The following is a 136,005-nucleotide window of genomic DNA, read 5'->3' as shown; positions in this document are numbered from 1 at the left end:
CATTTATATATATATATATATAACAAAAACATGCTATGAGAAAAAGAAAAAATATCTAGTCCTAGCATGTGAAGTAAAATCAAACCTATCCTGAGGGATAGAGGTTTAGAAATGCCAAGACAGAAAAGCAGCCGCTCGACGTGCTTTATCTGTCATCCCTAAAAAAATATCTGCAGAAGTTTCTCAAGACAACAAGAAAAAATATGGGGATAGAATAAATGGTTCCTCAAACAGAATGCAAGGCATGAAAAAGATATGACATGATAAATAATGCATTGCAAACGTACCTGATATGCACTAGGATTTAGGAACCAAAATCCTAGGCATGGTGAGACTGCACCTGTAATGACCCAAGGAAAAGCGTTAGCCACATCTGCGCTATCACTCCAAAATGACTAGTCAATTCGAAGCTTCCCTAGAATCTACTATAAAGCTCAGTTTCTCCTAGTAACTAGGCAATGTAGGACTTAGCACCCATAAGTATCTTTATAACCCACTCACTCTATATGAGCTATTCATCTTTTCCCAATATAGGATCGGAGTGTTATAAACTTCCCCCCCCTTAAACCCCTAACGTCCTCGTCAGGGCCACGTCATGCGGTGCTCCAATACCACATGACCTACCATTACTAGGTGGCTCTAATACCATTTGTAATGACCCAAGGAAAAGTGATAGCCACATCTGCGCTACCACCCTAAAAGGACTACTCAATTTGAAATTTCCCTAGAATCCATTATAAAGTCCAGTTTCACCTAGTAACTAGGCAATGTGGGACTTAGCGCCCATGAATATCTTTATAAACCACTCACTCTATGTGAGATTGTGAGCTATTCATCTTTTCCCAATATAGGACTGGGGTGTTACAACACATCTACTAGATGAGTCCACTCCCTCTCAAGGGATGAATGGTCTCATCCTTCCTTACCCATACCTTCTTTACCTGAGAGATAGGGTTGTAAGCCATGTCTAATTTGTCCAAACTGACTAGGACATTCTTCATCATGTAAACAAGCCCTTCATAGATCTGAATTTCCTTAGGCTTGTGAGGCTTCTTTCTGAAGTATTTGGCCCTAGTGTGGCCATTCTTGCCACTGTAACGGCATGAGGGAGAACCTCTTTGAGGGTATTGCCGCTTTTGCCGAGAAGCATAATGAGGCTTGGAAGGTTTAGAGCTAGACTTACCTGTCTTTGGCTCTTGCTTCTTGATCCGAGGCTTCTGTACCGGATCTGATGACAGTGTTCCTGATGTGTCCTGTGACACCACAGTGATAGCAGGTAAGCTATCTTTGTTTGCTGAAATGCTTCTTGATAGGCTCTACAATTTTAAGGTTAGCATTCTTACACAAAACAAAGTTCTTACCTTCTTAAGATAAATGTCTTCTATGGGGCGGGACATATTTATTAAAAGAAGGTTTCGCAATATTTCCCTTTTTAGGAGCAACCTGCTTATTCCAAGGCCTGTTGGATTTCAATAAATAACAATTTAGTGTAATATAACTAATCTTCCCACAATCATCCTTCCTTACCCATACCTTCTTTACCTGAGAGGTAGGGTTGTAAGCAATGTCTAATTTGTCCAAACTGACTAGGACATTCTTCATCATGTAGACAAGCCCTTCATAGATCTGAATTTCCTTGGGCTTGTGAGGCTTCTTTCTGAAGTATTTGGCCCTAGTGTGGCCATTCTTGCCACTGTGACGGCATGAGGGAGAACCCCTTTGAGGGTATTGCCGCTTTTGCCGAGAAGCATAATGAGGCTTGAAAGGTTTAGAACTAGACTTACCTGTCTTTGGCTCTTGCTTCTTGATCCGAGGCTTCTGTGCCGGATCTGATGACAGTGTGGCCTGATGTGTCCTGTGACACCACAGTGATGGCAGGTAGGCTATCTTTGTTTGCTGAAATGCTTCTTGATAGGCTCTGCAATTTTAAGGTTAGCATTCTTACACAAAACAAAGTTCTTACCTTCTTGAGATAAATGTCTCCTATGGCGCGGAACATATTTATCAAAAGAAGGTTTCGCAATATTTCCTTTTTTAGGAGCAACCTGCTTATTCCAAGGCCTGTTGGATTTCAATAAATAACAATTTAGTGTAATATAACTAATCTTCCCACAATTATGACAAGTAGGAACAAACTTACCTTATGTTCCTGATTCCTTGGGCTTAGGCTTTTCACCGCCAATTAAGCAAGAATTTTCAGAATTGTCTAAACAAGCTGTATCTACTATCACAGACTTAGTAACAATAGAATCTAATTCAAAATCAGAAGCATGTGAAGTAGAAGCACTCAAATCACCAATAATCAAGTCAGGCTTGATAGAAATATTTGTATGAATACTAAGCATGCTTTTTAAATTTTCACTAGATAATTTTTCCAAGAGATCTTCATATTCTTTTAATTTATTCTTAAGTGTATCAATAGTGTTAAATAGCATGGTATTCTCATATTTCAAAGAATCAATCAAAGCATGTGATTCAGACAATTTAATGATTAAAGACTCTTTTTCTTGCTTAACCTTTTTGAGCTCTTTATCGCAATTTTTAGAAATTTTACTCAATTTAAGAAAATCCTCAAGAAGCTCATTATCAGAATTCTCTTCAAATAACATAGAAGAATTCATGATAAAAGAAGTCAACAAAAATATGGATCACACTCAAGGAATTAATCCAAACATTAGTGAACCTTGCTCTGATACCAATTGAAAAATAAATAGACTTCTATTTTACGGTGTGTGTGTGTGTGTGTGTGTGTGTGTGTGTGTGAACAACGTGTAACAAAATATCACAAGTGCGGAATTTAAATGAGACAGATATTTTTTTAACAAAGTGGAAACTCAGTTAAGAGAAAAACCACGTCGAGGCAACCAAACCCAAGAATTTCACTATTCAGAAGACAAAGCTAGTAATAAGACAGTAACATTCACATACCCATATGCAGTAATAGTATCTTGCACTCTGACACGTAACCCAATGTGAACGCTTCCCAACCAAGTCACCTACTTGAAGGGGTCTTCAATGGATTCCTTTACCTTAGGGCTCCTCCCTAATATAGACTTCAACATAAGCAAGTCACACACTGGACAACCCTTAGAGAGCTAACAGATCTTTATAATTTCTACCTAAACACCCTATCTAAGTACAAAAGAATTCAATACTAAATTCTATAAATATTACATGCTTAGAGGCCTCTATTTATAGGCTTAGAAGACCTAAAACGAGTTTGTCTCTGATTTCTCTAGGTCGTGTCCAGACGGAAGCATAGAGCATCCGGACGGTCAACTATGCAACCACCTTTCCATAACACACTTCACGCGTTTCCATATTAAGGTCGTGTTCGGAATGTGTTGCCATGTCGTCCGGACGGATGCAGGCTGTCTTCCCAACTCGCGTCTGCAATGGAAAACTGGAATCTTCTCCAAACTCTGAAGAGCGTCCAGACGTTTTGTCATGATGTCCGGACGAATGCACACTAGAGATGTTCAGAAGCTTCTCAACACTGATGGGCGTCCGAACGCATAACTGGGCCGTCCGGATGGAAACATAGGATCCGACTTTTTCTCAGTTGGAATCTGCATAGAATCTTCATGGAACATTGAAATAGCCTTCTTGAAGCTTGTGACACTGAAACTTGTCATAATAAGGCTATTTCCATATTAGAGACATGAACTCTAAACACTGTGAAGATTCTGAAATATACGACATCTCTGTTAAAACAGCAACATTACATAATAGTAATTTTGTCAACAGAATGCAGCCGATAAAACTAACAATAAGAGTTAGCAATGAAACCCTAGCAACCGTGCTTAGGGAATTTGGGTCGTCCTTGCACCGTGGGGAAAATTGCAGTAAAAATGGAACCTTTTTACACATTGGATGAGACATTTCTCATTTCCTATAAATAGAATTGGACGTCACATTTGTAATTAGTGAAGCCTGGACTAAGCTTGAGCCCTAGAACCTTTTTTTGAAGATTTCATAGCTTCACCATTGTTGAGCCAATAAAGATTTGTGTAAAAGCCATTATAGCTTTCCCTCTCTTGGAGTTTTTTAATTTTAAAACCACATCCATTAAACTACCTTCAACCGTTTGGAGTCTACCGAAGGGTCGGTAAGGAGTTCATATAAAGAATACTGATCAGTGAGGACCTGGAGCCTATCGAGTAGGGGTGGACACAGGGCGTGGCGAGTTTTTGGGATTTTTGAAACCCGCCCCGAGGGTCATCGAGTTTCAAAACCCATGCTCGAGACCCGCCTAGCTAATCATTTTTTCGTTGTATGGCGAGGCAGGGCAGTGGTGCGAAGGAGTGGGAAGGGTCGGGGACCCGAATGCACAATGAAATTAAAATTCAGTTGGGCCTAAAACATTATATCATTGAATTTTTTGTGTAAATCAAATTCAAATTGGGCTTTAATGGTATTATTCAAACTAGGCTTTAATCAGATTCAAATTGAAATTAAATTCACTGCACTTTAATGCTTCAAATTGGGCTTTAATGTGAAAATTCAAAATCCAACCATCCACATGTAAAAAGCTTCCAATCCAACAAAACAAAACTTACTACTTACAAGTTATCAAATGCACTTAAAACTTCATCACACTATACACATAACACTTAAAGATCGAGCACATAAAAGTTTCGAATCCAGCAAAACATAACTTACCACTTACAAGTTCTCAAATACACTTAAAACTTCAGCACACTACACACATAACACTTAATGATCCAGCTCATATAAAACATAAGCGCTTAGCAATTCAGCATACTCTACACATAAAACTTAAAAGTCTCACACATATAAAGCTTAAAAGTTAAATAAAAGATAAATCAGCAACCAATAAAAATAAACCAGAAGGCATCAACCATAAAAGCTGTTTAACAAAAAACCAGTTGCCATCAGCCATCAAGCAGAATGTCCACTATAGCAGCACCTTCAACTAATCATCCTAAAAAAAAATGTTGTTGTTCTTCAAAGTTATTTTTGAAAAATAGAATAAAACAAAATGGAATTGCAATCATAATTCAAATTAATAAATAGAAATTGTAAATAAGTAAATAAATTAAGAAATGAATGATATAAATATTACCAGATTCGAGCCTATAACTTTTAGCATCATCAGCTAACTCTGAATCATAACCATTGTCACTACTTACGGGTTTTGACTTTAACCAATTTTGATAACATATCAATGCTTCAACTGTTCTTAGAGCCAATAAACTTCGAAAATGGTCCAACACACGCCCTCTGGTGCTAAAAGCCAACTCTAAGGCAATCGGTGTGATGGGAAGGCCAAAACATCTTGTGATACTTGGGCAAGTCTTGGGAATTTTGTTGAGTTCACCTTCCACCAATTTGAAATATTAAAATTAGCACTTGGTTTTTGAACATCCTTAAACAAAGACCGATCTATCTCCGATTTGCTTTCTGCATCACTTTTAGAAGCTCAGTACTTCTGAAACTTGTTCATGAAGTGAAATGAAAGGTCACTACTCTCACTTTTATCTATTATGATTGAGGTACATTGAGTCGATTCACTATTAGTTGAACCCAAGATGAACTCCCACCAATGTTGCCATAGAGATCTTATAATTTGTCAATGTGGTTCCTCAATTTAATAATCATATGAGTTGCTTGCTCAACATTAAGAACTTATTTGAACCAAAAATCTAATGCATCCAATTTGGTGCGTGGATCAAGTACAATCACAACAAACAACATTAAGTTAACTTTATCAAGATTTCTACAATAGTTGTCATACTTCAACTTCATTTTTTTTGTCATGCCACTCAATACATAATCACCATTCTCACTAAACGCTTGTAAATGTGATTGAATGCCACAAATTTCTTGAAAGTATGCATTAGATGTTACATACAAAGAACCCCAAATTCGCATTGTTACATAATAAAAAATCTTGAGAAACTTGAGAAAAATCCTAATGTTGTCCCAATCATCAAAAGTATGAGGTCTTAGACCCTCATTTTATATATATATATATATATATATATATATATATATATATATATATATATATATATATATATATATATATATATATAAGTTAGAGGTCTCGAACCCTTCTCCCTTGCCTTTCCTCAAACAACGTAAAAACAAAGTGTCCATTCCATAAGTTGGAAAATACTTTGACATTTTTCAGCGGCTACCAACATCTTATATATGGAGTTCCATCTAGTTGGAACATCAAGACACAACAAACCATTTAACAGTAGCTTTTCTCTTTCCACACAACCCTTAAACTTCTCAAATCTTGAAGGTGAAGACTTCACATATTCTACCGCATTTCGAATCTTCATAATGGAGTCACTAACTTCTTTCAAACCCTCACTCACAATAAGATTTAGTATATGTGTACAACACCTCATGTGCATAAACTCATTCTCCAATATGGTGCCAATCTTATCTCTTGTTCTCCTTTTCAAGTACTCAATAGCAGTATAATTGGAACTAGCATTGTCAACAACGATGGTGACAATGTTATTAATACCCCACTCAAGCATACATGACTCCACCTTCTTCCCAATAGTCTCTCCTTTGTGATTAGGAACTAGAGAAAAGTTTAGAATTCTTTTCTGTTAGTTTCAATCACTATCAATAAAATGGGAGGTGATACACATATAATTAAGATTTTGCACCAAAGTCCACATATCAGAGGTAAGACAAACCCAAGCATCAGCTTTCAAGAACATTGCCCTCAATTGTTCCTTCTTAGATAGGAAGAGCTTAAAACAATCCTTCATCACAGTGTAACAAGAATGAATGGAAAAACCTATGCTTAACTGTCTTCATGAAATCTTGAAACCCTTCACCCTCCACAAACCTAAATGGTAACTCATCCACAATTATCATCTTAGCAATTGCTACCCTTATTATTTTAGTAGTGTATTTCGTAGTCACAAGATTATCGACATATCCCTCTCCCACTTGTCCTTCCCTCTTATTATCAAAACTCAACTTTGATTGTGACTTATCCAATTTACCAAAACTATCAAGATATTTCTTGCACCTAATCCTCAAGTATGATAGCATGGATGAAATACCTTGCCTTCTGGAGTGACAACTAATCAATACCCCACAATAGTTGCATTTTGATTTATGATCCTCAGGATCACCTCCTCTCTACCTTCATAAAATGATCCCATGCCATTGATTTGTTATCATATTTTTTTAGTGTTTGGTGAGAGACTTGGACTAGGAATTTGAGTACCAATAGTTGTTGTCGGTCCACTATCTACACATTCAACATTCTCATTATTAATAGGAGGCATATTATGATCTATAAGACTAGGGCTAGATGAAGCTGAAGCAATAGAACCAATAGTTCTACTTCTTGCACCACAATTTGAATTGCCATCCATGAATCTACAATAAGTTTTAAAATATATATATATATATAAATAATCAACAATTTATACAACATATTATACATGAAGCATATAATCCAACGTATTATATATATGAAACCATAACATAATCATCACATATTCATCAAATCATTATTAAAACCATAACATAATCATCACATATTCACCACATTATTATGGCACAACAATAACAACACAAGATATAACAAAAATAAAAGATAAACAAATCACTTTTTGCTCTGTTTAGTAGGGGTGAAAACTTGGAGCCGGTTACTGAGTAGCTAGTTAACCGAGTTTGTAATAACTAGCAGTTATCGGTTGGTACCCGGTTATCTGGACCGGGTAATGAAATTTTAAAAAATTTGGGACTATTTTGGGTATTCACCTCTCTCTCAACGACAAAATGGACCATATTCAAGCGGCTATGAAGTTGCAGAACAAGTACAGGAGTTTTCACCGACAGCGCATGTTAGCGGACACCATTATAATGGAGCCCTAGTACTGTATTTCTTGAAATCTCTTTATACATGTAATTTCTCTTTCATTTTGTTTATTTGCTTTTGTTAATGAAAAAAGAAATGGTGATTTTGAAGGGGGCATGCAATAGACTTTGCCCGACTAAATATCAATACAACTTTCTTCTTCCAGTGCGTGAATGAGAAATGTTCAAATACTTGATGGACTCGTATTGGCTTTAATGGTTCTCGAGTTTGACAACTCTTGGAACCTCAAATGGCGTTGATGGCACGGTTGAGGCACAGATGCGGAATGACGAATGCGTGAGTGAGGCGGATTCAGCTGAATGGAAAAGAATGAGAATCAGATGTAAAACCTAAGGGCCAAGGCTAATTTAGTAATTTTAATATTTTAAATTTAATATATATATTTTTATTATATTATTATTATTATTATATACCCGGTTGCCGGTTATAACCAGGTATAAATAAATGCTAAAACCAGTAACCACTCTGGTAGAGCAGGTTACTGGTTATTTCCAACCGGGTACAAAACTGGTTTCCCGGTTACCGATTACCGATTGGTACCCGGTTACCGGCCGGTTATAACCAGCCGGATTTACACCCCCTACCGTTTGGCTATCAAAAACTTATGAGAGAGACAAAACAACCAAAACCCTTCAATACCTATTAAAGTATTAAAGTATTTTCCCTCGTTTCCTCCCCAACCAATCCAGGGGTCACACAACACAAAACGCAAAGGCACGACAGCTACACCCTATTTGGTTGTTGAGAAAAATGCAAGAGCCCGAAATCACACATCATGGGATCTAAAACATGTCAACGTTTTACGATTTGGAGTACTTGAGAGTCTAAGATTTTGATATTGAGAGACAAAGTTGATTCGGTGGACCGTGGCCGTGGGGACTGTTGAGCTGAACTAAAAATATCAAATAGGTGAAAGAAACTTGTTAGAGAGAGAGAGAGAGAGAGAGAGAGAGAGCTGATAATCGCTCACTGATCAACAGCAACGACAAGACGTCAGGGACTCAGGTGAACTGGCTGAGAGAGAAGATCGTGATTCGTGAAGGAGAAACTCTAAACTCTCAAGGAGAGGACGGCCTTGTGAAGAGTGAAGATGAATGAAGAGTAAGTATGAGTAGGGTTTCTAATTTTTAGGTTTTTAGGTTAACACATTTTTGGGCACGTGTACATTGTATCTTCTTAAGTGATTGATCTCTTGGGTATGGCTGTCCTATAATGATTTTACCTTTGAAGTTTTCAAAGAATTTTCATTTCATAACTAATATCCTTGTGTTGATTTAGTTGATTATTTGTTGTGGTTTATTTTTAACAATAATTTACTTTATATTATTTACTGTTTTATTGTACTTTTGTTCTGGTCCTCTCACGTATACCAAACGTATCCTAAGGGATTTCCAAGGCAATCTCCTATAGTATTATTATACATGGCCTACCACGAATGTAACAGCTTCTCTACCATATCAAACCTAACTTTTGGTTGAGGGATTTGTACTTATTCGTATGACGCCAATTCTTTTACCAAAAGCTGATGAAACTAATATGCATCTTCTATTCTTCTCTCCTGCTCGGTTTCTCACAATGAGGAGAAAGAGAGAAGGAAATTGAAGAGTTGATCTCATTTGAACCATTTTGGTGGGTGCCGTAGCTTACATGTATCTTACTACCAATCACAAAACACAGGTTTCAAGAAGGCCAATCTCCCCAACCAGAAACAGCACTTCCATGTATCTAATTTACAGTTCTGCGAAATCTCAACCACGCTAAAATGGAAAATAAAAAATACAAGAAATTAGAAGCTTCAACTATAAATATAAGTTTCTTTCGCAGCCAGAACGAAACCACGTTTAATCATCCGCTACTATTGTGTGGCACTTCACAGAGACCAAGTAGCAAGGCACACTATGTAATGTATCTACTACCTGCAAGATTTTCGTTGGCAAGCATGGTAAAGCACATTTACTTCTTTTCTTTCTCATCTTTCTTATCTTCCCCATCATCATAATACTCTTCATCATCATAATAATGTTCATAACTATCATCATCGTAATACTCTTCTTCATCATCGTCATCGACATCCTTGTCACCATTTTGTAGATATTTAGATTCTCCAGACTGCTGACCCCTAAGCCGCTCTTGAATTCGATCCCTGATGGCAGTGCCCTGATAAACACCCAAATTGTGGGAAACGATGCCAAATATAATAAGTAGATAACAAGCATATTCTCAATACAGCCTAATTTTGGGAATGAAAGCTGTCCTTTTTTAAACGCATAAAAATAAATGTCTAGACATAGTTATGCATAAATTGCCGTACCATTTTATGGCAACCTTCTTCGAACATCTCAAGAAATCCAGCAACCCAGCGATCAGCATTTTCTACCCACTCATTACGATGCATTGCAACAGTTTGAATCTAAAATATTCAGGCAGGAAATCACATTCATCATTGTTCTATATAATCCTTGGAGGAAAAAGGACCAAAAGTGTGAAAAATGAATAAAAATAGGATTCCAATACTGGAGAGAGAGAGAGAGAGAGAGAGAGAGAGAGAGAGAGAGAGAGAGAGAGAGAGAGACCACAACCAATAAAGCAATATCATAATTATGAGTATTCAATCAAGCACAGCTTAAAAAATAAATACATCAATGTGAAAAGACTGTTCCTTCACCTTGACCACACTTGCAAGCAAGAAGAACCAGGCACGTTAATTCAGAGAGAAACGGGGAGAAAAAACAAAGAAGAACAAAATTGGTATAAACAGCAGTGTATCTGAAAGGCAGATCATTGTACAGGAAAGCTGGGTTTGAGACACTATCATTTCCAAAGTCTTGTGGATAATAAGTGTCAAAATCATTTTAAATTTTTTTCCCTTATCTATCTTTTCTATTTAACACAAAAATTCTCTTAAACCCTTAGAGGGAGTAAAAATGCACCACCTAAAATCCCTAACAAAGTAAGATTATCTTATACAACTTTGCACATAATAAGACTTGAATCTCTGTTGCTAATATGACAAGACTTAAGTATGGAACAAGCATAAAAAGCAACCTACGGTTATTATAAATGCATTAAGGAGAATTGCCTGAGTGCTAGGGAGTGGGCTTAGGTTGGGTAGGCCAGGGTTTAAAATCATACCAAGCATAAAACTAAGACTACTACTGCCCAAGGCAGTGCTAACTATAGCAGTATCAGCATCATCAGGATGCATAACATCTTCATACAAACATAAACAACCAACCCGAAGACAATATTGACTTACATAAATTTGGTGTTAGCTCAATGCAGAAATGAATGAATGAAGATGAGATTGAAAACGGTTTGTTCTGGTGGGGATGCGAAACAGCATTTTATGGCTGTGGTAACTTATTATGGTGAGGAGGTTAAGGGAAGTGGGCCGTTGACTGTCCATCCATTTGCTGTAGTTGCAGAACAGTGAGTTGGCAGCTGAGAGGGTGAAAATTTTCTGTCATATAGTTGGGCTGTCATGTGAGGGTTTTGAGGATCAATTGATGGCTGTTCGACTAGTCTTCCAGTTTATTGTTCCAAGTCAGCTAACAGAGGCAACTGTGAATTAAAGAGATTGGTTGCTAATTATGACATAAAGGTGAGGTCGCTCTAATAGAGGGAAAGGATAGGGGAGGGATTCTGATTGTTCCTTATGAAACCTGAGATGTATCATGGAATGTGAGAGGGAGAAAAGGTTAAGGATAAGTGGTCTTTTTAGAGATTGGAAGGCGGATATTATTTTGTTTACAAGAGACAAAATTGGAGTATATTTCTAGGAAGGTGATTCGTAGTTTATGAGGGATTTTGTTGATGTGGGATATGCGGGTGGCGGAGAAGATGGAGGATTGTGTGGAGAATTTTTCGGTAGTGTGTTCTTCCAAAAGTGTTATAAATAATTTTGAATGGGCGTTTGCGAGTATGTAATTCAAATGTTGATGTTGACAGGAAATGTCTCTGGGACGCGTTGGTTGGCCTTATGAGTTGGTGTGAGGTGAGGTGGTGTAATGGGGGTGATTTTAATGCTCTTCGGTATCTGGGTGAAAGATCAAAGTGATCCTAGACAGTCATCAAACTATGTTGGACTTTTCAGAATTCATTTTTTATCAGGGCCTCATGGGCATCTCTATTGTAGGTGGGAATTTTACTTGGTCGAAAAATCTTGATTCTCAGTCATGGTCTAGAATTAATAGGTTTCTTTTATCTCCGGAATAGGAAAAACGATTTCCTAATGTCTCCCAGAGGAAAATCCTTAGAATCCTCTCGGATCATTTTCCATTGACGTAGGATTGTGATGTGTCGGATAGGGGTAGTAGGTATTTTAAGTTTGAAAATATGTGGCTGAATTCTAAGGGCTTTGTGGAGTGAAAACATGGTGAATTCGATTACTTATTAAAAAAAAAAAAAAAAAAGTTAATAATAATAATAATAAAAATAAAAAAATAAAAAGAAGGTAGGGTTTAATCATGTTCTTTCTAATCTTTTCCTTTTTCAAATAAGTAGTTGAATTCACAAATCTAGTCTTCTATGAGAGATCGGTGAAAGAGCTAATTGGAAGTCTGTCTTGTATACTTTCTATGCATTTGAGTTGTGCCTCTTTGAGCTTTCTAATGAGATTGATTTACTTATCAAAAACAAAAACAAATCTAAGTGAAAGAGCTCCATACTTTTGAGAACAAAATAATAAATAATAAAGTTCCATAATTATACTTGAAACAATGGAACTCCAAAAACTCCGAGAATTGAAACTCTAATTAAAATATAAACATCGCAGATAAAATTGAACTTCGCAGGGAATACATTAATGATTTTTTTTCAATGAATAATAATTTATTTAGAGAAAATCTCACGTACACGAAAAGTATACAAGAGAAGCAACCACCCTATTGTGGTCGAAAATCTAAATAGTTCACAAGATCTACAAGATTAGAGGAAGAGAAATTAGGAACAAAAGATGCAACCCAATCTAAGAGGGCACTCAAGAAAAAGGATTTTAGCTGAAGCACATTAGACTCGCGGTCCTCGAAAAGACATCGATTTCTTTCTCTCCAAATGCTCTGCATTAGTAAAGTAGGGATGACTTTCCATATGGCCTCGTTGGATTGTCCTTGCCCTTGGGTCTTCCAACATTGAAGAAGCTCAACAACATTGCTAGACATGACCCATAAGACTCCGAAGAAGGTGAGAACCAAATGCCATATCTCACTAGTAAACTCGCAATGGATGAGGAAGTAACGGTCTCCTCGCTTTTCTTGCAAAGACAACACCAATTAACCAAGGTAAGACCCCGCCTCCTAAGGTTATCGATTGTAAGTATTTTACCCAAAGCTACCGTCCAAGTGAAAAAAGCAATACGAGGTGGAGCCTTCAACTTCCCAATGCTCTTCCATGGAAAAAGGGAAGACTAACCAAACTAATATATTTTAACAGCTCTTCACTTCAAATCTATGATTAGAAGCTGGGGACCACAACATTTTATCTCTCTCTCAGGAAGATTTTCGATGAGTACAAAATATCAAGAAATGCAATGAGGGATTAATGATGTTATGGGACTAATTATGTTATTGGAAGTAAAGATATATTTTAAGGGAATCTATAAAATCAAGTACAAGCCAAGTTAATTTCCCACACATGCTCCTGGTATTTGTACAACTAAAGTTGAAAATCTTATGTAAATGGCAACGCCAAAAGTACCTAGAAGAAACAATCCATCACGTGAGACAAAAAACAAGGGGGACAGAGAGTTATAACATAATCACCATTCTATGTAACCAAAACAAGTCCTTATAGAATCTTCCATAACATCGTATATAAATAAACAGCAGTATCACTTTTTTATTTTTTTTTTATAAGTAATAAACAGCAGTATCATGTTATAGGCACAAGCATCAACATACCTTCTCCCCCACTTTTTCTTGATGTTCCTTCACTTTCTCTTGTAGTTTCTTCAATCTCATGTTCACCCTCAGTCGCTTTTCCTGTGTACATGAACCAAATCAGAATAAGTTCACCAAGAAAAGATATCAGCAAAGAAGTAAACTCTAAAATAGAATTCACTAAACAAAATTATGTAGTCAGAAACTCAAATCAACTAATAAAGCAAATTTAACTAAAAATCCTGCCTTCACAAAGCTAACACCAAGCTCTTTTCTGGAATACCCACGATCCAAGTTACGCATCACGTACTGGTTATAATCTTTTACAATCCTCATTATAATGTCCGACGTAGAAATCCCATCGGTGCGTTTTGTTTCCTTGAACCTCCCAGCAGATTTAACCTACAATAGAGGCTTGCTTCAGATAATTCAATGTTAGAGGAAAAAGTAGCAATTGCAATGGAAGAGAAACTGTCTCTCAGACTTACAAACTCATAGACATCCTTCCCAGCTCCACTAGCATCTGCATAACTGCAATAGATTTACAGCAAAGTACAAAAGATTACATGATATAACTGAATCCTAGAACCACTAAAATTAGCATTACAAAATGGATAAAATGGGAAACATGAAATAAAAATAAAAAAATAATAATAAATAAATAATAAATAAATAAATAAATAAAAGAGAAATACTGTTAAATCAGATCAGCAATACTGTTCTCTCATACAAGATATCGGATATACCATATTTTTCAAATAGATTATTGAGCAAGAGAAACTGAAAGAAGTTCAGCATTGTTCTAAAACTCCTTAGTCCACAAAATTATATCATAACTCTTAAGCTTGAAATTTTTGGTTGATTATCCTTACGGAAGAGCATCATGGGCCACATAGTCAATGTTGTGCTTGTCAAGATATTCTTGTGTGATCACCCAAGGAGCATCGGGAATGACTTCATCCACCCACCTGCACAGAATGAACAAGAAAACCCCAGATTTAATCCTCTTGATAACACAAGAATACACAATACCCTCATCTAAAAAGTGAAATCATTTATTCACACACAGCAATCGCCATAGATCAAACCAAAATGTAGTATCTCCATACCATAATTTTTCAAAATAAAATTCCAAGTAAACGTTCATCTTTGGTACAAACTTCCAAGGTACAGTCAAACTTTATCAAAAACTAAAGTGATTGGTAAAACTTATACTTGCAATGGCGAAGAGATTCATAGCGGTCATCCTCCGTCATAACAGTTTTGCCTTTATACTTGTGGGTGATTTCATCACTGCAACATCCAACAAGCAGATAGGTGTTTGGGAACCTGAATTTACAAATTCAATCATTTAAGAAAATTGTACATGAGCATGGCACACAAAACTGAAAGGGAAATGATACATAGAAGCCAAACCCAGCGTAAGAGAAGATCAAACATAGCCAAGAGCCAAAGGCAAATACTGAAAATACAAAAAGAATTTTTTATTTGAGTACTGATATAAGTTTGGAAACAAAAAAATAATAATAATAATAATAAATTATATATTACGAATTTAACATGGAAATTTCGTGTATAGAATATTATCTATAAAAAAAAATAAAAAAAAATAAAAAAAAATAAAAAATAGAATATTACATCGAAGACTGGCGAAACCCACCCAAAAAAAAAAAAGATCTACTACAAACTACGCCAAGATTTTGAAATTAGCATAATTTGATACCAGTCTATATCACCAAAATTAATTTCAGCAAGCATAGCAGAAAAACAAATCAATCTCATACGAAATAATAACTACTAAATCCATTACACTGATACGGACCAAGAAGAGATGCAATTTATAATGACAAGTATGCAATGAATTTTACAACATAACAGAAATAAAACACGAATAAAACCCAGAAATAAGATCAGAAAAAACTTCAAAAATTCCTCAAATAACATAATTCAATCAAACATTTGACAAATTTCACGAACATAACAGAAGAAAAACGAGAAAACAAGAGCAACCCACAAAAAATCATGGATCAAAACCGAACGTAACAGTCATTCCGCAAAGAAAATGAAAAGCAAAAGAGACAGAGAGAGACAGTTTCTTGGCTTGCTCAAGGGAGCGAGCGTGGCCGTAGTGGAAGAGATCGTAGATCCCATCAGCATAGACCCGAACAGGGCGGTCCGACGACCTCTCGTCGGAGTTCCCATTCGAATAGGAAACGGTGGCATCCTTAACATCCCTAGACTTAGGCTCCTCCATTGGAATGGCTGGAATTACCAATTACCAGCACCAACGCTCGCTGCACGAGAGTTTTTGTGAGTATTTCTCGTTGTCTCCTTGTCCTCCCAAGAACAATTCTAAAAGTCTATCTCTATATTAGTGTCTTTTAAAAAATAAGATGAATTTTAAAATTATTATTTCATCAAAATTTCATAGTAATTAATCATAAGTTCAAGGTGTTTTTATTTTTTTTTAACAAATAAAAATGGGTTACAAAAAACTCAAAATTACAACTTTTGTTTTTCATTTTAAAAGCAAAAATATTATTAAATAAAGAAATACTATACATAGTTCAGTCCAAAACGTGACAGTAAAAATCATCATTAAATGTTAGAAGTACTCTTATTTGTTATTTCATCTAATGGTAATTTTTATTACCGCGTCAGTAAGTGAACGATTGAGAATATTTGTAACACTCTTCTAATAAATAACCTCAAATACAAAATACTCACAATGTAACATAGTTTCTATTAGAATCGATAACTTTTGATACGACCCACAAACCTGATACAAGTACGACACGAAGTTATAAAGTTTGGATTTATATTAATTGGGTTTGGGTCATAAACAGGTTAACCCATTTATGACTCATTTAAAATCGTGTCAAACAACCCGTTAACACGTTTAGGAAAAAAAAATGAATCCACGAAACTAAAAGACTTGTAATCGCCTATTCCTATTCCTATTCCTATTCCTATTTCCTAATCCTAAAACATCACATTTTGTTCGGTTCCTAACCCTCCCTAGTCCCTCCAGTCTCCAAGGCGCCACACCACCCTCCCTCAAACTCGTCTACAACCGTCCAGCACTCATGAGACCATGATTGTCCAGCGTAGCCACCAAGGCCGTCGTCTCGTCTACTCTCCTTTTCTCTCTGTCTCTCTGTATTCCTCCAACGACGCCACCCTCTCTCAAACTCATCTCTAGCCATCCAATGCCGCTCCTGAGGTCGTGACTCTCCAACATTGCCACCAAGGCCATCGTTTCGTCTACTCTCCCTCTGTCTCAGTCTCTCCACTGCTGCTATTGACTATCCAGCACTGCCAAGCCGCTTGTGACTCTCCTCTCCAGTGCTACCAAGCTACTCGTGACTCTCCTCTCCATACTCCAGTGCAGCTTGCCCGAAAGGTAAACATTTGGTGACCAACTGCTTCTTCTTCTTCTTCTTCTGTTATGTAACGAATTTATAATAAACTCTGTAATTTTGAAATTTTTTAATGTAATTTGTTTTAGATGATTGAATGAAAAATGAAGGGATTTGGTAGTATGTGTGCTGGCATTCTAGGCAAATCATAGAGTTTGGGTTGATGAAAAATTTTAAGTAAATTTTCAATTAAAAAACAAATCGGGTTAGTCGGTTTGTGTCAACCCAGCACAACCCATTAGCTAACAGGACTGTCGTGTCGGGTTACCCGCTCATACACGTGTCGTGTTCGGGTTTAGGGTGTCAACCTGTTTAACTAATCGTGTCAGTTCAGGTTGGCGAGTCAACCCAAACCCCGACACGTAACCCGTTTTGCCAACCCTACTTTCTATACATCGTATTACTACTGGACATACTTTTCCGTTTTAACTTGGTACAGTTGTTTTGATGAACCCTTTTCTATTTTTTTTTTTTTTTTTTTTAACGAAATAGTGCCTTCTTCATTATTGTGAAATAATCCCCAAAGGAGTTACATAACCAAAGAAACAAAACAAGAACAAGAGCACTATATGTTTATCTATATGATCTACAAACTGATAATTTGCAGATGCTATAACCCATACCAATATGATCTACAAACTGATAATTTGCAGATGCTATAACTCATACCATATATAAATGGATTTCCAGATTACTTATGTTCCATTGGTCTAGGGTGGGGCCATGCAAAAGCTACGATTGATATTGTGTTATATTCTTTTTGAATTCATGAGAAAATAGTCACCTTTTGTATATATTTTGTTTGGAAGGAAAAAGAAAAGAAATACAAGTTAACAATACTGTGGCTTTTATTTTTTATTTTTGGCTAAGCTACAAGATCATTGAGTTGCCTCCATGAAAATAAGTACAAGATGGCAAATTAATTTATTTTCCTCGAGGTTAGGTCTTAATGTCGAATCTCGCAATGGAAAGCGCTTGAGGTTATTGGCTTGTTCATTGGCTTGGGTGCTGCTATATTTTTTGGTGGGCCTGATGTTAAGCTATGGTTCGATCGGTGTTGAGAAAACGTGGTTCCAACCATTTAGATCCCTCTTGAGCAATGGCCAGCGAGCAAAGGTTATCAGGTCACGCCCAAATAGAGTTGACACCCTAATCGCCCCCTCTTGCCCTTTTGAATAAAAGAAAAAAAAAATTTACTTTTATATTTTTATGATGTAGCCAAAAAAAAAAATGGATAGAAGATGGAGAAGTCTTCGAAGGACATTTAATAGTTTGGTTAGAACACTAGCAACGGTTTTCCTTATATTTTTCTTAAATGTAGGGAACCAAACTACTTTTTGATTATCTATTCAAATAAACTACACAATAGCTTATATTATATTTTCCATATACCATTTCAATATTCTTTAAATTAAATGCTATGAGAAAAAAAAAAAAAAAAAAAAAAAAAAAAAAAAAAAAACCATTTGAATATTATTTCAAATAAATACTAGAGCAAAGAGAGAGAAAAGATAAAAAAAAAAAAAAAATAAATAAATAAATAAATAAATAATATTAAAATAATGTTAAGGAAACCACTTTTATTTCCCTAGATTTAGGGTACAACTTTTAATTCCCTTAATATTCTCTTAGTTTATGAAACAATAATAAAATTTGTTTCAATATTTTTATGAAATTTTATCTGCATTTAAGAAAAGTGATACTAGTGCCCTCAGAAGATTCTTCCCTTCATCTCACTATTTTTGTTTGTTGTATTATCGTGGGGATTGGTTATAGATAAATTGAGCTGAAATTTAAAGATAAATATGAAACCCTATCAAGAGTGGTACCCTTTCTTTTATAATTTCCATGAAAGTTATTACCAAAGAGGTGGGCCACGAGCCGCCACGTGCTTCTTTTCTTTTCTTTTCTTCTTCTTCCTCCTTCTTTTTTTTTTTCTTTTTTTTTTTTTTTTTTTTTTTTCTGATACATATTTGAAGAAAAACCTTATGGAGATCTCAAATTTAGAAGGGGCCAAAGATATTAAATTTATGGGATAATTATAAATAAACCTCCCAAACTACAAGTCATTTTTAAAGTAGTCCCTTAAATTACCAAATATATTAATATGACCCCCTAAACTATCAAAGAGAGCTAAAGATGTCAATTTTGTCGAAATATTCTTATAATACCTTTGCCACATGTCATATATTTAATTAAAAAATAAAAAATAAATAAAGCTTTTAAAAAATTGAAAACAAATTGAAAAAAAAAAAACAAAAAAATGAAGCTTAAAGCTGGTGTGGGGGTGGTTGAGAGCAAAATGGGGGTGGCTGAAACCACCCCTAAGAGCTTTAGAGGTGACTTAACCATCCCAGTTTGGCATGTGATAACAAGGTCGAAACCACCTCCATTTTGCTCTTTGTGGGTGGCCAAACCACCCCCAAGGGCCATGGGGGTGGTTCAGCCACTCCAGATCGGCCATGGCCCACCCCTATTTTTTTTTTTTCTATTTTTTAAAGCTTTTATTATTTTTTTTATTTTGTTAATTGAATATTTGACACGTGACAAGAGTATTACAGAAATATTTTGACAAAATAATTCTTTTTAGCACTCTTTGGTAATTTGGAGGGTCATATTAGTACACTTGGTAACTCAAGAAGCTATTTTAAAAACAGCTTGTAGCTTGAAAGGCTTTTTTATAATTATTCCTAAATTTATCAAGTTGAAATTTAGACTAACGAAAAGTACGAGTTTTAAGAAAAAAGCTTGATTGCATTCTCTTGTACATCTATCCGTATAAAAGATTTGTAAGTTTACCATTGAACTTGTGGGATTAACAAAATCTACACATATGCATTTTACATATTTAATGATGAATTTATCAAAAATAAATAAATAAATAAAAAAAGTAAAAGAGAATTATGTGTAACATATCTCTAAATTTAAAGATCTCACGGAGAAAGTTTTATATGTGTACTTTTATAAGCTTCAAAGTCTAGTCTATATAGGTGTCCAGCTAGCTTTATGATAATTCATAATTGATAAGTAAACAATACTCTCTATAAATTAAAGCTACAAATAAGAGCCGATGCCACGGAATATTGACATTTTGTATGAGTAAAATTACCATTTTAACCTTCATGTAGTTAGAGTATAGATTTGTTTGGATATTTTGTCTTTTAAGTACTTTAAATACCATTTTGCCCTTCCAGAATTGTAAAGAGTAAAAAATATATATATATATTTTTTTTGTTTGTTTTTGTCTTTTCCTTCGTTTGGTTTACAGTGTTTTTTCTTGTAACTGGCTAATTCACGATTTTAACCTTCCTAAGAGCATCCTCATCAAACTCTCTATTTTAAACTTTTCACCAAATATTAGAGAAACTTCTCAAAAACCTTCATGCATTGAGCTCTCTAATATTTCCCCAAACTAACTCTTGTCAGAAACTCTCTCTAAATTTAACCCCATTTGGTCTTACGCCATTCACTTTAATATCAATTTTTTTTCTCTTCCCGCGCGTCTTCACTTTTCCTCCGCGCCTTCAAGCTTCCGCAATATCAACTCTCTCTGGCGCGATGTCTTTTAATTCCATGGAGGACAGTTGCTGAAACAAAGGACTCTGTGGCAGACGGCGTTGTTGCTTGGAGAATGAGTGGGAAGAAAGAACTTGTCACGGGTTGATTCCTCAGAAGGCAAGGAATGCGGTTATTGTGGAAGGAAGCTGAAACTAGAGTGAAGGGAAGAAACAAACTGAAATGAAGACTAAGCAAGAGAAGAAGTTCAGGAAGTCTTGAGAAGGTTTTGGAGATAAGGTCATTGCGTCATCTTCAGTATAGGTGGCGGCTTTTGGATGGAGCTGAGCAGTTTGTGTTTTACAGCTGGAGGTCGGTTTAGTGTTTTTTTTTTTTTCTTTTTTTTTTTTTTTTGTAAATAGGCCGGTTTAGTGGTGCAGTGTAATTTTGAGATTGTAGTTATGTGCGAAGATGATTGTAAAAGGGGCTGTTTTTTTTAAGGAAAATTTGATGTTCATATAGTTAAATTAGTTGGTGTCAAAAGTAATAAAAAATAATATATATAATTAAAATAGAGAAATATTTAAAGAGTTTGATGTAAAAAGGGTTTCAAAAGTAAGAGATAAAATCAAAAAAGTAAATTGTTTAGGTTAAATTTAGAGAAAATTTTGGAGAGCTTGATGAGGATGCTCTAAGCTTCACAATCGTCTACTTTTGTGAGGGGCTTTTTAGTCATTTCTGACATAAACAGTTTACAAACTGCTCCTTTGACAAATGCCTTTCCTATGCTGAAATTAATGCTCCGATTGTTTCGGCGTAAAATGGTTTTTGAAAAATGATTTCGATATTTTTCAGTGTTTGGTAGGGACGAAATAGTGGTCAACTAAAAAATAATTTTTTGTTTTGACAAAAAATACTTAGTAAATTTTGAAAAATGATTTATTATTAGACGGTGGACACATTCAACCACCTTTTAAACGACGTAGTCGATCTTCATATTCAAGTAGTCGACCACCACTGGAATCCAACAACGTTCGGTCATTGTCGTCGGATTCTGGCCACCTTCATCATAATCCGGTCAGCCTAGATTCCGTCAACAATAGTTGGAATCCGGTGAAAGTGATTAAAATCCTGTCAGTCAGTGACGGAATCTCGACACCAGTAATTTTTATATTATTTTACATTTATATTTCTATGTTGCGAATAAAAATTGATTTTTATAAATTAATATGATTGAATGAAAATATAAAAAGTATTTGTGATTTTCTATACGCGCAAAACACTGGAAAATGTTTTCATTTTCATGAAAAATGACTTTCCTGAAACTATGAGCGGAGTTGGGATTTGAGATTTGGGGGGCCAAATTGAAAAAAAAAAAAAATTAAAAAAAAAAAATGAGAGGCCAAAATAAAAAAAAAAAAAATTAAGTGTAAAATTTAATTTATTTTTTTTGGGGACCACCTTATGCCTTAGTTTCTGTAACTTAAAGCTATAAATAAGAGCCGATGCCACGAGGATAGTGACATTTTGTTTGAGAGTATAATTACCATTTTAACCTTTCTGTAGTTAGAGTTTTACAGCTTTGTTTGGATATTTTTGTCTTTTAAGTACGTTAATTGCCGTTTTGCCCTTCCTGAATACGATTTTTATTTTTTATTTTATTTTTAGTTGGCTTACAGTACAGTGTCTTTTCTTATAACCGTTTAATTCACGATTTTACCCTTCCTGAAATTCACATTCTTCGGCTTTTGTGGGGAGCTTATTAGTCATTTCCGACATATAAGCAATTTACAAACTCCTCCTTCAACAAACGCCTTGTCCTAAGACTGAAACTAATGATTTTCTTTCCGTGTTTTCTTCGATTTTCTGTCAGAAATCCAACAAATCTTGAGAGAAATGCATAAAGGACGTACGATACGTTCTACCAACTCTATCAGATAACTGCCTCCATTTTCGGCCGAAAAATTCGATGTCTTCGGTTGAGCGGGACAAAGATAAAGGGCTAAAATTCAATTCCCCTCCTCTATCGCTGAAGAGAGAAGCCGCTGCTCTTAACGAATAAGGTATATTTTTCTCTTCGATTTGTGTTATTTCTTGTCTTTTTGTTTGCGTTTCAGAATAATATGTTCTGTTGCTTTCTTCAATCTCTGCTTTTGATTCGAATTAGTTCTTGTCTCTGAGATTTCGGATTCGTATTGGTCGAGTCTCTGTAAGTTTTCTGACTATTATGCCTTTGGGTATGAGCTATCTTTTGGTTGTTTTGTTTCTGATTTTTCTTCTATATATAATGTTCAAATTGTTGCAAACTAAGATTAGCAATTGATAACTTTGAGGTCGAACATCGTTGTAACAACATGACTATTTGTTTTGCTGTAATTTGTTTATATGTTTATTTAATGTACTTCCGCAGAGTCATAATATGTCAATAGATTCTGAGTTTCTGCTCTCATGAATTGAATAGGTTAGTAGAAATGTATTTGAGCACTAGAAGATATTAAGAGATAATCGGATGTACAAGCATTAGCCTGTGCCCTTTTGTGCTATCGTCTGTGATAGACTTCAATGAGAAAGAAATTGATAAGGTGAAAACTTTTTCTTCTTCTTTTTGTGTTTTTAGAAGTGTTTTGGGTTCTGATTGTTTGTTAATGTTTTGTTTTGAGAAGAGAAACCAAAAATTTGAACAAATGTGATTGTAATGTGGGATGTTTTACAGCTAAAAATGAATGTTTCTTGAAATACATGAAGTTGTGTATGTATTTGTAATGGGTATATTAGTAGTATATGGGCTGGGTTATTAGTAGTGGGTTGAATGGGCTTGGCCATTCCAATTAGTGGAGTCTTTAGATAAGGGGTATGTCTATATAAGACCTAATAGAGTAATGGTAGGATTATGAAAATGAGATTAGTGAATTGTTTACTGTGGTAAACTTGGAGGCTGAGCACCTCGAATGCTCCGGAGACCGGACATCTCGAATCGTCCAATTCTATCATTTTGTTCAATTCAATACAAATACATTACCCATCAATTTCTTCATCGATTCATCATTTTATTCTGTTTTCATCTCAATTTCCTTTACAATTCTGAAATATAAACCCTAAATTCCTACACAGATAATAAATCTGTTACAGTATTTGCTTGTGGATCAAATTTGGTCATGAAGTGTTATTCTCTTGAAAAATTTCAATTATATATATTTTTTTTTATAGGTTGATGTTGCGGATCATGGGAATAGTGACTTTTTTGACCCACTGAGAGGATTGGCTGATAATGCAATCTGAAGAGGATTTGTGTAGCGACCAGCTACCTTTCAACATTTTTTTTTGAAAGCTGTGCATGCTATTCTAACACATATCTGCACCTATTATCTCATAACATCGTAATAACATTTCATATTAGAAATTACATTCTAGCAGCGGAAACATCTAACATATTACATGAAGTAGCACCACAGTGCTGACATTAAACATCTATATTATAAAGTTTAACTGTCTTTACATAATACAACTGTGGCTATACAAAGTGTCTCATGTGACACAAGCCGTATATATCGTAAGTGTTTATATACATGCCCAATAATGAATCAAAGCATTACTGAAACATGGAAACAATGCACTTAATGTTAGTCTTTTCCTTTTTAAGAATATTATATTATTCTTTAGGTTTATTGTCTTTCCTATTAGGGTTCATTCCTTACCTTATGTAGTTTATGGTTTCTTGCTCACTACTCATTTTCTCTCTATAAATAGAAATTTATGTAATATTGTTATATATACTACTTCAATATAATGTAGTCTATTATATGCTTCTACTCTTTTTATTCCGCTCTTTCTCTCTTTAACATGGTATCAGAACCACTTTCTTGTGGCCTTCAATAAACGTCTATGACGTTTCCAGGCGTCCTTCTCGTGCTCTACAACCGTTTCATAATTTCAGTCGTCCGCACATTGCCTTACACCTCTAAAATTGATGTCAACAACATTTTCCTTGAAACCACAAGAGGTGACAATTCTATCAAATTTCAAATACCACTGCGTTGAAGCTTATTTAAGCCCATAAATCGACCTTTCAATTCTTGGTTTAGAAATATGGTCCAAATGTCTGTACCACAACATAGAGGAAGTCTCAATGTTCCTACTACACTTGGAAACAACCACATCATTCACAAAAGAGGCACTAGAAGAGAAATAAGATAAAGAATGCATCAAGTCAATCATGTATAAACCATCACATAATGTGCCAAAACCAACCACAATAGAATTATTATAAATGATAACCATTCAATTTCCAATCTCAAAAAATGTATCCACATTTGTCCAAAATATAAATAGAGACAAGGTTCATTCTAATAGAAGATACAAAAACAGTTCGTTTTAGATCCAAAAAATGCCCAGAGGCGAAAAACAAGCTTTGTAGTGCCAATGTATTCAACTTTAACTTCCACACCATTTCCCATGTTCACCTTCAACTCCCTATTACTCGGCTTTCTGGTGCTTTGTAATTCTTTTATTCTCTAACCAAGCCGTATACTTCTTGCAATTTGCCTTCTTGTGCCCATACACGTGACAAAAATTACATTGTCCTTTGAATTCTTCTATCTTAGGCTCCAAAGAGACACATACGCTAGTTTGTTGAGAAAACTTTATGAATTTCTTTACTTTTTGTGTCTCGTTGCCACTGTTGTCGCCCTTATAAAATTTTCTCTTAAAATGTCCACTATCATTTGTCATCATAAAAACAGCATGAGACTTTCCATTTTTCATCACCTCCTTTTCTTGAGTGACTATAGAAGTCATCTCACTTAAGCTCCATTTATCTCTCTAAGCATTGTAGGTGGTGTTGAGAGCATCAAATTGAGATGGTAAGGACTCCAACACTTATCACACAAGAAAACTGTCTGCTAGCTCAACCTTCATTTGCCTCAGCTTGTTGAAGAAATGAGTGAGCTTCATAATATGCTCACAAACTCCACTAAAACCATCATAAGTGGTAGTGGTAAGTAATTTCATGAAAGTTCTCTTTTCTGCTTTATCGAACTTAGTAAACTTATCCTCAACAGTAGCCAAAAAATCCTTAGCACTATCAATACAAGTAATACTCTGCCTAATAGACTTGTCAATGGTGTACTTCATGATCATAAGACAAGTCATATTGGAATGACCCCAACGTTCATAGTAGGTCTTTTCTTCGGCGAAACTTTTCTTAGTAAGTGCAGCAGGTGCCTCAACCCTCAAAGCCAAATCAAGATTCATGATAACTAAATTGATAGTGAGAGACTCATTCCAATCTTTATAATTAGTCCCCGTCAAATTTTTGATGGCAGATAATGGGAGGGACAAACCTTGATTTCCCAAAATTGAGAACATCACAACAAGACTTTATTATACTTGTAAAATAAAAACAAAAAACATGCACTCATATAATCATCATATTTTTCATGCTAGAGTCACATGCACAATAGACTCATGCAAATTGTTTATCTTAAAATTTTATGCTATAGTTCCACACACAATGAACTCATACACATGATAAAGCAAAATAATTAAATACGACTTGAGATGACCCGCTATCGAGAGGATAAGAGTTGGTCATTAAGTGCAGAGTATTTAATAATTTGGGAAAATTACAATTTAGCCCCACAAACTACCACTTTTTCTTCTGATGGCCCCCCAAACTACCAAAACCTTTGAAAAATGCTCATTCTGGCGAAATATCACCATAATACCCCTGTCATGTGTCATTTTTCAATTAAAAAATTCAAAAAATAAACTAAAAAAATAAAAATAAGAAATAAAATTGGGAAGACCGGGCCACGGTTGGAAAATAACGCCACCCCAAACACCCATCTTTTTTTAAAAATAAATAAATAAAAATAAGAAATAAAATTTTAGTTTATTTATTTTTTTTGAATTTTTTTAATTGAAAAATGACACGTGTCAGGGGTATCATGTGGATATTACGCCAAAAAGGGCATTTTTCAAAGGTTGTGGTAGTTTAGGAAGTCAGAGTACAAGCTTTGGTAGTTTGGAGGGCCATACGGAAAAAGAGTGGTAGTTTGAGGGGCTAAATTGTATTTTTTTCTAATAATTTCTTTATCGTCTAAGCATTCTACCAAAATAATAATTTTTCGATAGGGCAAATCAGTTATCCGTATGGACCTTAGTAAAATTGCAGTTCACAAAATAATTACCCCAATTAATTTATCATGATTGGTTCTACGATAGGTGAGTACATAATCAATGAAACAGATCAACAATTTATCATGATTAGTCTCACGATAAGTGAGTATATAATCAATCAAAACCATTGGTCATATACACAAAGCATTATCCATATTGCTCTAAAATTTCAATGAAAAAAAAAAAGATTCACTGATACACGATGGCAATGACGCGCAGATCAATATTAAAAAATAAATACAGTGGCACAAATCTATATATAAAATAGGGAAAAGTACAAATAACCCTCTCAAATTACCACATCATTGTCAATGTACCCCCCAAATTACCAATTGTGTCAATCTCCCCCCTTAAACTACCAGAAAATGTCAATGTCCCCTTAATGACAAAAATGCCCTTCATAAAATTATTAAAATAAAATAAAAACTAAAAAAAAATTATTAAAAAAATATAAAATAATAAAAAATTATTCCAACAAAAAAATTAAAAATTAAAACTGTTTTTTATTATTATTTTTAATTAATAATTTTCAGTTTTTTTTTTCTTTTTTTTTTAAAAAAAAAATTGTTCTTTTTTCGATTTTTTAATTAAATAAAAACTGATTTTTTTTTTCATTTGTTTTATTTTTTTAAAATAAATAAATAAATTTCAGTTATTTTTTGTTTTTTCGTTTTTTTTTTCTTTAAAAAAAATTGTTCTTTTTCGTTTTTTAATTTAATAAAAACTGGTTTTTTTTTTTCATTTGTTTTTTTTAAATAAATAAATTTCAGTTATTTTTTGTTTTTTTGTTTAAAAAAATTTGCTATTTTTTGTTTTTTAATTTAATAAAAACTGGTTTTTCTTTTTTCTTTTTTTCATTTGTTTTTTTTTAAAAAAAAAAAAATCAGTTATTTTTTGTTTACTTTTTTTAAAAAAAAATTAAAAAATTTGTTCTTTTTTTATTTAATTTAATTTAATTTAATTTTTAATTTTTTTAAGTTTTTTAGTTTTAGTTTTAATTTTTTTGAATTTATGAGGACATTTTTGTCTTATTCAAAAAAAAATTAGGGTCATTTTTGTCTTTTTGTTGGTCTTAGGGGGGACATTGACATTTTCCGGTAGTTTAAGGGGGGAGATTGACACAATTGGTAGTTTAGGGGGTACATTGACAATTGAGTGGTAGTTTGAAGGGGTTATGTGTACTTTTCCCTATAAAATAATATATAGCGGTACAGAACAAAAATTGACAATGAAGAATATAATTTAAAGGAAAACGCAATTCAACATAGCCACGAAAAAGAACAGATTGGATCTGATACCAATTGTTTAAAATAATTCATATTAATCTGTCCTACTTCATAGCATGTGAAGAAACAAAATATAAGCGTACTTTCATTGTTTGATGATGAGCTTGACAACTCTGATTTTTCAGCCATCGTCCTGTTTGTAGTGTGTGTGGAGTTGTCTAATTACCCAACCCTAATTTTTAGATGACCTAACAAAGTCTAATGAGCCAACTCCATTCATTTATAGGGTGAGAGTACATGACTTCCTCAAATGCTTACACAATAGGTTTAGCTCATTATGGACCCAAAATAAAAAATGGACTATGCTAGTCCACCCAAAAGGAATTAATACAACAAAGTCTCTTCCACGCCTTCATCGCAGCTCCATATGGAAAAATAATACCAAAATCAAGTCTGCAAGGTTCAGATCTACCGATCTATGGAAGCCCTATCGCCCCCAACCACCGCACGCACAACTGGCATAATCTCCACGAGCCCCACGTGCCGCCATCGGAACTCCTCTCGGCCAAACAACCACCAAAAGTGGTGTCTCAGCCCCAGATCGATGGATCTGTGCATTTTGACCCTCTTCTAGCCATGCACGCACCGCCACGCGCCTCCAAGACATTTGCCATAATTCCTACATGCATCCACGAGCTCCACGCGCAGGAAAGATTTCGTCACGCGCCGGACTTGTCGATAGCACCTCCCACGTGCCAATACACGTCTCTTACTTCTTCAGCGTGTGTCCTTCACGCGTGACTCTATGCATCAAACTCACACATTCTAGTCTAGTCCAGTCCAAAACTAATTTTGAGCGTCCAACCCAAACCAACAAGTTTCAAGCCGGTTCGGTCTATAGGGTTTGAAGACTCGAGCAGGCCCAATCCTCCTTCGGCCTAGTTGTCCAAGCCGGTCGTCAACTCAAATTCAAACCACTCAATCCACTCTAGCTGGTTAGATCCGAGTAATTTATTTTCAGGCCATGTCGACCCATAAAATGGTCCACGACTTTCAGGCCAAATTCGCCCATTAAATCGGCCCAATTCAACTTGGTCAACCAGGTTCATGAACTCCAATCCATACATGGGCCCAAGGCCATCACAACCTAGATTTTCTTTCAAGTCAGGCACTGCCACAGCCAGACTCCTCTGCCGCCACTAGCTGCCAATCTTCGGCCACCATCTACCACCACCGCTAGGGGTGGGCAAATACCTGCGAACCCGCCCCAACCCGCATCCGCCGCCCCGCCCTAGCCGATTTTATTTGTTTTTTTTACGGGTATGGGTTGAAATATGGTATATCTGTGCGGGGCGGGACGGATTGCGGGTTGGGTTTTAAAAAATCCCGGGGACCCGCCTCGCCCCTACCAATAGGAAAAAAAAAAATTTAAAAACCCTAAGCTTGCACTACAGCCTCTAGAGTCTTCCTCATTCTTCTCTTCTATTCATTCTTCGTTGAGTTCGTTCAGCCTCTCTTCTAATCTTCTCTTCGTTATGTCTCAGTCTGAGACTCTGAGGAAGAAGACAATCCAAAGAAGTGAAAAGAGATTATTCATGCATTGGTACAGCTGGAACTGGGAGCCATGCGTTGGTTCGAAAGAATCAAAACGCACAGGTATTTGCCTTTTGAACCAACTAGTAAGCCATTATTCATTTATTTGTTTATTCAAACACATGGGTAAACCATTATTCATTTACAAAATGGCACGTGGACTTCCCTCATTACTTCACGCTTTTCTCCTTTTCCTTTGTTTCTTTTCCTCACTTCTTCATTTTAACCCTATCGCCGTAGTGCCTGTGCCGCACACCTCTTCTCTTCATTTTTTTTCCTCTCTTCGCAGCTTCCCCTTGCGCCGCTCTTCGCCTCTTCATCTTCTTTGTTTTAACCCAAGTGCTGCAGTATTTTTAGATAAGATTGAAGAAGTTGAAGAGCGACGCATCACTCCCGCCCCGCCCCGCCCTGCCCAACCCGCACCCCCTGCCCCGCACCGCACGGATTCTCCCTTTTTTTGTGTGGTTCGCAAGTGAAATTTTCTCAATCCGCAATAGTGCGGGGCGGGGGGAAAAAGGGCGAAAATTCACCCTGCCCTGCCCCGCCGCGTGCACACCCCTAACCACGGCCAGGATTTAGGCACCTATTCCGGCCATCTCTAGCGACTTTCCTGACAACGAAAAAAAAAAAAAAAAATCTTTTGCCCTTTCTTTTTCCCAAGATCAAGCTTGTACCTTGAATTTGAGGAGAGATGTTAAGAATATTATATTATTCTCTAGGCTTATTGTCTTTCTTATTAAGATTTATTCCTTACCTTATGTAGTTTAAGGTTTCTAGCTCACTGCTCATTATCTCTGTATAAATAGAAACCTATGTAATATTGTTATATATACTACTTCAATATAATGTAATCCATTGGATGCTTCCGCTCTTTCTCTCTTTCATATATTTCTCAAATATATTTAACATTCCTAGTTCAGAAAAGCTCAAATGTTAAAAGATCTTGTTGAATTCAATTTTTTGGTTTTTTGTTCGGCTGTAAGGGTTTTGTTCATTTATTTATATATGTCAATGAGTTGATCAATCTCATAGTCATTAATCATTACATAAACTTATATAGATATTAATACTGTGTTTTCTTTGGATTTTAGGTCACTTGTGGCATTTTATTAATGAAATGGATCTATAAATATATAATACTGTAAATTGAAGTTTGTGATAATTGAAGTTTAGCTCACTTGTGATAATTGAAGTTTGTACTTTCAGTTCCAGATCATTTAAATATATAATACTGTAAATTGCATTACTTCCTGAAACTTGAAGAGGGAACTCAGAAAATAAAGATGACTGGTTCCTGCTACTTAGCCAATTGATCATGGATTCTAGCATGTTGATTATGAATTTCTTCCTTTTAAAGTTAGATGGATACATTTAACAGAATTGATTATGTTGCAATTTCATTGGTCTATGAACAAGGTTGGTAGTAAAGTACAATTCTAAATTATATGGAGAGGAAAGGTTAGTGAAGAATCTTCTACAAGTTTATCCAACTATAATATTGTCATGAAGAACATGTGGTTTGATAGAATATGATAAAGGTAGCTTTGGTGTTGCACACCAATTTTATGATTATCTTTTTTATTTCATAATCAGTTCTTTCTATCAACTTGAATGGTAGTTCTTTGAGTTTTTTTTTACCTTTTAATTTTGAGTTAATTCCTTGTTTATTGCAGCCTTAAAATATATAAAAAGAAAGACCAAATTAACAACATACTTATTGGCTTGTATTAGGATTTAAATATTAACTTTATCTTATAAATACTTTTTTATATATGGTATTGAGTTTTTAATTAATGTTATATATTACGTAACGAACTACCTTTATTATTATCAAACACAAGGAATTAAACACGTACCTCCTCAACTATGAAAAAAAAAAAAAACTGTACAACAATAGAAGCGTTATATTAAGTTTTGGTTTTGATAGCAGAAGCTTAATTTGTATTAATTTATTGGAATTTAAAACTAACAATAGTACATTCAAATAAATAAATATTTCTGTACAGATTAAAACAACACGATATAATGTTAATTTGGCAAACTTTATTGCAAAACAAAGATCCTGACACAATAAGTAATTTTATAAGGAGGATTAGAGTCTTGTGTTTTTGCAAATGTCATGTGACTTAAAATTATTATTGAATTTGAGATGTTCAGTATTGAATTTTGATCCAATTACAATTTTAAATGCCATATAACATTTGAGAATATGTATACTAATCTTGTAAAGATTTTTGTATACATATAGCACATGTTAGTATAAACATAATTATTTGCTAAACAAATACGCAGCGGAAAGTAAAAGAAATGATTTAGGGTTAGCTCTAGCTATCTTTGCTCAAACGTTTCAAATGGCATCTGAAAACAAAATAATAAGAAGTATTTTCTTACTTATGCCTACTGAATGTCGTATTGATAGAGTACACAAACTTTTTATTTATAGGCTAGGTCAGGCACCCTCAAAATTCGTATATACTGTAATTGTTCCTCTCATCAAGGAATAATTAATTAATTAAATTGATTTAATATCAATTTACAAATTAATGCCAATAACCATTGATTTGATTTGATTCCATTAGGTAATTTAATACAATTAAATTATGATATCGTACACCGTATATACAATTTATTATTAAATACAATAAATCATATACACTTGTAGCATATAGGCCATATATAGAAGATAAAATCTTACATTCTCTCATTTAGCTTTAATGACACATGTTCTTATGGTGTTAGGTTTTTTAGTGTGGCCAACTATTATGGAATTTCTAAGAAATGTTTCACATGAATCATAGCTGTAAAACCATTATATGATAGGTCATTCCTTCCATATTATCACAATGTGTAACAGTTCTTATATGAGTACCATAGGAATAATTAGTCTTTATGAATGAACTTCCTATAAGTTATTCGAGTCTAATTTTATTTATCCCCATAGATAAAAACAATAAATGTGCACAAAAAAACTTTATAATAATAACTTTATGTCTATAGATCAAATAGAGAGAAACTAAGCAAAAATAAGGAATTAATGAGTTTCATATACTTCACATGACTTTATTCTTTCTTTACTGGTAAACCTTTAGTCAAGGAATCCGCAATAATTAATTTAATACTTATATGTTCAATACACTTTATGTCTCTTAATGTTATCTCTCGTATTAAGACACTTTATGTTGATATACTTCTATTTCTACTTTGAAAACTATAGTAGAATTATCGCAGAAAATCTTTATGGGTGTAACTATAAAATCGACAATTTTGAGACCTTTAACAAAATGTCTCAACTATCATGCTTGTATAGTGAATTCATAGCATGTAATAATTTTAGCTTTCATGATAAGCGTATCAACTGTAGTCTGCTTACTACATATTAGGATATAACATTTTAACAATAAGAAAAAATATCATGAAGTAGACTTTCTACTATCTACACATTTAGCAAAATTCAAAATTCAATATACCAACAATGACTCAAAATCTAAACCTTTTGAGACTTAAGTTAAGCTATCATATCTTTCATTCCCATAATTTGTTTAGAAACACTTTTAAAACTGTAAAATGTTTTTCTTTAAAGCTTTTTCTATTAGAGTGCTAGCCAAAGCTTTATTATAACTTAATAAATGTTCATCAACAGACTTTATAAAATCTTTAACCCCTAAAACATTCAGGAAAAAATCCCTAATGCTTTTAGTGACATGAGATTTCATGAAAATCTAACTTAGGCGATTAAATTACTCTTACCATTCATGCTTAATAATCTCATGTGGCGTACTTAATTCCGTAGAAGTAGGTGGTTCGTTCACCCGGAGCGCCAAATATAATTTCAAACACTCCAAGTGAAAAAATACATTTTCTTTTCCAGTCAAAAAAATTATTACCATAAAGTATTGGAATATAAAACTACCAATAAGTAAAGTAGTAGGAATAGTTGCAATGATCAAGAAAATAAAATAAAATACTTTAATGCTATGAAATAACTTTATTTAAATTAATAAATACTAATTTAATAGTAAATTTTGACCTACCTGTTGGCAAAGATTACATTACACATAAAATTTACTATTTATTAGTAAAACTAATAAATTTAAACATTAATAAATAAAATTTTATATACCTGTGGGCCTAAGAGAAACTTTACCTTTAATGCTAAATTTGCTATCTTATTTTAATTAAGTCATTTAAAATAAAAACGTCCATGTAGAGATAATTAATTAAATTTATGAATTAATTACAACATGATGTTAATTTTTTTTTGTGAAGTTCATGTGTATAATGTTTATGCAATTATCATTATAAAATCGAGATGTTGTGGCTCTCCCAAATTATTATAGTAATCACGATGCAATTCATGAACATCTAATAAAAGTCTTTATAAAGTTCATGTATATAATTCTGATGCAATTATCATTATAAAATTGGAATGTTGTGGTTCTCCCAAAATTATTATAATTAATAATCACAACTTCATTAACATCTAAAAACTGTATAGAGGCCAAACTTTAGCTCTAGGAATAAAAACAAACCAAGATGAAAATGAGGTAAACAATATTCTCTAAGGAATAACCATATAAGTTCTCAGGAAAGCGAGGGGGGTCACAAAGACACTTTTAAATCCCAAAACTTTCCTTAAACAAAACTTTCGTAAATATTGTATTCTTTGATAGTACTATAAATATATACCAACATATATGGCATTGTTAATTATTCTTAGGTCTAGACATCAAACAACAATTTATATTAAACAATATAAATTATAAAAGAATATTTCAAAGTTCATGCATTAAAATAATTAATACTAAACAATATAAATTTATATATCGAATAAAACTTCAATATGAAAGCATAAAACAATGTAGAACTTAACGGTTTAGAGGTTGGCACTTTATGGACTTAAAGCTCCCAAGTTCTAATCCCACATGAGCCTGGTTTTATTTTATTTTAAAAAATCCGAATGGGCTACTGGGTCAATCCTTTATATCGGGCAGGCAGCGGTCCACTTTATCAGGTCAGGTCTACATATTAGATTTGGTCCAGCCAACTAAATGATCCCCCCCCCCCCCCCCCCCCCCACCCCCCCCTTTTTTTTGGAACTGAAACTAGGTCGGGCTTGGTTTAAAAACCCTACCTGAAACCCAAATTTTATAACTTGAAATACTAACCCTAACCTGAAAACTTCAGCCCCTTTGCCACTATTCACATCTCTATGAACAGTGCTTGTATGCGCAGCAGTGTTTATGGTGGCACAAGGCATGTACACAGAAATTATGTATCCATCTTTGAATCAAAACGCCAAAACAAAGTGAGTGCTTCAAGGAAGCATCAACCTCCACAAGAACCCAAACATGTTGCCTGAACTTAAATTAGTTAAATTGATTTGATGTCAATTTACAAATTAATGCCAATGCCAATTAATTTGATTTGATTTTATTAGGTAATTTACTACAATGAAATTACCATATTGTACACCATATATACAATTTATTATTAAATATAATAAATCACATATACATGTGGCATATAGGTCATATGTAGAATATAAAATCTTACATTGCCATGTTATTTAAAAATTTTAAATGATTTACGGTTTTGAAAAAGGGAAAATATTTTATAGAAATTAAATAAGCTTTTTTTTTTTGTCAAAAAAGAGAAAATATTTTCGGTTGACTATTATTTTTCGTCGCACCAAATACCAAAAAATATAAAAATTATTTTACACCGAAACAAATAGAACCTACGTTTAAGTTTGAGAGCGGTAGTGGCCGGATAATCTTTGGAACCAAAAAAAAAAAAGGATCCTAAACATGGGAATCAACCAAGATAATTGTTCAAATTAAGAATTAGCTGGGAGATCAGAACAAGGATTATGGTAAAAGAAGGATTTAAGCTGATCGACAAACGAAAATATGAAATTATGCAGTTATTGTTTCATGAGTTTATGCTGGACTGTTCTTTATTGTTTGCATTGAGTTCTTTTATTGTAAATTTCCTTTCATCGTAATAATAATAAAAATAAAAAGTGTGCATGTAGATGTAGTGGAAGGATTTGTATATTCATTGTTAACAACATCCAGAGGGGTGTGCAAAGAGAAAAGACTCATGCACAACGTGCAATTATTTTCTACAAAAGTGCATAACATTTGCACCATTAAACCCTAATGTGCAAAACAGCCAAAGGCAATTATGAGAGGTCGACAGATAGTAAGCTTTTATAAAAAAATTAAATGGAAAAGTAAAGCTATTCTTCTTAAATTACCACTCAATCGTTAATTTATTGTTCAAACTACCAATTATGTCAATGTCTTCTTTACACTAAAAAAAAAATGTCAGTTCATCAATGACAAAAATGCATTTTATAAAATTATAAAAAAATCTTAAAATTATATAAAAACAAAACATAAAAACATAATTTTTTTTAAAATAAAATAAAAATAAAAAATTAAAGTTTTTCATTTGTTTTTATTATTTTTTTTTTTTAAGATTTTGTTTTTTATAATTTTCAGTTTGGCCAACCCCTTGGATTTTCATTTTTCTCGTTTTTTTTTTTTTTCAATCTTTCAAAAAAAATTAAAAAAAAAATCGTTTCTGTTAATTGTTTTTTTCAGTTTTAGTTTTTTTTTTTCTCGAATTTATAAGAATATATTTGTCTTATTGAAACTTTTTTAGGGTTATTTTTGTCATTTTGTTGGCTTTAGGTGGGACATTAACTTTTTTTTTTTTGGTAATTTAGGGGGGACAATGACACAATTGGTAGTTTGGGGGCACATTGACAATAAAGTGATAGTTTGAGAGGATGTGTACTTTTCCCAAAATTAAAAAATGATAATTAATTAATCTAGTATTTCTTATAAAAAGCAGTTTAAATTACCAAGACCCCTCCCCCCCCCCCCCAAAAAAAAAAAAAAAAATTATCACTAGAGTTTGTTTTGGTTTATGATTTTAAAAAGTGTAATTTAAAAAAATGTAGTTAAGCGTTTGGTATAATCGCAATTCAGCATTTACAATCGCAGTTTAGCCTTTAAAATAATGAGTGTTTAAAAACGCACCCCATTGCTTGCGATTTAAAAAATATTTTTTTTTTACATTTTCAAATCGTAATTTTTTTTTTTATAAATGAACTCATTATTATATAAAAAAAGAGGCACTAATTTTATTAATTAGTATTGCTACTTTTTCATTGTAGTATTGTAGGTATAAAAAAGAGGTAATAATTTCTGTTATTATATATATATATTGTTATCATATTACATGGCCTAAAGTACTGTAGGGTTGGAGCCATTGATCCCCTTCGATAAAGGAGACGTTAAGGAAAGGTAAAGCTTGTGTGTCATTGAGTCTCTGAACATAAGAAGCCCTCATCGTCATATTGGCTCCACTGCCTGAGCAATTGTATTCTCCATAGAATACAGTCCTACATTTTTTTATGGCAATCATCAAAACCACACAAAAAATAAAAAATAAAATAAAAATAAATTCAATTCAATTCAATTTTATTTGTTCAATTTTATTTTATGATAAGGATTTAAAGTTTGTGCATCTAGCGATGTTCACGATTTCATATTATTTAAATATTTTTAAAAAACGTGTCAACATTGACTTCATATATACTGTTAGATGCATTAACTTAGATTAAAATCATCTATAATTACAAAGAAATTATAGATTCTCAATTACAAACTTTAGGCCATTTTTTTGACATCGAAACGATTGAAAAATTATACATTTTAAAATGGTGGGCATGTTGTTAGCAAGGCAGTCACAAAGAATTTTCCTCACAAAAGAGTTCTTTTTTAGTTTTGCAGAAAAGCTTGTTCTTCATAAAACCAAAAGACAATTTTTTGCTCAAAGTTTTTTTACAACATACAGAGTAAGAACCTAGTGAAAATATACTCAATTCTCTATTGTAATATGCCACATTTTTAATAGGTTGCATTTTCCAAACGTTTTGAGGTAAAGAAATTGCCTAAATTTCGTAATTAATTTCTTTAAAATTGTGGGGATCGTGATTCAGTTTGAAATCTTGACCATAAAATAATGGTTAAAATTTAAAATTAGTGTATTTAACGGTGTACATGGTAGTATGTTATTTAATTTTTTTTAATGGGAAAAGTACACATCCCCCCTCAAACTACCACCTAATTGTCAATGTTCTTCCCAAACTACCAATTGTGCCAATCTCTTCCCTAAACTATCAAAACAATATTAATGTTTTCCAATCATAAAAATAACCTTCATAAAATTATAACAAAAAAACTAATATATGTAAACAAAACAAGAAATTTTTTTATTTTGTTTTAATTTTTTTCTTTCTAAAAACTGAAAAAAAAAATGGAAAACATTAAAAAAAAAAATGAAAAACCAAGGCGATCATTTTATTTTTATTTTAATTGTTTTATATTTTTTAATTTTATTTTCTTTTAAAAAAATATTGTTTTTTATTTTTTTGAAATTTTCATTTTTTTAGTTTTTTTTTTCTGAACTAATAAGAATTTTTTTTGTCTTAAAAAATTTAAGGCTATTTTTGTCTTTTTATTTGCTTAAAGAGACATTGACATTGTTATGGTATTTTAGGGAGAGATCGACACAATTGGTAGTTTTGGAGAACATTAACAAAGAAGTGATAATTTAATGAGAGTATGTATACTTTTTTTTTTTTTTAAAAGACGTATGAATATTGATATTAATTAGGTAAACCGTTAAATGTTAAAGAGATATGATACATTGTCACCTCATGACACAATCTTGACCACCTGTACCTATATATGTAGCAACTTTTACTTTTACTTTTTTTTATTTTCTTTTTTTTGAGAAGGAAAAAATATAAAATTAGCCAGAGACCATCTTGCCACGTGAATATGCAAGGTGGTCGAGAGTTGTGTTTTAGAGGCGACAAATAATCATATTTCCATGCTAAATGCGTGTGACTAGCTATAATAAATCCACGTTAAAACTGCGTGATGAGAAGAAGATGTGTACGTACTGGTCTCTGGTAGGGTCATTGAAATCATTCCAACCCTCTGGAGCAATGATATCTGTCATTGTTGTGTAGGCAAAAATGACACGAGAAAACGGCCTCCATGCTCGACCAAGCCATACTCTTCCATTTCCTCCCACGCTGCAGTTCACGAATACAAAGCCAGTCTTATCGTCCACGGAAGCTCTCCCATGAGCCGTCACTGCTCCGTTTATCACCTTTACTCCTGGGTTTACTGGGTTCGCCATGGAAATCATCTGGCAATTCTGCAGCAGTGAAAAATGCAGGGATTACTACTTTATTATTGTTTACTTTTCTTTTTTTCAAAAACTTAAGCGGATCGATCGATAGGAAATGATTAATTTTGTAGGCTCAGTTTCTACCTTAATTAGCGACACCTAAGACGTGAAATATTTAATTAAAATAAGATATCAATAGATCATGACAAGATTTGAACTCATGATATAAGAAGATGTAAATTTAATTATTTAATCAATATATACTTTAACACTCCCGACCTTTCACGTGGAATATTTAAATGAAATGAAAGGTAAATGAATGAGATTGATCGAGTTCGAATTTAGAATTTCTGTTCTGATACCATGTTAAATTATCACTTATTCCAAAAGTTAAAATTAACAATAATTAATAAGCAAGATTACCTCGTAGAGTGACCTTGCATTGCCAAAGATGAAATCAATGGAACCTTGGACATAGCAGTCTTTGAAGTAATGGCGGCCTTTATCGTCATGAAGGGTATCTTGGGCTCCGAAGAATCCACAACCCCAGAACGCAGCTTGATCTCCAGATATTCTTATTGCCACTGCTTGGGCTCCAACATCACCAGGGCTTGGAATAGGAGCTACATTCTAGCGTGATCACAAAGATTTTGAAATATTGTTATAATTAATTAATTATATATATAAGTTAAACCATAATATTATATATATATATATATATATATATATATATATATATATATATATATATATATCTCTTACCATGAAGCTTATGTTCTTGGCAATGAAGTTGGTTGAGAAAACTTGAACAGAACCGCTAAAAAACGTGCCATGCGAAGAATTAGCCGTGTCATTGAATGCAATGGCAGTCGATGTAAAGCCTTGTCCTTGAAATGTTATGTTGGGTTTCGTTCTTGGAACAGTGACTTTCTCACTGCAGGGAACAGATTGCCATGCAAGCTAGCTTAGAACGAAGCAAGAAAATAATGAATGAATGAAAGAAGATCGAGATCGATGGAGCAATTACTTACAAGTAAACGCCATTGTTGACCCATATTATGGTCCTTTTCAGGCTGAAATTTGGAACTGCGTCAACTGCTGCTTGCACCGTTGTAAAATTGCAACACCCATTTTGATCGACACAAATATACGAGGTTGTGTTAGTTTCCGGAGGAGGAAAGTCGTCCGGGAAATCATCGCAGACCGACATTACTACTGTTCCTCCCTTCTTAGGGTGTTGTTTGTGTTGGTGATGATGATGCCCTCCCGTTGAAGAAGTGATTGGAGACGAGAAGAAGGCGATCGGGCTAAAATGTTTGTAAGCCAAAACAGCAAATATGGGGACTAGGAAAGATAGAGATATGCTATGGATCCTCATTTTGTGGTACGATCGAGAGAGATGGTACGTTTTCCAAATGGAGGATATATATATATATATATATATAGACACACACATAAAGAAATATTATATATACGCACTTGAAGTGAAAGAATTGATAACATGTCTTGCAAATTACCCTGTCCTTGGGCAATATCCAGAGCTTACCAAACTTGACATTATGCTTCTTGGGAAACTGCTACTTTTTCGTAGTTGTACTCGTACGATTACTGTTACTTCTTCCTTGTATCTTGAATCTTGGCAGTAAGGTATTCAGAGAGTAACGTTAGAAGTTTCTTTTGTGTTTTTTTTTTAATTTTTTTTTTGTGTTTATTTAATAATTACGTGACTTTTAAAATTACTATTAAGCTTGTGATTGATTATTATTGATGATTTTAAAAATTACCTCAATTTTTGAGAGACACGAGAAAAAATTATAGAAATACTCACCACTCGGGTCCACCCAAAGGGTGAAACAGGTAGGGTTAAAAACCTGTAAGGTTAAAGACTTTTGGGTCAAGCTATTAGGTCAACCAGGTTGGGTTTCCAGCCCAAGGCCCGATCCAGCAAAAAAAGGGTCGGGATTTATGGGCTGACCCGAACAAGGTAATGTGGACTGACCCGCCAAAAAAGAAGCCCAGTACTCCAGATTAAAAACAAAACAAAAGGCCTGATCCAGCAAGAAAAGGGGTCAGATTTATGGGCTGACCCGAACCCTGTAATGTGGACTGACCCGCCAAAAATAAGCCCATTCCAGATTTAAAAAAAACAAAAGGCCTGATCCAGCAAGAAAAAGGGTCAGATTTATGGGCTGACCCGCCAAAAAATAAGCCCATTCCAGATTTTTTTTTTAAAAAAAAAAGGCCCGATCCAGCAATAAAAGGGGTCAGATTTATGGGCTGACCCAAACCCGATAATGTCGACTAACCCGCCCAAAAAAAAAACCCAGTCAAGATTTTTAAAAAATAAATGCTATAATGGCGCAGGTCAACTCTTTTGTTTGTCAAAATGATTAAATAGTATTTAATTTATAGTTATATCTTCTAAAAAAAACTATAATGTTTGATGCTTATTTCAATCCCATGTGATCCCTTCTTTTGATTGAAATATTTTATTTTGTTAAGCATAAATATTTTTATTGAACTGTTATGCTATTGGGATATTTTGTAACCAACATAAAGATTGAAGTTTTAAAATACCAAAATAAAATAGTGAAAATCAAAGTGACCTGGGAATAGTCACAGCATCCTAAGTCAAGATGATAATCACATAAACAAATTTGTCTTAAAACTTCCTTATTTTTTTAGAATCTATATGATCAACAGAAGTTATTGACGTTGTGATTATCATAATATTTTTAGGAATATCCACAACATCCTAATTTTATAATGATAATCGCATAAAGGTTGTTAGCATCAACTTCACAATGAGAATTAAAATTTATAGTACAATTAGTTCATAAATTTAATGACTTTGCTTTAGACTAAGGTTTTTATTTTTATGATTTAATTAGAATAATACGGTGAATTTGCATTAAAAATAATATTTTTCTATACCAATATAGGTATGGAAAATTTTATTTGTTAATTTTTAAATTTACTAGTCTTATTAATAAAGTTATTTAGTAAAATTCATGCATGATAGAACATTTACCCACGCGAAGGTTTGAATTTACTATTTGAATCAATATTGCTTAATTTAAATAAAGTTATTTCATAACACTAAAGTATATTATTTGTTCTTAGTCATTGTAGATATTCCTACTCCTTTAATTATTGATATTTTTATGTTCCAATATGTTCTCGTAATAATTTTTTTTTTTTTTTACTAAAAAGAAAATGTGTTTTTTACTTTAAGGTTTTTGGAAATTGATTTGGTGCTCCGTATGGACGAACCATCCGCTCTCACAAAATCAAGTACGCCACATGAGATTATATATTAGAACAGTTGGATCCCAAATTCCCGTATACGTCCGGATGAGGTGGCAATACCGTCTGGACCCCATCAATGCCTAGAAGTTTCGAACAGTGCAAGGTTGCAACTGTCCAGATGACATGGCAAAAAGTCCAGACGCTCTTCAAAGTTCGAGAAGATTCCAGCGTTCAAGTGCATCCGTCCGAACGACGTGGTTATACCATCCGGACGCTTCCAAGTAGAAATTGGATATCATGTTCAGACACGGATCGGGAAACAGCAACCGTTCGGATGGAAGGGCAACACCATCTAGATGTTTTTCAGGAAGATTTTTGCACACGTCTCAATGTTTTTATCGTAACTCTCTGCCCAAGTATCAAATTGAGACGAAATTGGTGTTGTTGGAAAGTTAAGAAAAAATGATACAACTTGAATATCTAGACAACCAATAGAAACGTCAGGATGGCCCACCGTCCGGACATAAAGAGAGTAGCGTCCGGACAGCCGCCAGAAATTCAAGAAGTTTCGGAATTCCTTTTTCAGACACGGAAATAATTGACCGTCCAGAAGCCCTTTGCTTACCGTTTGGACGTCGCTTAGAGGACTCCGATTTTGAGTAAAATTAGGTTTTTTGAAGCCTATAAATAGATGCCTCTAAGCATGTGTTTTCTGAAGAATTCAGTAGTGAATTCCTTATAGCTTTGAGATGGTGTTTTTGGAGATTTGAAGATTCGCTAGCTCTCAAGCCGTTGTTGGTGTGCTTATTTGGTTTCGTGTAAAGTCTATCTTAGGGAGGAGCTCTAAAGTAAGGGAATCCATAGAAGATCCCTTCAAGTGAGAGACTTGGTTGGGAAACGTTCACGTATAAGTACGTGTTACGGTTAAATATATCACTACTGCATTAGGGTATGTGAGTACAAGTGCTTTGTAACTAGTTTTGTCTTTTGATAGTGGAGTTCCTGGGTTTGGCTTCCCCAGAGTGGTTTTTCTCTTCATTGAGTTTTCACTTCTTCAACAAATATCTTGTCTCTTTTATTTTTCACATTTAAGATATTTTGTTGCACACAAATACACACTTGGTAATTTAGAAGTCATTATTTATTTTCAAGCTTTAACAATTTATATTAACATATCATGCTCAAATTGGTTTTCTTTTCACAGTTTTGTAAGTATTCACTTACCTTCACCACTCAGATGATTCCTTAGACATCCTCACTTCCTGCACTGTAAACCAACTTATAATTAGATAAACATTAATAAAACACCTAAAAACACACTTCGAAACCTAAGACACACATTGAAAACCCTAAAACAGACTTTTGATCGTGGGGGACCAAGGATCAATTCTGCAGGGCTGGGATTGATCTTAAGGGACCTGAGATCGATCCTACTTAGCAGGGATTGATCTTGGTGCTTTCTAGCACCAGATTCAAGCCTTTCCAAGCTGCTAAACACCCATACAAACAATCCCGAACATCCATAGGCTTTCTATAACATTCGAAACCGTCCAAGAATAATTTTAGGTGTCAAGGTTGTGTTCTTGATACGAAAAATCGTTAAGAGTTTTGCCTTGATTACCTTATCACATCAAAATTATCATGGAATAAATTGTTGTGTGAGTTTATGTTCGTTTAAAACGTTGATTGAATACATAAAATTAATAACACGTCAACTAAAATCTTAACCATTGTTTTAAAATCGTCAATCAATGAGAAACATGGAATATCAGTTTTCTTTATTTAAAACCAATGTATTAAACACATTTATTCTAAAACATCTCATCCTATCATGAACACACAACCCAATTACGTACTAAACAACAACACTATAACAGAAATACAATAAGAAACTCAAGGATTAAAGGTTTTGGGTTAAATAGAAAAGAAACATCAAAGTCATAGGATTTACCTTGTGAAAATGGATAAAATTAAAAGAAAAAAACACAAATACGGCTTAGGAACTGACAAAGGACGTCAATTCTTGGCTTCTTCTATGTCTCCCCTTCACTTTCAAGCTTTCAAATGCTGTATTTTCGAACTAATGCAATCTCTTAGGGTTTTGGGGGTTACAAATAGGTTGATGGTCAAGTTTATAGGGTTTTTGGTGCTCCAAAATGAGTTTCTGTCGCATTAGGATCGATCATCTCCTCTCTCTTTCATTTCTTTTTTTTTTTTAAAAAAAAAAAAAAAGAAAAAAAAAAGAACACAAAATATATGTCAAACATACTTGTTTCAAAACCATGTGTATTTTTTAAAATGAATTTTATTTGGAAAAATACAAAAAAGCCTCCTGAACTATGAGCTAATTTTTAAAAAAGCCCCACAAACTGACAGATGTGACACTTAGATACATCAACCTACCATTTTGTGACAAATAAACCACTTCGTTAGGGTTGCCCGTTAGGTTGGATGGAAAAGTGGTCATATGTCTTTTTGTTTTTCTTCCTATAATACCTTTATTTTCTGAAAAACCAAATAAAAAATTAATAAAAAAAAGTAAACTAAACTAAACAAATGAATTAATGGTGGATCGGCCACCAAAAATGGAGGGAGGGGGGGGGGGGGGGGGGTGGTCATGGTTCGGCCACCCCTCAAAACCAAATCAGGGAGTGGCTGTGAGCCACTCCATGCCATGGGAGGAGGTGGTTTGGCAACTTGTGTTCTTTTCTTTTTTAAAAAAAATAAAGTTTTTTAAGGACAAAATCGGTATTTTTAGGGGTGAAATAAGGGTAAAATGGAAAGATTTTGGTTGAAGTGATCACATGCAAGGGATATGACCATTTTTCCATCCAACCTAACATTCAACCCTAACGAAGGGGCTTAAGTGCAACAAAATGATAGTTTGATGTATCCAAATGTCGCACATGCTAGTTCGTGGTGGCACTCTTTAGAAAATGTCTGGTAGTTCATGGTGCTTTTTTGTATTTATCTCATTTTATTCTTCGAGTTATTGTAATAAGGTGACAATATAGTGTTATGGCAATTAAAATGCATGATTCTCCTACAAAAAGGAAAAATATGGGGCATAAAAAGAAAGATTGCAAGAAGTATCCAGGGACGGAGCCAGACATTTGGCTGGGAGGGGGCCAAACAAAAAATAAATTAAAATATGTGGTCAAAGTATAAATACAAAATATATTGGATAGGTTTGATATCTCTTCATCTTCAAGCTTTCAACACCTTCTTGAGTTTCTTCTGTGCTTGGGAAAAATAAAAAATGCATCTTTCCTACAATACCTTTCTTCTTTCTTTTTTCTTTCTTATCAACTATACACTACATTATCTACAATACAAACCGATATTTCCTTTCATTCAACAGATAATATTAATCACAATATGGTGGAGTAGTGCTTTTCAAGGAGTGGCTGAACTGCCTATTAACTCAAAATTTCTTCATTAAGATTCCAACTCCTGCAAAGATCAATATTCTCAAGATTTTTTTAAAATCTCCCTCTTTCCATGTTCCCCAGCACTCAAGAATGAATTTCCAAAAAAATATGCTGAGAGATTTGCTCCTCTGTTTTCGGCTTGCACTCATACTTTAATTCATTTTTATTTCTCCACAAATTATATACCATTTCACAAAGAACCAATCGACACAAATAAGTTCTAAGCTTCTAAAATGTTTATTCCTCCACATTTTAATAGCAAAAATGGACCAAAATTTCTAACGGGTAGAGCCAAAAATTTTAATAGGTAGAGGCCAAATAGACTGAAAAATCAAACTATACTTGTTAATTTTTTTTTTTCAAATGAACTGGGGGGGCATGGCCCCTACCGGCCACCGCCCAGCTCCGTCCCTGGAAGTATCATAAATGACTTGACATAAAGGAAATCTCATATATCTACTCTATCCTAAATCTTTTTTATTGATTCTCCTAGATATTCTGTGGGTTGATTCTAGTTTAGAGAAAGAGAAATGATTGTTGTATAACTCTTTACACAACTCTTGTATAATTCCAACAACTTTTTTCCAAACTAACCATTGAATCTTTTTTTCTACATGTGGGTCCTATATATCTAATGGTTAATTTTTTTATTTTTTTATTTTTTTTTAAAAAAAAAAATTGTTGGAGTTGTACCAGACTTGTATAGAAATTGTAAACGTATCATATCTTTCTAGTTTAACAATCCACGTTGTCAATATAATGCAGTGTTTCTTAAAGTGAATAGTGCGTCAAGAAATAAGACGTATTCACAACTGGAGGTTGTTACGACCTTTATGTTAATTTTAAAATTCAGTTATGTTTTATATATTCCATAATTTATTAGAAATTTAATTTATGTTTTAGTTTGTTGCATCAAATTTCAATATTATTCTAAAATTTAAATTTTTATTGTGGATGGAATAATAGTTGATGGTCTATTTTAAAATTGATCTAGATCCCAAATTTGAAAATTAATTATTGGGGAAACTTTATCTAACCATCTCTGAATTTTCATCACTTTTGCAATCTCCTCTCAAAGTCTAAAAACTCTTAATTTAGTGTATCGAACTTAAAAAAATTTGTAATCTCACCCCTCCATTAGGATTTTCTGTTAAATCCTAACTGAGTGGTAAGAAATATCCTCATTTTTTTTAATTAAAAAAAAATGTAATTTAAGGGTAATTTTGTAATTTTATAAAGTTTGCATGGGAATAAGGGTCATTTTACCCTTTGACCGTATGATTAAATCGCAAATCTTAACCCGGAAGAGGGGTGGTGAGATTGCAAAAAATTGAAATTCAATACACTAACTTGAGAGTTTTTAAAATTTGGGCGATGAGAGAGATTGCAAAGTGATGGAAGTTTAGGGGGGTTAAGTGAAATTTTCTTTTAATTATTTATCCTTGCATCTTGATATTGACATAAAGAGGAGTCTTGTGAATGGAAAATCCTATGTTATGCCACTGGAGATTGTAACATATCTCCACAAAAAGAATAGTAGATTTTTTAAGAACTCTTGAATTTTACTTTCTTTGGTGTTTATATGGATTGCATCAAGGACAATTAGGCCAACTAGACCACTAAAAGTGCCAAAAAGAGATGTTTAAGATTCTTGAGATCACGCACACCGAAGGGTGTGAAACTTTTTCATACTCCTTACCTAAATAGTCAGATATATTTTTATCTCTTTCAGCGATGACAATATAAGATTTATGTATCTCTATCTTCTAAATAATAATGGTAAGGCATTCAATGCTTTCCGTACCTATGCGTATCATTTCCCATGCTTCTTAGTTGTTCCGTTTCTGGTACGCCTTGTCTTACCGCTTTAACTGACGGCCAATTTTTTTAATGTTTGTGCCAAGAATCCATAGAGCCACGTCATTGACTTGAGAGAAACAAGAATACTTGGCTCACCTTAACCCATATCACGTCATGGTACTTAAGAGTTATTTTGTCATATGTTTGTATATTTGAACTCAAACAAGACGTTATTGATTAAGAATTCATGATAATGGTAATGACAACAACAATGATAACAAGCAAGAATTTAGCTAGAGATGGTGAGAAAGTTGAGGAGAATAAAGAAGATGAGGAGCATTCACACACTCCATATATAAATTAAAGTGGGTTAGTATTGTTATTAGGAGAGGTAGAAGAGTAATTGAGTGCATTAGAAGTAAAAAAATATTCCAAACATCTTTACCACAAAACATATTGTAAAGAGTTACACATCCACGTGTTTGACAATATGTGTCAATAAGGTTGAAAATGAAGGTAGCTAATAATGCTTTGCCTACCAATTAAAGATTGATGTAATCTTAGTGAATCAATAGGCACCCATTTTGGTTCAAATTAGCAAGGATTATAGGGTGCATTTGACTTTGCCAAGTGCAACTTTTCCTTTTCATGCCAATGGGGGCCCCTTGATGACCTCCCCATTCACCCCCTCTTCCCAACCCATTTCTCACTCAAATCTGTCGCTCTCAAATGAACTTCTTCGGAAACTGCCGAGCCTATCCAGTATCCATCGGCTTCACACACGTACATTTTCACATTTTTGGTTAATTTCAGGAGGCCAAAATCCAATTTTGAATTAATCGAGATAAATCTCTTTATTGTTTTTTTTGTTTTTGTTTTTTTTCTTTTTTTCAAGTACAAAAATGTGAAAAAATATAGTCTTTTGGCCTGGCCTCGTTTGAAAAGGTTTAAGTTGACCAAGGCTGGGATATATATTTTGATCTTTCTAATTGTTTGGCCAAATCATGGAAAAATTGGGCAAAAGTTGAAAATCTTGAAAAAAAGAACAAAAGGTTGTCAACTATAATGGGTTCTTGTTATCTCTTATGGTATATTGGCATGACTCATAATTCCTCAAACTGTATTATTTTGTTTTAAAATATATGAAAGTTTGTAAATAACACGTAATTTAATAAAAGTAAGAGATAATTTCACAAAAGGGTATCGAATTATACGCCGTTTTGAGATAAAGGTACTGAACTAACAAACGTTTCAAACTGAATTATCCAAGTTTCCAAACGTCTCACTTAAGGGATTCCGTTAAGATTTGCTGTTAAATCTTAACGAAGCACCCAAAATATTCTTTTTTTTTTTTTAGGAAAAAAATGAAAAAAAAAAAAAATGTTAGGGATCTAGGTGTTGATTAGAATTTAATGGAATTTACAAAAATACACATGCCTGAATCTTTGAAAATTTTCATAATTATTTTTTTAAAAAAATAAATACATGAAGTATTTTAGAAATTTTTGCAGGATTTAACAACAAATCCTAATGGAGTACCCTTAAGTGAGTTGTTTGGAAATTTAGATACTTCAGACCATTATCTCAAAACGGCGTATAATTCGATACATTTTTTGTGAAGTTATCCTTTAAAAAAAAAAAAAATGTTACTTTATAGATGGATCAAGAACTGCGTTTTAATCTTTTAATTTTTTGTTTAAAAAAAAAAGGATGGATTCAAAGTTGAATGTAATATGAGAAGTTAAATAAATAAATACCTTTATCATTGATTTTTTTTTTTAATTTTATGATATCTCAAAACAGAAATAATTAATAATATCATCTATTATAAGACAGATTAAAGAAAAAAAAAATACTTATAGCATTTTTCTTTTAAAATTGGAGAGTTATCAAATATGATATCTTTGAAGTTATCGTGCTCAATTTAGTTCAAAGTACCGATAAGAACGGTAGTTTAAAATCAATCAACTAGTAAATTCATACAGATTTTCACTTCCTTCCTCCTTTTTCTTTCTTTTTTTCTTTCTTTTTTTTTTTAAAAAAATAAATTATTTCAATACTTTCGATAAACTAAACGATATTAATCTAATTCGGATTGTTATAGTCATGACTAGGGGTACGGTGTACATGTGGATGCAGATGCGATTATTTGCAATATCCGCATTTGCAAAAATGCAGATATCACTTTTAGATATTGATATCGATATCCGCATTCATATTATGTTTTTCCTAACCACATCCGGACGATTTTCTATTTCAATACTTTTGTTAAACTAAATGATATTAATCTAATAAGGATAGTTATAGTCATGACTAGTGGTATATATGCAGATGCGGATGCAGTTATTTACAATATCTACGTCTACAAAATACGAATATCACTTTTAGATATCGGTATCTGTATCCGCATTATGTTTTTACTAACCGCATTAGCACGATTATTTTGGTTATTATCCGCTATCCACATATTAGATAATTTATCTTTTGGGCCTTCTTTGAATCTCTATTAAAGCCCATTTTAAAATATTTTGAAAATAATTTAGGTAAATTTTTAGTGTTTTGGGCTTGTTTTAATTTTTTTAAAGGCCCTAATATTTTAAAAATGTATTGATTTTATATTACTTTTGTCTTTTTGCCTAAATGTTATATGAGAAAGCAACACAACCAACTAAACCAATGTAAATATAACTTATACCTAATTCAAAACGACGTCATTTTGGTATTAAACACCTAAACAATATCATTTTGGTGAATTTATTTTATGTATATATATATAAAGTATGTGGATGCTGCTATATGCATCCACATATGTGGATAGTGATTTCTTTTAACCACATGCAGGGATGTAATTGAGCTGAGCCGAGTAGAGTTTTAAGATTTCAAGATTGACTCGTTTATGAGTCGAGCTTAAATAGTCGAGCTCAAATTCGAACCGAACTATAAAATGCGTGTTCAAGCTCAGTTCGTTTAAAACTCGAGTGAACTCGAGTTCGTTAAGAATGACATTCGAGTCAAGCCGAGTCGGGTTACTCGACAAGCTCGGCTCAACTAGAGCTCGATATAGGCTATTAAATTTTTCAATGTGTGATTAAAGTGAAGCTCAAGCCCAAATTTGTGAACAATTTCCATACTAACTATCAATAACTTAATATGTTAGTTTAATATACTAAATACTATTATCAAAGTATTATAATTAATATGTAATACAATATTTACTTAGCTAGTATACTATATGCTTATTGTGTGTGTGTGTGTGTGTGTATATATATATATAGTTTATGAATTAACTAGTTAGTATGTTAATTAATACACACACATATAAATATTAAGTAATATATATTACTTAATTACTAATATACATGTTTAAATTTATATAACTCATTTTTAGTAATATATATGAGATATGAACGAACTAACGAGCTGGACGAGTGATCTGATTGAACTTTAAACTAGCTGAGCTCGCGATCCTCTATCGAGTTTTATCGAGCGAGTTGAATATGTATCACTTACTAATTGAGCGAGTTTCTACAGTAACGAGCGAGTTTCTACATTATCGAGTTCGAATCGGGCTAAACCAAGCGAGTATCGAGCGGGTTGTCGAACAAATAATATGCACTTAAATAAGACAAGTATTAGAATATTAATTAAATTTATCATTTTTTTTTTCTGAGTTTAAGCTTTTGGAACAAATAGTGATATTAAAGTAAATAATGATTTAACTTAGTATCAAAGCAAAGGTCCTCACCTCAAATCTTATTTCCATCAATTTACCCTCCATTTTTATTTGGAGTATTCTACGTTTTGAGTTTCACTTATTAAATAGAAATTTAAGCCTATATGTAAGGGAGACAATTAAATTATTAAATCAAACATTTCTTATAAGTTTAAACTTCTAAGATAAATGATGATTTAACCCTAACTCTCACAATTTATCATCGTTTTAATTAAATACCTCATTTATTAAGAAATAGATTTTGTCTACAAACATAAAATATTATTTAAATGGTTAAATTTATTATATCATATCAATTTAATAAAAATGCATTAAAATATTAATTTAAAAGGATTAGATTGAGCTCAGCAAATTCCGCAGCATCCCCATTGTTTAAGTAAACAACATTCGATAAACAACAAAACATGAATCCATTGTTTTGGTAAACAACATTCCAGAAACAACAACAAAATATGAATTCAAACAAAAAGAAAAAGAAAAAAGAAAAAAGAAAAAGAAAAAGAAAAAAGCAAATCCTCTCCAAGCCGCATTGAAATGTAGCCGACATGATTGCTAGCAATTAGTGACAAGGAGATTTATATATATATATATAATATTATAAAATATTTACATTGGTCAACAATTTCTCCCTAAGACAAGTCAGTACCTAACTTTCTTCTTTTTGTCTTTCTCAAAATATGAAACTGTTACTCCTATTCTCATTGGAGGAGCTAGAAGGCCGAGCAGGAGCAACTTGGCCGGAGGAAGATGAAACGCCGCCCATCACAAACCCATCGGAGCCGGCCCCCAAGTTGGCGACTCTTGACCCGCCAAGTCTTTGAAGAAAAGCCTCACCGGGTGCGCTGTTGTTGTTGTTGCTTAACGAAAACATGTATTGCTGCCCTTGCTGCTGGTACAGCTGCTGCTGCTGTTGCTGCTGCTGCTGCTGAAGATGATGATACCCGTGGCCGGGCGGCAACATCATTGCTGTAGGATTGTTAACCTGAACTTGCCGGCCGGCGCCTAACCCGAAACCAAAGCTCGGCCCACACGGGTGCGCAAAGGGCGCGCCAGGACCGCCGGTGAACTGTTGCACCATGGCTCGGAAATTTGCAGTGTCCGTGTTGAGTAGCGTAGTGGGTGTTCGTCGGGACGCCCTGGACCGCCGGCGCACGGGCTTGGAGACGCGGCCTTCAGGGCTCAGGTGACCGGTGGCCGAAGTGACGGTAGTGGTGACAGCAGTGGCGTCGGAAACTCGATCGTCGGCCTGAGGTCCCGAGACGTTGCGGCCTGGAGACGACGTCGGTTGAGTAGAAAGGTTTTGGTTATAGAATTGGAGCCAATCGGAAGGGCTAGACATGGTTTCGCTCATAGCGGAAACAAAAAAATGTGATGAGGAAGGAGGGAACAAGACAAAGACAATTCTTCCTCTTCCTTCTGTAAGAAGGGAAGAAATTAAGGGCATAGGGGTGTCCTATTTATGGAGGCTTCAACGTGGTCAAAGATTGACTTTGAAAGAGAATCAAGAGATCCTGGCCTTTGATGATGGCACGTGAGATGGCACGTGGGCTTGTGGCGGAGCAATGTTTGAGATGAGTACGTTTGTTTCTCGAAGCTATTTTTTTTTTATTTATTTAATTTAAGAGAATTTGTGTGGGTGATTATGAAAGATCACTTATGAGATTTATCTGACCAAATAAAAATTAGATTATGATATTTTCAAACTATTTGCTTGAATTTAAGAGACTTCGAACAAATAATTATAAGAGACCATTTATGAAATTTATTTAACAAAATTAAAATTGAGTTATCTAACCACTTATTTGGTCAAGTAAGACTCAGTTTTATAAGTGATATCTCATAATTACCTGATCTATAAAAATTGGATTGTTTAATTATTTATCCGGTTAAATAAATTTCATATGTGACCTCTTATAATTGGTCCGAATGATTTTCTTAAATTTAGGCATATATATATATATATATATATATATATATATATATATATATATATATATTTGTGGTGGCAATTTGCGTAGATCACCATGACTTCATCAACAGCATTGGGATTCGTGGCGGTAGGTGGAGACGAGGCGACTTTTGCCGAGTCTGCCGAGCACGTTTTGGTTGGGCATGAAAAGTGAAAGAGAATCACTTTTTTGGGCTTCCCGGAACCAACCAACCAACTTCCACAGCCATCTTTTCCTCTGGGGAAGTAGGTTTTTTATTGCAATTTTTTTTATTCTTTTTTAATAAATGAATTTATTTGAAAACACGGAAAAAGGGAGAGGTTGTTTGGGTGTCGAATTTCGATTTGTTAAGGTGTCGGCATATAGAAATGTTATATATATATATTTTTCGAGCGTCTACTTTTCATCCACCAAAATTGACGCGGCGTGATTTTTCAATTAAAAAATTAATTTTCATTCACCAAATGCTATCGGAGACTACGCCACATCAGTTTTACTTGAAAAACATATAGCATTTCTCGTAGGTATAAGATTATATAAATTAATCTTATATAATTTGACTAACCCCTTAATTTCGTGTTGAGATATAATTTAACTCAGTTTTAGAGGAAATGCTTTATGGTAAAAAAAAATAATGGTTTTGTTTTAATGTGTTTTGGGCCGTATTTTTATTTATTTTTTATTTGAAAACGTATTTTGATGTGACATAAATATAAAATTTATTTTTGTTGTTTTAAGAGTGTTTTGTGTTTAAATTATTTGTTACTGTTTTTATTTTGAGAAAAAAAAAACAAAAATTTTCACAAACAATGTTACCATATATACTATTAAATGCATGAAACAAAATTCTAACAATTTTTTTTCTTCAAAAAGTTGATTCCCAAATAACACATCAATTATAGATAAAATTTATTATTTTAAAAAATATATCACCATCTCATACCATTGATTACAAAGCCAATTATATATATATATATATATATATATATATATATATATATATATATATATATATATATATATATATATATATTAAAAAGTAGAGTATTTTTCAAGATAAAATGACTCTATTCTATATATGGCGGACATAATTAGTTTTCTTTTAGGGTAAAGTAAGAAAACAATAAAATAATTTGTGGTATCTAATCATATAATTCATATTTGTCCACTGTCAATTCAGCAATAGTGTTGAAACTAGTGTTGTAGGACAGGACTAGCTAGCTTTTAGGCTCAACAACTTCTTTGTACACAAACCTGAACTGGCTGATTTAGTATCAAAGTTGACCCATCTGCGTTTAGCCATGCCTTCAATGATTTCTTCTTTCTTTTTTTCTTTCTGCTGCTTCAACCTCAATCTCATCCTTCCTATATATACATGTTTCTTGTTATTATTTTGCATTTTTTTTTTAAAATTCTTTTTATTAATTCAATATGTGAAACTCAAATGTGATCTTATAAATTTAACGGTAGATTTGCACATTTTTTGTACAAAGATTTACAAGAGATGTGTAAGAGAATAAAACCAAACATCTCTCATACGGGATATAAACTTCTTAGGTCTAATTTAAATTATGATGTGACGTAAAGATAAGAGTAATTTTAAATGTTCGGTAAGTGTTTTATACATTGAATTATTTGTTAATTTTTAAAAAATAAAAAACAATCTAAAAAAACATAAGCACACTGTCCCTCCAAAATATTCCAGAAGATCGAGACCACAAATTTTAGGCTCTTATTATGTTATGTCTCACATATTGAGACAAGACCTTTAAACCAAAGAATTTGAAAAAACAAATTGTCAAAGCAGAATCATTAATTGTTTATAACATCTCATTTCTTCTTCTTTTATTTTTTATTTTTTATTTTTTATTTTTATTTTTATTTTTTTAAATCTTTTGGATGTGGACTTTTCCACCTTAAGGGAAAGATCAAAGATCAAAGATCAAAGATGCATCTTTCTTGCTTGTCTGGTAGTCTACTAAATGTCAATATTATTACATCTCATTTGATTTCTAAAAGACTGGGCCAATGCCACCACCGCCACGTAAGAATCTTATTGAATGGGATAACTTCCAAACCAAAAGTGGTTAGTCTACTATATCCACCTTTCACTGGGTTTAATTTGTTTTCTTTGGTACAAAAGTGTATATATATATGAAAATATAATTATACTCATTAAATTAAAAAAAAAATGGAAAAGAGAGAGAGAGAGAGAGAGAGAGGATGCACACAACCTCTACAGCTATGGAGGATAAGGTTGGGCAGTTGGGCACAATCTAGCTACGGTCGTGGTAGGGTGATAGCCTACCCCACGCATCCATGATTGGGGACAATACGACCATGGTTTGTGGCTATGCACCTTCTTTTTTTGCCTTTTTTGTTTCAATTTTTTAATTTCTTTTGTTTTTATTTGAGGGACATAAATATATGTTCATATCATTTATATTATTAATTTGACAGGAAAATAGAGAAGAGTTTCATATTTAAAGTAATCCTAAATTCCACGACCCTAACAGTTATTAACGATTACCCAGGGATGGAGGCTCTTTTGGTGTGAAAATGACAGACCTACAAAATAGAAAAGCCGTCGAAGGGGGAGCCAAAGACACTTGAATGCTGAATGCTGAATGCTGAATGCTGAATGCTTAAGATAACACATTTATTTTTAGAGTGAAGAAGAATGTAAAGAGAATGATTTTTGAGTTCTTGAGGAAGCCAGCTTGGAGAGACCAAGAGAAAGAAAACGAGAGAGAGAGAGAGAGAGAGAGAGAGAGAGAGAGAGAGAGAGAGAGACCGCTTGTGCTGGGTCCCTTTCTTCCTATTTAAGAGGTCTTGTATTTTACACATGAGACATGTAACTTACTATTCTCTTGTCATTTTTTCTATCATTTTTCTTCGTTGATTTACTTTTAAATCAATATTAATTAAAAATAAAAATTAAATATCTTATTAGTACCTGAATTTTAAGCGTTTTTAAATTTAGTACATCGGTTTTATTTTGTATCACAGGTGGTACTTGAATTAGGAGTAAAAACCTATTTGATACCTCTGTTAGATTTTCCGTCTAAATTTTAATGGTTTGCGTGGCACTATATAAAAATAAATAAATAAATAAAAAATAAAAATCTTTAAAAAATAATAAAAAATTGAAAAAAAGAAAAAGAAGAAGACCGGCCACCCCTATGGTGGCCGCCCGGTCTGGGGGTAGCCGAACCACCCTCGTGGCCCATGGGAGTGGCCGAGCCACCCCCAAGGGCAAACCCTCAAAAAATTTTTTTGATGAGTTTTGACCTTTGGGGGTGGCCGAACCACCCCCTAAGGCCACGGGGGTGGTTCGGTCACCCCTAAACCGGTTGGCCTCAGCCACCCTCAAGGGAAAACCCTTAAATTTTTTTGATGGGTTTTACCCCTTTGGGGTGGCCGATGGGAGAGGTTTGGCCACACCCAAGGGCCAAAACCCATAATTTTATTTTATTTTATTTTTTTCTGCCATGGGGTGGCCAGTCACCTCCATGGTGGCTAAGGGGGGTGGCTTAGCCAACTTTTTTTTTTTTTTTCAAATTTTTTATTTTTTAAAGATTTTTATTTTTTATTTTTATTTTTTTATATAATGCCACATGTCAACCTCAGCGGTTGACATGTGACAAGCTGTTAAAATTTGGACGGAAAGTCTAATAGAGGTACCAAATGGGTTTTTATTCTTAATTTAGGTACCACCTATGATACAAAACAAAATTGAGGTACTAAATTTAAAAATGCTTAAAACTCAAATACCAAAGGGGTATTTAACCCTAAAAATAAATAAAAATGCAAGAATTGACAATGCCACCATAAGAAATGTGAATTCATAATATTTCTCCCTATCAATTAAGGGATCCATATATTGGTAGTTATAACCACTATACAACCTTACAACTTCTGCATTAATAATAAGAGGTTATAACTATTCATCTCTTATTTAACTAAACATATTCTAACATATGAATTAATGAGGAGTAATTCTACATGTACATTAAGTGTTCATAAAAAAATAAGGTGGCTTTTAAAATTACCATTGGGCGTATGATTTATCAAATGATAATTTTGATCAAATGGTGATTTTAAAAACCACATCATTTTTTTATGAACATTAATATACATGTAGAATTACCCATTAATGAGAGGTGAAATCTCTTCAACTATCTAATCATTATCTTCAATTTTACAAATTCTAAGGGGGAATGTGCGAGTCCACCACTCAGTAAGTATAAAATATTCTAGGAAAAATTACAGTTTAGCCCCCTAAATTACAACTCGTTTTGCGTTTAGCCCTACAAATTGTCAACACTCCGACTCCGGCCCCTCAAATTACCAAAACCTTTGAAAAATGCCACATTTGGCGAAATATTCCCGTATTACCCCTGCCACTTGTCATTTTTTAATTAAAAAATAATTTTTTTTTTAAAAAAAACTAAAAACTAAAAAAAAATTAAAAAGTAAACTAAAAAAAAAAAAACTTAATTTCTTTTTTCAAAAAAAAAAAGGAAAATGGGGTGGTTGGCGCCACCTCTGGTGGTGGCTCGCGGCCACCCCCCGAGCCCTAGGGGTGGCTTACGAGCCACCCCGAAATCCATTTGGGGTGGCCCGAAAGCCACCCCTAGGGCTCGAGGGTTCTATCTTAAATTTACTAAATGGTAATTTTTGTAAGGTTTTCACAAAAGTGTTTACTTTCTAAAATTTCATAATCGTTTTGTAAATCAAGCCTAGAGTTTTGTTAATACACAGTTAATAAATACCCAAAATGTTTTTTTTTTTTTTTTTGCATTTAATACCTATCAAACTCATATCTCATACCATGGAGTATTAAAATAATTTATATCAAGTTAATGAAAACGATAAATAAACACATAAAATAGTATATATCATATCACATGCTTGATTCACTTAATAAATGCATTAGCAAGTTTATTTATCACGTTTCATACATTTAAATATTCATTTTTCAGTTCATCTTTTCATATGTCAAGTGTACATTCCCATTTAACAGCTGGCGTTTGTTAAGTGTATACCCCTACTTAACCGCTGGATTGCTACCAATTTATCCCTCTTATAGGTGTTAAGTGTATAACCCCACTTAACCACTGAGTTTCCATCTTTTACAGACTTTTCACATATCACATATAATCACATCTCATTTTCCTTTAAAAAATTTATTTTCTTTAAACACATGAAATATATCATATCAACATAATTTATCATAATCATATTCCAAAATATACAGGCTCATAATCACAATAAAAATATTGTACAATTTATACAATAAAACATCAAGTGTAGGGTCTGTAAGTTTTATACTTATAACGTTAGCTTAATCTCCTGAAATGATCACTGGTCTATTTACTACGTACTTTCCCTTGCTAAAGGAATCACTACACCTTCCCGTTCCTTTCTTTTACTTTCCTTTATTTGTGTGTGCAATGGACGAAAGAAAAGAAAAGAAAGACTTTTGTTTTGTATCTTAAAAAAGAACATTCAGAAACCAAACAAATGATAGCCAATACAGGAAGATGCATCGGTGTACTCTTATAGCCAAAGGCTTAGAAACTTTTGAATAATTTTGTTGGGATTTTCTTCTCTCACGATTGGTCTTCTTTGGTTCATTTGGTTCATTTGGTTGCCAAGCATTTAATGTAGCCTACCGTTTATTGCTCATCTTGTCCGAATGTAGCATGTGTATTTTGAACTTATCAAAACATTGACAAAGAATGTGTATTTTTACAGACAAAACATGGAGATGAATTAAATGAAGAGAGATGCGTGCTTTATCTTTCATTTTTTCTACTGACATAAAGTTTATCTATAATAAATGCAAGACACACTCTCTTCTTTGATAAAACCTTGTAACAATTTTTTTTTTCACTAGTTTCATGCCGTGAAAGCTGGCCTTATTTCTGCAACATTTACATTTTGGATGTGAATGTTGCAGAGAACCAACATTAAATACATCTCCATGCTTTGTTGACTTCCTTGATTTTTTATTTATTTTTTATTCATGTCATTTCTCTTCGATGGAGAAAGCTACAAAGCCAAGACTTTTTTTTTTTTTTTCTAATAAGAACCCATGTGAGCCTCACTTCTTCTTCTTTTTCTTCATACTTTCATGTCTACGAAGTTAGGCCTTAGCCTTGTCTCCTATATGTTTCCTACACCATTTTCTTTTCTTTCTTTCTTTCTTTCATTTTTTTTCATAGACACTTTTGTTGACCAAATCAAATGTTTATTTTTTTTTTCTTTCTTTTATTTAACCTTTTAGTATTATTTTCTAAATCACTTCAAAATATTATCTATTACTAGCTCTAACTACTAGCCACTAACCTTAAACTAATTAACTAACACTTTTCTTGATTAAAATAATTAATTCAAATATTACCATAATAAATACTACTTAAATTTAAATATTACGTTTTTATTAATTATTTATATTCGCAATTATTTTATTCTGGGCGTTACAATGGTGACCCATCCATACATGGTGCGTCCGTCACAAATAATCATTAAATTCAAAGTCAAACACAAAATTAAATATGTGACCATAGGGTCAAGCCCATATAATGGTAGCCTATAGTCATTCTACCACACGTACCGGCGTATCATGTCATACGATGCAAATATTGTTTATTTATTTAAAATCATTTGAAGCAGACTAAACATATTATAAAATCAGTAGGCTTAGGACAAATTATTTAAAAAGTAAAGCATTTTCTTAGTCCTTTGACATATTACACATTAGGGTAAAAAGAGTTCTGTAAGCATTTACTTACCTCGGGCAGTTCTCACTCTTAGACATTTTTTATCTCCAAGTTACTGTAATACACATTCTAAAGTTAGACATTGACACACTAGGAATCCTAAAGTTACGTGTTAAACCCTAATCACAAAATAAAACCTTAATAATGTAGATTATAGTCCTCATCGAATATTCGGTGTCGAAGTCGATTGTTTTGCCAGTAAGGGTCAATCGTTCGATCAACAAGGGGCCAACGTTCAGCTTAACCAGTGGAACATTCAGTGACGACTAGACTGCAAGAAAAATTAAAAAAAAAAAAAAAAAAAAAAAAAAAAAAAAAAAAAAAAAACACTATTTTTTAGACTCATTACCTAACTCAACCATGACTCCTAATAATGCTAAATAGCATAACAAATCATGTTAACGTGATAAAAGCACAAAAAATATGAGAGTTCATAACTTTTGAAAGTTTAGCTAAACTATACATGGTTATTATAAAATCCTAATGTAACATGCTTGGATGTCTTTTAAAACAACAAAAATAATAGATTAAAACCAAGGAAAGCATGCTAACACATATTAAAACGAGATTGAGATTTATGTTTACCTCTTATTGAGGGATGAAACCTTTCAAAAACCACATTTTCTCTCTCTAGGACCTCTATTTCCCTCTCTCTAGGGTTGCTAGTGTTAAGAAATGGTGAAATGGTATTTTTTTCTTAGGATAATGATGGCTTTATATGGGTCATTGCACGCTCAAAGGCTGAGGTGGCTATAAGGATAAAAATGTTCTCAGACAGGTCAAACGTTTGAGTGGGACGTCGAACGTTCAGCTAGGAAAAGTCTCAAACATTTTAGTGGGACGTCAAACGTTCGGTTATGAAGAAAATGAAAAGTGTAAAAGGTTTTAAATAAATTCATTTTAGGTATTTTGTTGGAAACCATTTATGTGTGGCCTTTAATGCGGGTCTTTGATTTATAAATTGTGATCGTTGTTTAAATTCAATATATTTATTTTTGGGTTATTACATTCTACCGTCTTTATAAAATTTTCGTCCTCAAAATTTTAGTTTAAAAATAATTGTTTTCCTTCTACAAGAAATAAAATTTTCTTTTAAAACCTTTATGAGCATATAGTTTTTAAATTGCATAGATGCACAATAATCATTTGACAACTATATCATAATGCATCCAAATAAATAGTAGATACTAACTATCATCCAACCATAGTTTCCACTATCACGACAAGAAAGTAAAACATAATAAAGTAAAATAATGTTACAACATAACCCAAAATACCTTTAGGCTTAAGCCTAAAGTCAACCAAAAATAAAGAAAAACATATCTACTAGTTTGCTTGATCACCTAGTGAAAATTGAAATTGACTTCTAAATAAAAGGCAAGTGTGTGCACAAGTGTCAAAAAAAATAAGCACAGCGAAAAATAAATGACACAGAGATTTTTGTTGACGAAGTGGAAACTCAATCAAGAGAAAAACCACTCTGGGGCAGCCAAACCCAGGAATTCTACTATTCAGAAGACAAAGCTAGATACAAGATAGTAACACTCACATATACCCGATGCAGTGGTCGTACATTGCTCTCTGACATGTAACCCAATACGAATGCTTCCCAACCAGGTCTCCTACCTGAAGGAGTCTTTAATGGAATCCTTTACCTTAGGGCTAACCCCTAAGATAGACTTCAGACGTAGCGCATCAACAGCATACTTGCAATGGCTTCAGAGGAAAAATAACGTCTTTGAGCAGTTGTGGAATTCAATACCGAATTCTTGCAGTTCTCAATGCCAAGGGCCCTATATTTATAGGCTGGGGGCTCAAATGAGCGTCAGGCAAAATATAACTGGGCGCCGTCCGGATGGACAACTGTGCGACAGGATTTTCCAAAAATTTCGCTGAGAAATCTTTCCTGTTTAAGTGCCGTATCCGGACGAGATGGCACATCGTCCGGACGGTCGCACGTCCGCTGTAAGTAATTTCCTTATAAGGCTTCGCGCGTCCGGACCATGGGGGATGAGCGTCCTGACGGCTGAACTTTAACACGCAATTTCCATATCTGTTATGCGCGCGTTCGGACCATGAGAGGCAGTCTTCCGGACGGTTGAAGTCGAATTGGCAACTTCCATATTAGTTGCATGCGCATCCGGACCAAGGCTAACTGACGTCCGGACGGTGATATTTGAATTGCGATTCTTGCCTTAAGGAGACGCGCGTCCGGACGGGATACTACATCGTCAAGACGGTTGATCGATCTTTCCTTTATCGGAACTTGGAAAGAATCTGAGACTGGTCGAGTACCGAGAGGCGTCCGGACGGATGCAAGCTGGATAGAAACTTCTTGACACAGTGGAGGGTCTAGACAGAAATGCACGTCGTCCGGACGGATGATGCTTGCTCTGACTGTCGTTCGGAAGGTATGGCACGTCGTCCGGATGGATGGAACAGTGGTCAAGTGGGCGTCCGGATGGGATGGCTCGATCGTCCGGATGGCTGACAGGGAACTGAAATCTTCGATCTTTCACGCAGTGCAAAGTCTTCTAAGAGTGCTCTGAATAGTAGAATCCATGTTTACATCATCTTTACACACACAAGTGATTTGTCCAGAATGAGGCCAAAAATACTAACACCCAGGAATAAGCTATCAAAGATTGTAGAATCCCTCACGTCCAATCCCTGATCAATTCTCCTCCAGATGTGGGCCCGGATCTCAATGACCCACTTTATAGTGGCCTCGTGAGCGTGCTACTTGCTAGCCATCCTACCCTACTCCTCTGCGAATGCCATAGAGCGTAATGCTGCTATCTCCAACTATTGTCGGGTCACTATTTCCAGCTTGCGACCAATCGCTACTGAATCGCTTTGTGCTGTGGGAGCAGCTTGGGAAGATGTAGCCCTGTCTAATGGGTGGGTTCCTCTTGGCTGGTGGGAGTGTTTAGGCTGGTGCACCACCTCTGGTCGCTGTACATGAACATCGCTTACATGGTAGAATCGACCAATGAGTGAACCCTCGGGGTGTGTGGTAATCTATGGGGCGATTGGGTATCTAAAAATGTTCTGCAATGGGGGTGATCAGTAGGTCTGACAATTTTTGACACGACACGAAGTTATAGGGTTTGAGTTTAGGATAAACGGGTTTAATTCATAAACGAGTCAACTCCCATTTATGACCTGTTTAATAAATGTGTCAAACGGGTCAACCCGCTTGACCCATGGGTTGACCCGTCTAACTTGTATTTTTTTTTTTTTTAAAAAAAAAACCTTAAAGGATAAAACAAAATCTAATCTTATAATTCTTATTCTCTCTATTCTCTCACTCTAGCCATATAGCGTCGTTCGTGAGCCTGTCATCTCCAGCTCTTTGTCTCCCTCTCTCTCGGTCTCTCCGTCGTCTACGGCTTTCACTTCTTTATGTAAATTTTCCATGCAAAAACATTATATGATGAGCATAAATTATTGGTGGAGTAATGGTGGCAGATCTCATTGCTAATGGGGTAACAACTAATAATCTAGTTTTCCTGATTTTTGTGGCTTCTATGGTTTTGATTGTCCACTTATAAATGAGTTGTGTGGTGAGTTCAAGCTGGATATGTGGTGGTGATTGACGGCAGTGAAGCGATGGAGGTAATAGGCTATGGTGATATTGTTGATGGAGGTTTTCTCTTTTTTCTTTTTTCTTGAGTGAAGTATTGATGGAAGCAATGACGGAGGCCCACCCCCCCCCGCCCGCCCCCCCCTCCCCCCAAACTCTTAAGAAGAAAAAAAAAATTAACGTTAAAAAAATAAAAATTATAAGGTTTTTTTGCCTATTGACCCTTAGTAATAAATTTTTTTGGCCCCTTAGCCCCATCCCTTTTATCATCTCTTCATCTGGTTTTGTCTCATTTGGAACGATAGTTTCATTGTCAAAACTTTGTCCTTTAATATTTCAAGGGTAGCAACGAACATGTCTGAGAAGGGTAATAATGGAAGGAGCGTTATAAAGTTGCATATGTTTTGTTCAAAGTAAATAAAAGGGGTTTAGGAAAGTAGTACATTGGAAGAAGACATATGTGGACTTGAGAAGTCACACACTTCACAAAGCTCGATTTCCTAAGAATGTGTGGCAAATATAATGTAAAATGAGGATTCATTTCAATATAGTTAGATGGCATTAGAAAAGTCTAAAAGATATGTGTTTCATTTATTTTGTGTTGCGTTTAGCAGAATGTGTTTTGCGTAGAATATATTGTGTTTTGTATAACAGTTAGTGAGCTATTGTGTTAGGTAGAGTGGGCTATTCTAACAAAAGGAGCAAGAGAATATTAGCTTTAAGAGCCATGTCATCTAAGTAAAGCCTTACAAGAACACCAAGAAGTATACAATTTATCCAACTGAAATTTCTCAATTTCAGTACAGAAACTGAGACTTTTTTTTTTTTTTTTTTTTTTGAATCTTTGGACAACGATTTTCTTTACTTTTCTTTTTTTCAAAAAATTTTCTTTTCAATTTTGCTTATTGATTTTTAATTTGAAGGGAATAATAAAAATATAAAAATTGGGTAATTTTTAATTTACTTAAAATTTGGCTATATATATATATATTTGGCTCCCTTCTATTAAAATGTCTGGTTCCGTCCCTGGATGGAGGTTGAGGTGAACATTGTGGCATGGAGTAGTAACATCAAGTTCCACTACCCAAGCAAGGCATATGCTGGCAGAATGTGGGGTAGCGTAAAAGACGGGTTCTGCAAAGTCAATGATGGAGAACTGTGATGGATGTGACTGCTCTCTCTCTTACTGTCAGAAATTTTGAAGTAATCAACCATTTCTCATTGCATCAGCCATCTGAAAATTTCAAACCCCCCCATTTCGCACCACTTCACCAAAACAAGATTTGAAACAAAAAATCAAACCCCTTAACAAGCTCCACAGAAACCATTCTAAATTTTTTGAAGAATCTTACAGAACATTTTTATTTAGGTTCATTCTCGCAACAATCGTAGGAGAGAAATGAGGTACCTTTTAATCTATGCTTTCATGTTTCAAAATTTCAAGTTAAAGCATTCCTTTTGCTATTCACTCTGTGGTTTTGGATTCAATCACTATCTTCATGAATTTTTGTTGATTGTAATGCTGTGGTTTTTTAATTGTGTCGGGTCGGGTTGTGTTAACCCGATACGACCCTTCAACTAAACGGGTCAAACAGGTCATGTTGTGCTGCCTGTTAAAATTAGTGTGTCGTGTTTGTGCCAACCTGTCTGATCCATTTAGCTAAACGGGCTGTGTTCGGGTTGAACCTAAACGGGTGGCAGGTCATGTCGGTCAACCCAAACCCGGCACGCTAACCCGTTTTACTAGTCCTAATTAGTGCTTCAAAAGGTAGAATCGTGGATGGATCTGTATCATCCACATGCCTCATAAGAGCAATGGTGATGAAGGTCCAACCCATGAGTTTGATAAAAATGTTTTGGAGTAAAATATATCATCTTGTAAGATAGTTCTTTGGCAAAATATCAATGCAAGAATGAAATGCATTATACATATAATTAAATGATGAGTAGTAAAGTTTTAGCTCAACTTCATATGGTTTATTCGTGCCCTTAACCTCTTCACGCTAGGATTTGCGAGTCCCGAAGGACCTTTGGTACGACACTAGTGCCCCAATGAAGTACAATAGTGGCCGCCAACTAATAGTCCAACCTTGGATGGCCCACATTACTTGCGATGTCGTTCGTCGTGACCAACATCCTTACATGGTTGCGCCAGTCACTTATTTGGTCCACTAGATCCAAGTGACAAAAACATAAATATAAAATTGGACTATAGGGCCATGCTCATATAATGGTAAACCCATGAATGGGAGTCATGTCATATGATGTAATTATTCTTTGTCTTTTACATGCATACAATGGTAAATACTTACACGAATTTTAGTACCTTTTCCATTCATTTTTTTCCAGTATATAATGTGTATAAAAATTGAGCTTACATCGTTATAAAAATAATTTATTGCAAGTAGAGAGTATGCATGTTTTATATATCACAATAGTATGCCAATAAAAAGATTGATAAAAGCATTCGTGTGAGTGAAGTGTGAGTTTCACTCGATCGTAGGGATAATTCTGAAATCAACCTCGAACTCTTGAACAAGGTTCTCTACAAAAAAACCTTAATATTATAAGGTTCTACTGGACCAAAAACTTATCATATAACCCAAAAACTAACAAAACAGGAATGTGGAATAGGGAATGATAGATCAAGACAGGGTTGAGATCAATCCTGGCTGGGGTGATTGATCCTAACTGAGGCAGGATCAATCTTGTTAGCATGGGATCGGTTCTGTGCAGTCTAGGTTCGAGCCCAACACGTCCTGAACACCCTTGAATCCAAAAAAACCTATCCTAACCCTGAGAAGGGTCCTAAAGGTTTTGGAACTTCACAAGGATCACCTTAGACATTATTTAAGGCCTCAAACTCCAAATCATAACATTTGAATGTAAAATACAGAAACTTTTGTATTTCAAATACTGTGGAGTCTACATCCCGATAACCAAAACACAACAATCATCAAACCTCAACGACAATTATGATCTCACTAATCAAGAATACCAGAACTCCAAGAATAAACCTATTAAAATTTTCATCTGATCAAAAGCTATGTTTGAACGGAGGAAATGGTAAAACTATTCCTAATACAATATTCTAATGATCAAAAAGGAAATAGAATTAAACTATAAGAAACAATCTCTTCACCTTGCAGAGCTTCAAAATCCTAACAACTTTTTTAAAACTACTGTATTTCACATTTTTTGCTCTTCTCTCTACTTTTCACTCTCAGAACGCTCTTGGGAAACGAAATGAAGGCTAAGGTTATGTTAATAAGGGTATTTATAGACTTAAACCATTGTTCAGAATCCTTAAAAACCTTAAAAATCGCATGAAGTCGGGCTGAAATTGGTCCCTTTAAAGATGGGACTGATCCCTAGGGTTCCTGGGACCCTGGGATAAATCTGGGGGTCCTTGGGACCAATCCCCTAGGCCAAAAATCAGGTTGGGGGTCATTTTGGGTCCATTTCTTCATCCACTTAACCTAACCTTGATCCCATAGGTTTAGGCCGAGCTGTTACATATAAATAGGGGGCTTGTGTAGGCCTTAGATGCACACAACTTGAGAGCCCACACTCTTGGCCTCTAATAAGTCATTAGAGAAAAGGTTTAGATGTTTCAAAACCCTAGCAATGTACGGATGTTTTACTTGGGGTATTTTTCGTTGCACTTTTGATGTATAATCTTGACACATTCCATTTCAACTCATTGTATTCCTAGTAATAGCCATCCGTGTTCCTAAAGGAATGATAATTTCATGTATCAAACGTGTCGAAAGAGTTTGTGGATATAGGTGTGCTTAACGATGTTATGTTGTCGTTAGTGCTCAATTTAGTTAATTGTTGGCCCTAAGATTTAATTTGTGACATGGGTTTTTTCATGTGTCTTAAAATGTGAGCAAGTAGGAAGCATTTTAATTGAAATTGAAGGTGAGCTACTCCCAAGTAAATTTTACTATCACCATAACCATCAGAAATATATTTCACTCGAGAATGATTGAACTCAAATTGTTTTTTTATTTTATTTTTATTTTTATTCAAATGGGGAGCAAGGGTTACAAGGAATCAAAAGCTAAGAGGGGAGTGAGCTCCCCAACAATATGCCCAAATAGAAATACAGTGCTAGAAATAAGAACAACAATTAGGAAATGGGCCAAAAATGGCCCGGCCTTCTGTATCTTGTGCTAAAGCCTAGAAATGGGCCACACAAGACGGTTTATGAAGTAGGCTAAAGAGTTTAGCCTTCTTGAAAACTTCTCAACGGCAGCCAACAGACTGTTGAAGGAGGAGGAGGAGCACTGTTGATTTCTGAACTAGAGTGGTCGATGATGAGGAGCAATCTTTAGTAAAAAAGCCTCCACAACAAGAAAAAATCACTGAGATACTGGGAGATTATAACCCACAAAACAAATGAGTCGCACAGATTTGGGGGGGGGGGGGGGGGGGGGGGGGGGGGGGGTGGAGGTTGTATTGCAAATTTAGTTGGAAAATCAGAAAAAACAAAAAGGAGAAATAAACATAGAAAAACAAGGAAAAAAGATTGGAAATGGAAACGGGGGATTGGGAGGAGGGAAGAGATAGTCAATCCCCTCCTTCCCTAGAGCACACGTAGGAAGTGGTGGAGAGCCTCCCCGGGAGGAGGAAATTTTCAAGAGAAGGTTGAGAGCTTCTCTCACTAATAAATAGATAGAGAAGCATATGTTGGTTGGATAGCTTAAGCTGTTCTTTTATTTGTTATGCATTCACTCTTTTTGTAATATTCAACGAGATTGGGTTGTCTTCTCTTTAAATGCTTTTGTAACTAATTTTATTTGGTGAAGAGGAAAAAAAATTATTGAAAATATTTTGCTCTTTTTAAACTAAATAGAAGAGAATAAATTAAAAACATTAAAAACATGTTTATAAATATATATTTAAAATTATTTTAAGATAATATTCTTGAAACCAATTTGTTTTTCGACAACATAAAAAATAATATGTCTAGTTTTAATTTGAGTTTTGAAATAAAAAAAATATGAAAAATCATTTTACATTTTTTTTTTTTTGAGAATGCAAATTGGGTTCGCTTGATAACACTTACTACGACAATTTTATAACTTTTTAGCTAAATAACAATGAGACGTGCTATACATCTTCCTCTTCTTATTCTCTCATCATTCTAGTTTTAAAAATCACAATATTTTTAAAAATTACTATTAGATTTGTGGAGTTCATACGAGAGATACCGAAAATTACTTTTACTTTTATATCACGTCACAACTAGAAGTAAAAAACTACCGTCTAAAAAGTTTTAGCAAATGAATCCAATATTTATTTATTTATTTTACCAATATTTATTTATTTATTTATTTTTAATTTTTTAAAGAAAAGGAACAAAGCAACACACTTTATGACAATCGGATTGGAAGGAAAACCCAAATTGTAATCTATACTTGATACGTTGCATCATGCTCCACTTACAACCACAACTCTTGGCAGAAAATGCTCCACCATTTTCACAAGTAACAGCACAATCACACTCACCGCTCAAACTCACTAAGTTTGGCAATGGCCATGGCTGCTTCTCTCTTCGGGCTCTCCCCAGCTGTGGGTAGTGTCAATTGTCAGAGATTTGATCCTGGGTTTCCGAGTATCAGAAGACACTCCACTCATTCCCTTAATTCTAAGCCAAAACCGACTACTGTCAGGTGCCTCTCCTCTCCGTTCCTTCTTTATTTCCATTTTCTTGTTATGTTCCTCCGAGTGTCTTATGGGCTCTGTTTGGTTACTAAGAAAATAGTGGAAAGTAAGGTAAAACAGTATATGATGATGCCCAGATAAGCATCCTAGTGACGACACACTTCAACTTTCTTTTCCTTTTCTTTTCTATAATATTGTTGGCTACCATAAATACCTCCCGGTGATTTTTCGTTTACTACTACTACTACTACTACTACTATATTTTCTTCTCTTCTTCTTTTTCCTGTTTTTTTGCAATATTTTCTCTCTATCCGATACTTGTGTGGCTTAGAGCTCTTTCATGGCGTTGTAGATGTGAATCGACAAGCACTGATGAACCAAAAACGAGAAGAAATCTAGTGGACAGTGCGAGTAACCTCCTTACCAATTTGTTAAGCGGGGGAAGTCTAGGGTCTATGCCTATAGCTGAAGGTGCAGTCTCGGATTTGTTTTCTCGGCCTCTCTTCTATTCACTGTACGATTGGTTCTTAGAGGTACTTTACCTTTCCACAAAACTGCCTTAGATTGAGATTGGTTGGTCCTGGACCCTTCTGAATGAAGTCACTTAAGAGCATCCCGGATGAGCTCTAAAGTTTAACTAAATTTTAGCTAAAAAAATATATTTTTGTTATTTTAGCTAATTACTTTTCACGAGCACCAAATATCAAACTCTCCAAATATTTCTCAACTTTAACTAAATATTATTTTTTATTGGTTTTAGTTGGTTGAAACTAACTGCTATAGAAGGTGATATTTTGCAAAACATTTTAGAAACCCAATCAGATAAATACCTAGAAAAATAAACCCCAAATTAAACCAAATTGCAAAGAGATCCCAGCTAAAAATTAAAAACCCAGAACACCTAGATATCCAAAAAGAGAGAGAGAGAGAGAGAGAGAGAGAGAGAGAGAGAGAGAGAAAGAGAGGAAAGAGGACCTTTTCTGGGAATCCATGGTGCCAGGTATGAAGTGAGTGGCCCGTTTGAGAACCTTAATGAGCTTCTATATATGCACACACAGAGAGTGAGATAGAAACAGGAAAAATGAGGAGATGAGAGGAAAGTGGGGGAAAGTGAAGGCGGGAAGAGGTTTCAGTGAAAAGAAATAATATTAAAAAACTCAATTGCTAAAAGAAGTTGTGAGTCAAATTTGGAGTGAGAATCTAACCAGAGCTAATTTGTAGAAAGGATAGAGAGTTTGATAAATTGTACTTTTTGAGGATATTTTTCAAACTCTGGTGAAAACTTTGAAATAGAGAGCTTGTTGGGGAATCCTCTTAGGTACCTTTGGTATGCGGAGTAGACTCAAGTGGAATTATTTTATAGGAACAACCATTACATTTTTTGGTTAAGGTTCTTTCTTTCTTTTTTTTTTTTTTTTCAAATCCTAATTTATATATAAGAAAAGAAAAGAAAAAAAACTGAATGAATTATATATGGGTGGCTGACCACACCCTCACAGAACATCAGGGGTGGTCGCGGCCAACGCCCAAGTGTCATTAGGGGTGGTTGCAGCCACCCCCGATGCTCATCGGAGGTTCACTACAAGGGGCTCCGGGGGTGGTATGACCACCCCCCGTGATCTGTGAGGGTGTTGGCCACCCATAGAATTTTCTAGATTTTTTTTTTTTTATTATTATTATTATTATTATTTTTTTAAGTTTATAAATTTTGGATGTTTTTGAAATTTTGGTTTAATTCTAGTGAGACTATGTGTGTTGTCACCAAACAAAATTAAATGAATGGTCATTCCATTCTATCCTCTTGTATTCTTAGTAATATCCATTCCTATTCCTAGAGGAATGACTATTTTGTATACCAAACGTGCTCTTAAATTTATCGATTCTATAGCAGACATGGAGACAAGTGGCGGTGCAGTGGTTTGGTTGGATGCTCCCTTGCATATACCAGATTGATATTTTTAACACATTATTGAATTGTAACCTCAGTGTTCTTGACTCCCATTTCCTTTTGTGCGCTTTTTGCCTTCGTTATTTGATATTTCTTAGTAGTGTATTTGTTGGATTTGGCAGCATGGCTCCGTCTATAAACTTGCTTTTGGGCCAAAAGCATTCGTCGTTGTATCAGATCCCATTGTTGCAAGACATATTCTTCGAGAAAATGCATTTTTTTATGACAAGGTACTGCCTCATTTTATGCTTCTGAACTTACCCTCCCTCCTGCCAACAAGATTATGAATGTTGATGTCAGTATGATTATTATGTGAAATGCCATCCATCTCCTTGAACATGTATGAACTTTTTTTATTTGGTCTATTTGTGTATAAGACTGCTTCATTCGTATCTCTTGTTATAACTTACATAATTTAACAATGACAATGTGATGGAGAGGTCTTATTTCTTTTTCTTGACGAACATTTTTTGAACCATCGCCAACATGTCATTCCAAGGTTGCTCTAGTTTTAGTTTGTCCCAATTGGGTCCTCAGGTCAATAACTAGTGCAAATTAATTGAGAAAAACCATCTATCACAAGAAGAGAAATGATGATGCCTTATTATATGAATTCCAACCATTACGAATGCAGATAGGTTTGCTAGTATGTTTGACCATTCTGGGATTTAGCATAATTTGAATTATTTGTTATTTTTATGTACTTTCTGCATATCATTTATGTATTCCAATCTATTGTACTCAAAATCTTGCAAACTTAATTAGGGAATCCTAGCTGATATCCTAGAACCAATAATGGGTAAAGGACTTATACCTGCTGACCTTGACACTTGGAAGCAGCGGAGAAGAGGTAAGCAAGTAACAATTTTGTATTCTGGGCGTTGCACCTCAGTTTATGACAAAAACCAAAGTACCTTTCTATCATTTCTCTAACTAAAATAATGATTGATGATGTACATTGCTCTTCTGATTCTTCATTAGTCATCGGGTTTTTTAATATTTTTTGGAGTGTTAGTTAGGTTTTGTTGGTGGTTTAGATCAAAAGATGATGTTTCCGTTAATGTTAGTAAAAATTAGTAGTTTTAGGCATGTCAACTTCATTACCTCTACTATACTAGCTGAATTGTCGGCCATAAGAGTTCAGCCTAAGAAGTGTTTAGTTTTTTCTGGAACCATATAATTTTTTGTTTCACTCTGATTTGAATCCGTTGATCATCTTTTACAAACAACCTTAAGAGTTGTTTGTTAAAAGTTAACACTTTCAAGCTTTTATATATCTGTATTATGCTGTGGCAATGATTTTGTTTAGGGACTCCAGAAATGAAAAATCTTTACCTTCTTGTGCTATGTTAAATACAATCACATTAGCATATCTTCGTGATGGAAGCAACAAGAAGCTCAAAGAAATACGAGCTCAGACAGCAAATTATTGCACTTATATGGACTCAGTTTGATATTGAACCTGATCAGGATCCTCCATGGCTACCTAAATTATAATTGACTCTTCCTATTACAAAAGTTTCATTATGTTAATGACTTATTGGTTTTCTTAACACACACACACACACACACACAACCTAAATTATAATTGACTCTTCCTATTACAAAAGTTTCATTATGTTAATATTGGTTTTCTTAACACACACACACACACACACACAAGGGTATTTTTGCAATTTCTGGACAATGGGCCAATCGATCTTATGTCGGGTTGGGTTGTGTTATTGGGTCATTCAGTGTGGCATTTGGTGGTATGCAACTTAGTGTATCACCATTTTTTAGATTTAGGGTCCGAGTCCTGCTAAGATTAGAAATAGAAGTCTATGCATGTATTTGTAATTCTATATTAATGCTACATCAGTTGTTTCATTAGTAGTCCATTATTTGAAAAAGGAGAGTTTTTTTTTCGTGTTTAATACGTGTTGGTACTGCTTCTTTAATTTATTTCAAAATTCTTTGCAGTTATTGCCCCTGGGTTCCATGTCTTATACTTGGAAGCCATGGTCAAGATATTTACTGATTGTTCAGAAAGAACAATACTGAAATTTGAGAAGCTTCTACAAGGAGAGAATTTGGGCGGAAGGAAGACCATGGAATTGGATCTTGAAGCAGAATTTTCTAGTTTGGCTCTTGACATTATTGGTCTCAGTGTCTTCAACCATGATTTTGGATCTGTTACCAAAGAATCTCCTGTAATTAAGGTATACACCTCAGTTCTGTCATGGTATGTATTCATTTTACAGGGCATGTAAGCAAGCTACTTTGCCTCTTCCTCTTCTTATTAACAGTGGTCATTTATGTGAAAGACATATGCATCTCATAAATACATTAGATGGACAATGCTTCTTGCTTGTTACTGTTCTTCCACGGTGAGAGAGGCTGATTAAAATTTTTCAAGATGTTTTTCTCCTTGTCTCCTTGTTATTTATTTTTAATTATCATTTATGGGACATGCCTTTTTGGGTTTTCTTTACCATAGCTGTCCTACTAAATCATAATAGAAACTGCAAATATACCTTTCTGTGAAAAAATGTGAATTGTGAGATACTTTGATCCACTAGCTTAAAAAATTCTTCCAAAATTTGATAGGTTTAATTGAAATATTTTCCTCTTTTTGTAGTCATTGTCTACTATGGACTTTTAGATTTTCCTTGCTGTTATCCTTCAAACTTTGTGGCACATATATATTAATCATCAAAATAGGCCTTGGTATTACTAATATCTCCATCTTTTACCCAGCAGGTTCCAAGGGCAAAAAAAGAGGGTTGCTGCATTAGGTTGATAAATAGCATTAAATTCTGAGTAAATCTTGTGACCACATAGCCCCCCATAAAGAGCGATATGGTTTTAGTAGGACAAGTGGGAAGCTAAGGAGAGAATTGGTAAAAGTGTGAGGAAAGAGATGGTGATGTGGCATTATTTGGACCATTAAAGATTTGATAAATGATGCTCCTACAGTGAATATGCAGTCATGTTGTTGACCATAAAAGTGAGGCTTTGTTGAGTTGGCTCCCCTTACCTTCCTCCATCATTTCTGGACATTTGTCGGTGAAAACAAAACAACAATGTAGGGATATTTGTGAATTTGTAGGGACCTGAACAAAGCAGGAACATCGAGTCATTATGGTTGAGTAGGTAAGTTTGAAAAAAAAAAAAAAAATCTCCATTTGCACTTTCTTTCTCCTTTATTTACCTTTCCTTTTTTCCCCTTGTGGTTTCTAGATGAAAGAATTAAGTTTGTCTGATGAGTACCTCTTTTAATCACGCAAAACTCCAGATACACCTCTCCACGTCATCTGTCCTGCCCTGATTCTATGAGAAACACCCTCAACCTCCCCATCATTATGGCCCTAGGTAGGGCCAACTGGTGTAAAAGAATCCACGGAGCTGACTCCAATTAGTTGGGTTTGAGGCTTGAGTTTGGTTGAATTGAGGATGAATACCACCTTCACATAAAAAAGATCAATTACAATCAACTTTCAGGTGTTTGAAGGTTTATCATAGAGCCATCCATGGTGCCAGGTGAGCTACGAAAAAAATCTTATATGGTCGTATATATGGCCTGAATATGGGAAAGACATATCATGAGTCACAAGCTCCTAGATACAGCCAGCCAAACCATAAAGTTTCTGTATCCCTAGAATCGCATTACTGGTGTGCAGTATTCCTGCATGCACTCATATCATTGCCAGTGTCGACGAAATTTTGCAAGAACTTTTCCTCTATAAGCCTATAAGGTAGTAACCTTGTCTGTCACCCTTTTTCTTTTTTGACTGTAAGAAAAGAAGAAAAGAAGAAAGAAGATAGTAACCTTTTCACTATTAAGACGAGTGAATCTTTGCTATTTCTTTTGAGATTCGACAGAAATACATCTCAGTACAGATCAAAAGGCATATCCTAACTAACAAAAGGCATCTTAGCTCACTAACACATCTCAGTACCGATTTTTATTTTATTTTATTATTTTTTTTATTTTGATGATATAATTTCAAATGGTCACAAGGCATATCCTAACTAATAAGAGTTAGTAAATGTACCTATATAGTTAACCTTCTATACTATTAATTAATATAAGGCAACTAGCAATGTATTTCAACAGGCAACTATAAAGTTAGCCAAGAAAAGAGGACATCTAGTCCTACACCTCTATTAGGAACTTTATTGAGAACCCAGGAAAAGATGAAAAGAATAAACCCTGTTAAACAATCTTCAAGGGGGTTACTTGTAGCATGTTTGGTGCTGCTCATTGTAGTGTCTACCACGGCAACAAGTTGTGTTATGTATATGTGTTATGTTCTGGCGATTTGATCTTAGTTGGCCTTGATGAAAGAAGCAACAATTCTGTCATAGTGAACAATGAAAAAGTGTTTTAAGTGTTTTGTCTCGTTAGACTGCTGTCACTAAGAAATCTTAATTTTTGTTTCTTTTGTCCTAAAAGATTGAAGTTCACTTATCTCTTTAAATATAGAATTCCAATTATTTCCAAGTGGACCAACCCTTTTATGAGTTAGTGTTCAGTTCTGATGAGTGCTCTACTGATCCCTCCCTGTCAGTTTGGGATTGGAAGCATTTTTTGAGATGATAAGGATGGCGATGGTTATATGTTAAGCAAGTTGACAATGCTGTGAAGACAGAAATACCAACAATATAAATTAAACTCGCAGAAACGCGGTTGTAGAAATATCCAAGATTAATGTTGAAAATGGATTTTCATGGACTTAATTGTAGGTCAAAGGAAGCTTCTTAAGGTGTAAGGAGATTTATAATGGCCTTCTTGAATCTTTACATAATGTCTTTGTAGTTACTTCTAGTCCCATTTATGCTCAACACTTATCAGTTACTTCCATGGTTCTATCTGCCCTACTCCTGATTCGCCTTGTACTTGTTCTGTGCGTTATTTGTTTATCATTTTGGAATGCCTAGTCCTTTTTCATGATGTATGTTTTTATTGTTGATTTTATATTGAGATTCATGTCATATCGTGGCTTTTAATTGCAGTGATACTTCTGACTTGGACATACACCACATGTCAAGGCCCATTGTTATTTTGATTAACACGTTAGATTCTGTGAACTTAGGAGATGATGGAATATGGGTTGTCTAACTATTTATGGATCCTTTCTAGTTGAAATCGCTCTATCATGAATGAGCTATAATCCTATTCTTAATAGAAAACCACTGTAGTGGAGTAAATTATCATTGCTGTAGAGGGAGAGGGTTGGGCGGGATGGGTTTTGGACATATGTACTGCAGATATCTGGTTCTTGCCCTAACTGTTGCATTGGGATTCATATAACGGTATGGGGTTCCACTTGGAACCACTGTTTGGATTTACACGTAGGTAGCTTGTAAACGTCTTCTGAATTGGCGTCTGACTGGAAAATTTTTGTTTTCTTATCTGTGTAGTGAATAGACAATGACAATTGGGTCTTTTAATAATTAACTATCTAGGTGTAGTCAGTTGAAACTGTTATTATTTTCGAATGACAGCATCACCTTTCCTTTTTTAATTTTTTCAGTAGAATGTATATGCATTAACATAAGCTATATAGAGTGGTATAAGGTTCATGATTGGCTATTTCAAAAATATATTACAGGCAGTATATGGCACTCTTTTTGAAGCTGAGCACAGATCTACTTTCTACTTTCCGTACTGGAAACTTCCTTTGGCAAGGTGGATTGTCCCCAGGCAGCGGAAGTTCCAGAAGGACCTTAAAATTATCAATGACTGTCTTGATGGACTCATCAGAAATGCAAAAGATACCCGACAGGTGAGAAGTTACTCTTGCTCTTTGACGGATTGAGATGAAGATCGAAAGTTGTCTAAATAGGCAATGATGTGAATATGGTTTAGTATATATGTGAGTGATTTGAAGACATTGAATATCCATTAATTGTCTTGAAAGAACTTATCAATGTGTGGAAGGTACTATGTCTATGTTATTTACTTTAAAGCCTGAAATGTGCTAAAAGGTAACAGCATTTACTATGACACTATTTTATTACTTTATTAATGCATTTTATTTTTCCAGGTTGCCACAAATAACTATCAATGACAGTTAGCATGTTAACACTATCAAGATGCTCTAATTGTTGGAAAATTCCTGAATGAGTTCTGTATGCAAAACATGACTGCTTTTGTTCGATTGTAATTTACAAATATTGTTTTTCTCTCTCTAACAAAGCAAAACAATCTGCTGTTTCTCTTTTCCCTTTATAGTTTAATTCACTGAAACATCTTTCCCTTTTATAGTTTACTTCACTAAGATCAATCTTTTATTGAGAATTTACTGAAACACACTAAATGTGGAGAGTCTTTCAAGTTTCAAATGTATCTGCTCCATTTTTTTTTTTTTAGTTTTTTTAATTTTTTTTAATTTAAGGCTGGGGAAGCAAATTGTCTATCATATAAAGAAAGGAAGCAATAAGGGAATAGCATGAGCGGATCCTTGAAGGAGGTTAAGAAGGCCTCACCCTTGAGGATTTAAATGATAATGTAGAATTCTAGTTTGTCTTTAATGTTTGAACAAACTCAGACCTGTTAGAAAAGTCTCAATGGTTCTTGTATTCTTTGAAAAATTAGAAAATAAACAAGATTGATAATGTAATCATAATCCAAGCTGGAAAAAGCGTTTGTGTCAACTGTTGGTTAGTTTATTCTTAATGCACATAGTGACATTTAAAAGGTTGGTACTCTTTCAGAATTGAGGTGTTGATGAGGACCTTGGCATGATATGTGGTGTGGGGATACAGTTCTTAAGGAAGCTTTTCCTATTTTATTTGGGATTGCTCGTGCGAAGGATGCTTCTGTTGCGGATAATTTGGAGCTATGAGTGATTTTAATCAGTGGAGCGTGAGCTTTTCTAAGAGAAGCGCATGACTGGGAAGTTGATGTTTTTGATTCTTTTTTTCAGGTATTGCACTAAGTCATTGTCAAAGAGGTAGTGAAGATAGGCTTTGGTGGGTCTCCTCCAGAAAGGCTTGTTCACAGTCGGGTCTTTCTTTAGCTCTTTGGCTTGCTCTGTGAGAAGTTACTTTCCTTGGAAGAGTGTGTGGCGGACTTAGGCTCCTTTGCGGGTGGCTTTTTTTTTTTTGCGTGGTCGGCTACTCCAGATAAGATCCTTACTATGTATAACCTCAGGAAAAAACATGTTATTTTGGTGGATAGATGTTGCATGTGCAAGTGAAGCGGAGAGTCAGTGGATCATCTTCTTCTTCACTGGGATGTGGCTTACGCTCTGTGGAGTGCTATCTTTACTTGTTTTGGTTTGTCTTGGGTTATGCCTAGGAGAGTCCTTGACTTGTTTGCTTGTTGGTGGACGTCTGGAAGGTTGAGGAGTGCCACGATTTGGAAGATGGTGCCGACATGCATTCTTTGGTGTGTTTGGAAGGAAAGAAACAATAGGTGTTTCGAGGATTTGGAGAGGTTCATGGAGGATATTTTAGCTTTTTTTTTACACACTTTGTATCTTTGGACGGTGGCTTTTGTGTCCCCTTTGTTGCTTAGTTTTGACGATTTTTTTCTTGTTCGTTTTTCGATTTCTAGTTAGATGCTTTCTCTTGTATACTTTTGATGTACTTAGGGGCGTCTTACACTTTTAATAAAACCAATTTATGATATGGACAGCAAGCTAGGGCTGATGTGGCACTGCAGCAGCAACCCCTAACCCTAGCCGCCTCTAGCATAATAAGAAGCTTCTAGCCGAATAAGGAGTAGAATACTTCTCCATATTTTCTTTCCCTAAGTATCTTAGCTAAATAAGGAATGTATTTCCCTTCTTAGTTTATTTTCTTGCAGTGTGTTATGATGGCTAGACCTAATGGTTAAGTCTTATGACCTAGCCGTCATCTATTTAAGTGTAATCCTACTTAATGAATAAGAATGCTGAATTATAATCAAACATAGACCTTCTTAGTTGTTTTGGAGATCAAGGCTCTCTCGAAGTAGCCCATATCTTATTTTCCTTGCTCTTTTACTAGTTGATTGTATCAAGTGGTATCAGAGCCGGGGTTTCTCTAGTTAACAACATTGTTAAACCTTGAGGCCCGGTTTCCCTCACAAGAAACCAAAAATATTTTGAGAAAAATTTCAGTTATTCACCATAGGCTGTTCCCGCAAAAAGAACAAGGCCTACCTGGATTTTTCGGTGGAAGCAAGACCAGCCACGCGTTCATTCACCCAGCGACACGAACAGCAAGTTATGGAAGGACGCATGGGCAGCTTGGACCAATCGGTGCAGGCCTTAACAGCAGAAAACCAGCAACTTATGGCCCGGATTACTGAGGTGTTTGAGATGCTGTCCGCTAGGGACCAACATGATGCAGAGGAGAACGGGCGTAGGAGGCCACGTGCAGGAGAAGGAGAAGCATTCCAGGCTGGAGAACGGCCTCAGGCATTCGGACGTCCCCATGTTAAGCTGGATTTCCCAAGATTCAATGGAGAAGAAGACCCAACCAGCTGGGTTTGTAGAGCGGAGCAATTTTTCAGATTCTAAGGAACCTATGAGGAGGATAAGGCGGCTTTGGCTTCCTTCCATCTAGAGGGAGAGGCCCAACTATGGTTCCAAATCCTGCTACGTGAAGGAAAGGAGATAGGCTGGCCAGAATTCAAGGAAGGGGTATTCGCTTGTTTTGGACCGACCCAATTCTACGATCCCTTTGGAGAGCTCACGAAATTACAGCAAGAAGGAAGTATAAGGGATTACCAAGCCAAATTCGAGTCCCTACTCTCAAAAATAGGAAATTTATCACAAAGCCAACAAGTTAATTGTTTTGTAAGCGGCCTAAAGGAGGAAATCAAGGCGGATGTCACTGCTGGACGACCCCTTACGCTCACCTCAGCCATCAGCCTAGCAAGGGTCTATAAGGCCTGTAACATGGGTCTTGGTAAAAACGTTCATTCGGACACGCGGAGACCACCATTAACCCCCCGGAGCACCATCGGCCAGCCACCGCTTCCCATCAAGAGGTTAACATCGGAAGAACTTAAAGAGAGGCAAGAGAAGGGTCTTTGTTTCAAGTGCAACAAGTATTGACCTGGGCATCACTGCAAGAAGTTGGTCATGATTGAGGCATACTTGGGAGAAGATGGAGATGGGGATGGGATAGCACAAGATGCAGAAGAGGTGGACACTCCGGAGGTCTCCTTGCATGCCATTACCGGTAAGGACCCCATAGAAACCATGAAGACTAATGGGAGGATTGGGCTGTCAACATTTGTAGTACTCATTGATTCGGGCAGCACTCATAATTTCATGAGTTTATCCCTTGCCCGAGGGTTAAAATTACAACCTGCAGAAGAGGGAGGGGTGGATGTGACCATCGCCTCGGGGGAAAAGATCCCCAGTCCTGGTCAGTGTATTCAAATTCTATTCAAGTTGCAGGGCATGACTTTTACCATAGACTTTTATATTCTGCCAATAGAAGATTATGAAGTTGTGCTAGGCACTCAATGGTTGCGAATATTGGGGCCCATCCGCTGGGATTTTGAGACCTTAGAGATGCAGTTTGAGTGGGATAAGGTGCCCATAATATTACATGGCATTAAGAGTAAGAGTAAGCCGGGCAAGTCAAAAGAGTTCCGGTCCCGCTATCTAGAAGCAGCCGAAAACAGCAAGAAGATGCTGGAGTAGAATGTGAAAAAGAAAGAAGAGTTGGAGCCAAGGGTGGACGGGCAGGGAGGGAATTGTGCAAAGCTGGAACTCTTCCTTGGGGATAAGGAAGTTGTTAGGGGGGAGGGATGATACGAACAGCAAGCTAGGGCTGATGTGGCACTGCAGCAGCAACCCCTAACCCTAGCCGCCTCTAGCATAATAAGAAGCCTCTAGCCAAATAAGGAGTAGAATACTTCTCCATATTTTTTTTCCCTAAGTGTCTTAGCTAAATAAGGAATGTATTTCCCTTCTTAGTTTATTTTCTTGTTGTGTGTTATGATGGCTAGACCTAATGGTTAAGTCTTATGACCTAGCCGTCATCTATTTAAGTGTAATCATACTCATGAATAAACATGCTGAATTATAATCAAACATAGACCTTCTTGGTTGTTTTGGAGATCAAGGTTCTCTCGAAGTAGTCCATATCTTATTTTCCTTGCTCTTTAACTAGTTGATTGTATCAGTTTGTTACTTATCAGAAAAAGAATTTTGTAAATTCTATGGTTTTAAGAACTAGCTATACCCTTTTAGGTGAGTCTGTTTGAGTTGTTATTTCTACTTAAGACTTCTCTTGCAATCAATACATTTCCTATAGCTAAGAGAGGTTCCATGTGTAGTGAGACATGGGGATACTGGAAGATGCAAGACTTGTTCTGGATCTCCAAAATGATTCTTCGTTAATATGGAAAACAATACTAATTGCTCTTGGACAATCAAAATGTGATGAAATCTATTCCTTACATGTTTTATTTCCTCAATAAGTTCATTAATGTATATGAGGGTGTAAATGTTCGTAGAGTGAACTGTATTTCATATATGATTGTCATCGTGTGCTTAGCTTGTTCTGAGTACGTAGCATGTGCATAAACTCTTAAGATATAACCTGTTTCAAGAACTTGATTTTGTTTACATTTTTATGACAGGAAATAGATGTTGAAAAACTGCAACAAAGGGACTACAAAAATCTCAAGGTGGGAATTTATCCTCTACCTTTATTTTTTCTTTTTTCTTTTTCTTCCTCTTTCCATGCTCTTTTCTTTATTTATCATTTATTTAAAATATAGCTGATTTACATTTGCTAGATAACTGTAAAGTGCAAAGATGAGTATTTAGATGTAAGAATTGTACAAAAAAAATGAGATTCTGGCATTGTAACTATTATAAAGTATGCAGGATGCAAGCCTTTTGCGTTTCTTGGTTGATATGCGGGGAGCTGATGTCGATGACCGTCAGGTAAATTTTTCCTTCAAAACCTCCAGAAGAAGATATCTTGCCAAGAGTTTAACTTCCTTAGATATACTATATTTGCTTTTCCTATCACCTCATTCTAGATAATTGGAATAGGCTTTTTTTCTTATTCCTGTGTGTACCACGCACATGTGCATCATTTGTTAGTTGGACCTGTCTTGAACCAATTATATTCCCTCTCATCATCTTTGCATGTATGATTTTAAAATCATGTCTACCAATGCTTTCTTGACAGCTTAGGGATGATCTTATGACAATGCTTATTGCTGGCCATGAAACAACAGCTGCTGTTCTTACTTGGGCTATTTTCCTGCTTGCACAAGTATGATTCTTGGTTACCAACTTTTTTGGATACAGCGTAGAAAGTTTCACAAGAAAGTAATGTGGATACATGGTCTTCCATGGCTTCTTTTCATCGATGGCTCTTTTTGTCCAATCAGTGTGTGACCCATGCTCATGCATTTTTATTTGTGAAATTGCAGAATCCCTCCAAAATGAGAAAAGCTCAAGCAGAGATTGATTTAGTGCTTGGACAGGGGGGACCAACTTTCGAATTGCTCAAAAAATTGGAGTAGGTCACCAAACTAATACTTCTATGAATTTGTTCTATTCAGCAGTAATTGTGTTGTGAAAATCCTTTGGTACCTATGTGATTGTTAAATCACAACTTATCCTAAAATTTTAAGTTGATAGGAAATAGTTAATTTAATCATTTAATTTATATTCTAACACTCTCCTTCACGTGAGGTCTCAAACTCCCTCTTAATTAGTGAGGCCTAACACGTGGAATATTAAACTGAAATTTGGGGGGGGGGGGGGGAGGGGGGCAGATGAGTGAATTGCGGAGTCAGAGTTCGAATTTAAGACTTCTAATTTTGATACCATGTTAAATTACCACTTATTCCAAGAACTTAAGCTGATAGGAAATTGTTAATTTGTAATTACATTTTAGTAAATTGTGACAATGAAACAAGTAGATGGAGGAATATATCATAACTTTGTGGTGTTACTCTCTTGTCGTGTTTTTCCATATGTATAAACTGAACTAGGAATATGATTGAAGTGTGAGAATGAATGGATACTTGATTTTAGAGTTTCACCAATATAATTATTCATGCTGATGCCTAATGGACGTATAATTTTTTTTTGTTTTTGTTTTAGCCGATGGTCTTCAGATTAAATGACTTCTCTTTCACCCATAATGGTTATAGAGTCATGGATTCAATCCCACATGGGTGTGCAAGTGGTATCATTCATAAAATGAAAAAAAAAATAATAATAATAAATTAGGTTATTTGAATTTTTAATATAACACAGTAATTTTTAGAGACATTATTGAGAACATAAAAATCTTGAAGAGCGAATAACTAATGCTTACAAGTAATTTATGTTTGAAATTTTCATACACTCCAAAGGTAGGTTTTCTATATTTTTAATTGTTACGAACCTAAATATCAAGTTCGTAACAGGTTAATTAGGATAGGTTTTCAAAGGGAACCTAACCCAAGGGGTTGGTTCAAGTGGTAAGGGCTTTGGTCTTGGTGACATTTCCATCAGGCCTAAGGTTCGAATTCTTTTGGGTGCAAACAATTCTTTGGAGCCAGCCCGCCGACATAGCCGGAATATTATCCGATTTGTGTAGAAGGGGCGCTCTACACGGGTCCGAAGTTTATCTGATATGGATGGGTACAAGAAGTGACCCTGCCTTGGGTTCCTCGTCATAAAAAAAAAAATAAAAAAAAATAAAAAAGAACCTGAACCTCCTTCAAACTGATAATGAACTCTAATCTTAAAATAATGATAAAATTAATCCTAAATGTAATCTAAAAATAACCTAAATCCTAATTTAACACAACTTCTAACCCTAACTTATCCTAACCCCATCCGTAACATTAATTATGCAAATGTAGCCATAGTAATGGGGTGCGGTAATTACTTGCCACAGAAGTTCAAGCAAGATTTTCTTCCATCAAAATAATAGTTGTTTTCCAGTAGAAAGTTGACTTTGTTTAGAAATTGATATTTTATAGTTGATAATAGATATCAAAATATGGTATTAGAAACTAAGGTTTTCTTTGTAGATTTTTAATATTAATTCTAGTTTATTCCTTAGGTATTGAAGGAAAGTCATCAAAACATTTAAGGAGGAATTTGGTAGATCTGATTTGTTTTCTAGATTGTAGTAGCAACTAAAACTTTGGTTCTCTTGGTTCTTTTGTATACTCTTCGTGTATGAGGAATTTTTTCCTTTTTTTAATAAAATTACTATTATTCATAGAAAAAAAGGAAAAGAAAACATTTAAGTAGGAAACAAAGAAACAACAAAAGAATTCACATAAGAGTCTTCAGAACTGATGTCAAAAGTGGTCAAGTCAAAGAAACTGGAAAGTAAGCTCAATAACAGTCAAGCTTGACCTTGGCGATCAGTAGCAAGCCAAGCCTGAATAGGTTTGCCCAAGCTCTTCCTAGCTTACCTAGCTTAAGTCTAGCCCATTACCTTCTAAATTTGCAGCAGACCTCAAACAGCCCAAGATTGCTTCTCTGCTCTGTGCCCTTTATTTATTTATTTTTTTTTAATAAGTAATCGAAATATATCATTAAAAGCGTAAGGTGCCCCTAGGTACATATGAAGTATACAAGAGAGCCCCTAGTTAGAAGAAGCTTACATCCTTTTACTTGTACCTAAAAGTTTAGTGACATGCTGTGTTCCATGCTTTCAGGTACATTAGACTTATTGTTGTTGAAACTCTGCGTTTGTATCCTCAGCCTCCTTTACTAATTAGACGTTCTCTCAGATCAGATGTATTACCAGGTATTAACTCTCGTTGAAAACACTGAAAAGATGGAGAATATTTTTCCTATGCTTATAAAACATATTACTCTCTCTATTCATTTTATGTGAACTTTAAAATTCGTCGTATGAACATTGTTCTAACTTCTTGGAAGCTGAACTGTTTCATTTTGATTCTCTTGATGTTCCTTCAATCCATGCAACGAAAATTTGATCTTGTTGATAACTGAACTGTCTTCAAATGATAGGCTTGTCTTTTTCATTCATAAATAATTCTTGATTAATATAGATATTCTTGTGATATTTGGGTTAAGCATGGAACTTTATTCTAATTCTGCAGGAGGGTACAAGGGTGACAAAGATGGTTATACCATTCCTGCTGGGACTGATATCTTCCTTTCTGTGCGTAGCAGCATTTATATTTCCTTTTCTCCTTGTGCTTATATTGATGCGTAGAAACTTTTGTAAGCGATCTGCCAGAAGGTTCACACACATTGTCAGCCACTCATAAGCTCTTTGCCAAACACTTTTGCTTGCAATTTTTTTTTTTCATTTCTTTTAGTTCTGTTTTTAGCGCAATCTTGCTCAAAATTTTGTCAAAATTCAGGTATATAATCTCCATAGATCTCCATATTTTTGGGACAGACCGCATGAGTTTGAGCCGGAGAGGTTTTTGGTGCAAAAGAAGAGTGAAGGCATTGAAGGATGGGCTGGTTTTGATCCATCTCGAAGTGCCGGCGCATTATATCCTAATGAGGTCTCTTAATAGTCTCCATATTTTCTTGAAGCATACTTTGATGATCTTACAATTTTATTTATATTAATGAAGGGTTATGGTTGCAATATCAGATAATATCAGATTTTGCTTTCTTACCCTTTGGCGGAGGACCAAGAAAATGCATTGGAGACCAATTTGCGCTAATGGAGTCTACCGTGGCATTGGCGATGCTGCTGCAAAAGTTCGACGTGGAGTTGAAAGGATCTCCGGAATCGGTGGAATTGGTCACCGGGGCAACAATGCACACAAAGAATGGATTGTGGTGCAAATTAAGAAAGAGAGGTGATGTCCATTGACAAATAGCTCTTCTCATCAATTACAGACTCGCAATTTTTTCTCACAGAAAGAGTAAAATTTGAATTTTGTATCATTTGTGCCAATGATGAATAAATATGTAAATTTAATCATAATTCAGAGTATGTTGGGTGGTTCCTCCACCCTAAACCCCCAAATGCAAAATGGGTGTTTTTCAGTTTTTTATTTTATTTTTTTTCTTAATAATTTGAAGGGTATTTTGGAAAAGAAAGAAAAAGAAGAAGCAAAAGAGGTCGTGCGGCACACGGGACCTCTTTTCCGTCCAATTTTACAAGTGCCAACATAGTGGTGGTTCAAGGGGTTAGAATTTGACTATTTATATAGTCATGACATGAAATATTTACATGAAGAACATGGGGCAAGTGTTGTCAATAGATGAACTGTTCTTTCTCTTGTTGTACATGTATCAGTAGCTCATGAGCAATAATAGAAGGCAGCAGCTGAAATCAACAACGCATGGAATGCTGTGATCCTTTCATGCCTAAGGGGCTCCATACCCATAATGATGTGACTTTTTCCATCTCCATGCAATCTGCAAACTCTCTGTAAGATTGGTGTATATTGCTACCCAGTTCAGTTCATAGCCGGATCTTAGAGGGCTCGCTGTAAACTTTAGGTTGGGTAATCAATCTTGATGGCAACTCCTGTAGCCTTCTTACATGCCTCCACAAACTCCTCCACAGATCTACCTTAAAAGCAATCGGAGAGGCCTCAGATTTCTATCGGGCGTACTAAATCCCGCACGCACAAGACAATAGAATATGCTGGGAAAAAGAAAAAGAAATTCTCATACCCAAGAAGACTCAAAGAGGTACTCAATTACAAAATCTCCAAGCGATGACAATGATTTCATACCCCAAGGACTCAAAAAGTATGGTCCATACATTTCCAAGCAACAAGGGAAAATAACAGGGCTAAATTTGATTTTAAAGCAAGCCTTAATTAATGACATGGATAATATCAACAATATTCTTGGTTAGCCTTAATTAGTCATTAACAGGTGTTTGTGGAGAAAATCCCATGCATACTATTAGTCCATTGCAATTAAACATGCTAGAAAACAAATTAGTATTGAGGAAAGTAATGACTTCATCAAAAGTATTGAAAGCCTTAATTATTCACAACTCGAGCATCAAGAATATGTAAGAAACAATTCTCCATCAAAAAGAATGAAATATGTGGCTAGATTTCTACCTTCTTCTGGCTATGTTGCCAAGAGATTGGTTTTTACCAGTCAAAAGCTCAACAATAATCACTCTTTTCCATACGGTAGTACTCACTCTTCTCCATAAATTGGCTTGATGGGAAATACTATGCATCCAAATACCCAAAAGCTCCTTGTACTTGAAATTGATATATGGCAAGTGATCTACAAGCCCCGCCGTCTGCTAGTTTTGCTCTTATACTTATCATCTAAGAATGTATCTGTAGACTTGTTATCACTGTGAATATATGGGTAAGGAAGCTGCTGAGTCCAAGTAAGAAAGAGCTCTTGCAACGGCAATTCATAAGCACATTTGCCATGTCATTGGAAGCTCCTGATTATGGTCATGGAGATCCTAGAAATCCATTAGGGATGAATTCATGGACTAGCAAAGGAAAACCAGTCTCCGCACAATAACCCAATAATTTCACCACATTTTAGTGGTTAATTTGTGAGAAAATGATAGCATCATTAATAAATTGTAGACAGCACATCAATTCTTCCATCTGCCAGCATTCCTTTATAGACAAACACTTTTGCCTACCTGGCCAACTATTCTATTTACATTAAAATGAAAAGTAGACTTTTCAAGCTCCTTTGACCTGAACAGTTTTGTCCTCAACATTGACTCCAGCAAATAGTAGTTGTAACAATAAAACATAATTTTGTTTGAAAAACTTTTCCTTGCAATTAATGTTCTTTATTTTCTTTTCTTTTGTAAAACCACCAAGCAACGATGAACTAGAAATAATGCTCCAAATTCCTCACAACTCCGTAAGAAAATTTAACTTCACTATGTAAACATTGTTACTATAATAAATTATGCTAGTTTAAGAGCTTCAATCTTTTTGCTAGAAAGATAAGTTTTACATTAGTATTCTAGAATAGGAAGATAAAAATAAAAATAGAGTTTTTGGTGTCAGATGGGAGTTCAAAGCCCCAAGATAGGAGTATTCTTGTAATAACCCACTTCAAGTGGTATGATATTGTCAACTGTGGGCCAAGCCTGCACGGTTTTATTCTTAGGTTTTACCCCAAAATGCCTCATCATTTAGATAGAGCATGCTCTATATAAGCACATTTTTTTTTCCACATAAAGGCAATGTGGGACGCCACAATCACCTCCTCTTGGGATCCAGTGTCACCGCTGGCGATCCTCATGGGCTTTTGCACACTCCCCTCATCTCAGGCTAGGCTCCGGCTCCAATACCATTTGTAACAACTCCGGGAAAAACACTAGCCACATCTACTCTATTACTCCAAAATGACTAGTCAATTCAGAACTTCCCTATAAGTCTTTAGTCTTTATAAAGCCCAATTTCACCTAGTAACTAGGCAATGTGAGACTTACTACTCGTGACTATCTTTATAAACCATATTATATGTGTGCTACTCATCTTCCCAATATGGGATCGAGATGTTACAATTCTTCAGATGGATTGAAATTATGAGAATCCTTTTCGCATAAAACGCATAACTGCAACAATTGGGTCGGGCTCATTTTGAATCTGAGATATCTTTTATCCAACCTAAAACTAAAAATGATTGGAAAAACAAGAAAGGGAGCTATGAAACAGGGACATTTTGTTTTCCTTACTCTTTTCTTGTTTTTCTATCCTCATTTATTTACCAAACGGTCAAAAATGAGAAATTTAAGGGTTAAATATACTTTGGCCTCATCAACTAACAACCATTTTTTATAAAGCCCCATAAACTGACAGGTGTGACACTTGGACCAGTCAAACTACCAATTTGTTGCAATTAAGCTAGTTTTCTATCATTCTTCCAAAAATACCCCTATTTTCTTTTTCTAAAAAAAAAGAATTAAATTTATATAAAATAAATAAATTTTCATTAAATACTAAAATACATAGAATAAAGTTCTTTTAGTATAGAAAGAATTTGCATGAAATTTTGATTTTTGATTTTAGTTTTTTAAAGAAAATAGGGGTATTTTTGGAAGAATGACAGAAAAGTGGCTTAATATCTAAGTATCACACTTGTCAGTTCATGTGACTTTATAAAAAATGGTTGTTAGTTGAGGGGACCAAAGTATATTTAACCCGAAATTTAAAGTTCTTTTTAAAAGTAAATCAATATTACTTAAAGCGTAGAGAGACACAATTTTAGTACACAGAAAGTACACAAAAGAAACCCTTTATTAAGGAGAAAAACAAAAAAAATCTAAAAATTCTGAAAAAATAGAAAAATGTTGACTATTATATGCTGCTAGCAATGTATAAAGAGATTTGAACATGACATTCTTTAGCTTTTCCACCGAAATCTCGCGATCTTCAAAGGACCTAGCATTCTACTCTCTCCGTATGCACCACATTAAGCATAAAAGTATCATTCTCTAAGCTTCTAAAAAGTTTCGACTTCCCAATGGACCTTTCCAACTTGCCAACTCTATTACCCTTCTAGGCATGACCCATTCTACAACAGAGGCAGAAAATTGAAACCCATAAATCTTTTGCCACTTCACAATGAAAAAGAAGATGATCTATGGACTCCCTACTCGTTTTGCACATGCAACACCAATCCACCACTATGACTTTTCTACTCATATTATCCAAAGTCATTATCGTCCCTAGTGCCACAATCCATACCAAGAACACCACTCTCGAAAGAGGCTTAGCTCTACAAATTCTCTTCCAAGAAAATATGGAACCAATAGGAATAGAAAACACATGATAAAATGACAAAACTTCAAACTTCCGCCACTTGAATGAGGTCCATTTTTATCCTCACCACCTTCTTTCAATTTGAAAGAGTACAATAAATAAAAGAATGTAGTAACTAATTCCACCTCTTAATCCTGCAAAGGTCTAACAAAAGATAAATTTCAATGAATATTACCATTGGAAAACTGCAAATGATTTGCCACCCACGCCTCGTTACACTGCGCTATACTAAACAATTCCAGAAAAGTTACCTTAAGGGGCTGGTCCCCACACCATAAATCATGTCAAAACTTGATCTTAGTCTCATCTCCCACTTCATATCTAACAAATCTCGAAAAAACTCCCCGCCCCTCCTTATATATTTCCGCACTCCCACTCCAAAGGATCCTACTACCTCCTTTGAACACCAACCTCCACTCATGCTATCATATTTGTTTTCTACCACCAATCTCCACAAAGCCTCCCTCTTCGTAGCATAACGCCATAACCATTTTTCCAGTAAAGCTTAGTGTAAAATGAAACATATTTCTTATCCCCAAATCACCAGTTCGTACCGAAGAACAAATTTTTGACCAGTTGACTACATAAAACTTAAACTCATTACCAATTCCACCCCACAAAAAGAATCCAAATGGAGCACCATTAATAAGAATGGACAACTGCACCGTAGCGATACAATGAGCTATCCAAGCTCTCAATTTCTCCCCAAAGCCACATCTCTTCAAGAAATACAGCAAAAACTCCCAATTAACATGATCGTACGCCTTCTCTAAGTCCAATTTACACAACACAACAGGTACCCCTAATCTCATTCGAGTGTCAAGACATTCATTAGCTACCAAAACTAAATTCAGAATTTGTCTCCCCCTGATAAACACATTCTGCAAACTAGAGATAATATTCTCCAACACCGTTTTCAACCTATTTGCTAGTACCTTAGATATGATTTTATACACACCACCCTCTAGACTAATGGGACGGGAGTCCTAATATCTACGACACCGGCTTTCTTGAGGATAAGAAAAATAAAAGTTGCATTGATGCTCTACTCAAACTCCCCTCTCTATGAAGCTCCTTGAATGATATCGTTTCCTTTATCCCATGGTGAAACTAGTGTAGTGATGGAACATGAAGTTTGTGTTTGAGGTCTCAAATGGAAGCAAAAGAGGTGAAAATAACTAAAACTAGAGCAACAATGGTCATCAAAAGCTGTAGGTGCTAGTTTGCAACTAGGTGGTATGACTTTCATGGGTAGTTTTCTTAGGGTTTTTGAGAGCAGCAAATGTTAAAAATGAAGTAATAAGGTTTACTCAACTCAAAAACTTATTTAGTGAATATCGCAGAGAATGAGGTTTTTCTCCAAATAGTAACTAAAGAAACAGAAAAGGTAGCATATAGCCTTGAAGATGAACACTAAAGGAGAAAAAAAATGAGGTCAAAGAGGTATGAGATAAAAAGGAACATATCTACTTGAAAATTGGTAGCATAATGGTTTGACGTACCAAAAAAGGAGTTAATTCTCTTATACATATATTATAGTTCATATTTCACCGTATATGACATGCTGGTGCAAAAGATTTGGAAAAACCTTTCTAAAAATAGCTCAACTATGTACTCAACTTTGTGTATTAGATTCAATGGAGCCAGCAGGCATACCTAAAAGGAGATTTTCGGTCGATATTCTGCGCATGTAACACCAGCATGATTCCCAAGAATTCACAAATACACCATTACATGAGTAGAGAAGAGGGTTCTCTCATTCATTGATATCTGAAATGTAATGACAAACATAATTAATTTCATATGGAAAATAAAGCTAAAGAAATTGCATGCTTAAAGCATTCAACTCTATATATACTAATGGATGCATGCACATATAAAAGAGGTACGCTGGCGTGAGGCAAAATATTCCTAAACTTGCACATAGACTAATAAACTGAAATATCCAAATGGATAGTTTCTTTCCATTTTCGTTCCCAGAGTTGGTTTCAATTCTCTGCTGAGCTTGAACCCATATTCTAAAAACACCGGCACCGGCCAAAGCCAGCGACTTATAGAGGATGAAAAGTCTAATGACTTCTACAGGTTGTAAATAATTCAGTCTAAATCATCTGCATGGATACTTATCATTTCATTAGAATCACGCTATCATTTTGCCATGATTGTTTGCTAGAGGATGCTACTACACAAATGAATTAGACATCATTCAATCATATTGATCAAAGAACATGCATCCATTTCAACAAATATAAGTTCTCTTTGGTACACCTGTAAACACCTATTATTTGCAAAGAATTGCAGTACCATGTCAGTACTTAAGATCACAGCCAACAGGGATTCCTCCCATATCTTTGAAGTTTAGGCCTTCGTGAGTTCCTTTCCTAATCATCTAAAATCCTAGTCAATAGAGAGAGAAAAGTTTCGATTAAACCTTTCAACTAATAATAGTGACTTACCATGTCATCTCCTTAGTTAGGTAAGGATTTCCTTCAAAGCCTTGATTGCAGTAGCATTGAAACCTTGAACGCTGGTATCTTGAACAGGTAGCATAGGAATTACTCCACTATCTCACATCACATTAAAATCACTCAACATGACCTTGAACCATCCATGGTCCAGAAGGAATGAAATACTCGCATCCCTCTCCACTTCCATCAATTATTCTTTGAAAAGTTGCATTGAAGGCATAAAGGTTCAAGGCAATCATGGTCTGGCAGCAGATCATACCATTGCAACCATTCTTTTCCATGCTACTATTGCTGTTGTCAGAAATCTACAAGCACCCACCATGTTTGAGTCATTTGAGGTCATTTAGACAAGGTTGTGGCAACCCATGGCAGTGAATCTGTTCTTCCCCAAGAGACAATACAAAAGCTTCCCTTCAAGTTCACCCCTTTTATGATAGACCTGCTACAGTTCGAATAGATAATTGGGTTTCTGGCTTGAATGGTACCTTGAAGAGAATATTCAGTACCTCCAGTTTGATTCAGATGGGGAAAGGTCTGGACAGGCTGAAAGCGTTATTGCAAAATTTTTGAACCATTCATCCTCATAACAACCAGCTCCTATGCTAAGGGGAAATGGGATAAAAACATTTCCTTTGATGCACTTGGTGACCAGGCCTTGCTATAACCACTGCCACTATTGGGTTTATTGGCCACAGTAACAAGTAACCAGAAACACTAAGTGCACAATTCTTCTTGTTCTATTTGCTGTTTCACCATAAATATCTAGTCTTCAAGAGAGAAACCGTTCTCTTTAAAAGGAAAGGACAAAAGATTTTTTTATTTTATTTTTGTTATTCTTCTTCATGTGTTATTGCCTAAACAACCAAGTTCCCCAGAAGTATCAAAGCCATGAAAGAATCAGCTGGGTTCAATGTTCTTAACTAGCTGTTTGGAAAGTCTTTGCAATGGAAAAAGACATATTGCCCATTCTAGCCACAAACTTGACTGTCTATAGGAGCATTACAATGAAATTTTCCTCTTGATAGTTTCACTGAAATATTATTTTATTTGTTTAATTTCAAATCCATAATGCCCATTCTGAGCAGCACGTTATCATGGATTTTTTTTAATTTTTTTATTTAAATATATATAAGTAATGGACAAATTATTAAAAAAAAGCGCAAAGCGCCTTTAAGTACACGGGTAGTATACACAGGAAGCTCCTAACTAAAACGAGCAAAAGAAAAACCAAAACAAAACAGCAAGAAAAACCCACAAAACCCAAAAAGGCCTCAAACCCGAACACACACTAAGCACTCAACGCTTGATAGCGAGAGCCTTGCCTTTCCCATGCCTAGAGGTTGTGTCATAAGCATCATAGTTGATGGAACATTCTAAATTTAGAAGCTTCCTTCTACCACTGGGCTTAGGGCGAACACCCTTCACCTTCCGAGGGTTGTCCTCTTCAGTGTCCTTGATCCCCTCACACGAATCCCCGACCAAAGCCCAATCCAAAAAAGTTGCATGGGGAAAAACACCCAACGGATATAGAAAATCTCTCAAAAGTTCCTCTTCAATGTCCTCCCCAACCCAAATATTGCCTCCCTGATCCCTCACCACCAGCTCCAAAGATGAGCCAACACCAAATCCAACAGGCCACTTCTGGGATTGGGCCAATCGCCTCCTTGTCATCAACAAGAGGATAGAAATACAAAACATCCTATTGTATTCACTTACTCTATTTGCATGGATTTTGCAAGCTGCTACAAAATACAACATACTTTTTGATGGCCAACTGTATAATGGTCTATATTATTTAAAATACATAAGGCAAAATTCCAGAGAGTTCATACGTGGAAAGGCATGGGTGAGGGTGGAGGTGGGTGACAGAAGAACCATTAGTTGCTCAACATGAGAAAGACAGAAACGGAAAATATGAGATGATAAAACCTTTTGTTCTAATTATAAAAGGGGGAAAAAGATACCAACTGATTAATCATTTGATAAATGTAGTAGCATAAGAGGTAACATAATATCTTCAGTAAGAAATTATAAAGGATATTAAAGCTTAAAAAAAAAAAAAAAAAAAGGAATGCAACAGGATTGAGACATTAATCTTCTTAAATGATACAAGATTCAAGTCATCTCACTTGAAAATCTTGAGTTTACCAGTAATTGGCATAGAAGAAAGAGAAGGGAAAAAGAAGATACACACATTGTGTATACCTTAAATACACATAAAGCTTTTTAACAACTAAAATGCATCTTTGGAAGAAAGAAAAATCAATTAACTAAATTAAACTTGGGAATTAATACAACAGCTCTATCTATACTCATCTAATCTGAGTGGATGGGCATGCTACCTTTCCAGCTGCTGAGAAAGGTGCTTATTCTGCAGATGCTTTGAAGCAATATTGTGAAACTGTGAGGAGCCCACTGACTGTTCATGCAGATAAAGACAGCATATCTCATGAATTAAATTCCATTTGAAGTAAAAATCCATAAGCCCAATTTAAATGCATACCATATCTTGTAGATTGTCCTGATCGTCAAAACACCCGTGTATGGCTGATGCTTTGAAACTAAGCTGTCCATGCAACTGCAAAAACCCAATCCAAGACACACTACTTTATTAGCATTTTATAAACAAAATTAAATTAAAGGATGAAAAGAATAATTAAATCCAGTACCAGTCCTTGCATGCTCTGTTGGGTCTCATATTGACCAACACGTGTTGCTACTGAATGCAACTGTCTCTGACAAAATGAAGACAATTGGTCAGACTCATATGCATTGCTTGCTCCTGAAATATCAGGCCAAATTATCAAGGTTGAATTGCAGCATACCAGCTCCTGGATGCCCTGTTGATTGCTATAATAATCATCAGGTATAGGAGAATTTGGGTTCAACGGTCCCTGTGATGAGTATAAAAAGCACCTAGTAAACATTATCATCAATTAGAAGATAAAAAATAAGTATCAAGACTATAACATACCACCGCATGTATACTTTGTTGAGCATCAAAATATCCTTCAAGAGTAGAGGCTCTAGAACTCAGTTCCTACAAAAAAAAAATGTAAGATAAGCCACTTGAGAAAAATCATAATTGCCATGGACAATACTGTAATAGTTCCTATAAATCCTCTTGAATTATCTTAGGTGACACATGATATTTCATACCACCCCTTGCACGTCCTGCTGAGATACATAACAATTATCCAAGTTGTGTGCTCTTGAGTTCATCTGCTCCTGCAATAGTAAAACCCATAATGAAGTGCTTGCCAACATAAAGATTATCTTGCAAAGAACATATTCTTCTAAGATGAGTATGAAATTCAGAAATAATATGGGACAAACCATCTGCGGGCAGTTCTCTTGCATCCCAATAGTTCTTCCATCTGGCTCACAATGTCCCTAAAATACAAATAGAATCTATTTTAAGGTGCTTCACTGCATGACTTACGAAAGTTGTAACACTTGCATGTCAATCATCAAGCCCTAACTAACCTTTCTTTTGTGATATGTTTTCTTTTTTTTGGATGATTTGCCCGTGCTGTTGTTGTGATTCTCTTCTTCGATGTCAAGGAAACCATGAATTGCCATTGTGTTAGGCTCTGAAATACTCCTGACAGAATTGTTCACATCCACACAATGATTCAATACTTCCTCTAATGCTTGAAATGCTATATTATAAGTTTCTTCTGATAAAGACCCTTCTTCAACCAATCTAGCCGCATGTTTGCATAGATCATTGAAACGGTGTACCCTGTAATGGAGCCCATTTGATATCTGACTAATAGTTTGCCTGACTTTTGCATCTTTTGTCCAGCGCTTCAAAATATAGTGGGATGGGATGTTAGTAACACCAGAAATTTGAAGAACAAGTACTGCATGTCTACAAAGAAAACCCCTGTATTCAAATGAACGACATAAACAACATATATCCAACTCTGCTTCATTCCAAGCTACAATGTAATTCTTTTGTTCTTCAAAGTCATCAACTCGGAATATCATGGTTCCTTTATCTTCCCTTTCCTTTTGCAGATGACATGAAACTACTCCAAGAACCTCAACCTGAAACTTCTTAAATATTGCATCAGTATAAACTCTTGACATTTGTTTCTCAAAAGGTGAGAGAGATCTCAATGCAGGTTGTTTGTGGCGTGTTTCAAAATCGGCTTCAGTTTCCATTTTATATCTGTCTTCCAGAAATGTTTTATACTGCTCAATAAACTCCTTGAATGAAGTTTCCCTACATATGTACTTATCAAAGAACGAGGTTATGCTTTCAGATCTCTCAGCTGTAGACAGTCCAGCTAAAAAGGAATCCCGCATGTAAGCTGGGACCCACTTACTACGATCTTCATACAATGAGTGGAACCATTCATCCTCCTTCAGTTCAAATTTATCAGCCATTTTCCACCATCTTCTTTCAAAATGCTCATCTGTCCAAGACTGGTAAATGCATTTGTTAAATTTTGCCATAAATTTTTCATTTACATTTACAATACCACCCAGATTTTCAGGAATCCTCCCCAATATATGCCATAGACAAAAACAATGGCGTCTATCAGGAAAGACATCTGCAACAGCGTCTTTCAAGAACTCATCTTGATCTGTGATTATTAGTCTTGGAGCTTGGCCACCGACTGCTTTAAGCCATGTCCGCATTAACCAAACAAAAGCTGATGTAGTCCCCTCACCAATCAATGCACATCCCAGCAAAATATACTGGAAGTGATGATTAACTCCAATAATAGGAACAAAAGGAACTTTATATTTGTTTTTAACATAAAAAGTATCAAAGAAAACTACATCACAGAAATTGTTAAAATCAAGCCTACCCTTTGCATCAACCCAGAACACACTTCTTAAAAGCTTTTCACGGTCCAAGTCTATTGCATAAAAGAAGTTGGGGTTTGAATCCTGCAAGTGCATGAAATTTTCAAGCATCACTTGCACATCTCCTTCATCTAAAGCCAGCTGCAGACCCTTCTTTTGACAAGCAACAATACCAGATTGCTTGTTATGTCCCCTGATAGAATTATAAAAATCATGTGGACAAATCTCATGGTTATGCTCCTTGATAAAACTATGCACAACCCATTTCCCATCAGGTGTCCTTTTCATATGCATGCCTGCCTTGCAGTCTGTTTTTATACATGGCCGTGGTTGCACAGATGTGCTAGAGGCACGCTTGCTTCCAAATCTTGAACACGCAATTTTTATATCAATAAATTTTCCTGATTTTTTTGAGCGCCGACTAGCTTTTATGGTGATGCCAAATCCCACAGACCGAGCATATTCTCTGTAGAAAGAATATGCTGTCTCCTTTGACTCAAATTCAAATCCATTATGGGGCTCATGAATGGCCCCTTTATTAACAACATTCAGCACAATGGTGTTAACATCAACCTCATTACAAACACCAATAACACTGATAACACTTTCACTTACATTTGGTCCATTTACTTCCTCAACATGTTCGCTTGTTGTAGGAGAATTTAAAACTTCTTCCTCAACATGTAACCCATCTGCACCAACCACATCATCAACATTTGTATTTGATCCAATCTCTAATTTCTCCTGTTCGTATGAAGGCAGTTCAAGATCTATCTCCATGGTAAAATATAGTTTATTGATCAGAAAATGTCATTTTCAAAAGTTACCTGAAAGGACAAAAACTAAGTATTAGTTGACAGCCAAACAAATATTTAATATGAAAAGAAACTACTCTAATTTAGAGAGAAATAATCGTATTTACCAACAAGATATCATCAAGAATAATAGCAATGAAGAACAAGGTCTATATTGGTGTTACGCCCATGTTTTAAATTAAAAAATGAGAAACTTTTACACTTTGCTAGCAAATATAAACACAACTTAAGACATGCAACAAATAAGAAGTTTAAAATATTTTATTTCACTAGGCCTGCCAATGTATAGTGGAAGCAAGTTAGTATTTGACCTTGACAACTAAGAACAATCCATTGGCAGGCCTAGCAGGTGAAGTCTAAGAAGAAAGAAACCAGTCTTTGATATCATGTCAAAGCATCCACCTCAAAAGCTTAAGGTAGTAGGCGGTACATAAACCCATAACCAAGTTCACGACCAGCCTATGTGTGATCATTCCCCCCAAACCCCCACATGCATCAGGATGATTATATCGATGAAATCATCAATGCATGTATCAACTTGTAAAGGGAGTTTATTGTAGAAGAACAAATAAAGAGGGCCCTTCATTCATAACTCAAAATGCCTAATTCAACAAAGGAGTGAATGAGATTGATTGCCTCATGTGCCAAGGAATGATTAGGACATTGCCATCTGAACTACTCTCCCCACCCCAGCCCCCTTTTCTCTCATTAGGGTTAAACATCACCATTCGCACAAGGAAACTCAACAGATCCTTTGCACCAACTATACATAACTCCTGCTTTGCTATCCTTCTATCCAAGGTTATCATTTCTGGCAAATTAAAAGCCAGTTTGTTTCTTGATTTGCATCGTTGACTCTCAAAAACTTTTAATATTTTAATATTTTTTTGGGAAAAATATATATTAGCCCCCCAAACTATCACTCTTTCTCCGGATGGCCCCCCAAACTACCAATGCTTAGATTATGGCCCCCCAAACTACCACTTTCTGATTTTTTGGCCCCATCCGTCTATTTATACCGTCAATTTTAAACAGAATTTCGAAAATACCCCTCCTACACTTTGAAATTCTCACGGTTAAGGGAGTGGTATTTTCGGGTTTTTGGCCAAATTCTGTTAGAATTAACTGTATAAATAGACGGATGGGGCCAAAAAATTAGAAAGTGGTAGTTTGGGGGGTCGGAGCGCAAGTGTTGGTAGTTCGGGGTGCCATCCGGAGAAAGGGTGGTAGTTTGGGGGGCTAATATATATTTTTCCCTATTTTTTTTTTTTTAAAATATATCAGCAAAAGAACAAGAATAATGTTGATGTTAATGAAAGAAAGCATGTATAAAATAGGAATAGGACATGTGATCCCAATATAGTAGACAAAAATTTACATTGGCACATTATAGGTTCCCTAAATTTCAACTAATAAAAGGAAATTCTTTTTTTTTTTTTAATTAATTTTTTATAAGTAATCGAGATATCATTAAAAGCGTAAAGCACACCCAGACACACAAGAAGTATACAAAAGAAACACCTAGCTAGGAAGAGAAAAAAGAGCGAGCAAATCATAAAAACTAAGCTCTAAAGGAGATATAATTGCAGTTGTCCAAAGATAGTCGTCCAACGTCTTCTCACGGTCTTCAAAACTCATATCATTTATTTTCCTCCAAAGACACCACAAAAGACAAGAGGACACCATCTTCCACACACTCCGAGTGCTACCAACAGACCACTAACAAGCAAACAAGTCAACAACTCGTTTAGACATAACCCAAGCTAGCCTGAAGCGACTGAAAAAAAAAAACACTTCATAGGTCACAAGCAACCTCATAATAGAGAAGAAGATGGCCCACAGACTCCTCATCCCTCTTACACATACAACACCTATTGACCACAATGACATGCTGCTTCCTAAGATTATCCATGGTAGGATCTTTTTTAGAGCCACCAACTAACCAAAAAAAAAAATTGCCCTCAAAGGAATCTTAATCCGCTAAATACTTTTCCAAGCGAAAAGAATGTCATCATTACAAACAAGGACACTATAGAAAGATTTAACATTGAACAACCCTCTTTTGGAGAGGACCCACCAAAGCTGTCTTCACATTCTCATCTCACTATGACTGAATACAAAAAACGAGGCAAAGGCATCCACCTCCCATCATGAGCCTCACTAGAAAGCTTACGTTCCACTAATTGAAGCCACCAGAAAACTCCAAGTGAGCTGCTACGAAAGCATCCTTCGCACAAGCAATATCCTATAAATCTGGAAAGGCTTCCTTTAGGGCCTTGTCTCACACCATCGTTCATGCCAGAATCTAACCTTGGAACCATCTTCCACAACAAATTTGATATGGATTGAAAACTTCCCCCAGCCCCTCCTGATATTTTTCCATAACTCCACCCCATATGACCCAAAAAGCTCATTTGAACTCCACCCACCCCACTAACTGCCAAATTTTGAGCCCACCACAACTCTCCACCAAGTCTCTCTCTCATGCACATAGCTCCAAAGCCATTTTCTTACGAAACACGATCAAACATCACAAAGTTCTGAACCCCCAACCCTCCCTTAGAGATCAGAGAACAAACCTTAGACCAGCTTACCAGGTGAAATTTAAATTCTTCTCCTAGCCCACACCAAAAGAAATCTCGTTGAAGCTTCTTAGTTCTCTATGCGGTTTGCAACACCTAGATGGAGAGGGAAGAGGGACATGAAATGTGTGAGCAAATTAGAAAGTGTGCTCTTAATAAGGGTAACCCTACCACCCTTAGACTAGTACATCATTTTCCAACTAGCTAGCTGACACTTATCTTTTCAATGACACCATCTCAAATTGATTTGGCCTTGTAGGAGCGCCCAACAGATGACCAAGATACTTCAAAGGCAAAGAAGAGACCCCATAGCCAAAAATACTAGCCAACCCTTCCACATTATCAACAATACCCACAGGAACCAATTCTGACTTAGCCAAATTAATCTTCAAACCATAAGACAACTTCGAAGCCTAAAAGTCAAGCATGTAGATAGCGAAGGTGGTCAAACTTGGCCCCACAACAAATCAAAGTGTCAACCGCAAACAATAGGTGTGAAATATTGACCACACTAGAGTGCCTAGACCCCACAAAAAAGCCTGAGAGAAACCCCCACCAACAGTTGCAAGGCTTGTGTGTTATGTGGGGTCTTTGACATGAGAGGAATGAAAGGCTTTTTGAAGATGTGGAATTACCAGTTGTGGATTTGTGTCAAAATCTGCTTAATATGTTATATGTTCGCTGAGTTTTTACATTCATGTTCTTTTGTTTTCTCTGATTAGGGGCACTTTTGTATACTTCCTGTGTACTATGGTTGCGTCCCTCGGCGTTTTTTATTGAATTTTATTACTTATAAAAAAAAAAACAATGACAAAGAATAAAGATGACAAAGGATCTAACTGTCTCAGACTACAGGAATTACTAAGAAACCGAACGGATTGCCATTCATCAAAACGGAAAAGCGCACCAGAGAAATACAATGTGCTATCCAAGAGAACCATTTCTCCCCAAAACCACACCTCCTCAATAAAGCAAGTAATCCCAATTGACATGATCGTAGGCCTTCTCAATTTCCAGCTTGCAAATCACCCCTGGCTTATCAGATTTAATCCTACTATCTAGACATTCATTAGCAATGAGCACGGAATCAAGGATTTGCCTAACTTTGACAAAAGTGTTATGAGGCTTCGAGACAATCTTCTCCACAACCCTTCTTAACCTGTTGGCTAAGACTATAGCGATAATCTTGTAAACTCCACATACAAGACTGATAGGGTTAAAGTCCTTAAGATCAATAGCCCTAGGTTTCTTTGAATTGAGGGCAATGAAAGTGGCATTGAGACTTTTCTCAAACTTACTACTAGCATGAAAATCATGAAGCGCCCCCATAAAATCTGTTTGATCCCTTCCCAGCATACTTGGAAGAACGCTATAGAAAAACCATCAAGGCCTAGCACCTTCTCACTGTTCATACCTTTCACTACCTTAAGGACCTCACTCTCCTCAAACCGTCTCTCTAACCAGGAAGACTCATCCACATTAATGGAATCAAAATCAAGGCCATCCAGCTTGGGACACCAACTCAAGCATAAGGAACAATTGTTCCCAATTTTGAGGCATGGAGATTAGAAAAGAAATTTTACAATTCTAGATGACTTTCTCTTCTTCTACTTCATGTTTTGCATGTTAGACATACCTCTGATTGATCGGACAATTCTCTTGGTCAGAATTCTGCTTTGGCTCCCAGTGAATGTGCGTAGTGTTAGGGGGAGGTGAGGGGAGGGGTGCTCTAAAACGGAGCTACTTTAACCTCCAATCCCACCAACAAGAGAAGAGAAACAGGAAATAGTCCAGGAAAAAGTACAAAGTCTATAAAATTTCTTATTAACTCCATTCAACTACTTTTTGGTCTCAAGCTCGAAATTGTTTTTTTTTTTTTTTCAAGAAATATATTGCTTTTGATCTTTTCCCTGTTTTCCCCCTTTTTCACAGCGTAAAAATTGGACTCTTCGTTCATGGATTCCCTCCAAAGAAGAGCAATGAGCTTCGACCATTGTAAGTCCTCCCTCAACTACCCGAACTACATAAAATTTGCAATATATAAGTAGAGAGTACAAGGAAAATAACCAAACATCGAAACCATGTTAAAGCATCCGACCCAAAAGCTTAAGCTAGTAGCTAGATATGCCCTATTAGCATACAAACCCACAACTAATCCCACACCAGCCGGTGTAGAACTCTCTAAACATTCTCCATGTGATTCTTGGAAAGAATGGCGAAAATAAAGCAAATATGCTGGAAGTGATAACAAAGTGGCCTTTTCCAATTTCTCCTTTTTGAAGCAATTATAAACATTTCAATCTACTGCCCCTCATTCCTCCTGATATCTGAAGAGATCTTAAAAGTCTGATTCACAAACATAAATCAAGATCTGTAGCCATCAACAAATATGGAAAAGAATCTAGTAAATTAAAAAAAAAAACCCTGTCAAACTTCCAAAAGCATATAAACTCATGGCGGGTTTCTTATCATCATGAAGGTGTCACCCACATGTAGTATAAATCTATGTGCCTACACTCAAATAAGGAAAACAAACACCATTTCCCTTAATATTAATTTTAAGAGTCTCATTTGTTTCTTCAAGAACGCAAAAAAAGATATTAAAAACAAAGTAACTACGATATTACAGAATTAAAAGTAGCATAATTCAATTCAAGCTTGATTCAAAGCAAAAAAAAAATAAAAATGCCCAAACACAAAATCAGCATTAACAGTACTACACCAGCAAAATCTACATACATAGATTAGTACATACACAGAACCTATACAGAAGAATCCGATGCCCGACAAAGAAAGTCCTCAGTAAGATGATCAATTGGAAAATATAAAACAAGATTCAATTACCAATAATCTTAAAGAAAATAAAAATTACAGCATGTTGAAGAGGCCCTGAAGAGAAATATAAAAGAAAACTAAAGGAATTGAGAGTGAAGTGCTTACACAGTTGTTTGGAATCTCAGCGCGCACCCAGACATAATCTCCACTCAACTCAGCTTTTCATTTCCTAAAGAGTAAAGACCCAAAAAGATAATAATTTTACTTCACGCTCTCTTTTTCTCTTCCCCCATTTTCCAGAAAAAGTCCGAGAAATCAAATTCGCCAAAACAAGAGCAACAACAGAAAATCGGAGAAATTCTTTACTTTGCTCGCGCAAAGGTCACAAACACCCTGCTAAATGCCTGAGAGAGAGAGAGAGAGAGAGAGTTTAGAAATCTGAAGTCTGAACTCGGATTACTGAATATAAGCAGAAGATTTTAAAATATGAATTTTAAAAATACAGTTAAATATTCAGTAAAATTGTTATTTGAGTTTTAAAATGATTTAACTTCTAAATTGTAGTCCCTTTTATAATTACGCTCTAAATTTTAAAAACTCTTATTAATTTTTCAATTTTTTTAATTTTACCCTTCAGTTAAGATTTTTAGTTAAAATTTTATCAAAAATTTTAAAATATCCTTTTTTTTTTTTTAGGAAAAAAAATTACAAAGATTTAAGCGTTGGTCTGTCTTTAACAGAATTTATAAAAATACACACGCCTGTATCTTTTAAAATTTTTTTAGTTTTTTCTTCTAAAAGAATTTAGTATTTTAAAATTTTTGGCAGGATTTAATAAAAAATTTTAATGGGTTTGTGAAATTAAAAAAAAAAATGAAAACATTAATACATTAAATTGAAAATTTTTAAAGTTTAAGAAGTAATTATAAAAGCGGCAACAATTAAAAAATTAAGTGATGAGTCTCCAAACTATAATTAAATTTTAAAATTATGCATTATTAAAAGCGCATTATTATTTTTAAATGGTAATTCTTTAAAAAAATTAATTTTCTGGTATTTAATTTAAAAATTTGTGTTCAGAAGGCCAGTTAGCTGGAATGAAGGATCATATGATACTTCTATAAAATAGAAAGGGAGTTAGGCCTATGGAATTCATTGAGTAATTTGATCAAAACTTGTATGTGGTGAAGTCCTACCCTAAGTGTAGTCTTATTTTCATCCAAATTCAATTCCATTTTTACAACTCCATCGTCTCAATCCAATTTTCAGTTACAATACAATCACAATAACCTATCAGGGAAAGAATCAAACCCACGCCACTAAATCAATTTCAAACATAATGATACAAGTAGCATTTACAAAGGAAGAGCTGTTTTGCAGTAATTTTATGATGTCTCTAATGTGCAAGAAAAATTGAATTCTTAATATTGTCTACACGGTGAAGACATCGTTTTACATTTAACCCGTCAGAAGCATGTTTCTCCTCGAACAGCATAAATTTCCAATTCTTACGAGCATTTGGTACCTTTAGGCGATGGATCCATTAAATTCATCCGGATTACTACTGCTCTCAAGTTGTGTTGCTATAACAGCTATAGCCATGATGCATAAATAATTTCTGGGGGATTAATATAACCAGCCCAAATTCTGCAAGTTAACTTCCCATATAACAATATCCAGGAGGAACTCTGTTCCTGGACATAGCATTGATAATAGCCACCTCCAAGAGAGGCAACTGAATCCAGGTACTCAACGTTGTTTCTTCATCATGCATGCCTTGAAGCACTGTTGTGCAACTGCGAGGATCGTAAATGGGCTTCATCCTGCTACTGAGGTTACAGAAAGAAATTAGTAAAACCATGCACGAAAAAGTGCAATCCGAGATGTCAAAATTAACTTCCATGTGTTGCAAACAAACCTGAAGGATATAAGTGAAATTTGTTGGAGGTCGAAAATCCAATTGTCCCTAAATGAATGGAAGTGTAGTTGATGAAGTTTCATCACATAAATGGTATTTACAAAACCAAATTTCTTGACAAATACATTATAAAATACTATACCAGCCCATGAATGCTTTGTTGAGTGCCAAAAAAACCATCATGGCTGGGTGCTATTGAATTCAATTGCCCCTACAAGCACATAATTTCAGAATATAAAAAATAAAACAACGGCTACTAATAGATATGTACATCATGGTCTTCAATTTAGCAATTCTCACCAGCCCCTGCATGCCTTGTTGATTAACATGGTACCCATCATGAGGTGGCTCCATCAAGTTCAACTGCACCTGCAAATCAGCACCATTTTACAAAGTATCGCAATTAATTTCACTATCTTTTAATGAAAAATGCAAAAGCACAGCTCATATAAAATTTTCAAATACAATAATCTGTACCAGTCCTTGCACATTCTGTTGAGTGCCATAATATCCATTAAGGGTCATTCCATCGGAGGTTAGATTATCCTACAAGCATGAAAGTCCTTAAATTGAGTAGTCATACTATAGGGCAGATAGATGCAGAATTTCTATTTTCCCAAGCAAAAAAAAAGTGCACAACGTTTTTCATTACTTTCAGAAATAACCATGTATTTAACCCCATTTCCCATGAGATTCACAAGTTTATACTTCAAAGAAAAAAAATGGAAGCACCAGGTGTGCTTGATACAGAGTGGATTTTGATGGACATTGTAATATCATTCGTAATATGATCCTATGCATTCTGCTAAGCATTGTAATCAGATCATAACCGGAATGAAGATTAGACAAACCATTTGTTGCAAGCTGTCTTGCGCCTCAACAAGTATAACATCTGGCTCTGATGGTACCTGCTATACAGAGGCATTCCTCAGTCTTTAAATACATATAGTGACAGAGACAAAAAGTACATGAAAACAACTTCAGAACTAACCTTTCTTTTCCTATATGTACTCTTCTTCTTGCTTGTTTTAGCTCTCAGGCTTCGTTGATTCTCCTCTTCTTCACGAACACCATGAACATTGCTACCGGATTCTGCAATATTGATGTTTGAGTTATTCACATTCACACAGTTCTTCAGAGCTTCTACTAGTGCCCTAAAAGAAATACTATAACTCTCCTCGGATAATGATCCTTCTTCACTCAATTCAATGGCTTGTTTACATAAATCATTGTAACGTTGCACCCTAGTCTGTATCCTTTCTGCTCCTTCAACCATTGAGTGCCTGCTCTTTGCATCTTTTGTCCACCTCTTCAAAATATAATGAGGTGGAATGCTTGAAAGACCACAAATTTGGAGAACAATCATTGCATGTCTACACAGGAAACCTTTGTAATCAAACAAACGACAGAAACAAGAAACCTCCGACTTTGATTCATTCCATGTTACCATAAAATATTCATCCTTCTCACAATCTTGAACTCTAAATGTAGTAGTTGTTCCATCTTCGCTTTCTTTTTTAGGATGGCAGCCAACTACACCTAAAACCTCAACTTGGAATTTCTTGAATATTGCATGCGTGTAAACTGTTGACAATTGCTTTTCCCAAGGCGAAGGAGATTTTAATGCAGGTTGTTTGTGCCATGTATCAAAATCTGCTATGGCTTCTTCTTCATACCTATTTTGTAAAATTGTCCCATATTGTTTCACAAACTCTTTCAGAGTAATTTTCTTATGAATATACTTGTCAAAAAAAGAGTTCATACTTTCAGAACGCTGAGGTGTAGACATTCCAGCTAAAAAAGTATCCCCCATATAAGTAGGCACCCACTTTTTTCGTTCTTCATACAAGGACTGTATCCATTCATCATCTTGAAGTTCAAATCTAGTAACCATTTTCCACCATCTCATGTCAAACTGTTCGTCCGTCCATGACTTGAGAATGCACTTGTTGAATTTTGGCAAAAAATTCTCATGCTGTTTGATCACATGAGCTAAACTTTCAGGAATTTTTTCCAATATATGCCAAAGAGAAAAGCAATGCCGTGTATTTGGAAAGACTTCCTCAATGGCTGCCTTCAAGGCTTTGTCTTGATCAGTGATTATCACTTTGGGAGCTTGCCTACCCATTGCTCTAAGCCATGTTTTCATTAACCAAACAAATGTTGATGTAGTCTCATCTGCAACCAATGCACATCCAAGCAACATGGACTGACAGTGATGGTTCACCCCAACAAAAGGAGCAAATGACAATTTATCATTGCTTTTGATATAGGAAGTATCAAAAGAAACAACATCGTTAAAACTGACGTAATCATGCCTACTTTTGGCATCAACCCAAAATAGATTTCTCAAACGCTGCTCTTCATTCAAATCCATCGCATAGAAGAAGTTGGGATTCTCCTTTTGAATACGCTTAAAGTACTCAAGCATAACTTGGGCATCTCCCTCGTCCAAATTCAAGTGCCGGCCTTTATCAAACTGATAACTCATGTCACTCTGAAGAAACCCAATATTTTGATATCCACCAGATTGTCTAGACATTTCAACATACATCTTTCTAGTTCGTTCGCTAACAGCATGCAAAATGTCAATATTATTCTTCTCAGCTAACTTTACATTTCTATGAATTCGAAAATGATATGCTAGAGCAGGTAAAAGCTCATGATTGTGCTCCTTTATGAATTCATGAATAATCCACTTCCCATCCAGCCTTCTCTTCACATGCATGCTGGCTTTGCAATCCGTCTTTTTCACACTTGGCCGCCGACTGCTCCCACTGTCTGATTCTGGAGTGACTCCATATCTGGAACATGCAAATTTGGCATCAATGAATTCTTTTGATTTCTTCGAGCGACGACTGTTTTTAATTGAAGTGGTGAATCCCATAGATTTGGCATATTCTTGATAGAATGTGTATGCTGCCTCATGCGATTCAAATTCAATGCCATTGCGTGGCTCAAAATCTGCATCCCCTTCAAACGCTATAACATCCCTTTTAGAAGAACTAACCACCCCACCATCTCTATTATGCACTTCATCCACAAAATCACCCATGTTTTTCACTTACTCTAACACTCTGCACAATGTCTAGAACACACAGTATCAACTAAATCTTGAATAATCCCCGTCCTTATTGCTCAGCAAAGGTAGTTTATTAACTGTTTCCATGAAGAAAAGCCAATCTTTCCAATAGATCATTCACAACCTGGAAATGAAAAAGAAAAAATTGTTAAAAAACAGAAGAAAAATTAACCATAGAAGATTAAAACACAATGTACATGAACAAAATTCTCAAAACATCTTTGGACCTTCTTCTCATCAAATTCTAAGGTCTTAAAAGCCAAGCCCCTTGAAAAGAAATCTAGGCTACCCCACTGTGAAATGATAATCATTTTCAATGAGAATACTTATATGTGTATGGTATCAACATAAACTTATTTCAATCAAGCCTTAAAACTATCAGGGCTAGCTACTCATGCAGAAATATTTGTATGATAACCATTAAATTATGCCTCCCAACAAGGGTAATTTTTAGCATGTAAATTCATCTATGAATTCAAGATCTACATCCCATTCCAACCTTTTGGCATTATGTCAGCTCAAACTTCACTACCACCATACTATTTATATTCTTTATTTGGGTAGAGGTAGCTTTTTTTCTTTTTTTAACATCAAATAGAAGTAGCAAAACTGAACATGCCCACACTTAAAGTAAGTAATTTCCTTAGATAAATCATCTTAATAAGTGATTATGAGGGTCTTAAATGGCGGTGACGCCTGGTGACCAGAAGGATTCAGGCGATGGAGGTAGGCTGGTGAATACAAAGTTGAAGGAGCCAAAAATTGCCGGGAAGTTGGCTGACGCATCCGATTTACATGGGTCATGTCTTGAAATGGTTGAACAAGATCGAAGAAGGTACAGCGATCAGGAGGGTCCTGATGACAGGGATAGGCTGGTGTGTATGAAGCTGAAGGTGGCAGAAATTGCCGAGAAGCTGACAGGAGCATCCAATTCATTTGGGTCAGGACTCAACACAGTCGAACAAGGTACAAGGGTATCGAAAAGGGTGGGTGTGGCTCAGATTTGTCCGGTAGATGAGGTGGGATCAGTTCAGGAAGGCTCATATGAGGCCAAAGGGAGTAAATGTGTAGGTAGCGAGAGATTAACAATCAAGTATCGAAGAAGGTACAGCGATCAGGAGGGTTCTGACGACAGGGATAGGCTGGTGTGTATGAAGCTGAAGGTGGCAGAAATTGCTGAGAAGCTGACAGGAGCATCCAATTCATTTGGGTCAGGACTCAACACGGTCGAACAAGGTACAAGGGTATCGAAAAGGGTGGGTGTGGCCCAGATTTGTCCGGTAGATGAGGTTGGATCAGTTCAGGAAGGCTCATATAAGGCCAAAGGGAGTAAAGGTGTAGGTAGCGAGAGATTAACAATCAGATGCTGTGTCCTTTATTTAAGGAGTTTTCTTCACTAATTGAAAGGGTAGGATGGGTTAGGGACGAGGTTGAAAGGGTGCATTAAGGTGGGGATGAAAATAGGGTGTTCATCTGGTCAGAAGGGGGAATACAGTTCAGTAGAAAATATTAGTGGGAGGGGACAATATATTTTGAGGGCGTGATGTTGGAGAAGGGGATAGAAAGTCTCTATCAAGGGGGAATTCTGGAGATGCTTTGGTAGCTGTGGAGATTTAGAGGGGAAAGGAAGCATAGGGGGTCAGCTTTTTCAGGAGATGCAAGATTATGAGCTGAATGGATTTGATTTGAACAATGAATTGATACAATTAAGTGGGGATATGAATAAACAATCATTGACAATGGCGAATGTTGTTGGGGAGGAGTTGGAGGGGAGTGAACACTGTCAATCCTTTCACTGGCAGTGAGTGCAGAAAAAGATGTTCCAAATATGGTGTCTCCCAATAGCGTGGTTGAAAGGGTGAAGGATTTTTGTCATGTAGTAGGACTGTTGTATGATGGTTTTGAGGGTAAAATGTTGGCGTTATTTGCTAAGATTGAAGCTAATAGAGATCAGACTTTAGCGGGGAATGCGTCAAAAGTTCATTTTAAGCCAGAGATAAAAGGTAATCGGAAGTTAAAGAGTTAAAGAGGTTGGATTGCTCGGTTAATTATGATAAGGGAAAGGAAAGGGGAGGGGCTCAAACGGTGTATTATGAAACCTACAATAGTATCATGGAATGTCATATGGCTAAATGTGATTGATAAAGGACTAAGGATTAGAGGGCTTCTTAGAGATTGAAAGGCGGATGTTGTATGTTTATTAGAGACGAAATTGGAAAATATTTCTTGGAGATGGTTCAGAGTATATGGGGTTGTCAACATGTGGATTGGTGCTTAATTGGATCGAGAGGGGCTTCAAGTGGAGTTTTGTTAATGGAAGATAGGCGGGTGGTGGAGAAGATTGAGAATTGAGTTGAAAGTTACATAGTTGCATGTTCTTTTAGAAATGTAGACAATAATTTTGTTTGGGCGTTTAGGGGGGTGTATGGCCCAAATGACGATGGTGAAAGGAGGTATTTGTGGGATGAATTGGTTGGTTTGATGAGTTGGTGGGAGTTGTCGTGGTGTATTGGGGGAATTTTAATGTGGTTTGGTTTCCAAGCGAAAAATCAAGTGACTCTAGAAAGACTTTAGCTATGGGAATTTCTCGGATTTCATCTTTGAACAAAGCCTTTTGGATATCTTGCTTGAAGGGGGCATTTTACTTGGTCAAATAATTGGGAATTGCAAGCATGGTCTAGAATTGATAAATTTCTTCTATCTCTAGAATGGGAAGAACATTTTCCTGATGTTTCACAAAGCCGATTGCCAAGAATCTTGTCAGATCATTTTCCTTTGATGTTGGATTGTGGAGTGCCAAGAGGTGGAAGTGGGTATTTCCAATTTGAAAATTTGTGGTTGACATCATAAGGATTTGTTGAACAAGTAAAAAGTTGGTGGTTGTCCTATAATTTTCACGGTTTATCAAGTTATATATTGGTAAGTAAGTTGAAAGCCCGGAAGTCAAATCTGAAAAAAAATGAAATGGAGAGGTATTTAGTGATATCGGGAAGAAAAATGAGCTTTTGGAGGGCATTCGAGATCTGGATGTAATTGCAGAGGGTCGCGGTTTGGCGGAGGAAAGGATGAGAGTATTTGGTTGGAAAGAGATTTTGAGGAACAAGAAGTGTGGGAGGTGGTGAGGGATTTGAATGGGGATAAGACGATGGGGCCAAATAACTATGGCTTTTTTCCAGAAGTTTTAGGATGTTGTGCAAATTGGATTTGGAGAAGACGTATGATCATGTAAACTGGGAGTTCTTGCTTTATTTGTTAAAGAGATGTAGATTTGGAGAGAAATTAAGGGATTTGATAGAGCATTGTATTTCTATGGTACGATTTTCCATTCTTGTGAATGGAACACCATCCGGATTTTTTTCTAGTTCTCGTGGGTTGAGACAAGGGGATCCATTATTGCTGCTATTGTTCGTGGTGGTTACGGAGGCGTTGAGTCGGATGATGACTGCGACAATGGATAGGGGTCTTTTGACAGGTTTCTCAATGAGGTCAAGGAATAATGGAGTTGGTAGTCTCATTTACTGTTTGTTGATGATACGCTATTTTTTGTGATGCAAATTCCGAACAAAATCGACATTTGCGGTGTATATTCTTTTGTTTTTGAAGTAGTTTCGGGATTGAGAATCAATTTAGCAAAATCAAAAATTGTTCCTCTGGGCGAAGTGGAAGATGTAGAAGAACTAGCCAATATTCTTGGGTGTAGAGTCTCTTTGTTGCCAATGAAGTATTTGGGTTGGGTGCTTCTTATAAGGTCATTATTATTTGGAATGGTGTTACTGAAAAAAATGGAACGTCGGTTGGTTGGATGGAAGAAACATTATTTATCTAAGGATGGTAGATTGACTCTAATCAATAGTACTCTATCCAATCTACCTACGTACTACTTGTCTCTTTTCCCTATTCCAGTGGAAGTAGCTAACAGGCTTGAGAGACTTCAAAGGAATTTTTTGTGGGGTGGAATTGGGGATGATTTTAAATTCTATTTAGTGAATTGGGCAAGAATTTGCACTTTGGTCAAATCAAGTCGGTTGGGAGTTAGAAATCCTTTTCAATTCAATCGAGTTCTGTTGAGAAAGTGTTTGTAGCGGTATGCTATAGATATAGAGGCATTATGGAGATTGGTGATAGAGAATAAATATGATAGTACAAGGGGAGGTTGGTGCTCCAAGGAGGTAGCAGACATTTGGAGTGGGAGTTTGGAAACATATTAGAAAGGGGTGGCAAAAGTTTTCCAAACTTGTTAGATTTGAGGTGGGGGTTGGGTCAAAGGTTAGTTTTTGGCATGATGATATCTTATCAGGATTTGTTTAGTATTGCTCAGAGAAAGGATGTGTGGGTGGAGGATATTATGCAGTTTCGAGAATGGATTATTCGATGGAATGTAAATTTTTACTAGACCAATTCAAGATTGGGAGGCAGAGGTGGTAGTATCTTTCTTTGAAACGTTGTATTCTCTCCAATTAAGACAAGGAAAAAGTTTAAAGTGAAGGCATTTTATCAAGTGTAAACTAGTCAAAATGGATCCTCGTTTCCATTGGAAGAGTAATGGCAAATTTAGGTTCCTTCGCAGGTGGCGTTTTTTGTCTGGACAACAACATTAGGGAAAATATTGACACTTGATAATTTGAGAAAGAAGAATATTATGGTGGTTGAGTGGTGTTGCATGTGTAAGAAGAGGGGGGAATCAATTGATCACTTATTGATTCATTGTGAAGTAGCAAGAGAATTATGCAGTTCCATTCTTAATCTGTTGGGTATGAAGTGGGTAATGCCTAGATGGGTGATTGATTTGTTGGTTAGTTGCGGAGGTCAGGTTGGGTGTGGTACAGTTATGGGAGTTTGGAGGTTGGCTCCATTGTGTTTAATGTGGTGTCTTTGGAAAGGAATACTTAGAGCTTTGAAAATGTAGAGATTTCAGTGACAGAGTTGCAGAAGATTGTGTTTAACACTTTATATACGTGGATATCTACATCATAGTTTGCTTGTTTCGAGTTTTGTAGATTTTTTGAATTTTAATTCTTCTTTTTCTTCAGATTAGGGGTTCTCCTGTATACTCCTTGTGTACTAAGGTTGCGCCCCTTTGCGCTTCATTAATGACAATAAAATTACTTATAAAAAAATCTGATGGTCTTAAAAATATAGGTTAAGCTGCTTCACCAATTGATATGAATAGCCAAATAGTCATATATGATCCAAAACTTGAGCAGAGAAGAAGATTGAAACCTCCAAGGTTGGATTCATCTAAACAACATCCCAAGGCTTTTAGATCTACTACTTCTTTATTTTATTTCTTTATTGACATATAAATATAAGCATGATGTCATAATGCTATTACATAGGAAGATCTTTTACCAATACCAAAATCGAAAATTTAATTCATGAACTAGTTAATAATTCCTCTTCTTCTTCTTTTTTTCTTTTTTTTTATCATTCTGTTCCATTTCTATTCTTGCATCTTTTAAAAAGTTTAGATGATTAGTGACAAGAGAAAATTAAAGTGCACTTTTTAACCCAAAACCCTTGACCGAAAACCTTTTATATTCAAATTAGAAACAAGATTTCAGGTGCAGATACTGAATTGAATTTGAGATTCAAATTGGAAGTTGTGAAATCCAAAAAGGGGACTGTAAGATTTGCCAAGAAAATGGCCCAAACCATAAAGATTAAAGGTGTCAATTGAAAGAATTGCAATAATGAACAATTAAGCTTACAAATACGGCCTTAATATCAAATCATCTAAGGATCCAAGACTCAATGCATCCATGTAATTTTGCAATCACCATCTACCATGCTTCATAGAGGTTTGGGGTGGGTTTTTTTTTATCTAAAAAAAAAAAAACCAAACAAACAAACATAGATCATAAATTTGATTAAAAAGAGCATTATAGAAAGAATATACAATTTCTTTTTTTTTGTTTGTTTGATAAGTAATCAAGATATCATTTTTTTGATAAGTAAAAGAGTGGAGTAATCAAGATATCATTAAAAGTGTAAGGCGCTCCCAGGTACACAAGGAGTATACAAGAGAAGCCAAGTACTTAACTAGAAGAAGCAAAAAGAACAAGAAACTCATAAAAACTAATCATCAAAAGAGGAACAAAACCAGCTGTCCAAAGATACAGGGTGTTGAAAAATAAAGACTTAAATCTCCTCCAAAGTCAAAAAGAAGATGCAACTTGTGATAATAATGACATGGCCTTTAAGTCAAAAGGCAGAACTAGACTTTTCTTTTGAATATTTTATTCGAGGGTTTATAGACAAAGGAAAATGCAACTCAAACCCTTTAATTTTCATTCATCATCCTGGTTAGAAAGCCATGGCCAGCAATCCCGAAGAATAAGAATCCCACCCTAAGGGCCACTGCTATTGTTATTCAGGTCCTAAAAGAGGACAAAGCACAAGGTGAACATAATTAAAAGTGTCATTTACACAATGCGTGACCAATTTTTTCTCCAACATGGTATTGAAATGAAATTTTTTTAGACACACTTAATTTGAAATTTAAATTTAAACAGAAATTCCTTACCTAAGTTTTACTTGTTCAAAATAAATTTTAGGATCTATATCTATGATATTGACCACAATCATCATGTAACAAAGAAAAAATACGGTTCAAAATATCAACAAGAGTTTGAATCACTGAAGTCCCGCTCGAACACAAGAATTAATAAGTTTGACAAAGATCTCCATAGATGTAGATTCAAGAAAATCTTACAAGTTGAAACTGGGGGGGAAATGTCAGTATCATCTGAGTGCAAGAAGAAAATTATCCAAAATCTTAAATATAGAGGATTAGGAACAAAACCGATGATTAGAATAATGAAATAAGAAAATGCATAGCTTAGAGCATGTAACATGATGAATAAGTTCAGCATCTTGTCTCTACCACTTACACATGATATAGATTTCCGTATCAAATATCTGACGAGATCAAAAACATGCAAGTTAGCAAGTTACAAAACTGAACATCTATACATTCCCTTTCAATATCATACTCTCTTTTTTTTTCTTTTTTCTTTTTTTTTTTTTAGTAAAATTACATAATCTCAAAGTAGCCAAGATAATCTAAAAAAGGTTTTCCATTTTTATCAAAGAATTCTATAACTAATTTTTTATTTTATAGGCAATAGAATCATAGAGTTTGTTGGAAGAAAGAAGTTTGTTATCTATTGATATGCAGTGGATCATTTCTAAATGGGTGTAAATGCATCGAAATGGGCAGCAGATCATGATACAACACAGTATCAGAAATAATCTGCACTAAACACAATAAACCATATTCTAAAATTTCCTAAGCATGATCTCATTGCAATCCAGAAAAAAACAGGAGTGCAGAAAAGTGAATCCTAAATCTAACTATCGTCTCCATATGTTTTGTAAACTTGCCCAACCAACCGTATGTTTGTCATTCCTTCATGAGTTGATCAACCCATCACTGCCTACTTTGCTTCTATAGAATGATGATCAATCCAATTTGCACAAAGGTCCAACATTGCAAGACATGATAGGTAATATTCTGGTTTGATTATCAAATAACAGTGCATTCGTGTATTCATAAAATAAACAGTTCATGCATGTACCGAGAAAACCTTAATTCCTTCTTCATGAAAAGTTTTATCATAAGAACTTTATTTGATTGGGCTTGAAGCCAATTTACCAATAGAATGTGACTAGGTGGTTTCTAAAACAAGCCACAAGGTGTCCCCATTATATGAAACTATCTATGCCTGCAAAAAAGTATTGTTGGAATTGTACAAATCTCAACCATCCATGTTTCTGGACCCTATATGGAAACTATGCAAAACCTATGTGAACCATCCACATAATGGACAGTTCAAATTTTCACATTGCGACATGTAGAAACCAAGATTGTAGAGGATATCCTACCTCATTACATCGTGTAATTTTATCCAAGAAGGATCATATTGAAATGGTCACTGCATAGTAATTTTTGCATTAGGAATGTAAATTAAAATGTCTGAATTTCTTATTATACTTTAATTTATTAAACAAGAAAATAACTAACTTAAACCCAAGAAACCAACAAAATTTGAAGAAAATTTTTATTCGTTAATGCTTCATAATTCAAATTTTCTGCTCCATCACAATTTGAGAAACACAACACACTAAAATGAGCCAGCAACTCCTAAAACGCTAAGGCCCTGACTATGCTCTCAATAGCTCATTAGTGGTTCCATTCCTCGAAGGTTCAGAGATAACCAATATAACATAAAATTCAATAACCCCCTTTTCCTCTCCCCCCATTTTCTCAGCAACCAAACAGCCATCAAAAAGTTATTCCTATAAAAAACAAAAATAAAAATAATGCAGTATCATGCTAATACTATAAATATAACGAAAATTTAAAAATAGTACAGTAACAAAAAGATAAAGTAGTCCTCCAGCGGAGTTCGACGCGTACCGCTAGGGGTCATCGGATCACGCATCGGAGTTCTTTCTGGGGTTAGTTTTCAGTCTGGTTCGTCTTCTTGGAGGCGTTACTGCGAGGGTATGTCTCCGTGGTGTTCCATCTCGAGGATCTTCTGATAAGGCTGAAAGGAGGACGGGGTTCTGTGGGTTTATTTTCCTGGGTATTCAATGTTCTGCGCGGTTGATGGCTACGGTTGAGGAGGCTGTAAGGGATTTACTATATAAAAGTGTTGTTTTCGGAATAATTGTGAATCGTGAGTGGAGGAAGGTTGAAGATGATAATGGCTAAAGATGCTGAAAATTGATAAAGGATGGAGCTGGTTCGAGACTTGTCTCCACGGTTACAGGCCAATACAAATCATTTCGAATTCGGGCATGATTGGGTAATTTTTGTTTTTAAAATATTATTTTTTTAAAAAATTAAATTCTACTCAAATTTTATCAATTTTTTTTTTTTTTTTTTTTTTTAGTTTTCTCTCAAATTTTCTAAACCATTCAAACATAATTTTTTTTAAAAGAAATCTCTCGGTATTCATAATTTTAAATACTTTTTTTAAAAAAATCGCACACGCAAACAAGCTCTTATTTTCCCATTTATAAAGAGAAATATTATAAGAGAACCTAGTTGTCCTAAGGACTTACAAAACGCAAGCCTATTAAAGAGTCCTACAACGCAACATGCATAACATGAAACGCGATACTGAAAATAAAGCAAAACGACTTGGTAGGCACCAAACAAAAATGGACGCCAGCTGTGTCAATTGAAGACTTCTCATCTCACAATCACTTGGACCAAGATCCTCTCCAGTTGAGAGGAACTGGAGAGGAGCCCGTCAGTTATAACCAGGGGTGTTTTTGTAATTTCACATCGAGCAGCAACCCGGAACTAGGCAAGTAATTTTTTTTCAGTACTGTTTTTGGTTTATTTTGTTAATATTTTGTTTTTGTTTCACCTTATTTTACTATGTTTATTTTATTTCTTGTAGTTTATTTTAGTTTAGTTAAAGTTTTGTGTATGTTTGGCATATGCTTGAAAGAAGATCTTTGAATCTAATCTTGATATCTTTAGATCCCGAAATTGAGAGAACTCTTAGGAGAAGGCTTAGAAATTCTGTTGAGATGGGAGATAACATGCATGCGGGTGAGAATGAGCGGCATAGGGGAGAAAATGTTGATCATACTAGGTCACTTAGGGATTTGTTCGCACCCGTTGCAACAAATTCTCCTTCATGTATATCGTTACCCGTAACCAATGCCATACACTTTGACCTCAAGCCTCATGTCATCCAACTCCTACCTACATTCTATGGCTTGGACCTTGAACATCCTTATAGCCATGTAAAGAAATTCAAAGACATCTATGCCACATTTAAATTTCAAAAAAATTCTAAAGAGTTTGTGCACCTTAGACTATTTCCTTTCTTACTCCATGATAGAGCCAAGGCATGGTTGGATTCAAACATGCCTGGGTCCATCACATCTTGGGAAAACTTGTTGAACAAGTTTTACAATAAATTTGCAACGACAAAATCCACCGAATGAGGCAAGATTTAGCAACCTTTTTGGAGAAAAGATACTTTAATGCCGCGTGATCCAAGTAGAAATGACTTTCGATCCTAGCAAGTAGGATCGAAACTTATCCAAAGCAAAAACAATTGACAACAACTCCTTCTCAGTGGTTGAATAATTCAGCTGGGCATCGTTCAAAGTCTGACTTGCATAATAGATGACATGGGGGAGATTATCAATGCGCTGCCCCAAAACAGCTCCAACAGCATAGTCTGACGCGTCACACATGATCTCAAGGTACACCCTAGCTGGGTGGCTGAATGATGGGTGTGAACGTCAGAATCTTCTTCAGGGCTCCAAATGCCTTCTTGCAATCCTCACCAAAAATAAATGAGGTCTCCTTCACCAACAATTTGCACAAGGGCCTAGCGATCTTGCTGAAATTCTGGATGAATCGCTGGTAGAATCCTGCATAGCCCAGAAAAGAGCGAACCTCTTTCACCATACGTGGGGGTGGAAGGTTGGATATCAGATCCACCTTCCCCTTGTCAACCTCTATCCCCCGAAGAGAAATGACGTGCCCAAGTACAATTCCTCGTTTCACCATAAAATGGCACTTCTCCCAGTTGAGCACTAGGTTCTTCTCTTTGCACATCACTAAGACTAAAGTGAAGTGGTGTAAACACTCCTCAAATGTTGAACCAAAGACCGAGAAGTCGTCCATGAATATCTCTAGGAAACGCTCCACCATGTCAGAAAAGATGCTGATCATACATCGCTAAAAAGTAGTGGGTGCATTGCATAAACTCAAAGGGCATGCGTCGGTAGGTGAACATCCCAAACGGACAAGTGAAGATCGTCTTCTCTTGATCTTCGGGGTCCACAGGGACTTGGTTATATTTAGAATAACCATCCAAAAAACAATAGTACTTATGCCCTACCAAGCGCTCCACCATCTGATCAATGAAAGGAAGAGGGAAGTGATCCTTCCTAGTGGCGGTGTTCAACTTGCGGTAGTTGATGCAGACTCTCCATCCTGACTGAACTCGAGTTGGCACCAACTCGCCATCCTTGTTTTGCACTACCGTCACTCCAGTTTACTTGGGCACAACATGAATTGGGCTCACCCACTCGCGTCAAAAATTGGATAGATGATACCTACATACAATAACTTTATCATTTCTCCTCTCACCACTTCTTGCATGGTTGGGTTGAGCCTTCCCTGTGGCTCCCTCAAGGGTTTGGCGTCCTCCTCTAGATTGATCTCGTGCATCACCACGGAAGGGCTGATTCCCTTGATGTCTTCAATGGTCCAGCTTATAGCTTCCTTATGCTCTCTCAAGACATCTAACAACTTCTTCTCTTGAGCAGCAGGTAAACCTGAAGCTATGATCATAGGCAAAGTCTCTGCTGGACCTAGGAACTTATACTTGAGATTGTCAGGTAAGGGCTTAAGTTCCTTCTTTAGAGGCTCAGGTACTGCTGCCTCCTCCTTCTCATTGCTATCCAAGGAGCAAACTCTAAAATGGCATCGGCATGCTCAAGTAACATGTCCAAGTCCAAGTCCTCTTCGAACTGAGCAAAGCATGCCTCCAGGGGTCTTCAGTGCTTGATTCTTCAATAGCTTCCTCTATGATCTCCTTAATCAAGCAGGCACTTCCGATCTCATCGCACTCCCTCGGCTTCTTGCTGATGTCAAAGATGTTCAACTCCACTGTCATATTGCCGAAGGAGATCTTCATCACCCTTGTTCTACAGTTGGTCATGGCGTTAGCCATAGCTAAGAATGGCCGCCCTAGGATCACCGGTATCTGTACTCCAACGTTCTGCACTGTATCAAGCACTATAAAATCCACGGGGAAATAAAACCTTTATCAAAACATCCTCCACAATTCCCCGTGGTATCTTAACTGACCTGTCAGCCAACTGCAATGCCATGGAGGTAGGCTTCAATTCTCCTAACCCCAATTGCAAGTAAATCAAATAGGGTAGGAGATTGACACTAGCTCCAAGATCAAGCAAAGCCTTCTCAATGCGGCTGACTCCTATCGTGCAAGAGATAGTAGGACATTTAGGGTCCTTGTACTTGATAGGCAGCTTGCATTGGAGGACTGAGCTGACTTGCTCGGTCAAACAAACCTTCTTCAGGACATTGGTTTTTCTCTTGAGTGAACAAGTCCTTTAAGAACTTGGCATAAGACGGCAACTGTTGGATGGCATCCAAAAAGGAGATGTTGACTTACATGTGCTTGAATACCTCCAGAATGTCCTCAAACTTTCCTTCTTTCTTGGGCGTAAGCAATCTGTCAAGGTATGGGGCCTTAGGTGCAAAAGACCTAGGAGGAATCTCAATAGTGGGAGTGGTTGTAGATGGCTCAGCATCTCTCTCCTCATAAAAGGGTCCATTGGATTACTTACTAAAGTCGTTGAAAGCGTTCACTTGCTCCATTGGTGACTCGACAAAAGCCGACAAAGATGGGCAAGTCTGTGCTAAGTGCATAGGACTAGCACAGATGGAACAACAATCAACATGGAATGGGTTCACAACATTGATGGACTTGCTCACGACGAGAGCATCAACCTTCTTGGTGAGGGTATCTATCTTCATCTTCAGCTCAATATCTTCTTTCACCTCATAGATGCCTCCCTTCTTTTGGATTCAAGCAGATTTATCCAGACAACTTGAAAAACCCCATTGCTGGGAATTGTCGGACAATTGATCTAAGGTCCTATAAGCTTCCTCTCCCGTCAAGCTCAGAAATGCGCCTCCATTCATTGACTCGATCATGATACGGTTGGATTGAGTCAATCCTTGGTAAAAGAATTGCATGAGTCTCCACTTCTCGTATCCATGTGGAGGGCACTTGATCAACATCTCTTGAAACCTTTCCCAACTATCAAAAAATTTGTCATCCTCCTCCGGAGTAAAAGAACTTATTTCCTTCCTACACTCATCCACTTTGGACATTGGGAAAAATTTATTATAAAACTTGTTCAACAAGTTTTCCCAATATGTGATGGACCCAGGCATGTTTGAATCCAACCATGCCTTGGCTCTATCATGGAGTGAGAAAGGAAATAGCCTAAGGTGCACAGACTCTTTAGAAAAATTTTGAAATTTAAATGTGGCACAGATGTCTTTGAATTTCTTCACATGGCTATAAGGATTTTCAAGGTCTAAGCCATGGAATGCAGGTAGGAGTTGGATGACATGAGGCTTAAGGTCAAAGTGTATGGCATTGGTTGGGGGTAACGCTATACATGAAGAAGAATTTGTTGCAACGGGTGCGAACAAATCCCTAAGTGACCTAGTATGATCAACATTTTCTCCCCTATGCCGCTCATTCTCACCCGCATGCATGTTATCTCCCATCTCAACAGAATTTCTAAGTCTTCTCCTAAGAGTTCTCTCCAGTTTCTGATTTCTTTCCAAGTTCCAAGAATGGGAAGACGGCTGCTACCGTCCGGACGATGTGTGATCCAGTCCGGACGATGTCCTCTATAAGGCAAGAACGTGCATACCAAGTTCAACCGTCCGGACGTCAGCCTTCATGGTCCGAACGATCAAGCTTCATATATGGAAATTGCGTGCACCAGTTCAACCGTCCGGACATTAGCCTTCAAGGTCCGGACGCTCCAAAGCCTTATTACGGTAATTACGTGCAGCCAAAGTGCAACCGTCCGGACGCTAGGGCAACACCGTCCAGAAGTAGCCTTGTTATGGAAGCTTTCAACGCTATCTTGGAGAGGCGGTTGCAGTTGACCGTCCGGACGCTCGGTCAAGTCGTCCGGACACCTTCCGGTATTTTGGTCATAACTTTTTACTCAAATATCGGATTAGGACGAAATCAGCGTCGTTGGAAAGCTTAGAAAAAATACTCTAATTTGAGCATCCGGACGGCCACCAGAAGCGTCCGGACGAAAAGATTTGCCCATCCGGACGGCCCTGCAGAAAATTCCAGAATTACTTTCCGGACAAGAAAAACTTGGCCCGTCCGGACGGCCCTGGCTCCCGTCCGGACGCGCGTGTCTTAGAATCCATTTTTGACTCGTTTTTTGGTTTCCTAAGCCTATAAATAAGAGGCTTGAGGCATGCTTTCAACATAGAATTCGGTGGTGAATTCTCTACAGCTTAGAGACGTGACATTTCCTCTAAAGCCTTGCCAAGTGTGTGATTTGATCAGCTGTGAAGTCTATCTTAGGGGTTGGCCCTAAGGTAAGGGATTCCATTGAAGACCCCTTCAGGTAGGAGACCTGGTTGGGAAGCGTTCGTGTTGGGTTACATGTTAGAGAGCAAGGTACGACCACTGCATCAGGGGTATGTGAGTGTTACTGCTTTGTATCTAGCTTTGTCTTCTGAATAGTGGATATTCTGGGTTTGGTTGCCCCGTAGTGGTTTTTCTCTTAATTGAGTTTCCACTTCGTCAACAAAAATATTTGTCTCCTTTAAATTCCGCATTTAATATTTTGTTGCACACTGTTCACACACACTGTTAAATTTAGAAGTCCATTTATTTTTCATGTTTCTTGTCTTATTGTGTCTTCATACGGTTTTCGGCCTAAAGCAGGTGTTCCTTCAAGTGGTTGATTACAGTGTTACAATCTGTCAAATGAATGTTCACTGCCAAGTTAGCCGAGGTACCGGAAACATATGAAAAAAAGGAAGGGAGGAGAGTACCCGTAGACAGCCTCAAAAGGAATACATCCCATGGAAGAATGGTGGACCATTCTGCATAGGCAACCAAGCATTCCATTCCCTAGGCTTAGCTCCTGCGAAGCATTTCAGATAAGTCTCTAGGCATTTATTTAGGGCTTCTGTTTGGCCATCGGATTGGGGGTGATAGGCAGAGCTACAAGCGAGAGAGATGCCCTAAAGATGGAATAGTTCCTAATGAGCATTGAATGTTGCACATTCAAGCTCCTTAACTCACATATGTTAGCCTCTTAGTTTCTTTGTGATTTTTGTGTTTTAAGCATTCTCAAGAATCTAAGGAAAAAACACAAGTAATCCCTCGGTCTTAAAGCTTCAAATCCAAAAAAAAGCAAATCCAACCATTTGCAGGGCAAAACGCTCGAGCGCACCTAAAAGGGCTCAAGCATAGGACCAGAACGCTCGAGAGCATACCATCAGGGCTCGAGCGTAGCAATGCATCAGAGTGCTCGAGTGCACACTAGGTAGGCTCGAGCGCATCAAGGAAACTCCCGCACAGGGAACCACCAGCACTAAACTCGAGCGCAACAACATTGGGCATGAGCACATTCGTGCGACAAAACTGACAATGAGGCAAAATCAGAAAAGGAAAGAAGTTTTCCTTCTCCTACTTGGACTAGAAGTTCTAAAATACCACGGATTGGACTAAGGTTCCTCTTGTACTCTATAAATACACCTTCAATTCGTGTGTTAGTGACATGCCACATTACATAATAGAAATCAATAGGATTAGTGGCTAGGCTTTAGGAGAAAAGTGCAAAAATTCATGCAGCTTCTTGAGATGGAATTCTCTTTGACGAAGGTGATTTTTAGCATTTCCATGAGCGGCTAATTCATCCATAGGGTATTGATGTATCCATTTTCAAGTAATAATGGTGTAATTGTGTTTTTCCTTGGGAATTCTATGAACATGAATATTGATTGTTTAATCTTAAAATCATGCTTTACATTCAATTTTAATAAACATGTTATCTTGTCTTAGAAAGTTGTTTATTTCTATTGAACTCAACCTTCGTAATTTCTGTGATTGTATGAAGGATGGTTTTACAAGGGTTTTAATAGACACAAAATCAAGAGAGTTTGATAGGCCATGCCTAGGAAGGATAAGTTGTTCTACACCCTAGTTAGTTTAATTTAGGTAGAATAATGTATGCTTGCTGAGAGATGAGTTATGCTTATCCCTTTATCATGTGTATGCTAATTAAGAGATTTGATAGCTCATACTTACGGAAGGCGGATCGAACCGCATCTTAGTGGTTAGGTGTACGATCCGTACTAATCGAAGATGGGTTATTCTTATCTCTTAATAAAAGAAATTTTTTGACGACATCGTTGGATGCTTGACAAACACACACGAGTCATATCATTCATATAAGTGAAATTCTCATGTTAAATGCAATTTACCATTATTATGAGATTAGCGGTGAAATCAATCCCCTATATCTTCTCCAACTTATTTTACTTCTACTTTTATGTTCCTATTTAGTTTCAATTGAAAAACAAAAATCAAACATTTTTTTGAATTAGATTACAGTTAATTTCAGTAACTCAACAACAACCAAACAATCCTTGAGGTTTGACACCCTCACACAGACCTATCCTACAAAAACCACTTCTATTGCGAATGGTTTTTTTTTTTTATTGATACACTGAAGACCACATCAATTCCCTTCAAAATGTACTCATAAAAATAGGATCACGATAAGAGACTATCGTTTTCGGCATGCCATGGAGTTTGAGTACGTTGGCCAAAAAGAGTTGGGCTAGCTTATAGGCTGTATAGGGGTGTGATAGAGATAGAAAGCGACCATACTTCGTAAGTCTATCAACAACCACTAAGATCATATAGTAGTTATGGGATAAAGGTAGCCCTTCTGTGAAGTCCATTGATATATCCGACCAAGTTCGAGTTGGAATAGGAAGAGGTTGAAGTAGCCCTGGTAGATGTGTGACGACCCTTTTTTTTTTTTTACAAACATAAAACGAGTCATCACAGTGACACGACTATTTGTTGCCCAGCCATCATATGATACATACCCCATAATATGTATATGAAAAATCAAAGTAACATCTATTTGACTATGCAGCTGGAAAACATAAACCTGAATAGCGGAAATCACATCTTATACATCTATCACAAATTAATTACAACAAAGAGCCATTTAGCGTCTATCTCTTTAAGTCTTATCAACATAATATTTACATAACAAGAATGGCTTCACAAAGAATAAGTGACACAAGCGTCACAAGCCATATACAAACCTCTAAAATAGAGGACACCTGTGGTCTAGCAATTACAACCATTGTGATGAGCTTCAGTCATAATATCCCAAGTAAACTGCTACAAAACCATTAAGTACGACTAGAGTACCTGCAACCAAAAGAACATCATCTACACGGTTGTGGTGGTAGCCACATCCACATAGGTAAAAGAATGAGTTCACTGTCTCAGTACATAATACCGAGACCTCAGTGATATTAAATTGACTGAGTTTTCGCAAAAAACCAACTTTTTCTTTTTAGTCTTGCGAGCACTATAACTGCTACCAATTTTATAAACTTTTGTTTAAAAACCACAATAGCTGATACAACAAACACCGACTATTAGAAAACATTTAAAGCATACTATGTAGCTATGAACATATATAGAAGTTCCAGTCATCCCTCCTTGGAAGCTTCTACAATATATTACTCTTGATCAATGGCTTAGACATATGTGCACACGATCACTCCATTACAAAATTCACGCTTACACATAAGTCTTAAGCAAGAAAACAATGGCATCTTGCCCAACTATACAAAGACATCTGCATTTCCAGAAATAGTCAACACCATATCTAAGTACATTAAAGCTTAGTGTCTTTGCTACATCTGCTATGTCATACATGTACACGAGCGAGGCTCTAGCATACAAGTACGTCTAAGCTGGAAAACAATGGCAATTCGCTATTTCAGCTTCGTGCCTTGAACGTTAGTTGATCATGCGAGCATTAGAGTGGAACTCTAATATGCAAGCACGTCTTTACTGAAGAACAATGACAGTCAACCTACTTACTCAAAGACATGACATTAATCATATATGGGTAACATGAACATCCATGTACGTCTAAGCTCAATGCTTTTAAAACATGCAACCAGTCGATAGAAATACGCATATGTTCTTTTCTATTAAAACTCATATGCATACTAATACGTCTAGCAAAACTACTCATACCATAAAAATATCACACTCATAAAAACAATGTTATACACGCTCATGCAGGTTTTCATTTCTTTTACATCGACCTAATAGCACCCGGTACTATCCGTCGATTAGAGTTTTACATCGACCAAGTAGCACCCAGTACTACTTGCCGATTACAGGCTTGTCGTTTCTCGTGGGTTGTAAACCTCACTTCGTTCCATGTTCAGCGTTCATATGCTTATGCCACATGCCTTAAAACAATATACATATACATATACTTTCTGATTTCATGAACATGCCTTTAACTCATGCTTTCAATATAAATCCATAATTTAACACATCAATTCATTAATCAAAATTTGCATAATTTAAGTCCCAACAACAGCAAGCAATCAAATCCTTCAAATCAATTCAAATCACACTTTCCAGTCACACATCATTTCTCATAAACATCATTGATATACTTCAACATAATTGAAATTACTCAACACATCCAAAACATATTGTCAACATATTGTTGGTTCAATAATAAAATCATATATAATTTTGCAATTCTATAAAATACGTAAAAGTAATAGTTTTCTTAATGAGTAGAATACTCACCTTGGCTGCATAGAACTCATGACTCCAACATTTCCCCCGTGTTTTAGTTACTTGAACTCTACATTGGAGAACAAGTCGAGGCCTATAATCATGACACAAGCCTCCAAACATTTATGATGTTAGCCTAGCTATTGAATCCATACTCTTATGACAAATAAACTACTCGCGTGCTCACACATCGCATTACCCGCTTCTAAAGCTAACTAGGTACCTTGGCTACCATTAGGTTAATCCTCGGTTCTAGGTTATTATTTTATTTGTTTATTACCCTTAAAACACGTTTACTATTTTATTAGCTAATTTATTATCGTTGCACCTCATTATCTATGTTAACCCTTTTTATGGCATGTTGCTTATCTACCAAGTTAACAATATATTTTTAACCCATATACATGCATATGTACATATACATATATACATATACACATACAACGCTCAAACCTAATCCGATGACATACTTATGTACTATGTGCACATGGATAGGTGAATTAGGTACCAAGTTACCTTGTTATCATTATTAACTATTAAATCTTATAGTTTGTTTATATCCATTTACGCTAGCTAAGTGTATACGGTTCATATATATACACACACATATATGTATAGAATGCTTATTAAGCTAAGCACAACCCCATAAATACACTTAGGTAGTTAATAATATATAGATAAACACATTAATTATTTAGTTACATTACTAAATGAATCCAGAGCCTTTTTATGTATCTCTATAACCTTACTAATTTATATTTGTTATCTTAAGGTTACATGGATAATTTACCATTTTACGGCATCCTCATTTTAACCATTATATTTAATACTTAATCTATATTTACTACTAACCATCTAAGTAGTTTAAACTATAAGACCTTAATCTTATTTATCATATTAATTTAGTAACTCCTATTAGATTAAAGATTCCAACCTCATATTGTAACATTTACACTTACCCAAGCTTGAGGCATACACATAGACCTCAAAGCTTAGCATTATACTTAGGATCAATTTGCTATTAGTCTCACTCCTATGAATCCTATTATGTTTATTTCGATATCCAAACTATTATCTATGTTTGTTTGATACAATTCTTGCATTTCTTTCACAACTAGTTATTCACTTACTTTACCCACCTATTCTTTTATTTAACTATTACATCATGAGGCCAAAACATAAAAGCCTAAACCTCAAGTTAAATACCTAGAACCAACCATGAGCAACAAGACCTTCCCTCCAACTTTCATTAACATAATCTCCCTAAACAGCACTCTTAGAAACCACTCAACCAATTATAATCCATATTCAACCAATCAACCCAATACCACCAATCCATCACTTTAATACCAACAACCAAAATAGAGGGATTAATCAAACCTTACTCAATCAAGAATCCACCATTTTTACAAATCCAAAACTAAATTCGAATTTCCATCAAAACTACACTACGGAAACTTAATAAAAAAAATCTAACAACTCATTTTAGAACGTTACACACAATCTAACATCATCAAAACCGAAACCCCCAAGAGAAAAACACCATTCGGCCAACCCTTCCAAAAATCACAATAAAACCCTAGGTTTTCATCTTAAGCAAAACCCAATCAAAGCCGTAACGATGTGATACAATTTTCATGCTATTTAGGCAATGGGTAATCCGAAAATACAAGGAAAGGGTTAAGGATTTTACCATTTTCTTTCCCCTTTTTCTGCAACGTGACCCACTGCAACTCGGGCTCTCCCTCTCACGATCTCCATCATTGAATCTCTCTACTAGAGCGTGTCTGTGTGTGTGAGATAGGGAGGAAATACGAAAGGGAAAGGGGCTGGAACCGAGAGAAGGAAGGAGAGAAAAGAGAAGAGAGAAAGAAAAGAAAGAGGAAGAGGGAGAGTGGTCGTGTGAGAGGAGGAAAAGGGAGAGAAAAAGAAAGAGAAAGGGAAGAGAGATAGGGTGAGTGGGACACTTGTCCCATTGTGGGTGGTTGGGAGAAGATGATGTTATCTTCTCCTAACCAATCCGGTGGTGAGATGTGGCAAGGTATGATTACCTTTTTATCTTAATGCTCAAACTTCCATAAATTATACTAGGACCCCACAGTTAATCTAATTATATTTTATCAATACAATTAACTATTTATTCCATTAGAACCCATTATTATTATTATTCCAATTCTATTATTCATTGTAGACGTATTTTATTTCAATAACATAAATATCACTTAGAAACTAATATTAATCCATCTCATTGAATAAATATAATTTATTAATTGCTAAATTCCCTATTCAATTTCTTGGTCTTTACAAGATGACTTGTCTCATGTTGGCTTGGCATACTTCACACTCTCTAACCATCCACTTGATGCCTTTCCTCATACCCTGCCAATAGAAATCCACTTATCCATTTGAATCGTTTGTGGTACCTTGAATGCCCAGTAATTGGATTAGAGTGGATGTAATCTAGGAGTTGGGATTGGAAGGGGGACCCCGAGACAATCCACAGTCTTCCCTTTTTCAAGGAGAGCCCCTTCTATACGGTCAAGGTAGAAAACAAGAGTTTTTTGCCCACCAATAAACACTCAACACGTCAGTTTAGCACACCAAAGCACCATAGGGTGAAAACACCCAATCACACCAAATTCATACACCAAAGCCGCTGAAACCTATCCCCTTTCTCCATCATCACCACCGCTGCCACCACAACCGGAGTCGTCAACAATGGGCCGGTCGGTGGAGTCGAAGTAGGAGTCGACCTGGGCCGACGGTGACAGCCCGGCTGACGGTGAGTGACGCCCGAACAAAAGGGTTGGCCCGAAGGCCACCCCCAGGTTCGAGCCAACCCCAGACCCCGGAAAAGGCCGTGCGGCCGCCCCATGGACCGGGGCTGGCCGCGCAGAGCCTGGGGTGGACATCAGGCCAGCCCTAGATCCATCTAGGGATGGCCGTGCAACCGCCCCATGGACCGGGGTGGTCGCGCGGCCACCCCCGGCCAACTTTGGGTCGAAGAAGAACGGACGGGACTACCCACCTCGTTCGACTCCGTCGCGTCATCGTCTTCGCTTGCGAGTTCCAACGCCTCCACGTCACATGAAAAGCCCCGGTCCAGCCGTGGAGTTGCCGATCTCGGGTATCCGGCGTGGCTGTGTGGGGCAGTGGCTCTATGGCTGGGAGGATTTTTGGTTTTTGTTTAGGTTGAAAGAAGGAAGGGTGATCCAGTGTTTTGCCAACATTTACCTTTTTTGTGTTTTTTTTGTTCCATGCTGATATGTCAACCTCTTATTGGTGGGCAGAAAGGTCTTGGTTTTTGCCACCACCGAATATAAGTTATACTCTTTTTCAAGATCAAGCCTTGTTGTAAGGAAAATCCCTTGGGAGTGGGTTGGCACTGCTGTATGGCAAGCAACAAAGCATTGGTATCTGAGTCCAACGAATAGAAGTCCTTCAATTCTGTGACCCATGATGGTGTAGGGAATAAGATGAGGGAAATAGAAGTTTGCTTCATCCAATTGTTCATTAAACTTACAAGAAAGAGCATCAACCACCCTGTTCTCCCTTCCTCTCTTACATTCAATTACAAAATCATAACCTAAGAGCTTAGAGATCCACCTCTATTGGGAAATCGTACCCACTTTTTGCTCCAAGAGAGATTTGAGGGCTTGCTGGTCTATCTCCACCCTGAAGGATTGTCCAAGCAAACAAAGACACCACTTTTGGACTGTTGTGACCAAAGAGAGGAGTTCCTTTTCGTATGTAGAGAGAAACAAGTCCTGGCCCTTCAAAGCTGGACTAAGGAAGGCAATAGGGCACCCTTCTTGCATGACAACAGCACCTAGGCCTGTGCCACATGCGTCGTACTCAATAGTGAAGTTTTTAGAGAAATTAAGAAGATGCAAGACATGAGGACTGGTAACAAGCTCTTTAAGATTAAGAAAGGTGGTTGTGGCCGAAGAAGTCCAGTGAAAGGCATTCTTCTTAAGGAGGGCAGTAAGTGGAGCAGTTATAATACCATAATCATAGATGAACTTTCTATAATATCCAGTCAATCCCAGACGCCCACAGACAGATTTGATAGAATGGGGAAGAGGCCATTGCAACATAGCACTTAATTTGGAAGGATCAGCCCAGACACCATGATTGGAAATGAGATGGCCTAACCAATCTATTTCTGAAACACCAAACCTGCATTTGGAAGCCTTACCAAAGAGATGGTTAGTTTGTAGGACACCCAAAATAGTTCTCAAGTGGTGTAAGTGTTCTTCAGCTGAGGGACTATAAACTAATATGTTGTCAAAGAAGACTAAAACAAACGTTCGGAGAACGGGTTTGAACAAGTCATTCATTAAACTCTGAAAGGTGGAGGGTGCATTAGTGAGGCTAAAAGGCATTACGGGGAATTCGTAGTGCCCTCATGAGTGCAAAAGGCAATTTTGGACACATCTTATAGGCGTACCCGTATTTGGTGATACCCGGACCTTAAGTATAATTTTGAAAAAAAATTGTGCCTAAAAAATTTCATCAATCACCCGTGTTAGTTTTTGATTGGCTACATTCTGTTGACAAAAATACTATGTTTGTAAGGTTGCATTATTTCACAAGAATGCCATTTTATTTGAGAGTCTTCAGGTGTTATGGACAGTGCCTTATATTATGACAAGTGACAGTTCACATGCTTCTAGAAGATGTCCATGAAGATTCTACACAAGATTTCACTCAGACAAGTCGGATCCCATGAAACCGTCCGAACGGGCCTTTAAAGGAATCCAGACTCTCCCAAGTGTTGAGGAGCTTATGCCAGTGCATCCATCCGGACGACAGAGCAACACCGTCCGGACGCTCTTTAGTGTTCCAGAAGATTCCAGTTTTCCATTACTAATGCGGAAAGGAATCACAGCTGCGACCATCTGGAGGAGGTCTTGATATGGGAAGCTTTCAGCGCTATTTTGGAAAGGCAATTGTAGTTGATCGTTCGAACGCTCGATCAAGCTGTCCGGACGCCCTTCAGTGTCTGAAGGATTCTGAACACGTCTCAGTATTTTTATCATAACTTTTTGCTCAAATATCGGATTGAGACGAAATTGGTAACGTTGGAAAGCTAACAAAAAATGATACAACGTGAATGGCTGGATGGCAAACAGAAACGCCCAGACGGTCCAGCGTCAGGATGGAAAGGTCAAGCGTCTAAACGGCACGCCAGAATTTGAGAAGTTTCAGAATTCCTTTTTAGACATGGAAACAGTTGACCGTCTGGACGCCCAAGACTGCCGTATAAATAAGAGGCTCTAGGCATGTTTTATATCAAGAATTCGGTATTGAATTCTCTTAGCTTTGAGAGGGTGTTTAAGGAGATTTGAAGATTCGCTAGCTCTCAAGACGTTGTCGTTGTGTGCCTTTTGGTTCTTGTGAAGTCTATCTTAGGGAGGAACCCTAAAGTAAAGGATTCCATTGAAGATCTCTTCAAGTAGGTGACTTGGTTGGGAGGCGTTTGTGTTAGTTTACACGTTAAAGTTCAAGGTACGACCACTGCATCAGGGGTATGTGAGTGCTACTACTTTGTAACTAGTTTTGTCTTCTGAATAGTGGAATTCCTGGGTTTGGCTGCTTTGGAGTGATTTTTCTCTTAATTGAGTTTCCACTTCGTTAACAAAATATCTGTCTCTTTTAATTCCGTACTTTTGATGTTTTGTTACACGTTGCATACACCCACAGTAAATTAGAAGTCTCTTTATTTTTCAATTGGTATCAGAGCGGGTACACTCCATTTAAAGGATTTAATTCTTGAGTGTGATCCTTATCTCTTTGTGATTTCTATTTTTTTATTACACCTTTTATCATTGATTTCTCTCAGTTATCTAAAGAAAATTATGATATTGAGCTCTCTAAAGTTTTTGCAAAATTAGATAAAATGATTTCTCTAAAAGAGTTCAAAAAGGTGAAGCAAGAAAAAGAGTCTTTGATTATACAATTGTCTGAATCACGTGTTTTGATTGACTCTTTGAAATATGAGAATATCATGTTGCTTAATACAATTAATGAACTTGAGAATAAATTGGAAAAATTCTCAAGTGATAATTTGAAAGCATGCTTTGTATTCACTCAGATGTTTCTAACAAGCCTGATTTAACTGTTGATGATTTAAGTACTTCTACTTCACATACTTCTGATTCTGAATTAGATTCTATTGATATTAAGCCTATGATAGAAGATACAGCTTGTTTAGATAATTCTTGCTTAACTAATCATGTGATGCCTAAATCCAAGGAATCAGGAATACATGGTAAGTTTATTCTTAAGTGTCATAATTGTGGGAAGATTGGTCATATTAGGCCAAATTGTTATTTGTTGAAATCTCACAGGCCTTGGATTAAGTAGGATGCTCTGAGGAAAAGTGAAGTTGCAGATTCTTTCTCCTCAAAATATGTCATTCAGCATAGGAGACATATAAAAGGTAAGGGCAATATTGTTTGTAAGAATGCTAACCATATTTCTGCAGAGAAAGTCAATAAGCATTCCAATAAAAGAAGCATGCCCACCTGTCATCACTGTGGCATCACCGGTCACATCCGACCCAAATGTCCACAGCTCCAAGCTCAGAAGAAGAAGGCTTAGAGGAAGTTGCCTACTAAGACCACATCAGGTACTCTACCTTCGGCGGGACATCAGGTTCCACAACATCAGTGGCAACAACAACAGTTTGTTCCAAAGAACACATCATGGCACTACAAGAAAAAGCCGCAAAAGGCCAATAGCAACCATGCATATGAAGAGTTGCTGAACTTGTTACAAGGTATGCTAAGGAGAATGAACAGTATGAGCAATACCCGATCACATCTACCACGGGTACTCCAGGCATGGGTCAGAAAGGATAAGACCATTCACCCCTTGAAGGGGAGTGGACTCACCTAATATAGGCGCAGTCTCACCATACCTAGGATTTTGGTTCCTAAATCCTAGTTGTTAATTTTTGATTGGCATCATTCTGTTGACAAAATCACTATTATGTAATGTTGTCGTTTTCACAGGGATGTCGTATATTTCAGAGTCTTCAGATATTCAGAGTTTATTTCTCTGATGTGGAAAAAGCTGTATTATGACAAGTTGCAAGTGTCACAAGCTTCATGAAGGCTATTTCAGTGTTCAAGAAAGATTCTGTGCAGATTCCAACTCAGAGAAGTCGGATCCCAAGAAACCGTCTAGACGATGTGGTGTTCCCGTCCGAACACTCTTCAGTTAGCAACATCCGTCTGGATGACGAGAACTTTCCATCCGGACGCCCCACAGTGTCTAACAAATAAACATTGAAGACGTCCGGACGTCAGAGCAACACCGTCTGGACGATAGGTCAATCAGTATTCAACAAGGAGTCTGTTTTCAGAAGTCAACACTATTTGGGAAGTCTCTACAAGCCGTCCGGAGGACATGGCAATACGTCCGGACGATGTCCAGTAGTTCAGAATATTCCAGAGTTTCGTTCGAACACGGAATGGATTTAGCAAAGACCGTCCGGACACTCAGTCAAGCCGTCCGGACGTGAACCCGATAAAGATAAAATTACGTTGTTTCTGAAAGGATATCACAGAAAACCGTCCGGACGTGGCTAACTTTCGTCTGGACACTCAGCAACCAGAGTCTGAATCTCAGCAGTTTTTGAGATCTCTTGAAGCCTATAAATAAGGGGCTCTAGGCTAGTGTTTTGTACAGAATTCGACAGAGAGTTCCATAGAGCTTTGAGAGGGTGTTTAGAGAGAATCGAAGATCCACTTGCTCTCAAGCCGATGCCAGTGTGTGCTCAAGTGTTCGTGTGAAGTCTATCTTAGGGGTCGGCCCTAGGGTAAAGGAATCCATCAAAAACCCCTTCAGGTGAAAGATCTGGTTGGGAAGCGTTTGCGTTGGGCTACACGTCAGAGTTAAAGGTATGACTACTGCATAGGGTTATGTGAGTACGAGTGTCTTGTAACTAGCTTTGTTTTTGGATAGTGAATTTCCTGGGTTTGGATGCCCCGGAGTGGTTTTTTCTCTTCATAGAGTTTCCACTTCGTAACAAATATTTTGTCTCATTTAAATTCCACATTTAAGATATTTGTTTGTACACAAACACACACTTGGTTTAAATTAGAAGTCAATAAATTATTTTCACTAGTGCATACCAGGTATGTTTGCATTGCATTGATTGTCATATCTTATATATCTTATTTTTGTCTTGCATTCTGTTTGAGGAACCACCTTGTCTATCCCTAGATTTTCTCTTGGTTGCTTTGAGAAATTTCTGCAGGTACATTCTAGGGATGACAGAGAAAGCATGTCACTGCTTTTCTGTCTTGGTATAGTCAAACCTCTCTCCCTGAAGTCAGGTTTGCTCTTACTTACATGCTTTGTCTAGATATATATTCTTTTCCTTTTAATCATGTTGTTGTTGTTTTTGTCTTTTGTTTTTCAACAGAAAAAGGAGGGGGGGTGGGGAAGTGAATAATTTATTGACTTCTAATTTAAACCAAGTGTGTGTTTGTGTGCAAACAAATATCTTAAATACGGAATTTAAATGAGACAAGATATTTGTTACGAAGTGGAAACTCTATGAAGAGGAAAAACCACTCCGGGGTAACCAAACCCAAGAAATCCACTATCCAAAAACAAACTAGTTACAAGACACTCGTACTCACATAACCCTATGCAGTAGTCATACCTTTAACTCTGACGTGTAAACCAACACGAATGCTTCCCAACCAGATCTTCCACCTGAATGGGTTTTTGATGGATTCCTTTACCCTAAGGCCGACCCCTAAGAAAGACTTCACACAAACAACTAAGCACATACCGGCAACGGCTTGAGAGCTAACGGATCTTCGATTCTCCCTAAACACCCTCTCAAAGCACTATGGAATTCACCACCGAATTCTGTACAAAACACTAGCCTAGAGCCCCCTATTTATAGGCTTCAATAGACCTCAAAAACTGCTGAGATTCAGACTCTAGCTGGCGAGCGTCCGGACAGAAGTTAGCCACGTCCGGACTGTTTTCTGCGATATCCTTTCAGAAACAACGTAATTCTATCTTTATCAGTTTCATGTCCGGACGGCTTAACCGAGCATTTGGACGGTCTTCGCTAAAATCCTTTCCGCGTTCGAATAGAACTCTAGAATATTCTAAACTACTGGACATCGTCCTAACATGTTGCCACGTCGTCCGAACAGCTTGCAGAGACTTCCCAAACAGAGTCGACTTCTGAAAACAGACTCCTTGTTGAATACTGATTAACCTAGCGTCCGAACGGTGTTGCTCTGACGTCCAGGCGTCTTCAATGTTTATCTGTAAGACACTGCGGGGCGTCTGGATGCCTTCAAAGGCCCGTCCGGATGGTTGCACAGGAACCGGTTGTTTTTGTCTTGGATTTTGCAAGGACTCTTCATG

At 35.9% G+C, this 136,005-nt stretch overlaps 8 protein-coding genes and 1 long non-coding RNA gene across 17 annotated transcripts; 2 read left to right on the top strand and 7 right to left on the bottom strand.

The window, feature by feature from the left end:
- Positions 1-9,479: 9,479 nt before the first annotated feature.
- LOC133861684 (choline-phosphate cytidylyltransferase 1-like) lies at positions 9,480-16,122 on the bottom strand. The gene is made up of 8 exons (XM_062297478.1): positions 15,852-16,122; positions 14,977-15,090; positions 14,634-14,729; positions 14,250-14,292; positions 14,008-14,163; positions 13,783-13,863; positions 10,197-10,295; positions 9,480-10,042 (listed from the first exon to the last, which is right to left on the bottom strand). Exons 1-8 carry the CDS (start codon positions 16,013-16,015, stop codon positions 9,839-9,841), a joined length of 957 nt encoding a protein of 318 aa, XP_062153462.1. The 5' UTR covers positions 16,016-16,122; the 3' UTR covers positions 9,480-9,838.
- A 6,299-nt stretch (positions 16,123-22,421) lies between these two features.
- LOC133861487 (uncharacterized) lies at positions 22,422-24,275 on the top strand. The gene is made up of 2 exons (XR_009899023.1): positions 22,422-22,738; positions 23,883-24,275. It is a non-coding gene; the product is annotated as an uncharacterized LOC133861487 (long non-coding RNA).
- A 1,278-nt stretch (positions 24,276-25,553) lies between these two features.
- On the bottom strand, positions 25,554-26,039 carry LOC133860360 (uncharacterized). Its single transcript, XM_062295984.1, has one exon. It carries the CDS (start codon positions 26,037-26,039, stop codon positions 25,554-25,556), a length of 486 nt encoding a protein of 161 aa, XP_062151968.1.
- A 10,827-nt stretch (positions 26,040-36,866) lies between these two features.
- Positions 36,867-40,274, bottom strand: LOC133861674 (probable pectinesterase 8). Its single transcript, XM_062297459.1, has 5 exons — positions 39,919-40,274; positions 39,650-39,821; positions 39,311-39,517; positions 38,655-38,914; positions 36,867-37,085 (listed from the first exon to the last, which is right to left on the bottom strand). The coding sequence occupies exons 1-5, from the start codon at positions 40,263-40,265 to the stop codon at positions 36,914-36,916; spliced, it is 1,158 nt and encodes a 385-aa protein (XP_062153443.1). The 5' UTR covers positions 40,266-40,274; the 3' UTR covers positions 36,867-36,913.
- Positions 40,275-51,491: 11,217 nt separating this feature from the next.
- Positions 51,492-52,533, bottom strand: LOC133862002 (VQ motif-containing protein 22). The gene has a single exon (XM_062297839.1). The coding sequence runs from the start codon at positions 52,449-52,451 to the stop codon at positions 51,771-51,773; it is 681 nt and encodes a 226-aa protein (XP_062153823.1). The 5' UTR covers positions 52,452-52,533; the 3' UTR covers positions 51,492-51,770.
- Positions 52,534-68,843: 16,310 nt separating this feature from the next.
- Positions 68,844-85,994, top strand: LOC133861681 (cytochrome P450 97B2, chloroplastic). Its single transcript, XM_062297474.1, has 14 exons — positions 68,844-69,104; positions 69,449-69,629; positions 71,167-71,274; positions 71,810-71,894; positions 73,007-73,245; positions 76,642-76,815; positions 81,621-81,668; positions 81,871-81,930; positions 82,181-82,267; positions 82,428-82,516; positions 84,666-84,757; positions 85,077-85,138; positions 85,344-85,493; positions 85,586-85,994. The coding sequence occupies exons 1-14, from the start codon at positions 68,965-68,967 to the stop codon at positions 85,808-85,810; spliced, it is 1,740 nt and encodes a 579-aa protein (XP_062153458.1). The 5' UTR covers positions 68,844-68,964; the 3' UTR covers positions 85,811-85,994.
- Positions 71,206-103,607, bottom strand: LOC133861679 (protein FAR1-RELATED SEQUENCE 2-like). Of its 8 annotated transcripts, XM_062297473.1 has the most exons (13): positions 103,344-103,607; positions 95,672-97,833; positions 95,522-95,578; positions 95,345-95,413; positions 95,160-95,225; positions 95,011-95,079; positions 94,855-94,920; positions 94,689-94,763; positions 94,528-94,604; positions 91,374-91,487; positions 74,297-74,490; positions 74,064-74,139; positions 71,206-71,313 (listed from the first exon to the last, which is right to left on the bottom strand). In XM_062297473.1, exons 2-10 carry the CDS (start codon positions 97,784-97,786, stop codon positions 91,478-91,480), a joined length of 2,604 nt encoding a protein of 867 aa, XP_062153457.1. In that variant the 5' UTR covers positions 97,787-97,833; positions 103,344-103,607; the 3' UTR covers positions 71,206-71,313; positions 74,064-74,139; positions 74,297-74,490; positions 91,374-91,477. The 8 variants fall into 8 exon arrangements, with proteins under 8 accessions (XP_062153457.1, XP_062153456.1, XP_062153454.1 ...); XM_062297472.1 differs by lacking the exons at positions 71,206-71,313; positions 74,064-74,139; positions 74,297-74,490 and adding exons at positions 86,119-86,518; positions 87,024-87,388; XM_062297470.1 differs by lacking the exons at positions 71,206-71,313; positions 74,064-74,139; positions 74,297-74,490 and adding exons at positions 86,119-86,518; positions 87,024-87,367.
- On the bottom strand, positions 101,367-101,759 carry LOC133860359 (uncharacterized). Its single transcript, XM_062295982.1, has one exon. It carries the CDS (start codon positions 101,757-101,759, stop codon positions 101,367-101,369), a length of 393 nt encoding a protein of 130 aa, XP_062151966.1.
- An 872-nt stretch (positions 103,608-104,479) lies between the features above and the next one.
- Positions 104,480-116,957, bottom strand: LOC133861677 (protein FAR-RED IMPAIRED RESPONSE 1). Of its 2 annotated transcripts, none has more exons than XM_062297463.1 (8): positions 116,598-116,957; positions 106,088-108,302; positions 105,948-106,004; positions 105,574-105,642; positions 105,397-105,465; positions 105,239-105,307; positions 105,097-105,144; positions 104,480-105,004 (listed from the first exon to the last, which is right to left on the bottom strand). In XM_062297463.1, the coding sequence occupies exons 2-8, from the start codon at positions 108,149-108,151 to the stop codon at positions 104,945-104,947; spliced, it is 2,436 nt and encodes an 811-aa protein (XP_062153447.1). In that variant the 5' UTR covers positions 108,152-108,302; positions 116,598-116,957; the 3' UTR covers positions 104,480-104,944. The 2 variants fall into 2 exon arrangements, with proteins under 2 accessions (XP_062153447.1, XP_062153448.1); XM_062297464.1 differs by having other exon boundaries at positions 104,480-105,007; positions 116,598-116,956.
- Between the last annotated feature and the right edge of the window lie 19,048 nt (positions 116,958-136,005).

Source organism: Alnus glutinosa, chromosome 2 (genome assembly GCF_958979055.1).
Source record: "Alnus glutinosa chromosome 2, dhAlnGlut1.1, whole genome shotgun sequence".
NCBI classification, from domain to species: domain Eukaryota; kingdom Viridiplantae; phylum Streptophyta; class Magnoliopsida; order Fagales; family Betulaceae; genus Alnus; species Alnus glutinosa.
This window is presented reverse-complemented; position numbering and strand designations above follow the sequence as displayed.

What these genes read in the sequence shown, in the direction of transcription:
- LOC133861677 (XM_062297463.1), bottom strand. Translation starts at nt 108,151, where the DNA reads ATGGGTGATTTTGTGGATGAAGTGCATAATAGAGATGGTGGGGTGGTT. An exon ending in AACAAAGCATTCATGGGCTG is followed by an intron (nt 105,145 to 105,238) that starts GTATAGTATTTT and finishes CCATTCATTTAG; the next exon opens with GGACAATTGGATTTTCGACC. An exon ending in ATTTCACTTATATCCTTCAG is followed by an intron (nt 105,005 to 105,096) that starts GTTTGTTTGCAA and finishes TAACCTCAGTAG; the next exon opens with CAGGATGAAGCCCATTTACG.
- LOC133861679 (XM_062297473.1), bottom strand. Translation starts at nt 97,786, where the DNA reads ATGGAGATAGATCTTGAACTGCCTTCATACGAACAGGAGAAATTAGAG. An exon ending in AAACATATCACAAAAGAAAG is followed by an intron (nt 95,579 to 95,671) that starts GTTAGTTAGGGC and finishes TTTGTATTTTAG; the next exon opens with GGACATTGTGAGCCAGATGG. An exon ending in AGCAGGACGTGCAAGGGGTG is followed by an intron (nt 95,226 to 95,344) that starts GTATGAAATATC and finishes TTTTTTTTGTAG; the next exon opens with GAACTGAGTTCTAGAGCCTC.
- LOC133860359 (XM_062295982.1), bottom strand. Translation starts at nt 101,759, where the DNA reads ATGCTGGGAAGGGATCAAACAGATTTTATGGGGGCGCTTCATGATTTT.
- LOC133860360 (XM_062295984.1), bottom strand. Translation starts at nt 26,039, where the DNA reads ATGTTCTCAATTTTGGGAAATCAAGGTTTGTCCCTCCCATTATCTGCC.
- LOC133861674 (XM_062297459.1), bottom strand. Translation starts at nt 40,265, where the DNA reads ATGAGGATCCATAGCATATCTCTATCTTTCCTAGTCCCCATATTTGCT. An exon ending in GTCAACAATGGCGTTTACTT is followed by an intron (nt 39,822 to 39,918) that starts GTAAGTAATTGC and finishes TGTTCCCTGCAG; the next exon opens with TGAGAAAGTCACTGTTCCAA. An exon ending in AATGACCCTACCAGAGACCA is followed by an intron (nt 37,086 to 38,654) that starts GTACGTACACAT and finishes AAAAAAATGTAG; the next exon opens with GACTGTATTCTATGGAGAAT.
- LOC133862002 (XM_062297839.1), bottom strand. Translation starts at nt 52,451, where the DNA reads ATGAGCGAAACCATGTCTAGCCCTTCCGATTGGCTCCAATTCTATAAC.
- LOC133861681 (XM_062297474.1), top strand. Translation starts at nt 68,965, where the DNA reads ATGGCCATGGCTGCTTCTCTCTTCGGGCTCTCCCCAGCTGTGGGTAGT. An exon ending in ATGCATTTTTTTATGACAAG is followed by an intron (nt 71,275 to 71,809) that starts GTACTGCCTCAT and finishes AAACTTAATTAG; the next exon opens with GGAATCCTAGCTGATATCCT. An exon ending in ATGCAAAAGATACCCGACAG is followed by an intron (nt 76,816 to 81,620) that starts GTGAGAAGTTAC and finishes TTTTTATGACAG; the next exon opens with GAAATAGATGTTGAAAAACT.
- LOC133861684 (XM_062297478.1), bottom strand. Translation starts at nt 16,015, where the DNA reads ATGGAGGAGCCTAAGTCTAGGGATGTTAAGGATGCCACCGTTTCCTAT. An exon ending in GGAAGGATGTCTATGAGTTT is followed by an intron (nt 14,164 to 14,249) that starts GTAAGTCTGAGA and finishes CCTCTATTGTAG; the next exon opens with GTTAAATCTGCTGGGAGGTT. An exon ending in AAGAAAAAGTGGGGGAGAAG is followed by an intron (nt 10,296 to 13,782) that starts GTATGTTGATGC and finishes TGAATATTTTAG; the next exon opens with ATTCAAACTGTTGCAATGCA.